At 49.5% G+C, this 144,179-nt stretch overlaps 1 protein-coding gene across 1 annotated transcript; it reads right to left on the minus strand.

Moving 5' to 3' along the window:
• Positions 1–23,271: 23,271 nt before the first annotated feature.
• Positions 23,272–110,620, minus strand: LOC120921661. The gene is made up of 6 exons (XM_040334178.1): positions 110,416–110,620; positions 97,226–97,528; positions 90,838–91,134; positions 48,578–48,667; positions 32,956–33,012; positions 23,272–23,288 (listed from the first exon to the last, which is right to left on the minus strand). The coding sequence occupies exons 1-6, from the start codon at positions 110,489–110,491 to the stop codon at positions 23,272–23,274; spliced, it is 840 nt and encodes a 279-aa protein (XP_040190112.1). The 5' UTR covers positions 110,492–110,620.
• Between the last annotated feature and the right edge of the window lie 33,559 nt (positions 110,621–144,179).

Raw genomic sequence — 144,179 nt, forward strand, 5'->3', positions numbered from 1 at the left:
GCAGATCTCTCTGCCCTGTTGTCAGCACTTCAGCTTTGGAGATGGCAAATCTCCAGATTTTCAACTGCCGATTCTCTGGCATACTGCTGGACAAGCACATTCCTCCATCCAAGATCATCCCATGCAGAAACAGGATCATCAAGGTCAGTCAGCACTTGCTGCATCCGCCATAAGACCTCCGCATCCATAGCTGCGGGGGTGGATTGGCAAATTAAACTGTTACTCTGCCACATTGCAGACTCTTCATCCAGGATTTCAGAGTTGTCAACTGGCATTTCCTGATAGTCCCAGGCAAAAGGGAGCCCAGCCCTGGCGCTAAGGAAAGTCTAGCAGCCGTCTGTAGGCAATCTCCAGCTCCCATTCTGAACGGCCAAAAACTATATCTTCCAGTGCCCAGTGCACTTCCGAGACGTTCAGTAGCCCTTCTCTAAATCCATGATTTCGCCCCAATTGCCACTTCAAATCACTCCCAAAGTTAGGGTCCCCTGTCAGCTTCACATACAACAGTCCCAGGCCACCGTAGCCAAAGGGCATGCTTGGGATACATGCCACCGGAGGGCTCTGTAGCTCTCATCCAGCAGCATCTCTGCCCAGACTAGCCTGCTAAATTCAGCCGTCTGCTCCATGTGCGGTTTTTCTCCCAAAAACAGAACCCGCAATCCATACTGCGACCAATACCTTTCCTGGATGGAGGGGAGAACTTTCACCTGGTGTCGCTGCTCATGGGCTAGCGCTTCCTTCCAGAGTTTGCAGCGTACAGAATCTGACCATCCCAGCAGGATCTGCTCTGATACTGGTCCTCTGTGCTGTATCCGCATCTCCCAACCTCCTTCCGAATTCCTCTTGCATGGCGACTGGTATCTGTACCTCTCCTCTCCTGCTATCCAGACCTTGGATCCAGGTGGAAGTTTGGATGTCCCCGACTGCAGGAAGCATCCCACTGCTTGCCACTAATGTAACAAAACGTCCCACACTCCGCTTGAGCGTTTTTGTCATATACCACTTCCTCCCAGTCTGAATACAGATATCAGATATTCCAACCGCTAACAAGCACAAACCAAGACAACACTTCTTTGTTTGCTGAACATGGACTGTTTAACTGTATATAAGACTTGTATTCTTGTTTTAATAAAGAGGAGGTTCCCCCCTCCTGCTCATATTACTCTAAAAATACACCTGTAACCAGAAACATAAATTAGCATGAGCTAATTAATCCTTTAAAGCAGCTGATGTGACTCCCTAACTACAAAAGGTGTATGTGAATTTGCAATACGTTTTTTTTTTCACAAGGCACGCATCACAAACTTTCATCAAGCACTTAAGATTTTAATTTTAAATTTTCAAATTTTAAGGCATATCATTTTCTTATGATGAATTTTTAACAATTCAAGTTAAACTACTATCATCAATTTGTTTTTTTCAGCACTGTTTTTGACGATTGTTACCATTTTATGCTTTTATCCCTAATAGGTTTGCATATCATTACACATGTTTATCTATTCACCAATGTTTATATATTAATTTCCACAAAATATATATTACTAGTATTTATTGGAACACTAGCATTTATTTGCTCGCACATCAATTGCACTTTATTAAGGGAATGAACCCTATGAGAACATAGAACAGCGCCACATCTACATTATCATAAATATCAACAACTCCTTCATACAATTGCAGGGTTAATTAGCACAAACAACAATGGGTAAATGACTCTTAGAAGCCATACTAGACTCATTTACATTATAGCAGACGACAGACAGACAGGTGGCTGAAGTTGACATCAGCATCTTCTAACAGTATGTGTCCCAATAGTATGAAACAGTCACTATTTTTAATATGAAATATACAGGGTTCCCAGAGTCTGTCTCTTGGGGGGACATGGACCTGAATCCAAAGTAACACCACCTCAGGGGTCCCCAGGCATACAGCTCACAAAGAGCACCGTTCCCCCAAATGCCATGGCCCATATTCGGTAGGCAAGAGGCCAGCATTCAGTCCCCTCTAAAAGCCTCTGTCCCGGGTGAGTCTGTCACATGCCCCTTGTTACCATAAACGTACAATTGTAATATTAATGCGATACCTACGTAATCATGTGTATAAAAACCTTCAATTGCGTCATAATAAAGCAGAACAGTTATTTGGAAAGATGTGGAGTGTATCTTTTGTGTCTGTTCCCTACTGCAGTAAGGCAGGAACAAAGGATGTTTCTGGACAGCCGCACTCTGAACAATGGCTGCCTTTATTTTGTAGTGCTGTTTCTAATTCAATAAAGGCAGCCATTGTTCAGAGTGCGGCTGTCCAGAAACATCCTTTGTTTCTGCCTTGCTGAATGCATTGCCTGTACCTGTTATATCTGCACAGTGGATTCTCATCAAGGTTCCCACCTAGAGCGGCCACATCCTCTTTCCCTACTGCAGTAGTTATTAATTTGGAACCACTAATCAATATGAGGATAGGAGTAGCCCACCTATAAAATGTCCAGGTCAAAATATATCATTTGTTTTTATTATTATTATTAATTTTTTTCCAGGAATCACTGAATGCCAGGACCTTCTGACAAGCAGAGCTTCTAAAGGTAGTTTCGGGGAATTCCGCCAAGACTACACATTCCTATTGGTCCATCACTTTAGGAGGCAGGCTCACTGACCAATACAAAAACAAAAAAACATACATGGAGAAGGCCCCTGACCAGCAAAGCTTCTACAATTCCATGCATTGTCGGAGATTGCCACTAAGCCTCCAATAGAAATGTCCATGCAGAAGGAACGGACGGGTGAGCTTGGGCACAGTTAAAGCGATTTGCCAGGTAGAATTTCCTGAGAGTCGGCCATGATAAGAAGGTTTGGACGTGTTGCAGATCGGTGCTTCTCTAGGTTCCTGTACTTCATACTCGCAGTAGTTCCCCCTCCACTGACAGGTTGGAATACATTGACACTGCAATAGTCTTTAATGCAAATTGCCCCAGGAATGTATGTGCTCAGTACTCAAACCTTTTGATTGACTTTTCATGAATGTGCTCATTATAGAAAGTTTTGCTTTGATCAGTGCATGAGGTCCCACCATCTGAATACAACACGACAGAGAGGATTCCCTCATCCACCTTCAAAGTGTGGATGGGAGAGAAAAATTGGTTCAGTTTATTCCTACTGCCACACCTGAAATCCTTTGAAATGGGATCTGTGATGTATCTCTCAACAAAAGGTGTTTAAAAAGGTGCCAAGGTGGCCACTTCCAGACCAAGCCAATTCTGGCATTTCTCTACAAGTAAAAAAACTTTTTTGCTAGAAAACTACTCAGAACCCCCAAACATATATATACACACACACACACACATCGCCCAGAGGCGATTCAGTTCCCATGCGTTGCGCTATACAAGTCATTCATTCATATACACAGTATATATACATTCACACACAGTGCCTTGACAAAGTAAATAATACCCCCCTTTGTACAGTGCCTTGAAAAATTATTCATACCCCTTGCAATTTTCCTACATGTTCTCATGTTAGGCTTCTTTCACACTATGGATTGTATGTCCGTTTTATAATATCCGTATTACACCTATTAACGGACGTTTATTAACGGATTTAATAACGGATACATACGGATAAATATTTTACCATTCTTCCTTTATTGAAAACGGATAATGTTTATCCGTATATATCCGTATACATCCGTTATATCATTCCTTTCTAACGTCCGTTAATAAAAAACATTTCACCCTTTCTTGAAGTCCAGCTCCAGAAGTCGCATGGATATTCAGGGGAACCCCGCCGTCAATTTAAAACAAAAATGACGTGCGGTTCCCGGTAAATATCCATAACCAGACCCTTCAGGTCTGGTATGGATATTCAGGGGAACCCCGCCGTCAATTTAAAACAAAAATGACGTGCGGTTCCCCCTAAATATCCATAACCAGACCCATTATCCGAGCACGTTGACCTGGCCGGCCGCAGAAAAGAGGGGGGGACAGAGTGCGGCCCCCCCTCTCTCCTGAACCGCACCAGGCCACATGCCCTCAACATGGGGAGGATGTCCTCATGTTGATGGGGACAAGGGTCTCATCCCCACAACCCTTGCCCGGTGGTTGTGGGGGTATGCGGGCGGGAGGTTTATCAGAATCTGGAAGACCCCTTTAACAAAGGGGACCCCCAGATCCTGACCCCCCCCCTGTGTGAAATGGTAATGGGGTACACTGTACCTCTACCATTTCACGAAGGAAGTAAAAAGTATTGTAAAAAAACACACTGACACAAACGAATAAAGTCCTTTATTTAAAAAAAAAAAAAAAAAACTCCAGCGCTGAAAAATCCACTCGTTCCCGGCTTCCAGCGTTGTCCTGATCCTGCGACGGGTGCGGGTGATCTCCCGCGATGAGAAGATCCAGCGTCGGGTGATCTCCGCTCCGGCGACGTGAAGATCCATCCATCCGGCGCAGCAGCATCCCGGACCTCCTCTCACCGCTGGGCACAGCCCAGCGAATGAGCGGCTGAAGCAGTGACATTTCTTATATAGAGGAGGCAGAGCCACCCGTCACGTGACCCTGCCCCCTCTGACGTACCTCTGCTACGTCACTGGGGAAGACCAAGAAGAGGAAAGACCCCCCTCTGTCCCCCCCTCTTTTCTGCGGCCGGCCAGGTCAACGTGCTCGGATAATGGGTCTGGTTATGGATATTTAGGGGGAACCGCACGTCATTTTTGTTTTAAATTGACGGCGGGGTTCCCCTGAATATCCATACCATGCTCAGTAAAATTAACGTCCGTTAACATAACGGACATTTACGGAGACATTTACTAACGTCCATGTGCCATAGACTTCAATGTTAAAATATAACGGACGTTAATATATCCGTTACTTGCAACGGACAAATAATTTACAAAAAATAGTGCAAGACCCGTCACATATTCCGTTATAACTAACGTCCGTATGTTATAACGGACTATTACGGATCTTTACGGAACATAAAAAAATCCCATAGACTTTAATGATATTTTATAAAGGACGTATAACTTCCGTTTTTTAACATTATCTGACGGATTTTAAAACGGATTATTAAAACGGATTTATTTTGTAGTGTGAAAAGGGCCTTAAAGCCAAAAGCATAAACGTAATTTATTGAGATTTTATGTGAGACCAACACAAAGTGTCACATAATTGTGAAGTGGAAGGAAAATTATAAATGATACAAATATGTGAAAAGTGTGTGTGTGTGTGTGGGGGGGGGGGGGGGGGGGCATTTGTATTCTGCCCCCTTTACTCTAATGCCCCCAACTAAAATCTAGAGGAAACAATTGCCTTCAGAAGTCACTTAATTAGTAAATAGAGTCACCTGTGTGTCATGTAATCTCAGTATAAATACTGCTTATTTTTGTTTGTTTTTTTACATTGTCTTTTATTTTTTTGATCACTTTTATTTATTTTACAAGGAACATAAACATCCCTTGTAAGAGGAATAGGGCATGACAGGTCTAAGGCTGCATTCACACCACGAACGCGGCTGTCACTCAGGTGTGAATGGAGTCTAAGTCCCAGCATCTCTCCTCTATGCTAGAAAGCCTGATGTCATAAGTCTGTTGAGCATACCTAAATAACCATAGGGGTCATAGCTGTAAGGAAGAGGGTTACGTGGAATGCCAGAAAAAAGGGGGGGTGGGGGGAATAGCAAACAGCAAGGGGTGGCTCACCGTTGTATATAAAAAGGTAAAAAGTTTGTGCCAATGCACGGATTGCTGAAGAACGGTAGCGTACAGTGGGCGACAGGTGCCCTATCCGTACACTACCTTTATATACAACAGTGAGCCACCGCTTGCTGTTTGATATGCCCCCCACCCCCCCTTTTTTCTGGCATTCCACTTAACCCTCTTCCCTACACCTATGACCCCTATGGTTATTTATGTAGGCTCAACAGGCTTATGACATCCAGGGTTTCATTTGTTTCTGTTTGCAGGTGTTTTAAACTACCTACCACATGACCAAAAGGCTGGCTAGGTAACAGCGCTGTATATACCAAAATTTATCACTAACGGTCTGATCCACATAATTTTGCGGAGACCTGTTCAACCTGTAAGTGAAAAATGTTTTCTTTTATTCACTCCTATTTATTATCTTTTCTGAACCGTTTATTCTATTGCTACCCCCTGAACGGACTATGCTCCATTTAGGTTTTTCAATGCAACCAAAAACTACATCTCATCTTAAGTGTCTATTCTTGTTGTTCTATTGCATCATTTTTTCATACTCATTTAACCACTTGACCACCAGGCACGTAAACCCCCTTAATAACCAGACCAATTTTCAGCTTTCGGTGCTCTCACAATTTGAATGACAATTACTTAGTCATACAACATTGTACCTAAACAAAATTTTCGTCCTTTTTTTCACACAAATAGGGCTTTCTTTTGGTGGTATTTAATCACCGTTGTTTTTTTTTTATTTTTTGCGCTATAAGAGAAAAAAGACTGAAAATTCTGTAAAAAAAAAAGAAATTTGTCTTTGTTTCTGTTGTAAAATTTAGCAAATTTTGTATTTTTTCTTCATTATTTTGCATAAATGTGAAAAATTAAGTTACGCCGAGTAAATAGATACCCAACATGTCACCCTTCAAAATTGCACACGCTCGTGGAATGGCGCCAAACTTCGCTACTTAAAAATCCCCATAGGTGACGTTGCAGGGTATTGCAGATTAGTGTGGGGGATTGCAGAGTAGTGTGGGGGATTGCAGAGTAGTGTGGGGGATTGCAGAGTATTGCACAGTTTGGTTATGTTGCAGAGTATTGTTATGGGCAGGGATGGCTGAGCAGGGATGGATGGCTGGATCTGTGACTGCATTTGTCACAGATCCAGCCCACAGCACTCGTGCTGCATCTGCTCTCTCCCCTCTCCTCTCACACTGTACCGTTCGGTACAGAGAGAGGAGGGAGGAACCGGCGTCATCACATGACGCCGGTTTGTTTACAAGTGATCGCTCCGTCATTGGACGGAGCGATCACGTGGTAAACCGCCGCTATCAGCGGCGATTTACCGTGATCCGTGATGAGCCGGGTCACGGACATTCCTGTGTGCGCGCCCCAGGGGGTGCGCGATTCTGTGAGGACGTCCATGGACGTCCTCCCAGAGTTAAGGAACCGCCTTGTAGACGTCTTTCGTCTATAGGGCGGTGATTAAGTGGTTAAGGGCCCTTAGCTTGACGGGTGGACTTTGTCTTATTTAGGGCAGTTTGTCCTGGGGGGCGGGACACCCTGATGCTATGCACTGGCAATAATGACTGGCAGTCTTTTAATTCTATATATATTTTTTATTTCTCCTTTTTATATGCTTATGTGTTTTATGTATAAATTTGTTTAACTAATGGACATCTTTTGATGTTTTTTGTTCGTGTTATGCATGTCTTTTGTTTGTGTTATGTATGTCTATCATTAGACCTCTATGCTCCTGATGAAGCGTCCTGTACGCAAAACATGTCGAGAGTGAATGAATGAAAAAATGTATATAGCGCGGCACATGCGAACTAAATCGCCTCTGGGCGCTTGTTGTTCCTGTCTCTCTTGATATCAAAAGAGATGAGTTTTGATCTTTCTTCTGAAGGTCAGGTGGTTTTCCTCCAACCGAATGCTGGTTGGTAAAGCGTTCCATAGTCTAGGCCCTTGGAGCGCAAATCTTCTTTCTCCTTTGGACTTGTATTTGGCTTTGGGTATCTGGAGGAGATTTTGGTTGGTGGATCGCAGAATGCGATTGGAGTTGTGAGCTTTTATCTTTTCGCATAGATATTGCGGAGCCTTCCCATAGATACATCTATGTATCAGACAGAGTGCTTTAAAAGTAATTCTGTCTTTTACTGGCAACCAGTGAAGGGTTCTCAACGAGGGTGAGATTGATTCCCAGGGTTTTTTTCCAGTCACAAGTCTGGTGGCCGTATTTTCCTTCCAATTTTCCTTTATTTGATTTTAAACAGCAAAGCAAGAAATTTTACAATAACCTAAGAGGCATTCCTCTGGTTTCGTCCCTTCAATTCATATATAACAGACATCAATCTATCATTCCAAAAAAAAAAAGAGGAAAAAAGAAAGGGAGAGAGCAAGACATTTTCTCATCATATCCTTCCCCGTGTATGACCGGGGGAGGACATTAAAACCAAAATATGAGTCAATATTCTATATTATTCTGTCTTATCCCTCTTACCAAATCTCTCGTCTGCAAGTCGTACAAAATACGGTCCTGGTGGCCGTATTTTGTACGACTTGCAGACGAGAGATTTGGTACTTTGGGAGCCCGAGGTACAGGGCGTTAGCATAGTCCAGTCTGGAGGTCACAATTGTCCCCACCACGACTGCTACGTCTTCTTTGGGAATAAATGGAATAAGTCTGCGTAGTAGGCGCAACAGATGGTGCGATCTGCTGACTACTGACCCTATTTGTGCATCCATTGTCATGTAGGAGTCAAAGATGACCCCGAGACTTTTGACTTTGGAGCTAAAAGCAAGATTTACCATTCTGCATATTAAACTCAGTCTCAAGGATTAAAAGTCTATATATACCCTCTGGAGCTATATGTTCTCATTTTCATGAGTATATTTGCATAAGTATAAGCTTTTATGTATCGTTCTTTATAACATGTACTGAGTTAATATGTTAATATTGTACTATTTCTTCACAAAATTTTGTATACAATTTTCTTCGTATAAACTTTTTATGAATAAATATTTATAGATTTTTTACATTTATTACTTGTACCGCCAAAAGTCCATTCAATTAGTCCAGATTAATTTCCATTTTCATACTATCGGGTGGTGGTACACTTTCACAGTTGCATTTTTTGGCAAGGTCCACTTAAACATATATATATATACCTATTGCGGTCTGCAAGTGGTTTACTGAGATTTAGCTGAATGTATTATGAGCCGCTGAGCCAGTTTCCGAAGCGATGGGAGGGGAGGTCTCTAGTAGAGTCCCCTTTTACATCAGGTGTTCCCAATAAAGACCCCCTTTACATTAGGTGTCTCATGCTTCCAAATTGCTGCCCCCTCATTGGTACTCAGTCTCCTTCCTCTCTCAGGTCAGGTGCCAAGTCACATGACAAGGAGAGAAGGAGGTGGACACAGCCTGCCATCCTTTCTACACTGAGATGGAGGACAGTTCTCTTGTCTCAGCGTTGCCTCCTTTCCACCTCACACAGGCTGGGGGGGGGGGGGGGGGGACAGAGTGGTATTGAGAAATTTGAATCCTCCCCTCCAGCAGCAGCTACTGCTCCTTCTGATAGTCACTCCGGTCAGTGCAGTGAACCCCCCCCCCTCAACAGCGCAACTGCCAGGTGCCCCCTAATCACAGCCCTGACCATTTTAGCTACATTTTTGCACACCCCACCCTGATTATTTCACACACTTAAAGGGGAGTTCCAGCCAATTTTTATGTTTATTAAAAGTCAGCAACTACAAAAAGTGTAGCTGCTGGCTTTTACTAAACAGACACTTACCTGCTCCAGCGTTCCAACGACGCGCCGGCCGGGGCTCCGCCTCCTCTGACCCCCTCCCCGGCGTCTTCATTTTAACTGTGGGCACCCGGCCGTGACAGCTTTCGGCTTTACGGCCGGGAACCTACTGCGCATTCGCGAGCGGCACTGCGCATGCACGCGGGGCCGTCTGATTGGACAGGAGATCGCCTAGGACCTGTGACGTGTCCTAGGCGATCGCCTACAGGGAGGGGCTGCTGTAGGCGATTAAGCTTAATCGCCTAACCAGCCTCTCGGCGGAAGGAGGAAGTGGGACAGGAAGTCCCACTCCTCCTGAAGACCCCACTCCCCCCCAAAAAAATGACATGTCAAATGTGGCATGTAAGGGGGTGAGGAGTGGGATAAGCGGAAGTTCCAATTTTGGGTGGAACTCCGCTTTAATACAAGTCTTGATGAAGGGAGAGGTCCATCACCTGAAATGTGTTGGCCATTTCTGATGTTCTTCTTCAATAAACATTACAAACTTCCACCCGACTGTTCTTCTAGGTTCTCCCAACCACATGTCCAAGATGGGATCTTGTGATGAGCAATTTGTTCATTATGTTTAGAGAGACCTGAACCAGATCTACACCACCCCGATCTACACCCACCACCCCGATCTACATCCACCACCCCGATCTACACCCAGATCTACACCCACCACCCCGATCTACACCCAGATCTACACCCACCACCCCGATCTACATCCACCACCCCGATCTACACCAAGATCTACACCCACCACCCCGATCTACATCCACCACCCCGATCTACACCAAGATCTACACCCACCACCCCGATCTACACCCAGATCTACACCCACCACCCCGATCTACACCAAGATCTACACCCACCACCCCGATCTACACCCAGATCTACACCCACCACCCCGATCTACACCCAGATCTACACCCACCACCCCGATCTACACCCAGATCTACACCCACCACCCAAATCTACACCCAGATCTACACCCACCACCCCGATCTACACCAAGATCTACACCCACCACCCCGATCTACACCAAGATCTACACCCACCACCCCGATCTACACCAAGATCTACACCCACCACCCCGATCTACACCCAGATCTACACCCACCACCCCGATCTACACCAAGATCTACACCAAGATCTACACCCACCACCCCGATCTACACCCAGATCTACACCAAGATCTACACCCACCACCCCGATCTACACCCCGATCTACACCCAGATCTACACCCACCACCCCGATCTACACCAAGATCTACACCCACCACCCCGATCTACACCCAGATCTACACCCACCACCCCGATCTACACCCAGATCTACACCCACCACCCCGATCTACACCCACCACCCCGATCTACACCAAGATCTACACCCACCACCCCAATCTACACCCAGATCTACACCCACCACCCTGATCTACACCCAGATCTACACCCACCACCCTGATCTACACCCAGATCTACACCCACCACCCCGATCTACACCCAGATCTACACCCACCACCCTGATCTACACCCACCACCCTGATCTACACCAAGATCTACACCCACCACCCTGATCTACACCAAGATCTACACCCACCACCCTGATCTACACCAAGATCTACACCAAGATCTACACCCACCACCCCGATCTACACCCACCTACCACACTGATCTACACCCACCACCCAGATCTACGCCCACCACCCCGATCTACACCCAGATCTACACCCACCACCCCGATCTACACCAAGATCTACACACACCACCCCGATCTACACCAAGATCTACACCCACCACCCCGATCTACACCCAGATCTACACCCACCACCCCGATCTACACCCAGATCTACACCCACCACCCCGATCTACACCCAGATCTACACCCACCACCCCGATCTACACCCACCACCCCGATCTACACCCAGATCTACACCCACCACCCCGATCTACACCCAGATCTACACCCACCACCCTGATCTACACCAAGATCTACACCCACCACCCTGATCTACACCAAGATCTACACCCACCACCCTGATCTACACCAAGATCTACACCCACCACCCCGATCTACACCCACCTACCACACTGATCTACACCCACCACCCAGATCTACGCCCACCACCCCGATCTACACCCACCACCCCAATCTACACCAAGATCTACACCCACCACCCCGATCTACACCAAGATCTACACCCACCACCCCGATCTACACCCAGATCTACACCCACCACCCCGATCTACACCAAGATCTACACCCACCACTCCGATCTACACCCAGATCTACACCCACCACCCCGATCTACACCCAGATCTACACCCACCACCCTGATCTACACCAAGATCTACACCAAGATCTACACCCACCACCCCGATCTACACCCACCTACCACACTGATCTACACCCACCACCCAGATGTACGCCCACCACCCGATCTACACCCAGATCTACACCCACCACCCCGATCTACACCAAGATCTACACCCACCACCCCGATCTACACCAAGATCTACACCCACCACCCCGATCTACACCAAGATCTACACCCACCACCCCGATCTACACGCACCTACCACACTGATCTACACCCACCACCCAGATCTACGCCCACCACCCCGATCTACACCCAGATCTACACCCACCACCCCGATCTACACCCAGATCTACACCCACCACCCCGATCTACACCAAGATCTACACCCACCACCCCGATCTACACCAAGATCTACACCCACCACCCCGATCTACACCAAGATCTACACCCACCACCCCGATCTACACCAAGATCTACACCCAGATCTACACCCACCACCCCGATCTACACCAAGATCTACACCCACCACCCCGATCTACACCCAGATCTACACCAAGATCTACACCCACCACCCCGATCTACACCCCAATCTACACCCAGATCTACATCCACCACCCCGATCTACACCAAGATCTACACCCACCACCCCGATCTACACCCACCACCCCGATCTACACCCAGATCTACACCCACCACCCCGATCTACACCCAGATCTACACCCACCACCCCGATCTACACCAAGATCTACACCCACCACCCCGATCTACACCCAGATCTACACCCACCACCCTGATCTACACCCAGATCTACACCCACCACCCTGATCTACACCCAGATCTACACCCACCACCCTGATCTACACCAAGATCTACACCAAGATCTACACCCACCACCCCGATCTACACCCACCTACCACACTGATCTACACCCACCACCCAGATCTACGCCCACCACCCCGATCTACACCCAGATCTACACCCACCACCCCGATCTACAACAAGATCTACACCCACCACCCCGATCTACACCAATATCTACACCCACCACCCCGATCTACACCCAGATCTACACCCAGATCTACACCCACCACCCCGATCTACACCCACCACCCCGATCTACACCCAGATCTACACCCACCACCCCGATCTACACCCAGATCTACATCCACCACCCTGATCTACACCAAGATCTACACCCACCACCCTGATCTACACCAAGATCTACACCCACCACCCTGATCTACACCAAGATCTACACCCACCACCCTGATCTACACCAAGATCTACACCCACCACCCCGATCTACACCCACCTACCACACTGATCTACACCCACCACCCAGATCTACGCCCACCACCCCGATCTACACCCAGATCTACACCCACCACCCCGATCTACACCAAGATCTACACCCACCACCCCGATCTACACCAAGATCTACACCCACCACCCCGATCTACACCCAGATCTACACCCACCACCCCGATCTACACCCAGATCTACACCCACCACCCCGATCTACACCCAGATCTACACCCACCACCCTGATCTACACCAAGATCTACACCAAGATCTTCACCCACCACCCCGATCTACACCAAGATCTACACCCACCACCCCGATCTACACCCAGATCTACACCAAGATCTACACCCACCACCCCGATCTACACCCAGATCTACACCAAGATCTACACCCACCACCCCGATCTACACCCCAATCTACACCCAGATCTACACCCACCACCCCGATCTACACCAAGATCTACACCCACCACCCCGATCTACACCAAGATCTACACCCACCACCCCGATTTACACCAAGATCTACACCCACCACCCCGATCTACACCCAGATCTACACCCACCACCCCGATCTACACCCAGATCTACACCCACCACCCCGATCTACACCCAGATCTACACCCACCACCCCGATCTACACCAAGATCTACACCCACCACCCCGATCTACACCCACCACCCTGATCTACACCCAGATCTACACCCACCACCCTGATCTACACCAAGATCTACACCCACCACCCTGATCTACACCAAGATCTACACCAAGATCTACACCCACCACCCCGATCTACACCCACCTACCACACTGATCTACACCCACCACCCAGATCTACGCCCACCACCCCGATCTACACCCAGATCTACACCCACCACCCCGATCTACAACAAGATCTACACCCACCACCCCGATCTACACCAATATCTACACCCACCACCCCGATCTACACCCAGATCTACACCCACCACCCCGATCTACACCCACCACCCCGATCTACACCCAGATCTACACCCACCACCCCGATCTACACCCAGATCTACACCCACCACCCTGATCTACACCAAGATCTACACCCACCACCCTGATCTACACCAAGATCTACACCCACCACCCCGATCTACACCCACCTACCACACTGATCTACACCCACCACCCAGATCTACGCCCACCACCCCGATCTACACCCAGATCTACACCCACCACCCCGATCTACACCAAGATCTACACCCACCACCCTGATCTACACCAAGATCTACACCCACCACCCCGATCTACACCCAGATCTACACACACCACCCCGATCTACACCAAGATCTACACCCACCACCCCGATCTACACCCAGATCTACACCCACCACCCCGATCTACACCCAGATCTACACCCACCACCCTGATCTACACCAAGATCTACACCAAGATCTACACCCACCACCCCGATCTACACCCACCTACCACACTGATCTACACCCACCACCCAGATGTACGCCCACCACCCGATCTACACCCAGATCTACACCCACCACCCCGATCTACACCAAGATCTACACCCACCACCCCGATCTACACCAAGATCTACACCCACCACCCCGATCTACACCAAGATCTACACCCAGATCTACACCCACCCACCACACTGATCTACACCCAGATCTACACCCACCACCCCGATCTACACCCAGATCTACACCCACCACCCCGATCTACACCCACCACCCCGATCTACACGCACCTACCACACTGATCTACACCCACCACCCAGATCTACGCCCACCACCCAGATCTACACCCACCACCCCGATCTACACCCAGATCTACACCCACCACCCCGATCTACACCAAGATCTACACCCACCACCCCGATCTACACGCACCTACCACAATGATCTACACCCACCACCCAGATCTACGCCCACCACCCCGATCTACACCCAGATCTACACCCACCACCCCGATCTACACCCAGATCTACACCCACCACCCCGATCTACACCAAGATCTACACCCACCACCCCGATCTACACCAAGATCTACACCCACCACCCCGATCTACACCAAGATCTACACCCAGATCTACACCCACCCACCACACTGATCTATACCAAGATCTACACCCACCACCCCGATCTACACCCACCTACCACACTGATCTACACCCACCCACCACACTGATCTACACCCAGATCTACACCCACCCACCACCCCAATCTACACCCAGATCTACACCCACCCACCACATTGGTCTACACCCACCCACCACACCCAGCTCTACACCCACCCACCACACCCAGCTCTACACCCACCCACCACACCCACCAGACTGATCTACACCCACCCACCACCCTGATCAACACCCACCCACCACACAGATCTACACCCACCACACTGATCTACACACACCCACCACACACACACACACACAGATCTACACCCACCCACCACACACCACCCAGATCTACACCCACCCACCACACAATACACTGATCTACACCCACCCACCACACCCAGATCTACACCCACCACCCTGATCTACACCCACCCACCACACTGATCTACACCCACCCACCACCCCAATCTACACCCACCCACCACCCCAATCTACACCCAGATCTACACCCACCACACCGATCTACACCCACCCACCACACTGATCTACACCCACCCACCACATTGGTCTACACCCACCCACCCACCACACTGATCTACACCCACCCACCACATTGGTCTACACCCACCCACCACATTGGTCTACACCTACCCACCACATTGGTCTACACCCACCCACCCACCAGACTGATCTACACCCAGATGTACACCCACCCACCACATTGGTCTATACACACCCAGATCTACACCCACCACACCTACACCCACCCACCAGACTGATCTACACCCACCCACCACCCTGATCTCCACCCACCACACACACCACACAGATCTACACCTAGACCTACACCCACCACACTGATCTACACCCACCCACCACACACACACACACACACACACACACACACACACACAACCCAGATCTACACCCACCCACCACACACCACCCAGATCTACACCCACCCACCACACACCACCCAGATCTACACCCACCCACCACACAATACACTGATCTACACCCACCCACCACACCCAGATCTACACCCACCCACCACATTGATCTACACCCAGATCTACACCCACCCACCACATTGGTCTATACCCACCCACCAGACTGATTTACACCCACCCACCACCAGTGTTGTAAGTAACGGCTTAAAATAAACGCTGTTACCTAACGCAGCCCCTTTTGAGGGTAACGAGTAATCTACCCGATTACTCTTCCCCTCACGGTAACGCCGTTCCCATTACTTGGGCGGCGTTACCGGAATTACATCTACCTGTGTCAGCACTCAGCAGCCGTCGGCCATCCATTATTAAAAAAGCACGCCTCCTCCTCTGACTGTTCCGCAGGCGGAACACAAATTTTCCCAGCAGAGCCTCTGTTTAGTGTTCAGCCTATCACGGATGCCTTCTCATCCTCAGCCTCGGCCTCGGACGAGAGGATATCCGTGATAGGCGGAACACTGAACAGAGGCTCTGCTGGGAAAATTACTGTTCCGCCTATCAAGGAACAGCCTGAGGAGGAGGCGCGGCTTTTAAATAATGGATGCCCGCCGTCTGACATCTCTGCAAACAGGAGAAGGTAGGGAGATCGTCGAGGCATTTTTACAGATGGCACAGTGAGGCATGTTACAGATGGCACAGTGAGGGGTCGTCTTATACAGTGAGTATATCCCAAAACCAACATTTTAGCTGGAAAATTAGGGGGTCGTCTTATACGCCCAGCCGTATTATACGCCGGCAAAAAAAAAGTCACAGTTACTTTGAAAAAGTAATTAGTTACTCAGCAATGTATTAACTGAGTCACTATCGCAATTACTTTTTCGGAGAAGTAATTTGTAACTGTAACCAATTACTTTTTTAAAGTAAGATGAGCAACACTGCCCACCACACTGATCTACACCCACCCACACACTGATCTACGCCCTCCACTGCCACCCCTCCTATTATACTGCCCTTCACTGCAACCCCTCCTATTATACTGCCCTCCACTGCCATCTCTCCAATTATACTGCCCTCCACTGCCATCTCTCCAATTATACTGCCCTCCACTGCCATCTCTCCAATTATACTGCCCTCCACTGCCATCTCTCCAATTACACTGCCCTTGACTGCTATCTCTCCAATTATACTGCCCTGCAATAACCCCCCTATTATACTGCCCTGCAATAACCCCCCTATTATACTGCCCTCCAATAACCCCACTATTATACTGCCCTCCAATAACCCCACTATTATACTGCCCTCCAATAACCCCACTATTATACTTCCCTCCAATAACCCCACTATTATACTGCCCTCCAATAACCCCACTATTATACTGCCCTCCAATAACCCCACTATTATACTGCCCTCCAATAACCCCACTATTATACTGCCCTCCACTACCTCCCCCTCCCATCATACTGCCCCCTCCCATTATACCATCCTCCACTGCCACCCCTCCTATTATACTGCCCTCCACTAACCCCCGCCCCAATTTACTGCCCTCCACTACCACCCCTCAACATCATACCGCCCTTCACTACCACAATGGTGCCCTCCCTCTCATCATACTGCCCTCTGCTACCACCCCCTCCCATATTACTGCCCCCCTACCAAATATACTGCTCTCCACTGCCACCCCTGCCATTTTACATTATACTGCCCCCCTCCCATTATACTGCCCTCCACTACCACCCCCTCCTATCATATTGCCCCCTCCCATTATACTGCCCTTCACTGCCCCCTCCCATTTTACTGTCCTCTACTGCCACCCCTGGTATACTGACCTGCACTGCCACCCCTCCTCTTATACTGCCCTCCACTACCACCCCCTCCCATCACACTGCCCCCTCCCATTTTACTGCCCTCCACTGTCACCCCTCCCTACTATACTGCCCTCCACTAACCTCCCATTATACTGCCCTCCAGTACCACCCCCTCCCATCATACTACCCCCCCTCCTATTATACTGCCCTCCACTAACCCCCCCCATTATACTGCCCTCCACTACCACCCCCTCCTATTATACCGCCCTCCTCCACTGCCCCCCTCCCATTATACTGCTCTCCACTGTCACCCTTCCCATTATACTGCCCTCCCCCCCATTTACATTATACTGCCCTCCACTACCCCCCAATTATACTCTGCTACCTCCCATACACTGCCCCCTCCAGTCATGCTGTACAGTCCCCCCATACTGCCCTCCACTACCCCAGCCCCTCCCATTATACTGCCCTCCACTACCCCCCTCCAATTATACTGCCCTCCACTAACCCCCCTCCCATTATACTGCCCTCCACTGCCCCTTCTCCCATCATACTGCCCTCTGCTACCACCCCCTCCCATAATACTGCCCTCCACTGCCACCCCTCCCATTTTACATTATACTGCCCCCCTCTGGGCTCGGAGGGAATGGCCCAGGGCGGAGGTCGGGGGCCCTTCATTGTTTCTTGCACAAGGGCCCTGAAGGTTCTAATTACGCCTCTGCTGCACCCTGTACACAGCTCACCCCAGAACCCCCGCACTCTGTACACAGCTCACCCCAGAACCCCCGCACTCTGTACACAGCTCACCCCAGAACCCCCGCACTCTGTACACAGCTCACCCCAGAACCCCCGCACTCTGTACACAGCTCACCCCAGAACCCCCGCACTCTGTACACAGCTCACCCCAGCCCAGGAGGGAGTGGGAGAAGACCTCACCGCCGGACACCCTGACCTGAGCACCAGTGGGTGCAGCATCCCCCGGAGGAACTGCAGTAATTCAGGTACAGATAACATGGAGACATACACCACAGGCTGGACCGGGCTTATATCAGGGCTGTGGCAGGGAGAGAGCAAGCAATAGTGGAATAGGGCAGCCATGAGGTGGGTGGTGTGCTCTGCTTTTCCTAACATTCACCTGACATGGATAATTGGCCATCACTCCTCAGGACTCTCTGCAGGAGGCACTCTGGAGGTACTATCTGTGTGCCTCCAGAGTGCCCCCTTACTTCCTCCAGAGTGCTCCCTCCCCTTACTTTCTCCAGAGAGTCCCTTAGTACAGTAGTACCCCCTTAGTACAGTAGTACCAAGGGGGCACTCTGGAGGATGTAAGGGGGCACTCCAGAGGATGTAAGGAGGCACTAAGGGGGCACCCCGGACGACGTAAGGGGGCTCTAAGTTACTATCGCCTGAGTGCCCCCTTTACAACCTCCAGGGTGCCCTTTTAGTGCCTCCAGAGTGCCCCCCTTCGGAGTGCCCCACCACCAAGGTGGTATAGCAGTGGCTGACAGACTATCAGGAGGTGGTATAGTTAGAAAATATTAACCAAATCTGACCACTACACAAAGCAGAGCCCCACATCCAGAGGTGGTTCTGGCCAGCTCAGTAGATTGCTTTAACCACTTCCTTACTGGGCACATATACCCCTTCCTGACCAGGTGAAATTTCAGCTTCTGGCACTGCGTCGCTTTAACTGACAATTGCGCGGTCGTGCGACGTGGCTCCCAAACAAAATTGGCGTCCTTTTTTCCCCACAAATAGAGCTTTCTTTTGGTGGTATTTGATCGCCTCTGCGGTTTTTATTTTTTGCGCCATAAACAAAAAAAGAGCAACAATTTTTTACTTGTTACTATAATAAATATCCCATTTTTTTTTTTTTTTTAATATTTTTTTTTCTCAGTTTAGGCTGATACGAATTCTTCTACATATTTTTGGTAAAAAAAAAAAAAATCGCAATAAGCGCCTGGTTTGCGCAAAAGTTATAGCGCTTACAAAATAGGGGACAGAATTATTATTCATTTTTATTATTAATTTTTTTTACTAGTAATGGCGGCGATCTGCAATTTTTATTGGGACTGCGACGTTATGGCGGACACATCGGACACTTTTGACACATTTTTGGCGCCATTCACATTTATACTGCGATCAGTACTATAAAAATGCACCGATTACTGTATAAATGTGACTGGCAGGGAAGGGGTTAACACTAGGGGGGTGAGGGAGGGGTTAAATGTGTAACCTGGGTGTGTTCTAACTGTGGGGGGAGGGGGGTGCCTGGGGGAGGTGACCGATGCTGTGTCTCTATGTACAAGGGACACAGATCGTTCTCCTCTCTCCCTTGACAGAACATGGATCTCTGTGTTTACACACAGAGCTCCACGTCTTGTCCCTGTAGCCGCCGATCGCGGCCGCCAGGCACGCGCATCGGTATCTCAGGAATGCGGCGGGCTCGCGCGCCCTCTAGTGGCCTGGAAGAGCGGAGGACGCATATATGCGTCCTGTTAGAGATTTAGAACCACCCTGCGGCCGCACATATTCGTACGGCCGTCGGAAAGTGGTTAAGAAAGGTCTGGATACTTTCCTAAATGTACAGAATATAACTGAGTACTAAGATTTATAGGTAAAGTTGATCCGGGGAAAATCTGATTGCCTCTCGGGGGATCAGGAAGGAATTTTTTCCCCTGCTGTAGCAAATTGGATCTCATGCTCTGCTGGGGTTTTTTGCCTTCCTCTGGGTCAACTGTGGGTATGGAGTTGGGTGTATGGGATTGTACGGTGTTTTATTTTGTTTGTTTATTTTTTGTGGTTGAACTGGATGGACTTGTGTCTTTTTTCAACCTGACTAACTATGTAACTATGTAACTATAACTGCTAATGATGATCACCTCCAACATCCTTAGCCACGTACAGATTGGCGCAGTGTATTCTGGGAAATTTTATTGACCCAGCCCGCACTCATAATTGAAGAAGAGGTAGTGTATGATGACCTCACAGTGACAGTATATACAGGGCCGTTTGAAGGAATTTGGGGGCCCCAAGCAAAATGACATGGAGGCCCCCCCACTCCTCCCCCCTATGTTCTTTTTTCTACTCCCCCTCCTTATGTCCTTCTTACCCCCCCCCCCGTGTCCTTCTTACTCTCCCCCCCCCCCCGTGTCCTTCTTACTTACCTCCCCCTCCCTGTGTCCTTACCCCCCCCCCCCCCTGTGTCCTTACTCCCCCCTCCCCCTCCCTGTGTCCTTCTTACTCCCCTCCTTCCCCCCATGTTCTTTTTACTCCCCCCCTCCCATGTTTTTTTTACCCCCCCCTCCCTATGTTTTTTTTGCTCCCCCTCTCCCTCCCTATGTTCTCTTTACTCCCCCCTGTGCCCCCCCCCCCCCCTACCGGGTCCGTACCGTGCTGCAAGAGATTCCGTTTCCAAACAAAGTGAGCACTCAATGAGCACTTCCTATCAGTCCGGTCGGGAACAGAAACTGAATCTCCTGTACCGCGCGGTACCCGGCCGGAGTCCGGACTGACAGGAGGAAAGAAAAAGGAGCTTGGCCACGCTACAGAGAAGGGGAAGTGACAACTTGAGGCAGCAGTGCTGCACGCTCTCTATAGAGCGCTCAGGCGGCTGTAGGATAAGGTGACCAGATTTCTAAAATGAAATCCGGGGACATCTTTTTTTTGTTATTATTGGCAAATGGTAAACTTTTTTATAAGCATATTTTCCTCAAATGATATATGCAGTGAATGTGCTATGTGTTTATGGAATGATTGTATGATATAGACGTTATTTCTTGAAATCATTTCATATCGGCCCCACATCATTATTATAACAGCCCAACGTCATTTTCTTGTTCATAAAAAGGGAAAACCATGCATTTTAAAGCACAATTGAAGAGTGTATTATACTCATCGGTGCCCATCAATGCAGCCTCACCAGTGCCCATCAATGCAGCCTCACCAGTGCCCATCAATGCAGCCTCACCAGTGCCCATCAATGCAGCCTCACCAGTGCCCACCAATGCAGCCTCAACAGTGCCCATCAATGCAGCCTCAACAGTGCCCATCAATGCAGCCTCAACAGTGCCCATCAATGCAGCTTCACCAGTGCCCATCAATGCAGCTTCACCAGTGCCCATCAATGCAGCTTCACCAGTGCCCATCAATGCAGCTTCACCAGTACCCATCAAACAGGACACCGTGGCTGGGTCCTGGAAGGACGTTATATTTCCCACCAATGCAGCCTCAACAGTGCCCATCAATGCAGCCTCAACAGTGCCCATCAATGCAGCCTCAACAGTGCCCATCAATTCAGCCTCAACAGTGCCCATCAATGCAGCCTCAACAGTGCCCATCAATGCAGCTTCACCAGTGCCCATCAATGCAGCTTCACCAGTGCCCATCAATGCAGCTTCACCAGTGCCCATCAATGCAGCTTCACCAGTGCCCATCAATGCAGCTTCACCAGTGCCCATCAAACAGGACGCCGTGGCTGGGTCCTGGAAGGACGTTATATTTCCCACCAATGCAGCCTCAACAGTGCCCATCAATGCAGCCTCAACAGTGCCCATCAATGCAGCTTCACCAGTGCCCATCAAACAGGACGCTGTGGCTGGGTCCTGGAAGGACGGTATATTTCCCCTCTGTTTGGACTATGGTCCCTTTAAGGGAATGGAAAGGGTTAACACACCTGTCTAAGGAAGTGGTTTAAAGCAGACAGGAAGTTACAGGAGGGTGAAGGAGTGTAATGGAGACTGTGCATGGTGAATGGTGGACAAGGAAAAGCTGTGAAAGGACTTGGCAGTGTCCTGCCTGGAAGCCTGCTACTGGGAAACTTACCTGCAACAATAAGCAAGGACTGTTTAACTGCAATAGCAGTTCTGAGCTCTACAAGTCGGTGAGACTGATTATTTCTTTTGTTTTTGCTGCTGTGAAGCCATTTGTGTTTAATAAACCTCAGTTTTGATTTAAAAGCCTGTGTCCTGCGATGTAGCTGGTTCCCCGAACTTTACACTGGTGGAGAATGCGGGCAGGACAGAATAACAGGCATAAGAAGAGAAAAAAAAAACATTTTTTTTTTGCATTGAACTGACTTTTAAAGAGACAGTACATTGGATTTATGTCCTGGGTTAAAGCTGCACAAACATTGAAAGTTGAAGCAATGGAGGAGCTAATTAAACAGCTGACCTTGTCTAACATGCAAGCGCAAACTTACCACAAAGAGGCGTTGGCTCTGCAGCAAGAAAATACTCGCCTGTTGGTGGCCCAGTTAGCAGCCCAGCAAGGGGTTATGCAAGAATAATAAGTGTTGCTGGCGCAAGTGAAAATATATATTATATTACTGTGGTGGGTTTGCTGCAATCAGGAAAGAAAAGGATCAGAGCACCTGTTGGTGTCTGGTCCTTTAAGGAATTATGTGTGGTGTGTTAATTGCGCTCCCCTACTTTTATCCTTTATCACCACCTGTCACTAGGTGCTGATTAAGTTATTAATCGTCAACACATAACACCTCTATTTCAATAAACGTAATGTGCTAAAATTCTTCTCATAGAGAACCTATGTGCAATTTGCGTGGATCTATCTATGTGATTGACATATTACTCATATAGTGCTTCAGTAACCTCATCTAATATGTTGAAGGTGACTGCCCTTCCAAGGCAAACAAGTATTTATGCAAAAAACAGAAAAAATATATAGAAAAAAAATAAAAATAAAAAATAAAATTTATATATATATGTGTATAATAAAGAACAATATATATGGTAGAGACAATATATATATATATAAATATATGTATATGACAGTTCGATAGAGGATTACAAAGTATATCCTCTATTCATTAAAGTCCCAATGTGCTGATTAAATATTCATTTAAGTGCTTCTCCCGTGGATTTATGATATAGCGATAATGACACCACTTGCTGTGATATTCCCGTCACCACTAGAAATGGCCACTCACCAGATCTCAATCAATCAAAATGCCTTTGGTTCATTCCCAGGATAACCACTCCTTTTACACGTCTGTTCACTAATCGCCAGGTACCTTGCATATGCCAGTGGGGTCTCTATCTCTCCTACAATGGCTCAATAAAAGAGAGGAGTGCCCCTCATGGTGTAGTACGTAAAACATTTATTGGCTACTTAAAATCAAACAAACATTGCACTCACATTTAAATGTGCCTGTATGCCGGCACCAAGCTTCTCCAACCATATGTGCAAAGCCAAGCCAAGATTGAAGGTAAAGGTTATTCCTCTCAGGTTCCCCCAGCGTCCACCTCACAGTCAGCGCGCAGTTCTGTGGGTATCAGCAGCCTATACGCGTTTCGCAATCAATGTTGCATCCTCAGTAAGCCTGGGTGCCGGCATACAGGCACATTTAAATGTGAGTGCAATGTTTGTTTGATTTTAAGTAGCCAATAAATGTTTTACGTACTACACTATGAGGGGCACTCCTATTTTTATTGAGCCATTGTAGGAGAGATAGAGACCCCACTGGCATATGCAAGGTACCTGGCGATTAGTGAACAGACGTGTAAAAGGAGTGGTTATCCTGGGAATGAACCAAAGGCATTTTGATTGATTGAGATCTGGTGAGTGGCCATTTCTAGTGGTGACGGGAATATCACAGCAAGTGGTGTCATTATCGCTATATCATAAATCCACGGGAGAAGCACTTAAATGAATATTTAATCAGCACATTGGGACTTTAACCACTTAAGCCCTGGACCTTTAGGCAGCTAAATGCTCAGGCCAGGTTTTGCGATTCGGCACTGCGTCGCTTTAACAGACAATTGCGCGGTCGTGCGACGTGGCTCCCAAACAAAATTGGCGTCCTTTTTCCCCACAAATAGAGCTTTCTTTTGGTGGTATTTGATCACCTCTGCGGTTTTTATTTTTTGCGCTATAAACAAAAATAGAGCGCCAATTTTGAAAAAAATGCAATATTTTTTACTTTTTGCTATAATAAATATCGCCCAAAAACATATATAAAACATTTTTTTCCTTAGTTTAGGCCGATACGTATTCTTCTACCTATTTTTAGTAAAAAAAAATCGCAATAAGCGTTTATCGATTGGTTTGCGCAAAATGTAAAGCGTTTACAAAATAGGGGATAGTTTTATTGCATTTTTATAAAGAAAATGTTTTACTACTAATGGCGGTGATCAGCGATTTTTTTCGTGACTGCGACATTATGGCGGACACTTCAGACAATTTTGACACATTTTTGGGACCATTGTCATTTTCACAGCAAAAAAGTGCATTTAAATTGCATTGTTTATTGTGAAAATGACAGTTGCAGTTTGGGAGTTAACCACAGGGGGCGCTGTAGGAGTTATGTTTCACCTAGTGTGTGTTTACAACTGTAGGGGGGTGTGGCTGTAGGACTGACGTCATCGATCGAGTCTCCCTATATAAGGGATCACTCGATCGATGCGCCGCCACAGTGAAGCACGGGGAAGCCGTGTTTACATACGGCTCTCCCCGTTCTTCAGCTCCGGGGAGCAATCGCGACGGAGCGGCTATAAACGAATAGCTACGCCATCATCCCAGATCGCTCCCCGCGGGAATCCGACCGCCGCATGTAGCGGGGGGGGGGGGGGCGGTCCCCGATCGGACCCCCCACCCGCTAGAAGGCAAGGACGTACATGTACGCCCATTTGCCAGTACATGCCATTCTGTGGACGTACATATACATGCGGCGGTCGGGAAGTGGTTAATGAATAGAGGATATACTTTGTAATCCTCCATCGAACTGTCATATACATATATTTATATATATTCTCTCTACCATATATATTGTTCATTATTATACATATATATATATTTTTTCCTATATATTTTTTTCTGTTTTTTGCATAAATACTTGTTTGCCTTGGAAGGGCAGTCACCTTCAACATATTAGATGAGGTTACTGAAGCACTATATGAGTAATATGTCAATCACATAGATAGATCCACGCAAATTGCACATAGGTTCTCTATGAGAAGAATTTTAGCACATTACGTTTATTGAAATAGAGGTGTTATGTGTTGACGATTAATAACTTAATCAGCACCTAGTGACAGGTGGTGATAAATAAAGGATAAAAGTAGGGGAGCGCAATTAACACACCACACATAAGGGGTTATGCAGGCTCAGGTGACTGCCTTAAATGAAGCGGTGCAGCAGCTGTCTCAGGTTCAGGAACCAGCGGCTGTTGCCCCTGGCAACCAGGTGACTGTGAGGGCAAGCCATTTTTTACAGAAATTGTCCCCGAGCGATGATGTAGAGGCATTTCTTGCTACGTTTAAGAGGACAGCGGAGAGAGAAGGGTGGACCAGTGGGCGGGCCTCATTGCTCCTTTTCTCACCGGAGATCCTCAAAAAGCCTACTTCGACCTGCCACCAGATGATGCTAAAGACTATCAAAAGCTAAAAGGCAGAAATTCTGGCTCGTCTGGGGGTGACCACGGCCATTCGGGCCCAATGAGTACACCAATGGAAATATCGTCCAGATCGGCCACCCCGGTCTCAAATGCATGACCTGGTGCAACTAGTAAAAAAATGGCTGCAGCCTGAGGTATTGTCTGGCCCCCAAATCGTGGAGCGGGTCGTGCTGGACCGATACCTGAGGTCCCTGCCAGATGACCTCAACGGTGGGTCAGCCATGGAGACCCCAAAACAGCAAACCTCCTTGTCGAGATGGTGGAACAATATACAGTGGTGGAGGACCTGCTCGGACCTACCAAGCGCATAGGGCCTAGTCTGCCACGGCCTGTTGGACCAACTGCTGCCCTTCGAAAGGATGTTACAAGGAGCCCTGGAACAAACACCCCGGAAGGCCAAGAGTCACTCCCGGTACCTCCTCAGCATTTTGTTCCTGTTCGGAGAGGAGGGGATGTACAATGTTGGCGAAGTCATTCCTGGGGTCATACCCGGGCCCACTGTAAGAGGAGCCAATGGAATGAGGGGGTCTTTTTATGCCATAAAGTGTGCACCACACACCTCGACCTGGGTGAGGAAAAGTTTGAGTGTGAAGTCCAAGTGAACCGCCTCCCTGCCCGGGCTTTGTTGGACTCTGGAAGCATGGTAACCCTTGTTCATCCTAGAGTGATTGGGAAGATCGGTCCGGTAAGAAAAACTTTACGGTGGTGTGCATTCACGGGGACACTAGAGAGTACCCTCATCACGGTGACTATCTCCCCAGCATGTGGCACGGGTACTCAAGAGGTGGGGGTGGTAAAGAACTTGGTACATGATGTTATAATAGGACGAGACTGTCCATTGTTTACAAAACTGTGGGAACAAGGAGAACTGTTCAGAGACTGGGGAGAAACTAGCCCCCCTGTTCCTGCTGCTGAGAGGGATAACCCTGAAATGCCAAACGTTAATGTGGACCCAGATGAGGAAAATGCTAATGATTGGGTTAATGGTGATGAAAGTAGTGTTGATACTATTGAGGATGTCAAGATATGTAGTCCTCAGACCTACCAAAACACTGAGGGGGGGGGGGGGGAACCTTCCCCACTTCAGGTAATGCTGGGGGGAAGAGTATGAGGAAGTGGCCTCTACCCCTGCCCTGCCGGATTTGGGTGTTCCCCAGGGGGCATTTGGTACTGCTCAGATGCAGGACCCCACTTTGGCCCGTGCACAGGAACAAGTTGTAGTAGTAAATGGGGTTCCCCAAGAGCCAGGTGCGAATGAGAGGTGGCCACACTTTGCAATATATAATGAATTGCTGTATCGGGTTACCAAGGAGAGAGAAAATGTGGTAGAGCAATTGTTGGTACCCCAACAATATAGACGAAAGGTTCTGGCCCATGACGATGTGTTAGGGGGACACCTGGGAGTTGAGAAGACGGAGGCACGGATCACCGACCGGTTTTACTGGCCAGGTCTGAAAGCAGAGGTAAAGAGATACTGTACCTCTTGTCCCACCTGTCAGTTGACCTCTCCGGTGACTCAATTTCGGAGCCCTTTGGTCCCTCTGCCCATAATTAAGGTCCCGTTCGAGAGGATAGCCATGGATATAGTAGGTCCCTTGGTAAAGTCAGCTCGAGGTCACTCCTACATATTGGTGATTCTTGACTATGCAACCCGATATCCTGAGGTGCTACCCCTGCGGAATACCTCCTCAAAGGCCATTGCCCGGGAATTGTTCCAGTTGTTTACACGGACTGGTTTCCCCAAGGAAATACTCACAGACCAGGGTACCCAGTTTATGTCGAGGGTTATGGCCGATGTGTGCAAGCTGTTCCGGATTAAACAGCTGCGCACATCGGTCTACCATCCCCAAACGGACGGGTTTGTGGAACGCTTTAATAAGACCCTTAAGTCTATGCTCAAGAAAGTGGTACAAAGGGATGGGAAAGATTGGGACTGCATGTTACCAGCTCTCCTGTTTGCTGTCCGGGAAGTGCCCCAGGCCTCCACGGGGTTTTCGCCCTTTGAGTTGGTATATGGACGGAGACCTCGCGGACTTCTTGACTTTGTTAAAGAGGAATGGGAAAGTGAACCTGTTCAGCATAAGAGTGTCCTGGAATATGTCTCCCAAATGCAGGGAAGGATCCAAACCATGATGCCACTAGTAAAAGAGCATTTGCAAAAGGCCCAGGAGGCTCAACGACGGGTCTATAACAGGGCTGCTAAAATAAGGCACTTCCAAGTGGGGGATCGAGTAGCGGTGCCAATTCCCACTGTGGAAAGTAAGTTCTTAGCCAGATGGCAAGGACCCTTTGAAGTTGTGAAAAAAGTGGGAGAGGTCAATTATAGAGTCCACCAGCCAGGCAAGTGGAAACCGTATCAGATATATCATGTCAACTTGTTAAAGCCCTGGACAGACAGGGAACCGGTGACCTCCCTGGCTAGTGCAAGACTTGAGCCTCAGGTTGGGGTGGAGAGTGTCCAAGTAGCAAATACGTAAAATCTAAAGCCCAAAGTCAGCAGGCAAAGGAGTTCTTGCAGACAAATAAAGAGAAGTTTTCAGACTTGCCGGGGCTAACTAGTGTCATAGAGCAGGATATTATCACAGAACCTGGAGTCAAAGTTTTTGTCAGGCCCTACCGCATCCCAGAGGCTCAAAGGAAGGCCGTTTCAGAGGAAGTAAAGAAGATGCTAGACCTGGAGATCATTGAGGAATCGCAGAGTGAGTGGTCAAGCCCGATTGTGTTGGTACCAAAGCCCAACGGGACTCTGCGATTCTGCAATGATTTCCGGAAACTTAATGAGGATTCGCGGTTTGATGCCTACCCCATGCCCCGCGTAGATGAACTTATTGAGAGACTAGGTCCAGCCAGGTATATCACAACATTAGACCTTACCAAGGGGTATTGGCAAATCCCGTTGCCTAAGCTGCTAGAGAGAAAACTGCTTTTTCTACCCCAGAGGGGAGTTTTCAGTACAGACGAATGCCTTTTGGACTGCAAACTGCTCCAGCCACATTCCACCGAGCAATGGATAGGATTTTACGACCTCATCTGGAGTATGCCTCAGTGTACTTGGACGACATAGTCGTTTTAGCAGAGACTGGGAATCACACTTGCCCGAAGTCCAGGCAGTACTGGACTCTCTCTGGAAGGAGGGGTTTACAATAAACCCTGAAAAATGTGCTTTGGGAAAGAAGGAGGTGAAATACCTGGGCTATATCGTGGGTACAGGGGTGGTGAAACCTCAGGTCAGCAAGGTAGAGGCTATAAAGAGTTGGCCCAGCCACTCACAAAAAAGCAGGTACGTGCATTCCTGGGCATGGTGGGATACTACAGGAGATTCGTACCCAACTTTGCCACATTGGCGGCTCCATTGACTGATCTGACCAAGGGTCGGAAATCGGTCATGGTGGAGGGAATGCAGACGCTGAGAAGGCTTTTTTGGAGCTCAAGTCAGCACTGTGCCAACACCCTGTCTTGATAGCGCCCAATTTTTCAAAAGAGTTTGTTGTCCAAACTGATGCTTCTAATGTAGGATTGGGAGCTGTATTGTCACAGGTTGTTCATGGTGAGGAACACCCAGTAGTCTTCCTCAGTAGGAAGTTGACACCAGTGGAGAAAAAACACGCTATTATTGAACGAGAGTGTCTGGCCATTAAGTGGGCTCTGGAGTCCCTCAGGTATTACCTCTTGGGGAGGAAGTTTAGGCTCATTTCTGATCATGCCCCTTTAACGTGGATGAGGCGGGGTAAAGGGACTAATGCCAGGATTACTCGTTGGTTCCTGGCGCTCCAAGAATTTAAGTTTGTAGTGGAGCATAGGCCCAAGAGACTGCATCAAAACGCAGATGCCCTCTCCCGAGTCCATTGTTTGAGCTCCACTGTTGCCTCCACCTCCTTGTCGTTGGGGCACAGGGGGGGGGATATGTACAGGATGTCGTGGCTGGGTCCTGGAAGGACGATATATTTCGCCTCTGTTTGGACTGTGGTCCCTTTAAGGGAATGGAAAGGGTTAACGCACCTGTCTAAAAAAGTGGTTTAAAGCAAGACAGGAAGTTGCAGGTGAGAGTGAAGGAGTGTAGTAGAGACTATGCATGATAATGGTGGACAGGGACAAGCTGTGAAAGCTATGAAAGGACTTGGCAGTGTCCTGCCTGGAAGCCGCTACCTGAGAACTTACCTGCAAGGACTGTTTAACTGCGATAGCAGTTCTGAGCTCTACAAGTCGGTGAGACCGATTATTTATTTTGTTTTTGCTGCTATGAAGCCATTTGTGTTTAACCACTTGCTTACTGGGCACATATACCACCCTCCTGCCCAGGTGAAATTTCAGCTTCCGGCACTGCGTCGCTTTAACTGACAATTGCGCGGTCATGCGACTTGGCTCCCAAACAAAATTGACGCCCTTTTTTTCCCCACAAATAGAGCTTTATTTTGGTGGTATTTGATCACCTCTGCGGTTTTTATTTTTTGCGCTATAAACAAAAAAAGCAACAATTTTGAAAAAAAATTCTATATTTTTTACTTGCTATAATAAAATAGCCCAATTTAAAAAAATAATAAAAAAATCTCAGTTTAGGCCGATGCGTATTCTTCTACATATTTTTGGTAAAAAAAAAAATAAAAAAAAAAAAAAATCGCAATAAGCGCTTACAGAATTATTATTATTATTTTTTTTTTTTTTACTAGTAATGGCGGCGATCTGCGATTTTTTTATTGGGACTGCGACATTATGGTGGACACATCGGACACTTTTTTGGCGCCATTCACATTTATACAGCGATCAGTGCTATAAATATGCACTAATTACTGTATAAATGTGACTGGCAGGGAAGGGGTTAACACTAGGGGGTGAGGCAGGGGTTAAATGTGTACCTGTATTGTGTTCTAACTGTGGGGGAAGGGGGGTGACTGGGGGAGGGGACCGATGCTGTGTCTCTATGTACAAGGGACACAGATCGGTCTCCTCTCTCCCTGACAGGACGTGGAACTCTGTGTTTACACCCCATCATTACACAGAGCTCCACGTCACTGCTCTGTCATTACCGATCGCGGGTACCTGGCGGACATCGTGACCGCCAGGCACGCGCATCGGCATCTCGGGCACGCGCGCCCCCCAGTGGCCGGAGGAATCCAGGACGTGACATGACGTCCTGTTGGATTTTCAGAGCCACCGTGAAGCCGTCATTTTACAATGGCCCGGGGCTCAAGTGGTTATTAAACCTCAGATTTGATTTAAAAGCCTGTGTCCTGCGATCAAGCTGGTCCCCCGAACTTTACACCATCAATGCAGCCTCGCCAGTGCCCATCAATGCATCCTCGCCAGTGCCCATCAATGCAGCCTCGCCAGTGCCCATCAGCTAAGTATGTTCAATGCCCATCAATGCCGCCTGTCAGTGCCCCTCAGTGCCACATGTCAGTGCCACCGCATTAGTGCCCATCAGTGCCACCTGTCAGTCCTGCCACATGAGTGCCCATCATTGCTGCCTATCAGTGCCACCGCATGAGTGCCTCTCAGTGCTGCATGTCAGTGCCACCACATGAGTGCCTCTCAGTGCCACCGCCTGTCAGTGCCACATGAGTGCCCATCAGTGCCGCCTGTCAGTGCCACCACATGAGTGCCTCAGTGCCACCACATGAGTGCCTCTCAGTGCCGCATGTCAGTGCCACCACATGAGTGCCTCTCAGTGCCACATTTCAGTGCCACATGAGTGCCACCTGTCAGTGCCACATGAATGCCCATCAGTGCCGCCTGTCAGTGGCACCACATAAATGCCTCAGTGCCGCCACATGAGTGCCTCTCAGTGCCACTGTCAGTGCCACATGAGTGCCCATCAGTGCCGCATGTCAGTACCCACCAGTGAAGGAAAAATATTACTTATGTTAGTCTGCAAGCATAAAAACTCACCTGCTTGTGGCCATTCACTCTGTACTACTTCTTCACTACAATTCCCATAGTGCCTTGCAGGACCGGAGGGAAGGGGAGGAACTGTGTACTCTGTTCCCCCTATGCTGCCAGGAGCGCGATTGGAGGAGGAAGCAGAGGTAGGAGGAGAAGGGCAGGATGCTGGAAGAGTGGGCGGTCATGTGATGGAATCTTCAGCTGAGGAGGAGTTGCGGCTGTGCTACTACAACTAGCAGAGCATAGGCAGGCTGGAGTCGCTCCAGCTCCTCCACTACACAGCTCTGCATGTGCTATCTCTCATGGACAATGCCCCCGTCCGCCGGGAAACAGCCGCAGCCTGGCTGCACAAGTACTGAATGGGGTCCGGGGATCGTAGCCATAATCCAGGGATGTCTGATCACTGTAGGAAGTGCGGCAAGCAAGGGCACTGTTTGGGGCCCCAGGTCAGCTCGGGGCCCCAAGCAATTGCTTGGTTTGCCTGCCTTGTAGCGACGGGCCTGAGTATATAGATGGATATATCTCAGGGAACACGCTGGTTGGAGAGGGATCGGCTTGTATAGAGGACCACACTACAGATAATTATCCTCACCAGACCACTATTCATGTATGGAGTATGGAAGCAATTTATCATCACTCAACCACCGTCCACAGAGCGGGGGCTCAATATGGGCACCATTACACTACAAAGCTTTACAAGTATAGGAACAAACTTACCTTTACACCAGGGGATATGTTCACGGACTCTCCGGACAAAGTCCACTACACACGGTTCTAGAATACAGATAAAAATGACAGTTTATGATCAGTGAGGCCCTTCATAGAGAGAAGTATACATGTTTATGTTTAACTCATGTACAAAAAAGTGTCTAATACCTTTGTTTCCCTGTTAGGGGTTTGGCCCGTTACGTCACATAGCTTTCCCAGTCATGTGATCACTGTGATTGGCTGTCAGAATGATCTCTCAATTGGGAGCCTGTCCTACCATCTCCAACCTGTTGCTAGGTGACCAGGAGCAATCAGTGACTTTGCAATCACAGTGCTGGGGGTGCAGCTGTATTTAATCAGTGCAACTTATAACATACAAGTGAAAGATAGAGCAGCGACATGTCAGAAAAAACAATTACTGAGTTGAAAAAAGGACACCCCCTTGTGTCAGTAATTTGTTGAACTGCCCTTTGCTGTAATTCCAGCCTTTAGTCTGTTGGGATTTATCTCTACTAACTTTGCCCATCTAGCTGCTCTTTGCAGAACTGCTGAGGTTTCGGTTACATTTGATGGTGACCATTTGTGGACTGAAGTCCTCAAGTCATTCCACAGATTTTCAATGGGGTTCAAGTACCCCCACCCCTTCCAACCACTGTGTGCTCATTGGTGGACATTCCCCAGCTTCTCCTCCAACCACTGTGTGCTCATTGGTGGACATTCCCCGCCTTCTCCTCCAACCACTGTGTGCTCATTGGTGGATATCCCCCACCTTCTCCTCCAATCACTGTGTGCTCATTGGTGGGCATTCCCCACCTTCTCCTCCAACCACGGTGTGCTCATTGGTGGACATTCCTGTCTTCTCCTTCAACCACTGTGTGCTCATTGGTGGACATACCCCACATTCTCCTCCAACCACTGTGTGCTCATTGGTGGACATTCCCCAGCTTCTCCTCCAACCACTGTGTGCTCATTGGTGGACATTCCCCGCCTTCTCCTCCAACCACTGTGTGCTCATTGGTGGATATCCCCCACCTTCTCCTCCAATCACTGTGTGCTCATTGGTGGGCATTCCCCACCTTCTCCTCCAACCACGGTGTGCTCATTGGTGGACATTCCTGTCTTCTCCTTCAACCACTGTGTGCTCATTGGTGGACATACCCCACATTCTCCTCCAACCACTGTGTACTCATTGGTGGACATTCCCCACCTTCTCTTCCAACCGCTGTGTGCTCATTGGTGGACATTCCCCACCTTCTCCTCCAACCACTGTGTGCTCATTGGTGGATATTCCCCGCCTTCTCCTCCAACCACTGTGTACTCATTGGTGGACATTCCCCACCTTCTCCTCCAACCACTGTGTGCTCATTGGTGGACATTCCCCACCTTCTCCTCCAACCACTGTGTGCTCATTGGTGGACATTCCCCACCTTCTCCTCCAACCACTGTGTGCTCATTGGTGGACCTTCCCCGCCTTCTCCTCCAACCACTGTGTGCTCATTGGTGGACATTCCCCGCCTTCTCCCCCAACCACTGTGTGCTCATTGGTGGACATTCCCCACCTTCTCCTCCAACCACTGTGTGCTCATTGGTGGGCATTCTCCCCTTCTCCTCCAACTAGACTCTGACCAGTTTCCTCCCGTTTTTACCTTCCACTTCCTAATAATACACTTCAATGTGCTTCTAGGCATTGATAAAGCTTTTATATTCATCTCCTGGCTTGTGCCTGCCCACACTTTTATCCCAGAGATCCCACTGAAAGTGCCTTGTCACCTGATTGAGTTTCCAAGACATTTTTAGGAGGGGGTGATCCTTTTTCCAACTCAGTGATTCTGTTTTTGAATAAAAAACATTTCCCCCTGACATGTTGGTGTTAGATCTTTTAAAAAAAAATTATACAGTGCCTTGAAAAAGTATTCACACCCCTTGAAAATTTCCACATTTTGTCATGTTACAACCTGAAATGTAAATGCAACTAAAATCTAGTGAAACCAATTGCCCAGAGAAGTCACTTAATTAGTAAATAGAGTACACCTGTGTGTAATTTAAGCTCAGTATAAATACAGCTGTTCTGTGAAGCCCTCAGAGGTTTGTTGGAGAACCTTAGTGAACAAACAGCATCATGAAGGCCGAACACACCAGACAGCTCAGGGATAAAGTTGGAGAAGTTTAACCACTTTAAGACCAGCCTCTGCAGTTGTACTGTGGCAAGTTGACTCTTCTGGGAAAATCACTGTCATTGTACGTCGGCTACTTTAAGAGCTGTGGGGGGGGGGGGGGGGGGGGTGCGCACCCCCAGAGTTGATTGCGTGGCCGGCAGCCGCAATGTCTGCCGGCCACCTGATATCGCTCCTCACAGACAGAACAGGGATCTGTCAAAGTAAACAGACAAATCTCCATTCTGCCAGGGGAGTGGAGAGAGATCTGCGGTTCCTAGTTATTAGGAACAGCGATCTCTCTCCTCCAGTCACCACACTGCCCTCACAGTTAGAAACACCTCTCAGGGAACACATTTAACCCTTTGCTTGCCCCCCTAGTGTTAACCCCTTCCCTGCCAGTGACATTTACACAGTAATCAGTGGCCATTTATAGCACTGATCTCTGTATAAATGTCAATGGCCCAAAAAAAAGTGTCTGATCTGTCTGCCGCAATATTGCAGTCCCGCAAAAAAATTATATAAATCTATTCCCTATTTTGTTGATGCTATAACTTTTGCGCAAACCAAACAATATACACGTAATGCAATTTTTTTTACCAAAAGGATGTAGAATACATATTGGCCTAAACTGCTGTAGGAAAAATAAATTTTTCTTTATCGTACATCACGGGACACAGAGCAACCATAATAATGACTATCTGGGATGTCCTAAAGCAATGCCCCTGAGGGGAGGGAACACAGTAATCCTAAGCCCACCACTGGACAAAGGACCTATAATGCTGCTTGCAACACGCTGTGGCCAAATACATCCTCTTTTTGAGCTCTAACACCCATCTGCTAAAACCTAGTGAATGCATACACTGAAGACCAAGCGGCCGCTTTGCAAACCTGAGCCATAGACACCTGATGATGCACTGCCCAAGACGCACTAACCCCTCTGGTGAAATGTGCTTTTAAACCAAAAGGCGGAACCTTGCATTTAAATTCATACGCCTGGATAATGACCTGGCGAATCCATCTAGAAATAGTTGAACTTGTCGCTGTCTGCCTTTTCTTAGGACCATTTGGCAGGACAAGAATCAGTCTTCCGAAACAGAGAAGACATCTTTAAATGGACCTTGACTGCCCAAACTACATCAAACAAGTGTAGCAACTTCTCCTCCGTAGTCCTAGGATTCGTAAAAAAGAAGGGGAAAGGGATATCCTGGTTCAAATGAAAAAGAAAAATCGATAAGAACGAAATCTGCCTTTTGATTGTACCTAATGCTAGTTTCAATTCCACCCCTGATTGTACAAAGGCAAGAATTCTCCCAATCATAATCTGCAAGGGTGACAGTTTTTTTTCTCGCACCAAGAAATGCAAGATCTCCAGACTCTATAGTAGATGCCCCTATAGACAGGCTTTCTAGTATTTATCAGGGTTGATAAAACTGAACCCGAAATACTTTGATCTTTCAAGATTCTGGCTTCGATAGCCAGGCCATCAAATTTGGTGACCGTAAAGCAGGATGGAATATGGGTCCTTGGGACAGTAGGTCCGGACAGCATGGAAGAGATCATGGATCCCCAACTGCCAGCCTTACAATTTCTGTATGCCAAGCCCTCCTAGGCCAAGCCGGGACCACTGGCTTCCGTTCCTTTCTGTATCCTGCACAGCAGCCGTGGTAGAAGTTGAACTGGAGGAAACGCATACATCAGGGAATACTGGCCCCAAGGAACTACTAACACATCTGTTCCAACAGCAGCTAGATCCCTGGTTCTGGATACAAACGTGTCCAGTTTGGTGTTGAACCTGGACACCAACAGATCTATATCTGGGGTACCCCATCGTTGGCAGATCCAATGAAAAACTTTAGGATGAAGGGACCATTCCCCTGGAAACAACTGTTGGCGACTCAGAAAGCCCACCTGCCAATTGTCCACTCCTGGGATGAACACTGCTGATAGAAAACTGCACATGTTTTGCTGCCCAAACTAGAATATGATTTACTTCCTCCTGGGCCGCCTGGCTCCTGGCACCTCCCTGGTGGTTAATAGGGATGAGCCTCATCCCCACAACCTTTGCCCGGTGGTTGTGGGGGTATGCGGGCGGGGGGTTTATCGGAATCTGGAAACAAACTTTAACAAAGGGGACCCCCAGATCCTGCCCCGCTATTTGAATTGGTTAACGGGGTACATTGTACCACTACCATTTCTCAAAAAAAGTGTAAAAAATAAAAAAAAAAACACAGTATACAGCTTGGGACAAGTCCTTTATAATAAACAAAAACAAAAAAAATTCCAGCAATGTACATTCTCGACCCAGGATACGGAAAAACACGCCGCCAAGATCCGATTCCGGTAAGGCGACACCAGACGGTGGGTACAACTCTTTGAGCTGTCAAAAAGATATTTAAAAAAACCAACATATCGGCCCCAAAGAGTCCGATGATGCCAATTCTGGGAAACCCGGCTTTTGGGCCAAGTCTAAAAGACCAAGGCTTCATTAGCGGTAGTTCACCCTCCTTTCCATCATTAGACCATTAAATTCGGCATCGTAGCGCGAGCTACGGTATGCCGGTCTTAAATTTTTAATCCCCGTACTCACTGTGGTATCGATGATTGAAGAATCCGACTCCCGCGGGGAATGGGCGTGCCTATGGAGAGGGAGGATGATTGACGGCCGGCTCTGGCACGTCACGCTCCCCGAAGACAGCCGGAGTAGGTCTCGGCTATTCACGACGCCTGCGCACAGGCTATGCGCAGGCGCCGTGAAGAGCCAAGCCTATTTCGGCTATTTCCGGAGAAGCGTGACATGCCAGGGCCGGCCGTCAATCACCTTCTCTCACCATAGGAACGCCCATTCCCCGGATTCTTCAATCATCGATAGCACAGTGAGTACGGGCATAAAAAATGTAAGACCGGCATACCCGTAGCTCGCGCTACGATGCCGAATTTAATGGTCTAATAAAAAAAAACTTTTTTTTTTTTTTAACAGGGTGAACCCCCGCTTTAAAACGACGGGGCAAAAGTAGACTTTAGTCTAGTACATTTTATGAGGGACAATCAAGTAATGTCTAGAGACGAGATTGAACGAGAACTTTCAGAAGAGTTGGACCCATTCAGAATAATGCAGCTCAATGCTTTCCTGCGTTCAATATCACGGCGAATAACAGAAATGCGTACACTTTCTGAGTTTGAGAAAATATGCTCAAAGGAGGAGGCAGTGAGACATTCACTATCGTTACTGTATGCCCTGTTGATTGAATCAAAAGCCCCTCAAGAACTGGGCTTTGTACAAGCCTGGGAAAGAGACCTAGGGGTTACATTCTCTGAGATGCAGAGAAATACGATTTTCAGGTTTATACACAAGGCGTCATTGGCAACCAGATACCAAGAAGGGGGGTATCAGTACCTGAGCAGGTGGTATAGAACCCCAGTAGTGTTGAACCGGATATTCCCACAAGTATCGAATCTTTGCTGGCGATGTCAAGGGTCTGTAGGCACTCTGCTACACATATTTTGGGAATGCATGGGACTTAGCGAGTTTTGGAAAATGGTATCGGAAACAATTTAAAAAAATCACTCATGTGTCTCTCGGAGAGAATCCAGCTGCCTTCTTGTTCTTTGATATCCCTTTATCGACTGAAAAATAGAAAAACTCATTGGTGAGGCATTTGCCCACGACAGCGAAAGCATGTATTCCAGTTTCATGGAAAAGCACTGCCTCTCCAACTAGATTACGATGGTTCGCTAAGAATCTTACTATGATGATGAGGGAACAAGAGGACAAATACCGGAAAATCTGTACTCCCTATATCATGTATAGGGAACAACTTGTTTAAGGGATGGGGGTGGGGGGGAGCCGTATCGGGACTATTTATTTACTTTACTATTTTTCTATTTCTTTCTTTCTTACTGTTATTTTCTTGAGTTCAATGCATTTCTGCAGAGGGGAGGTAGCCAGGGCAGGGGCCCAGGTGAATGAAAGTATAACAGAGATATGGTATTGCAGCAGACTACCAGGAATATATGGGTAAAATGGAGACAGCAGAATGATAATTTAAAAGTTTCTATTTTGTAAAAAGAATGAATAATGTCAATGTAAAGAAGAGGTAATGCGTAAAATAACAGAGCTGTTGTATTGATGTATTTTATGTTATGCTGTAATGCTTTCTTTGTGAAGGAAAAAAACTAAAATAAAGAATTTATAAAAAATAAATAAAAAATTGGATTCCACCTCCATGGGAGGCGCCCACCTAATGACGCAGGCGGGGCTACCCACTTACAGGGCGTGAATTGTGATTGCCATATCGTCCATCAATGCCAAGTGAGTCTCTGCCTGTAGAAGCAGGTCACCCAGATAGCCAAACATGGGATTCCTCTGTTGTCTCCAGCCAGTCCAGAACTGGAGCCAAAACCTTGGTAAAACGGAACGGAAGTCAGGGCAAAGAGCAGTGCCACAAACTGATAAATGTGTGTCTCCCACCACAAAACATAGGAAACAATGGTGCCTCAGCACAAATATGAATGTGCAGGTATGCATAAATATGTCAAAATAAGTGGGATAGGGAAACGCCAACACCAGGCAGCTTGAGCGTACCAAAGGGGACAGCCACATCCTCAATTTTAAAGGTTTTGCGCACTGAAGTTATAAGTGCACCGCTACAAGGCCAGCAGAGACGAAGGATACCCCAGTAAGACTTACCATCACCCAGGCACTGAGGGGAAGATTAGATGGACTGCCAGAGAAGCAAAGGAGGCCACATGTAGAACACACATGAGGAGAGGGTAAGTCCAGGAGCGGAGAAAACTCCAAGGCCACAACAAGATGGCCTCTGTTGTGTGGCTCCAAGAAAATGGTCGCCGCATCAGTGCCATTAGAAACTTAAAACAGGCAGGCCGGCCAGCACAAGATGGCCACCATGGGCCACAAGAAAAAAACAGGCTGCCGGGCCCCGAAAAAATGTCCTTTGTCACCTAGACCAACAGGAGCACCCGGGGAACAGCTGGTATTGTAAAATAAAGTATAGTTGGTACCAGGCCCCCTATCCCACTGCAGGTAGTTAAAGCCCCCACTATGTCCTCCAAGCCAGGAAGGGAACCACCAGCTCCAGCCAACCCACAGTATCCCCAAAAGAGACTACCCCAGCACTGCATGTATAATGCCACCAACAGTTTGAGGGAGAAGTAGGAGGTGAGCAAAAGGGTTCCAAAAGTTGACCCAGTAGCAACAGAGGGTCTGGATGGGAGGAGGAGAACCCAGCAGGGCTGACAATCCCTAGGAGGACCCCGGTTCAGAATAGGGCTTCCACAGCCAACCCAGCGCATAGCTAAAGATCTGCGTGCGCTTGCTGGCCAGACCGGAGTGACTAATTGATGTAGATTCTCCAGCCTGACTGCTGATTGAAGATCTCTGCAGGAAAAATCCCAGAAAAGAAAGAAAAAAAAAAATTATGAAACCACATGTCCCAGCAGGGGATCTATGGTCCTTACTCCTGAAAACAGTAGGCAGAAATAACTGGTTTGCCTATAGCAGGGAGGGGGGGTTATACCAGCTAGGACTGCCCATAGGTGGTGCCGAGTTTCTTTTCTGCCTAGTGTCCTACTCCTATAGGTGGCGCTATAAACCCCATGGCTGGGAATTGGAAGATGCTGTGTTCCTAAATTAACCACTTAGAGTTGTAAATGAATTTTTTTTTTTTTGCTGAAATGACTGTTTACAGGGTATAGAGACATAATAGTTAACAGATTCCTTTGAAAAATGATTAAAAATCAATCATATAATGTACCTGTAGTTTCTAGTTTCGTTTTTGCATGTTTCCTGCCTCTCTGCTGTACAGAGCCACAGAGCCAATACAGGGCAGTGATGGTTTGGAAAATGAAACTGAGGGGTTTTAGACACACAGTAATCACACCTCCTTGATTAGTGACCACAGAGAGAAAGCTCCCAGCACTGTGGTTATCAGGAAACAGACAACCAGGAAGTGTGGAGATCAGAGAAGAATTACAGCAACTTGAGATCAAAAATGAACAATGAGGACATGAAAACAGCACTGCATTAAGGAAAAGGAAGCCATCAAGATAAAAAAAAAAATTTCCTTTACAAACCCTTTAAGGACCGGGAGCTTTGCCCCCTTAATGACCAGGCCATTTTTTGCGATAAGGCGCTGTACTCAAACAAAATGGACGTTGTTTTCTTCCCACAAATAGAGCTTTCTTTTGGTGGTATTTGATCACCTCTGCGGTTTTTATTTTTTGTGCTATAAACAAAAACTATTTTGTAAAAAATAATAATAATCGCAATAAGCGTATATTGATTTATTTGTGCAAAAGTTATAGCGTCTACAAAACAGGGAATAGATTTATGGGATTTTTATTTTTTTACTAGTAATGGCGGTGATCTGTGATTTTTAGCAGTACTGCGACATTGTAGCGGACAGATCTGACACTTTTGACACAATTTTTGGGACCATTGACATTTATACAGCAATAAAAATGCACTGATTACGGAATAAATGTCACTGGCAGGGAAGGGGTCAACACTAGGGGGAGATCAAGGGATTAAATGTTTCTCCCGTGAGTGTTTCTTACTGTGGGGGGATGGGACATGCATATCGCTGTTCCTACTTACTAGGAACAAACTGTCTCCTCTCCCCTGTCAGAACAGGGATTTGTGTGGTTACTCTTTATGTGTGAACCTCGGTGGGTGTTAGGTGCTCTTGAGCTGTTGCTGTTACCAGCTGGCTTGCTGTGCGGGGATTAAAAGTATGCAGACCAGTCCAAGGTCTGGTAAGGATTTTGAAGGAAACTCCCACGCCCAAAAAAATAAATGGCGTTGTTATATTATTATTATTATACAGGATTTATATAGAGCCAACAGTTTACGCAAGCACTTTACCATCTATAGGGAGGACAGCACAATTACAGTACAGTTCAATACAGAAGGAACCGGAGGGCGCGGCTCGTAGAGCTTACATTCTAAAGGGAGGGGGTGGTGGTACAAAAGGTAATAGCTGCGGAGAATGATTTGATGGGGGTGGCTCGGAGACAGTTGTTAGGTGGGTGTGGGATCGGCTTCCCTGAATAAATGAGTTTTCAGGGATCTCCTAAAGGTGGACAGGTTAAGGGCTGATCGGACATACCGTGGCAGGGAGTTCCAGAGGACAGGATAGGCTCTGGAGAAGTCCTGAAGGCAACTTTATGAGGAGGTGGTAACAAGGGAGCTAGAAAGCAGGAGGTCCTGGGAGGAGCGGAGGGGACGATTTGGATGATATCTGCAGATGAGGTTGGTGATGTAGATGGGGGCGATGTTATGAATGTGATGCACACTAGCATATTATGACATTGCCTTGCAGGGAATGTTTTTTTTTTTTTTAGCTGCCGTTTACCATCGCTTTAAGAACTGGCAGACGGTGGGAGTGGACTTTTTTTTGTTGTGTTTTTTTTTTTTGGGGGGGGGGGGGGGTCAGAAGTGAGCGTCGTGATTGACTATGAATCTGGGTCTAATGTCTTTTTTTTTTACACAACACATTTTTTGGGGTAAATGGGTAGAGGTACTATGTACCCCATAATTATTCACATGAGGGGGGGGGGCGTGATCTGGAGGCCACCTTATTAATAGGGCTTTCAGATTCCGATAAGCTCCCCCTGCCTGCAGATCCCAAAAACCACCAGTCAGGGTTGTGGGGAAGAGGCCCTTGTCCCCATCAACATGGGAGCAAGGTGTTTTAGGGGAGGGGGGGGGGGTTGCAGAGAGTATGCCCCCATGTGCTGATGTCACACTGCCGTTTCCGGTTTGGAGGTCATCTTCATAAGTCCGGTAGATTGATTGTTTTACACTGCATGCTTTATGCACGCCACAGATTTTTTATGTAATCATATATATATTTGTACTTGGAGTCTCCTGCAAAATAGTCCAGGAAAGGTAAGGGACGGGAGGGGGGGGGAATAGTGACCCGGGTGTGCCCTGGTCACATGGTCAATATGCCTAAAAGGGGGCAAATATAAAGACAGTAGGATGAGAGAGAAAAGATGTTTATCGTACAATCTGCATGATGGACTAGTCAGTCTGTCAGTCAAGTGTGAAAATGCGTGAGACGTCTCAATGTGTGGATTCGGGATATACTTGGAGTAGCAAAATGAATTCCACCTACCTAACTTCTTGATGGTATGAACGGGAACCTCTTGGCGAGATCAAAAAATGATGACGTTTGCGTAGACCTGGGACGTTTGCGTAGACCTGGGAATTGCCAGACTTCTGTCTGGCCATGGTCCTATTAACCAGTGAGTGACAAAATTGGCTTATAGCCTTCACCAATAACTCGGGGAGAGGACACGGACACTGCTGGAACAAACATGGCAATGTCGCACCAGCGCTGGAGGAACTCATCCCACTTGTGTAAATCGGATAAAGTCGCGGAAACTAGTTTGATTCGAGAATCGAAATTGGGGGCTGTGGGTAGCCTGTCAGCTAAGAACAGGAAACTGAGGCTACAATTCACACAGGATCACCAAAATTGGACAAAATATTGGAAAACCATTGCCAAAAACTGCCAAGAGCATCTGTAGATTGGTACGGGCTTGCTTTGGACTTACAACAAGGAGGAATTTGTCTAGATAGTGAATGACCTTCTGAGTGTTCTCTATGCGTGAGAATCAAATCTAGAGCACTGGGGAATAAAAAAAAAAGTTCAGCTTAGCGAGCTGAAGCAGGTATGAGATACCCCAGCACTGTAGTCCAGCCATGAGTTTGAAAATGGTCCAGGTTCTCAGAGGGCGTGGTCCCACGTACTGAAACCCCTGGCAGGAGATGGTGGATGGAAGCAAATCCTTCAATATCCACAGCCTGTGACGTGACCTATGTAACTAAGAACAAATCTATTGTGAATATATACGAATACTGTTTTCTCCTTTTGTTTACAGTGAATAAATGTGAGTTAATGTAGTGCAACGAACGGACTCAGTTATATGGGACTGAAAAGGGTGACGTCTGTAGCGGTGTTACGTCATGAGAGACAGGATAAGTGATGTATGTACAACAAAATTCAACATGTGAGGACAAGTGAAAATGGAAAAAATATATTATACCAATCTGTAACGACTGCACAGCAACTCAGGGCCTTCAAAGAAGAAAAGTGTATGATGCAAAAATATCCGAAAGACCACGAATGACCTGATTTAAGAGACTACTGAAACTAAATGACATGAGCATAACATAAGGTGAACACAAATGTCCTATACTCTGGAACCTTAAAGTGTAAGTTCACCTTACAGAAAAGTCTGTAAGGTGAACTCACATAGGACCCCCACCTCGTCCCCTGGTCCTGCTGACCGGGACCACAGCAATCGCCGGTTCCAAGCCCCGGTATATCCAGGTCCGGAGTCCAAGGCTTAGAAATCTTCACCATGCGGCGTCTTCATAGCTGACAGAACGGGCTATGCAGCTGTTGATTGGTCTGCGCCGCCCATGTGACGTGCTGACCAATTAGATTGCTCCAAATCATCCCTCCTGATGAAGGACGTTTTGAACATTCAGCTGAGAGGATTTCTAAGCCCCGGGTTCCTGATGCAGATATACCGAGGCTTGGAACCGGAGATCGCAGCGGTTCAGGTCAGCGGGACCAGGGGATGAGGTGGGGGTCCTGTGTAAGTTCATCTTACAGAGTTTTCTGTAAAGGTCAACTTAAGGGGTTGTAAAGGGAAAAAAAACATTTTTCCCCTAAATATCTTCCTTTCCCTTAGTGCAGTCCTCCTTCACTTACCTCATCCTTCCATTTTGCGTTTAAATGTCCTTATTTCTTCTGAGAAATCCTCACTTCCTGTTCTTCTGTCTGTAACTCCACACAGTAATGCAAGGCTTTCTCCCTGGTGTGGAGAAAGCCTCTTGAGGGGGGAGGGGGCGAGCAGGAGTGTCAGGACACTCTCTAGTTTGCAGATAGAGAAAGGAGCTGTGTGTTAGTGGGCGTCCTGACACTCCTGCTCGCCCCCTCAAGAGGCTTTCTCAAAGAAATTTGCACGGACTACCGCGGTATAGGAAACCTCTAGGCAGTGTCGGCACTCTGATGTCAAGCAACCGGAAACAGAACCAGAGACGTGAAAAGTAACATTGACCACTAGAAATTAATACGGCTACGCATATCACTGACAAAGTTACAAACTAATGAGATGCAAATGCGTAAAATGATGTGAGTATCACAAGTGATTTGAAAGAAATCGTACATATATCAATGTAGTGGCCATACAATAAGCACTTAGAAAAAAAAGTCTGGGGAGGCAAAAAGCTGTAGATTTGAAGTAAAGCAAGTGACAATGATTGTATCTTAAGGCTAGACAGTGATATGTGTAAATAAGATCTGGGTATGAAAAGACCAGACCTGTTGCTACCACTAGGCAGTCGCCTAGGGCACCCTGCTGCCTACGGGGCGCCCGGCCTCTGGTGTTCTTAACTCTCTTCTCTCTGCAGCAAGCAACCAAGTCTCAGCATCAGCAGTCAGCCGCTGCTCCATTCACATAGTGTCAGAGATGCAGCAGAGGTGGAGGACTGTGTCTGTGTTCAGACTCCTGAATGAATGGGAGCAAGCAAACATTCATTGACGGTCCCTGGGGAGGCTGCATTTGACGGGCCCTGGGGAGGCTGCATTTGACGGGCCCTGGGGAGGCTGCATTTGACGGGCCCTAGGGAGGCTGCATTTGATGGGCCCTGGGGAGGCTGCATTTGACGAGCACTTCATTAAAAAGGTGGGTTTTACTTGAGCTGGGGGAAAGGGTGTAGAGCCAGGGGGGTTGGCAAAATTAGGTTTCACCTAGGGCAGGGATATGCAATTAGCGGACCTCCAGCTGTTGCAAAACTACAAGTCCCATCATGCTTCTGCCTCTGGGTTTTATGCATGTGGCTGTCAGAGTCTTGCTATGCCTCATGGGATTTGTAGTTCTGCAACATCTGGAGGTCTGCTAATTGCTTATCCCCGACCTAGGGTGTCAAAAATCCTTGCACCAGTCCTGGAAAAGACAGTATGGAAAAAGGTAAGTGTGAAGAAATCCCCCCGAAAAAAATGAGAAGATCATAACATACCGCTGCTGAAACAAAACCTAGTGAAATTAGGAAAATACCAGGATCTGAGCGATTCGATAGCAGAACCCACACACCAGGGAACCAGCGACCAATCGAACATACGGACTACCGTGGTGTAAGGAAAAACCTTGAGGTAGCCTCGTCATTCTGGCATCAAGAAACCGGAAGCAGTAAGGGGAAAAGACAAGATGAGTGGGTTGAGGGCGGGTATTTATCCGGTGAGACTCCTCCTACAAACTCCGGATGACCTGCGCTCAGCCTTCATACATATACATTATATATATATAATTCTATATAGTGCCTCTGGTGAGTGTATATATGGGGGTGGAGTCACAGGATTGCGGATTCTCTTCACTTGGTGGAAATCTACGTTTGTTTATACGCTGTATACATTTATTTCATGGATCTCTGAGAAGTACATAGGGACGGAGATCTTATAATCCTTGTTTTGGAGATTTCTTATTGGACATTTCATGGACACTTTCCTGTTGGAATAGTACATGTATTATTTACTCATGCAAAAATGTATGAGAAAGAACCGGGACGGCCGCACTCCAAAAATAAAAATTTGTTCCTTTTAATAAAAACTGGTCACAACATGGATGTCACAGCAAGAACTCAGGAAAAAGGGCTAACGCGTTTCACACTCTCATACAGTGCTTATTCATAGCTGGTTGTGTAGCAAAAGAAGAACTTTATACTCTATTCAACATAGAAAGCAATTGTGTAGACGCCCTCAAAGCGAATTGTTTGATTGGCTAATCAGGGAGAAGGATAATCACAGGTATCACACAGATAGGGCTGGAAGTGTTTTCCACATGTCCACAAACGTGCATCATATCATCCATTAGCCATAAAAAGTCCTAGAAATGCAGAACTATAACATATAAAATGAAATGTGTGGATGAATTGGTTAATACATGGTTAATGTGCATATTATGCAGACGAATGTAAATGAGACCCAAAACTGAAAATACATGGAAAGGATGTGGAGACTGATATGGAAAAATGAAAAAAGTGATAGATTAAATGTGTGTGTGAAAGGGGTGAATGGGTGAAAGGAGCAGAAAAATAAGAAAAGAAAGGAAAAGAAAAAATGTGAGTGAAAAAGCATATGAACTGAAGGTCCTATGGAAACATATGTGAGACTAGAGAGTGTGGGGGAGTGAATAGATTGAGAAAGGGGTAAAGTGAGTGAAAAGAAAAAGACATAATAATAATTATTTCAGTTTAATCACTATCGCACTATTCACGGGGGGGTTTCCTGATATAGGTTTCCAAAATGTACCTTCACTTACAAGTCTTTGCACTCATTAACAACACATTTATTCTGCTCGCACACATCATTTCTCTGGTATCATTCACGCACACACATTTCACATTTGGTTATATCACATATTATTCTGCACTCATTCATACATTCTGCTCCTTTCCCTTCTTCCCCCTCTCCCCTCCCTTCCTCCCTCTTTTTCCTTTTTCCCCCCCGATTATAGAGTATAAAGTTCTTCTTTTGCTGCACACAACCAGCTATGAATAAGCACTGTATGAGAGTGTGAAACGCGTTAGCCCTTTTTCCTGAGTTCTTGCTGTGACATCCATGTTGTGACCAGTTTTTATTAAAAGGAACACATTTTTATTTTTGGAGTGCGGCCGTCCCGGTTCTTTCTTATACATATTTTTGCATACTATTGCAGTGCTTGTACCCAAGAGTTTGGACTCCACTTTGCTGTTCTCTGGGACCTCTGAGCGGTAAACTTTCTTTCTATTATTTACTCATATTGTGGGTTTTTCACTTATAGAATTTTTATTTTCACATTCTTAGTGCTGCACTTTATTTTACATTCTGTACACGGGGTGTGGAGTTGCCTTGTGTGCGGCTGCTCGGCCTACAGGCGTTCACATATTGATTTATTTCTTGGTATTCTGTGTATCAGTATTGTACATGTTACGGCCCTACAAAGATGTGTTATGGCCCTTACAGTGCAATGCAGGGGTACCGTGTGTTATAATGTGACCGGATGATTTAGGGGTGTCATTCAGTACCGCCATCAAATGTGACCGTTCAATAAATGGGGCAGAACCGCTACTGCCCTGCAACCACTGCTGTGTGTTCTGCGGGGGTTACAGGGTTATATATCTGGTAAGGAGGTGAGAAGCACAATCATAAACGCTCGTCAGAGGGTGAGAAGTGTAAACAAGTCCTTGGAGAGATGGGGGTGTCGCCATTATTGGGGTTCCTCGGCCTTCATACACATTGGAGCATTTGTCTCTAATACAACCCGACTCATTACTCACTATGACCCCCCTCCCCCAACTGTATAACAGAAAGATGTATAATGTACCAGGAGATACAGACAGAGGGAACACTACAGGAAGATTATACTGAATGTAGGAAGTAAAGAATACATTTCATTGTACTTACTCTCATAGAAACACCACAGAAAGTTGATGACAGCCAGAACCACCACGATGACTATAAGAGCAATGATCCCTGTATATGGATAGCTGCACTCTGTAGGACAGAAGAAGAGAAGATTGGTGTTAGAACCTCACAGGAAGAGTCACACATTACTGATATTAATACAAAGATGGTAAGAAAATCAGGTTGTATAAAGAACCAATCACAAGAGAGGGACCCAGCCCTCCCTGCAGTACTATAGGTAGAATGAGGTGTGGGAGGAGTCAGTCTTTCACCCACCTCTAGTCTGAGCGCTGTGATTGGCAGAGAACAGAGCTGAATGCCCCTCCATGGATCTGAGATAAAGAATGATTGGATAATATAAAGTGGTACTAAACCATCAAGTAGTAGAACTTCTCTCTGAATAAAGGATCACCCTAATTGTATGAAATGCATTATTTTTGTGCCACAAATACTTACATTTTTGATGCCTCCATTTATTCGCCTTCCTGTGTTCCTCCATCTTCCTCCCTGAACCTCCAGTTGTGAGCCCACCTAATGCACAGCAGTAGGGGTCCAGTACATGCACAGTGGGGGATGCCGTGGTCTTCTTGTGCTCTGACATAGCACCCATTTGGTATGTATGTGGTAACATTGTGGTACTATACTGCACATGTGCGAGACAAAACAGCAGCAGGGGCCCCACAATCTGCACATCTGCATGTGCACACATAAGAACTACCCCCCCCCCCCCCCCCCCCCGTGCACACACCAGTGTCTCTATAGCACGTGTCCCAGAAAATATATAAGGCGGTGGGAGCACATGTGTGTCTGGGGAGACCCCAGGGAGACACTGGAGAAACAAGGGGGCACCCTACAGGTGGAAACAGCACACTACAACTTTCATAAGCTGGAATACCTTCACAAATCTGGAGACGGGAGGAAATGGTGTACAAAAGGTGTGCAGATAATTTTATGCTTTAATCTTTACCAGAGGGCTCAACTAGGGATGCACCGAATGGGTTTTTTGGTGCCGAAACGGATACCGAAAATGAAAAATACAGGGTCCCGAAAACCAAAACCAATACCGAAAGTGACCGTTTAATTTTTTTTCTTTATACAGGAGATGGTCAGAGACTGGGGACATGGTACAGGAGGCAGTCAGAGACTGGGGACACGGTACATGAGATGGTCAGAGACTGGGACATGGTACATGAGATCAATGCAGTCTCACCTGTGCCCATAAGATGCAGCTTTACCTGTGCCCATCATGCAATTGCCAGTGCCCGTCATGTAGCATCCAGCACCCCCTTCACATCTCCCACCTCTGCACCCAGCACCCCCCCTTCAAAACTCCTACCTCTGCATCCAGCACCCCCCTTCACAGCTCCCACCTCTGCACCCAGCACCCCCCTTCACAGCTCCCACCTCTGCACTCAGCACCCCCCCTTCAAAACTCCTACCTCTGCATCCAGCACCCCCCTTCACAGCTCCCACCTCTGCACCCAGCACCCCCCTTCACAGCTCCCACCTCTGCATCCAGCACCCACCTTCACAGCTCCCACCTTCACAGCACACACCTCTGCATCCAGCACCCACCTTCACAGCTCCCACCTCTGCATCCAGCACCCACCTTCACAGCTCCCACCTCTGCATCCAGCACCCACCTTCACAGCTCCCACCTCTGCATCCAGCACCCACCTTCACAGCTCCCACCTCTGCACTCAGCACCCCCTTTGCAGCTCCCACCTCTGCATCCAGCACCCCCCTTCACAGCTCCCACCTCTGCACCCCCTTCACAGCTCCTACCTCTGCACCCAGCACCCCCCTTCACAGCTCCCACCTCTGCACCCCCTTCACAGCTCCTACCTCTGCACCCCCCCTCACAGCTCCCACCACTGCACCCAGCACCCCCCTTCACAGCTCCCACCTCTGCACCCCCTTCACAGCTCCTACCTCTGCACCCCCCCTCACAGCTCCCACCACTGCACCCAGCACCCACCTTCACAGCTCCCACCTCTGCACTCAGCACCCCCTTTGCAGCTCCCACCTCTGCATCCAGCACCCCCCTTCACAGCTCCCACCTCTGCACCCCCTTCACAGCTCCTACCTCTGCACCCAGCAACCCCCTTCACAGCTCCCACCTCTGCACCCCCTTCACAGCTCCTACCTCTGCACCCCCCCTTCACAGCTCCCACCTCTGCACCCCCTTCACAGCTCCTACCTCTGCACCCCCCCTCACAGCTCCCACCACTGCACCCAGCACCCACCTTCACAGCTCCCACCTCTGCACTCAGCACCCCCTTTGCAGCTCCCACCTCTGCATCCAGCACCCCCCTTCACAGCTCCCACCTCTGCACCCAGCACCCCCCCTTCAAAACTCCTACCTCTGCATCCAGCACCCCCCTTCACAGCTCCCACCTCTGCACCCAGCACCCCCCTTCACAGCTCCCACCTCTGCACTCAGCACCCCCCCCTTCAAAACTCCTACCTCTGCATCCAGCACCCCCCTTCACAGCTCCCACCTCTGCACCCAGCACCCCCCTTCACAGCTCCCACCTCTGCATCCAGCACCCACCTTCACAGCTCCCACCTTCACAGCACACACCTCTGCATCCAGCACCCACCTTCACAGCTCCCACCTCTGCATCCAGCACCCACCTTCACAGCTCCCACCTCTGCATCCAGCACCCACCTTCACAGCTCCCACCTCTGCACTCAGCACCCCCTTTGCAGCTCCCACCTCTGCATCCAGCACCCCCCTTCACAGCTCCCACCTCTGCACCCCCTTCACAGCTCCTACCTCTGCACCCAGCAACCCCCTTCACAGCTCCCACCTCTGCACCCCCTTCACAGCTCCTACCTCTGCACCCCCCCTCACAGCTCCCACCACTGCACCCAGCACCCCCCTTCACAGCTCCCACCTCTGCACCCCCTTCACAGCTCCTACCTCTGCACCCCCCCTCACAGCTCCCACCACTGCACCCAGCACCCACCTTCACAGCTCCCACCTCTGCACTCAGCACCCCCTTTGCAGCTCCCACCTCTGCATCCAGCACCCACCTTCACAGCTCCCACCTCTGCATCCAGCACCCACCTTCACAGCTCCCACCTCTGCACTCAGCACCCCCTTTGCAGCTCCCACCTCTGCATCCAGCACCCCCCTTCACAGCTCCCACCTCTGCACCCCCTTCACAGCTCCTACCTCTGCACCCAGCAACCCCCTTCACAGCTCCCACCTCTGCACCCCCTTCACAGCTCCTACCTCTGCACCCCCCCTCACAGCTCCCACCTCTGCACCCAGCACCCCCCTTCACAGCTCCCACCTCTGCACCCCCTTCACAGCTCCTACCTCTGCACCCCCCCTCACAGCTCCCACCACTGCACCCAGCACCCCCCTTCACAGCTCCCACCTCTGCACTCAGCACCCCCTTTGCAGCTCCCACCTCTGCATCCAGCACCCCCCTTCACAGCTCCCACCTCTGCACCCAGCCCCCCCCCTTCAAAACTCCTACCTCTGCATCCAGCACCCCCCTTCACAGCTCCCACCTCTGCACCCAGCACCCCCCTTCACAGCTCCCACCTCTGCACTCAGCACCCCCTTTGCAGCTCCCACCTCTGCATCCAGCACCCACCTTCACAGCTCCCACCTTCACAGCACACACCTCTGCATCCAGCACCCACCTTCACAGCTCCCACCTCTGCATCCAGCACCCACCTTCACAGCTCCCACCTCTGCATCCAGCACCCACCTTCACAGCTCCCACCTCTGCACTCAGCACCCCCTTCGCAGCTCCCACCTCTGCATCCAGCACCCCCCTTCACAGCTCCCACCTCTGCACCCCCTTCACAGCTCCTACCTCTGCACCCAGCACCCCCCTTCACAGCTCCCACCTCTGCACCCCCTTCACAGCTCCTCCCTCTGCACCCCCCCTCACAGCTCCCACCACTGCACCCAGCACCCCCCTTCACAGCTCCCACCTCTGCACCCCCTTCACAGCTCCTACCTCTGCACCCCCCTTCACAGCTCCCACCTCTGCACCCAGCACCCACCTTCACAGCTCCCACCTCTGCACTCAGCACCCCCTTTGCAGCTCCCACCTCTGCATCCAGCACCCCCCTTCACAGCTCCCACCTCTGCACCCAGCACCCCCCCTTCAAAACTCCTACCTCTGCATCCAGCACCCCCCTTCACAGCTCCCACCTCTGCACCCAGCACCCCCCTTCACAGCTCCCACCTCTGCACTCAGCACCCCCTTTGCAGCTCCCACCTCTGCATCCAGCACCCACCTTCACAGCTCCCACCTTCACAGCACACACCTCTGCATCCAGCACCCACCTTCACAGCTCCCACCTCTGCATCCAGCACCCACCTTCACAGCTCCCACCTCTGCATCCAGCACCCCCCTTCACAGCTCCCACCTCTGCACTCAGCACCCCCTTTGCAGCTCCCACCTCTGCATCCAGCACCCCCCTTCACAGCTCCCACCTCTGCACCCCCTTCACAGCTCCTACCTCTGCACCCAGCACCCCCCTTCACAGCTCCCACCTCTGCACCCCCTTCACAGCTCCTACCTCTGCACCCCCCCTCACAGCTCCCACCACTGCACCCAGCACCCCCCTTCACAGCTCCCACCTCTGCACCCCCTTCACAGCTCCTACCTCTGCACCCCCCCTCACAGCTCCCACCTCTGCACCCAGCACCCCCCTTCACAGCTCCCACCTCTGCACCCCCCCTCACAGCTCCCACCACTGCACCCACCTTCACAGCTCCCACCTCTGCACCCCCTTCACAGCTCCTACCTCTGCACCCCCCCTCACAGCTCCCACCTCTGCACCCAGCACCCACCTTCACAGCTCCCACCTCTGCACTCAGCACCCCCTTTGCAGCTCCCACCTCTGCATCCAGCACCCCCCTTCACAGCTCCCACCTCTGCACCCCCTTCACAGCTCCTACCTCTGCACCCAGCAACCCCCTTCACAGCTCCCACCTCTGCACCCCCTTCACAGCTCCCACCTCTGCCCCCCCCCTCACAGCTCCCACCACTGCACCCAGCACCCCCCTTCACAGCTCCCACCTCTGCACCCCCTTCACAGCTCCTACCTCTGCACCCAGCACCCCCTTCACAGCTCCCACCTCTGCACCCCCCCTCACAGCTCCCACCTCTGCACCCAGCACCCCCCTTCACAGCTCCCACCTCTGAATCCAGCATCCTCCTTCACAGCTCCTACCTCTGCACCCAGCACTCCCCTTCACAGCTCCCACCTCTGCATCCAGCACCCCCCTTCACAGCTCCCATCTCTGCACCCAGCACTCCCCTTCACAGCTCCCACCCCTGCACCCAGAACCCCCCTTCACAGCTCCCACCTCTGCACCCAGCACTCCCCTTCACAGCTCCCACCTCTGCACCCAGCAATCCCCTTCACAGCTCCCACCCCTGCACCCAGCACTCCCCTTCACAGCTCCCACCTCTGCACCCAGCACTCCCCTTCACAGCTCCCACCTCTGCACCCAGCACCCCCCTTCACAGCTCCTACCTCTGCACCCAGCACCCCCCTTCACAGCTCCCACCTCTGCACCCAGCACTCCCCTTCACAGCTCCCACCTCTGCACCCAGCACTCCCCTTCACAGCTCCCACCTCTGCACCCAGCACCCCCCTTCACAGCTCCCACCTCTGCACCCAGCACCCCCTTCACAGCTCCTACTTCTGCACCCAGCACCCCCCTTCACAGCTCCTACTTCTGCACCCAGCACCCCCCTTCACAGCTCCCACCTCTGCACCCAGCACCCCCTTCACAGCTCCTACTTCTGCACCCAGCACCCCCCTTCACAGCTCCTACCTCTGCACCCAGCACCCCCTTCACAGCTCCTACTTCTGCACCCAGCACCCCCCTTCACAGCTCCTACCTCTGCACCCAGCACCCCCTTCACAGCTCCTACTTCTGCACCCAGCACTCCTTCACAGCTCCCACCTCTGCACCGAGCACCCCCCTTCACAGCTCCCACCTCTGCACCCAGCACCCCCCTTCACAGCTCCTACCTCTGCACCCAGCACCCCCCTTCACAGCTCCCACCTCTGCACCCCCTTCACAGCTCCTACCTCTGCACCCAGCAACCCCCTTCACAGCTCCCACCTCTGCACCCCCTTCACAGCTCCTACCTCTGCACCCCCCCTCACAGCTCCCACCACTGCACCCAGCACCCCCCTTCACAGCTCCCACCTCTGCACCCCCTTCACAGCTCCTACCTCTGCACCCCCCCTCACAGCTCCCACCACTGCACCCAGCACCCCCCTTCACAGCTCCCACCTCTGCACCCCCCCTCACAGCTCCCACCACTGCACCCAGCACCCACCTTCACAGCTCCCACCTCTGCACCCCCTTCACAGCTCCTACCTCTGCACCCCCCCTCACAGCTCCCACCTCTGCACCCAGCACCCACCTTCACAGCTCCCACCTCTGCACTCAGCACCCCCTTTGCAGCTCCCACCTCTGCATCCAGCACCCCCCTTCACAGCTCCCACCTCTGCACCCCCTTCACAGCTCCTACCTCTGCACCCAGCAACCCCCTTCACAGCTCCCACCTCTGCACCCCCTTCACAGCTCCCACCTCTGCACCCCCCCTCACAGCTCCCACCACTGCACCCAGCACCCCCCTTCACAGCTCCCACCTCTGCACCCCCTTCACAGCTCCTACCTCTGCACCCAGCACCCCCTTCACAGCTCCCACCTCTGCACCCCCCCTCACAGCTCCCACCTCTGCATCCAGCACCCCCCTTCACAGCTCCCACCTCTGAATCCAGCATCCTCCTTCACAGCTCCTACCTCTGCACCCAGCACTCCCCTTCACAGCTCCCACCTCTGCATCCAGCACCCCCCTTCACAGCTCCCATCTCTGCACCCAGCACTCCCCTTCACAGCTCCCACCCCTGCACCCAGAACCCCCCTTCACAGCTCCCACCTCTGCACCCAGCACTCCCCTTCACAGCTCCCACCTCTGCACCCAGCACTCCCCTTCACAGCTCCCACCCCTGCACCCAGCACTCCCCTTCACAGCTCCCACCTCTGCACCCAGCACTCCCCTTCACAGCTCCCACCTCTGCACCCAGCACCCCCCTTCACAGCTCCTACCTCTGCACCCAGCACCCCCCTTCACAGCTCCCACCTCTGCACCCAGCACTCCCCTTCACAGCTCCCACCTCTGCACCCAGCACTCCCCTTCACAGCTCCCACCTCTGCACCCAGCACCCCCCTTCACAGCTCCCACCTCTGCACCCAGCACCCCCTTCACAGCTCCTACTTCTGCACCCAGCACCCCCCTTCACAGCTCCTACTTCTGCACCCAGCACCCCCCTTCACAGCTCCTACCTCTGCACCCAGCACTCCCCTTCACAGCTCCCACCTCTGCACCCAGCACTCCCCTTCACAGCTCCCACCTCTGCACCCAGCACTCCCCTTCACAGCTCCCACCTCTGCACCCAGCACCCCCCTTCACAGCTCCCACCTCTGCACCCAGCACCCCCTTCACAGCTCCTACTTCTGCACCCAGCACCCCCCTTCACAGCTCCTACTTCTGCACCCAGCACCCCCCTTCACAGCTCCCACCTCTGCACCCAGCACCCCCTTCACAGCTCCTACTTCTGCACCCAGCACCCCCCTTCACAGCTCCTACCTCTGCACCCAGCACCCCCTTCACAGCTCCTACTTCTGCACCCAGCACCCCCCTTCACAGCTCCTACCTCTGCACCGAGCACTCCCCTTCACAGCTCCCACCTCTGCACCCCCCTTCACAGCTCCTACCTCTGCACCCAGCACCCCCCTTCACAGCTCCCACCTCTGCACCCCCCTTCACAGCTCCCACCTCTGCACCCAGCACTCCCCTTCACAGCTCCCACCCCTGCACCCAGCACTCCCCTTCACAGCTCCCACCTCTGCACCCAGCACCCCCCTTCACAGCTCCTACCTCTGCACCCAGCACCCCCCTTCACAGCTCCCATCTCTGCACCCAGCACCCCCCTTCACAGCTCCCACCTCTGCACCCAGCACCCCCTTCACAGCTCCTACTTCTGCACCCAGCACTCCCCTTCACAGCTCCCACCTCTGCACCCAGCACTCCCCTTCACAGCTCCTACCTCTGCACCCAGCACCCCCCTTCACAGCTCCCACCTCTGCACCCAGCACTCCCCTTCACAGCTCCCACCTCTGCACCCAGCACCCCCCTTCACAGCTCCTACCTCTGCACCCAGCACTCCCCTTCACAGCTCCCACCTCTGCACCCAGCACCCCCCTTCACAGCTCCTACCTCTGCACCCAGCACCCCCCTTCACAGCTCCCATCTCTGCACCCAGCACCCCCCTTCACAGCTCCTACTTCTGCACCCAGCACCCCCCTTCACAGCTCCTACCTCTGCACCCAGCACTCCCCTTCACAGCTCCCACCTCTGCACCCAGCACCCCCCTTCACAGCTCCCACCCCTGCACCCCCTTCACAGCTCCTACCTCTGCACCCAGCACCCCCCTTCACAGCTCCTACCTCTGCACCCAGCACTCCCCTTCACAGCTCCCACCTCTGCACCCAGCACTCCCCTTCACAGCTCCCACCTCTGCACCCAGCACCCCCCTTCACAGCTCCCACCCCTGCACCCAGCACTCCCCTTCACAGCTCCCACCTCTGCACCCAGCACTCCCCTTCACAGCTCCCACCTCTGCATCCAGCACCCACCTTCACAGCTCCCACCTCTGCACTCAGCACCCCCTTTGCAGCTCCCACCTCTGCATCCAGCACCCCCCTTCACAGCTCCCACCTCTGCACCCCCTTCACAGCTCCTACCTCTGCACCCAGCAACCCCCTTCACAGCTCCCACCTCTGCACCCCCTTCACAGCTCCTACCTCTGCACCCCCCCTCACAGCTCCCACCACTGCACCCAGCACCCCCATTCACATGCTCCCACCTCTGCACCCCCTTCACAGCTCCTACCTCTGCACCCCCCCTCACAGCTCCCACCACTGCACCCAGCACCCACCTTCACAGCTCCCACCTCTGCACTCAGCACCCCCTTTGCAGCTCCCACCTCTGCATCCAGCACCCACCTTCACAGCTCCCACCTCTGCATCCAGCACCCACCTTCACAGCTCCCACCTCTGCACTCAGCACCCCCTTTGCAGCTCCCACCTCTGCATCCAGCACCCCCCTTCACAGCTCCCACCTCTGCACCCCCTTCACAGCTCCTACCTCTGCACCCAGCAACCCCCTTCACAGCTCCCACCTCTGCACCCCCTTCACAGCTCCTACCTCTGCACCCCCCCTCACAGCTCCCACCACTGCACCCAGCACCCCCCTTCACAGCTCCCACCTCTGCACCCCCTTCACAGCTCCTACCTCTGCACCCCCCCTCACAGCTCCCACCACTGCACCCAGCACCCACCTTCACAGCTCCCACCTCTGCACTCAGCACCCCCTTTGCAGCTCCCACCTCTGCATCCAGCACCCCCCTTCACAGCTCCCACCTCTGCACCCAGCACCCCCCCTTCAAAACTCCTACCTCTGCATCCAGCACCCCCCTTCACAGCTCCCACCTCTGCACCCAGCACCCCCCTTCACAGCTCCCACCTCTGCACTCAGCACCCCCTTTGCAGCTCCCACCTCTGCATCCAGCACCCACCTTCACAGCTCCCACCTTCACAGCACACACCTCTGCATCCAGCACCCACCTTCACAGCTCCCACCTCTGCATCCAGCACCCACCTTCACAGCTCCCACCTCTGCATCCAGCACCCACCTTCACAGCTCCCACCTCTGCACTCAGCACCCCCTTTGCAGCTCCCACCTCTGCATCCAGCACCCCCCTTCACAGCTCCCACCTCTGCACCCCCTTCACAGCTCCCACCTCTGCACCCAGCACCCCCCTTCACAGCTCCCACCTCTGCACCCCCTTCACAGCTCCTACCTCTGCACCCCCCCTCACAGCTCCCACCTCTGCACCCAGCACCCCCCTTCACAGCTCCCACCTCTGCACCCCCTTCACAGCTCCTACCTCTGCACCCCCCCTCACAGCTCCCACCACTGCACCCAGCACCCACCTTCACAGCTCCCACCTCTGCACTCAGCACCCCCTTTGCAGCTCCCACCTCTGCATCCAGCACCCCCCCTTCAAAACTCCTACCTCTGCATCCAGCACCCCCCTTCACAGCTCCCACCTCTGCACCCAGCACCCCCCTTCACAGCTCCCACCTCTGCACTCAGCACCCCCTTTGCAGCTCCCACCTCTGCATCCAGCACCCACCTTCACAGCTCCCACCTTCACAGCACACACCTCTGCATCCAGCACCCACCTTCACAGCTCCCACCTCTGCATCCAGCACCCACCTTCACAGCTCCCACCTCTGCATCCAGCACCCACCTTCACAGCTCCCACCTCTGCACTCAGCACCCCCTTTGCAGCTCCCACCTCTGCATCCAGCACCCCCCTTCACAGCTCCCACCTCTGCACCCCCTTCACAGCTCCTACCTCTGCACCCAGCAACCCCCTTCACAGCTCCCACCTCTGCACCCCCTTCACAGCTCCTACCTCTGCACCCCCCCTCACAGCTCCCACCACTGCACCCAGCACCCCCCTTCACAGCTCCCACCTCTGCACCCCCTTCACAGCTCCTACCTCTGCACCCCCCCTCACAGCTCCCACCACTGCACCCAGCACCCCCCTTCACAGCTCCCACCTCTGCACCCCCCCTCACAGCTCCCACCACTGCACCCACCTTCACAGCTCCCACCTCTGCACCCCCTTCACAGCTCCTACCTCTGCACCCCCCCTCACAGCTCCCACCTCTGCACCCAGCACCCACCTTCACAGCTCCCACCTCTGCACTCAGCACCCCCTTTGCAGCTCCCACCTCTGCATCCAGCACCCCCCTTCACAGCTCCCACCTCTGCACCCCCTTCACAGCTCCTACCTCTGCACCCAGCAACCCCCTTCACAGCTCCCACCTCTGCACCCCCTTCACAGCTCCCACCTCTGCACCCCCCCTCACAGCTCCCACCACTGCACCCAGCACCCCCCTTCACAGCTCCCACCTCTGCACCCCCTTCACAGCTCCTACCTCTGCACCCAGCACCCCCTTCACAGCTCCCACCTCTGCACCCCCCCTCACAGCTCCCACCTCTGCATCCAGCACCCCCCTTCACAGCTCCCACCTCTGAATCCAGCATCCTCCTTCACAGCTCCTACCTCTGCACCCAGCACTCCCCTTCACAGCTCCCACCTCTGCATCCAGCACCCCCCTTCACAGCTCCCATCTCTGCACCCAGCACTCCCCTTCACAGCTCCCACCCCTGCACCCAGAACCCCCCTTCACAGCTCCCACCTCTGCACCCAGCACTCCCCTTCACAGCTCCCACCTCTGCACCCAGCAATCCCCTTCACAGCTCCCACCCCTGCACCCAGCACTCCCCTTCACAGCTCCCACCTCTGCACCCAGCACTCCCCTTCACAGCTCCCACCTCTGCACCCAGCACCCCCCTTCACAGCTCCTACCTCTGCACCCAGCACCCCCCTTCACAGCTCCCACCTCTGCACCCAGCACTCCCCTTCACAGCTCCCACCTCTGCACCCAGCACCCCCCTTCACAGCTCCCACCTCTGCACCCAGCACCCCCCTTCACAGCTCCCACCTCTGCACCCAGCACCCCCTTCACAGCTCCCACTTCTGCACCCAGCACCCCCCTTCACAGCTCCTACTTCTGCACCCAGCACCCCCCTTCACAGCTCCCACCTCTGCACCCAGCACCCCCTTCACAGCTCCTACTTCTGCACCCAGCACCCCCCTTCACAGCTCCTACCTCTGCACCCAGCACCCCCTTCACAGCTCCTACTTCTGCACCCAGCACCCCCCTTCACAGCTCCCACCTCTGCACCCAGCACCCCCTTCACAGCTCCTACTTCTGCACCCAGCACTCCTTCACAGCTCCCACCTCTGCACCGAGCACCCCCCTTCACAGCTCCCACCTCTGCACCCAGCACCCCCCTTCACAGCTCCTACCTCTGCACCCAGCACCCCCCTTCACAGCTCCCACCTCTGCTCCCAGCACCCCCCTTCACAGCTCCCATCTCTGCACCCAGCACCCCCCTTCACAGCTCCTACCTCTGCACCCAGCACCCCCCTTCACAGCTCCCACCTCTGCACCCAGCACCCCCCTTCACAGCTCCTACCTCTGCACCCAGCACCCCCCTTCACAGCTCCCACCTCTGCACCCAGCACCCCCTTCACAGCTCCTACTTCTGCACCCAGCACCCCCCTTCACAGCTCCTACCTTTGCACCCAGCACCCCCCTTCACAGCTCCCACCTCTGCACCCAGCACCCCCCTTCACAGCTCCCACCTCTGCACCCAGCACCCCCCTTCACAGCTCCTACTTCTGCATCCAGCACCCCCCTTCACAGCTCCTACTTCTGCACACCCCTTTCTCATCTACCTCTGTACCCAGCAACCCCTTCACAGCTTCTACAGTGCATCCGGAAAGCATTGACAGGGCTTCACTTTTTTCACATTTTGTTATGTTACAGCCTTTTTTCCAAGATGTATTAAATTCATTATTTTCTTCAAAATTCTACAAACAATCCCCCGTAATGACAACGTGAGAGAAGTTTGTATGAAATCTTTGCAAATTTAATAAAAATAAAAAATGAAAACAATCTGATGTACATAAGTAATCACAGGCTCCTCCCATGTACATAAGTATCACAGAAAAAATAAATGATCCTGGACTGCCGCACTCTGTTTATATTGTTTCAATAAATCGCCTATTAGAGTGCGGCAGTCCAGGATCATTTCTTTTTTCCACGGATCAGCGCAGAGTCTGGACCTGTTAGTGCTACAGGGCGGGAGCACAGAATAAGTCGCAGGGCTTGGAGCGGTACTTTTTTTTCATAAGTATCACAGACTTTGCTCAATACTTTGGTGAAGCTCCTTTGGCACCAATTACAGCCTCCAGTCTTTCTGAGTATGATTCTACAAGCTCGGCACTCCTATTTTTGGGCAGTTTCTCCCGTTCTTCTCTGCAGTGTCTCTCAAGCTCCATCAGGTTGGATGGGGAGCGTCGGTGCACAGCCATTTTCAGATCTCTCCAGAGACGTTCAATCGGCTTCAAGTCTGGGCTCTGGCCGGGCCTCTCAAGGACATTCACAGAGTTGTCCCGTAGTCACTCCTTTGTTATCTTGGCTGTGTACTTAGGGTCATTGTCCCAATCCCCACTGCTGTGTACTATCCCCCTATACTCCCCCCAATCCCCACTGCTGTGTACTATCCCCCTATACTGCCCCCAATCCCCACTGCTGTGTACTATCCCCCTATACTCCCCCCAATCCCCACTGCTGTGTACTATCCCCCTATACTCCCCCAATCCCCACTGCTGTGTACTATCCCCCTATACTCCCCCCAATCCCCACTGCTGTGTACTATCCCCCTATACTCCCCCCCGATCCCCACTGCTGTGTACTATCCCCCTATACTCCCCCCAATCCCCACTGCTGTGTACTATCCCCCTATACTCCCCCTCCAATCCCCACTGCTGTGTACTATCCCCCTATACTCCCCCCAATCCCCACTGCTGTGTACTATCCCCCTATACTCCCCCCAATCCCCACTGCTGTGTACTATCCCCCTATACTCCCCCCAATCCCCACTGCTGTGTACTATCCCCCCTATACTCCTCCCAATCCCCACTCCTGTGTACTATCCCCCTATACTCCCCCAATCCCCACTGCTGTGTACTATCCCCCTATACTCCCCCCAATCCCCACTGCTGTGTACTATCCCCCTATACTCCCCCCAATCCCCACTGATGTGTACTATCCCCCTATACACCCCCCAATCCCCACTGCTGGGTACTATTCCCCCTATACTCCCCCCAATCCCCACTGCTGTGTACTATCCCCCTATACTCCCCCCAATCCCCACTGCTGTGTACTATCCCCCTATACTCCCCCAATCCCCACTGCTGTGTACTATCCCCCTATACTCCCCCCAATCCCCACTGCTGTGTACTATCCCCCTATACACCCCCCAATCCCCACTGCTGGGTACTATTCCCCCTATACTCCCCCCAATCCCCACTGCTGTGTACTATCCCCCTATACTCCCCCCAATCCCCACTGCTGTGTACTATCCCCCTATACTCCCCCAATCCCCACTGCTGTGTACTATACCCCCTATACTCCCCCAATCCCCACTGCTGTGTACTATCCCTCTATACTCCCCCAATCCCCACTGCTGTGTACTATCCCCCTATACTCCCCACTGCTGTGTATTATCCCCCTATACCCCCCCCAAATCCCCACTGCTGTGTACTATCCCCCCTATACTCCCCCAATCGCCACTGCTGTGTACTATCCCCCTATACTCCCCCAATCCCCACTGCTGTGTACTATCCCCCTATACTCCCCCCAATCCCCACTGCTGTGTACTATCCCCCTATACTCCCCCCCAATCCCCACTGCTGTGTACCATCCCCCTATACTCACCCCCCAATCCCCACTGCTGTGTACTATCCCCCTATACTCCCCCAATCCCCACTGCTGTGTACTATCCCCCCTATACTCCCCCCAATCCCCACTGCTGTGTACTATCCCCCTATACTCCCCCCAATCCCCACTGCTGGGAACTATCCCCCTATACTCCCCCCAATCCCCACTGCTGTGTACTATCCCCCTATACTCCCCCCAATCCCCACTGCTGTGTACTATCCCCCTATACTCCCCCAATCCCCACTGCTGTGTACTATCCCCCTATACTCACCCCCCAATCCCCACTGCTGTGTACTATTCCCCCTATACTCCCCCCAATCCCCACTGCTGTGTACTATCCCCCTATACTCACCCCCCAATCCCCACTGCTGTGTACTATTCCCCCTATACTCCACCTTCCCGTATGCTGGGTACTATCCCCCCTATATTCCCCCCCAATTGCCACTGCCAATTTTCCACCAGGCAGCATGTCCTTCCTCTCACTGCACTTCCATGGATCACATACAAATATATTTTTTACCACTACATCAGGTAACTATTTGCTCACTTGGACACCTATGTCTCTTTAGTATTTAGTTTTAATTTTTTCACACATTTTCTTTTCATTAATGATCTTTAACCCACATCTCCACTGAGGCTATAGTCCCTCTAGCCCATTTATCACATCACTCATATACTTTGTGTTATTCTGTATTCAATTGTTTGCCATATTGGTTGCAGAAATTTGCAGCTCCAAAAATGATGTGGAAAGGAGCCTGGTTCTGTGCGACCTCTAAGAATTAGGAGAGGTTGTAGGGTAGAAGGAGTATTTTGGAAGGGGTCAAATACCATCTGCAAAGTAGTTTTGTTGGAGTTTCCCTGATTGAAATTGATCCGTTACTTTTGTGAAGGTTATCAATCATAGTACTCCAGACCACAATATCCAAGGAGCACTCCAATTCCTCTTCCCATTGTAAAATTGGTTTTGATTTTTCGGGAAGAAAAAAATAAATAAAATGGAGACATCTATACAAGTGAGAGATCAAGTAAATATCAAGTGATTTCTAAGGGAGGAAAATTAAAGGGGTTGTAAAGGAAAACATTTTTTTTTCATAATAATCATCCTTTACCTGCAGACATTCCTCTTTTCACTTCCTCATTGTTCTTTTTGCTCAGAAGTTGCTCTATTTCTTCTCTGTTCTGTTCACTTCCTGCTTGTTACTGACCACCGTGAAGGGAGGCTTTACTGCGGTGGTCAGTAACGTGCTCACCCCCTCCTGGGAACTACATCTGTGCGGCAGGACGCTCTCTACGTGTTAAAGACTTCAAGGAGGTGTGAATTACTGGGCGTGCCGCAATGCATACTGGGAAATGTAGTTCTTACATGAACGAGCACCGTAAACCAGGAAGTGAATGAGAGAACAGAAACTAGAATGCCGGAGGTGATATAGATGAAGGAATTTAATAGGTATTTACTCGTCTTTTAACAGAATCGTTACACTATTCTGTCTGTCTACCTTGCAGACATTAATTTTAGGCAAAAAAAAATGTTTTCCTTTAGGTTTAGCTTGGAGAGCTTCAAAAAGATGAATTTTATATTAATGGTCAAGGATCTTAACGTTATAAGGTGTGTTTTAGCCATATAGCAAATGGGCTTCTGTCCTATAGGCAGGTGTAAATCTAGGGTCACCCAAGGAGGAGGCCAACGGTGGGACTGTAGAGGAGAGTTTAAAGGTGTCTTTATGGTGGAGCCATAGTTGGTATGAATGGGCTACTATTGTGTTGAGGGTGAGGATTACACGAGGAGGGATTGTGCCTGACCAAAGTAGGCCTTGTAGATAAAAAGGGAGAATTACATAGCTGTATAGTAGGGGAGGTTGAAAAAAGTCCAACCTATGTGTGTGATTATATGTCAGTATTACATTGTATATCCCTGTATGTCGGGGTCGTTCAGGTGCTTATCTAATAGTTTCTTGAAACCATCTATGCTCCCCGCTGAGACCACCGCCTGTGGAAGGGAATTGAGAAAGATTTGAAGGAGATCCATGGGATAGTAGTATCAGAGGCAAACCATTGAGTTAGTTGTGTGAATCTGGCTGCCAGGAAGTAAAACCAGATGTTGGGAAGGCCGAATCCACCCCGAGGTTGTGGTCTGTGCATAAGAGTAAATGCACCTTGTTTTTTTGCCTGACCATATGAATTTGTTTATTTCTTTCTGTAGGGACGCTATTCTAGTTTTAGGGATATTAAATTGGGAGAGCACAGAAATAATAAAAGTATTTTTGGAATAATTGTCATTTTAATGGCGCATATTCTATCAAGAAATTATATTTGGTATGATGACCATAATTTTAATAAATTGCTTATATGCGTAAAAAAAAGGCGGGGTAATTAGTTTGGAAAAGTAATTTGTGGGATGATGTAATATGTATACCTAGATATCTGTATGAGTGAGAGCACCAAATCAATGAAAATAGTTTCCTGTAAGGAAGCAGTCATATTATGGGAGAAGTTGATAGGTAGAGCTCAACATTTGGTTATATTACTTCCCAAACCGGAAATATTATGGAATACGTTTAGTTCTGCAATGAGGTTGGGTAAAGAAATGAGTGGGTCAGAGAAAAATTTTAAAAGCATCATCTGCATAAAAGGCTTAATTTGAATTTGTTAGGACCTTTGGTGTATCCTTTGATATTATTGTGCAAGGGGCTCGATCGCTAGAGCACATAACAGTGGGGATAGGGGGCATCCCTGTCTGGTGTCTCTTTTTAAAGTGGTTGTAAACCCTTTACAATCACTTACCTACAGGTAAGCCTAGATTAAGACTTACCTGTAGGTGCTTGACATATCTCCTAAACCTCCATGGTGATATTTAAAAGAATGACGGGCGCCGATGTCTACGGCGCTGGCACACTTTAAAAACGGCGATCATGCCGTCCCTAAAGAAGGCCATGCCTTGACTGGTGGCTCCGGGAGAGACGTCATCATGACTCCGGCCAATCACAGCGCCAGAGCCGTGATACCTGGAAGTAACCCCCGGGAGAAATGTCGGCCGCCTGAGCGGTGTACGAGGACGGCTGTGGGGGCTTTGATCTGAGGTGAGTACTACATAATGAGCTAGTATGCTATGCATACTAGACCAACTGGGTGGGAGTGAAGGTTTGCGTCTTGAATGACATTAGTGACCAGCCTAATGTTATCTATAATCTGTCTACCCGGGATGAAGCCGGTTTGATCTATGTGAACTAAGGATGTGACCACATTAGCAAGCCTGTCAGATAATATTCTGCCAAATATTTTTAGATCATTGTGGAGGACTGAAATAGAGCGCAAATTTTGTGGGAATGGGTGTTCTTTATTTGGTTTTGTTAATAAAGACATATTGGCTAAAAGCATCTCGTCAGGGAATTGGTTGCCTTGTAGAATGTGCAGGGTTCGACAAATTCCGGGCACCAGGTCGCCGTTGCGGGTATTGCTAGCTGCACCCGAGCCAGTCGGCACACCCGGGACCCGGCGCAACCATCACATTTTGTCCTCTCAGTGGTCATGGCTCTGATCAGTCTCTGCAGTGGCTTTCATAGCCGAGCAGAGAGTGAAGCCACCTCCCCTCCTCCGTTATGTCTACACAGTGCTGTCCATGCAGGAGGAGGGGGAGGCGGGTTCACTCTCTGCTAGGCTGTGACAGCAGCTGCCGAGACTGATCAGAGCCAAGAGTCCGCGCTACCACAGACAGAATGGGATCATCATGGCGCCGGGTCCTGGGTCTACCGACTGGCTCAGGTGCGGCTCGCATTACCCCTCCCCCTGCAAAGCCACTACCTCGTTCTCTTCATTCATGTGTGGTCTGAAGGGAAGGGTCTGTCATGGCGCCGGGTGCCAGTGTGCTGACTGGTTCAGATGCAATACCCCTCCCCCTGCAAAGCCACTACTACTGTACTGTGGGGGGGTCTGTATTGTTAGGGGAGTCTGTACTGTATGGGGTTGCTTGTATTGTTGGGGGGTCTGTAATGATAGGGGGGTCTGTACACTTTAGGGGGGTATGCACTGTAGCGGGGGTCTGTACTGTAGGGTCCAGAGGTGCAGGGTGCTGTGTAATGTAAAGGGGTCTAGAGGTGCCGTGTAATTTAAAGGGGTCCAGAGGTGCAGGGTGCTGTGTAATGTAAAGAGATCCAGAGGTGTAGGGTGCTGTGTAATGTAAAGGGGTCCGGAGGTGTAGGGTGCTGTGTAATGTAAAGAGATCCAGAGGTGTAGGGTGCTGTGTAATGTAAAGGGGTCCGGAGGTGCAGGGTGCTGTAAAATGTAAAGGGGTCCAGGGGTGTTCGCTTCTGCGCGTGAGCTTGGCCGGACGGGGCACGTTTTCTGGCTCCTAACTTTTTTAGCTGGCTCCTAGACTCCAAGCAAATTTGTCAAACCCTGCGAATGTGGTTGTATAATTTGGATAGTCTGGGTGTGAATATGTAGGCAATTTTTTTTGTAGTAGGTGGTAGAGTAGCCAACTGTGCCAGGGGGCCGTGAAGGGTTTATGGAACCTTTCACACTAGGCGGACTCCATCACTACTGAGTCCGCCGGCTCAGCGGGAGAGCTGTCCGCAGATCTCCACTGAGCCAGCGGATGACAGGCCCCTCTCTGAGCAGGGAGGGGCTTGTGTAGCGCCGTTGATTCCTATGGAGAGATCTGATGAAAACGGGCAGCATCAGATCTCACCCGATCCAATATGGATGGGGACGTACCGCCATACGCCTGATTTTATCGGGTCGGGTCGGATGTCAGCGACATATCTCCGCTGACATTCGACGCTTCATAGGATTGCATGGAGAGGCCTTTCAGGTCCGCCGTCAAAACGGTCAACAGTCAACGGTCCGACCGTGTGAAAGGGGCCCAAGAGATTTAATTACTTTACTAATTTTCAGTTCCTTACAGGGTTCGTTAGGGGGGATCATTTGTTGGCTAGAAAGGGTTGGAAGTTGTAATCCATCCAACCATTTAAGTGAAACAGGTTTGGGATCAGATTGGGGCCCGGAGAGAAGATTTTTGTAGAAGTCAGAAAAGGTTTCTAAGACCTCCTGCGGGTGGGTGACCATATTGTCCCTCTGAGCTGGTTTAAAAGTCTTATGTCATTTGCAAACATTGTAGAGGTAGAGTTGCTATTCAACATGAATTTAGCTTGAGAAGCTAAGTGATCTTTCTGTGTCAGCAGATAGAAGTGTGTCTAAGGCCGGCCTTTTGAGTTGAATGAGGTCCTGGGGGAGATTGATTTAATTTATTGTAAAGACGGTTGAGGTTTCTTGTAAAAGTTTTAATGTCTCACATTTGAAAAAAATATATATATTTTGCAGCTGCTATATTAGGTGACCTCTTTAGACCGCTTTATGTGCAGACCACAATGTAGTAGGAAGTATATCTTTCTTATTGTTGTGCAAAATACATTCATCAATGTGTTTAGAAATTTGTTGAAGAGTCTGTTAACTGATACGCCAGTTAAAGGGAGTGGGAGCTAGGCCTATACGCAGGGCCGATCCTAACAAGGGGACCTCGGTCCCAGGCGGCAAATCAATGTTCAAACTGATGCGCTGCCTAAAAATCGGTGCGCTCTGACTGTGTTTGAGGCCGAGCTCAGCAATGGGCAGCAGCGGGTGTCCTGTGATTGGCCGAGCAAGTCATGTGTGGGACGGTCAGTGGACATGAGGCTTGTGACTCGCCTGGGCTGGAGGAGCTGGACTGTGGGTAATCGCGCCAGCCCTGCATGCTCCCGGAGTCCTAACTTGTGCTGTGTATCACTGTCTCTTTCATCCGCCCGCGCCCCCCTCTCCTCTCCATCAGCCTCCCCCTCCTCCTCTCCATCAGCCGCCCCCTCCTCCTCCTCCTCCTCCTCCTCCTCTCCATCAGCCTCCCCCTCCTCCTCTCCATCAGCCGCCCCCTCCTCCTCTCCATCAGCTGCCCCCTCCTCCTCTTCCTCCTCTCCATCAGCCGCCCCCTCCTCCTCCTCTCCATCAGCCGACCCCTCCTCCTCTCCATCAGCCGACCCCTCCTCCTCCTCTCCATCAGCCGCCCCCTCCAACTCTTCAGCCGCCCCCTCCTCCTCCTCTCCATCAGCCGCCCCCTCCTCCTCCTCTCCATCAGCCGCCCCTTCCTCCTCCTCTCCATCAGGCGCCCCCTCCTCCTCCTCTCCATCAGCCACCCCCTCCTTCTCCTCCTCCTCTCCATCAGCCGCCCCCTCCTCCTCCTCTCCATCAGCCGCCCCCTCCAACTCTCCATCAGCCGCTCCCTCCTCCTCCTCCTCCTCTCCATCAGCCGCTCCCTCCTCTCCATCAGCCGCTCCCTCCTCCTCCTCCTCTCCTCCATCAGCCGCTCCCTCCTCCTCCTCCTCTCCTCCATCAGCCGCTCCCTCCTCCTACTCCTCTCCATCAGCCGCTCCCTCCTCCTCCTCCTCTCCATCAGCCGCTCCCTCCTCTCCATCAGCCGCTCCCTCCTCTCCATCAGCCGCTCCCTCCTCTCCATCAGCCGCTCCCTCCTCCTCCTCTCCATCAGCCGCTCCCTCCTCCTCCTCTCCATCAGCCGCTCCCTCCTCCTCCTCTCCATCAGCCGCTCCCTTCTCCTCCTCTCTATCAGTCACCGCCGCCCCCCTCCTCCTCCTCTCCATCAGCCGCCGCCCCCCCTCCTTTCTATCAGCTGCCCCCTCCTCCTCCCTATCAGGCAGAAAAAGGGATTAGTCAGGGGGCGGGGCAGGGCGGCGGCAGAATGAACGGGCAAGACAGTCGGCATGGGCGGGCTTGCTGGCCAATTAGCGGCCCGGCGGGCGGGGGAGCAGAGAGGACATCTCTCAAGGTCCCCCCTGCATCACTGCAGTTCTGCCCTCACTGTGCAGCCGCTGGCAGCAGAGAGATTACACCATTACATCAATCTGCAACGTGTGGCAGGTGGCGTCTTGACAAGTGACAATCCGCAATGTGTGGCATCGTGACAAGTGACAATCCGCAATGTGTGGCAGGTGGCAAGTGACAATCCGCAATGTGTGGCAGGTGACGTCGTGGCAAGTGATAATCCACAACAAGTGAGAATCTGCATCTGGCGACAGGTGACATGGCAAGTGACATGCTCGGGGCTCCCACTGATTCTGCATTATGGCGAGTTGAACTATCTTATATAACAATGTAATAATAGAAATAATGCACTTCAATCATTTTTTTTGTGATTCGGCACTGCATTGATTTAACTGACAATTGCGATCGTGTGACGTTGTACCTAAACAAATAGAGCTTTCTTTTGGTGGTATTTTTTTTTTTGTGCTATAAACAAAAATAGCAACAATTTTGGAAAAAATATATATATTTAACTTTTTGCTATAATAAACATCCAAAAAACAAAAATAAACATGTCTTCATCAGTCTATATACATGTATAGAGCCATGGCAGGTCCTCTTTATACTTCTATATACATGTATAGAGCCATGACAGGTCCTCTTTATACTCCTATATACATGTATAGAGCCAAGACAGGTCCTCTTTATACTCCTATCTACATGTATATAGCCATGACAGGTCCTCTTTATACTCCTATATACATGTATAGAGCCATGACAGGTCCTCTTTATACTCCTATACATGTATAGAGCCATGACAGGTCCTCTTTATACTCCTATATACATGTATAGGGCCATGACAGGTCCTCTTTATACTCCTATATACATGTATAGAGCCATGACAGGTCCTCTTTATACTCCTATACATGTATAGAGCCATGACTGGTCCTCTTTATACTCCTATATACATGTATAGAGCCATGACAGGTCCTCTTTATACACGTATAATGCAATGACAGGTCCTCTTTATACTCCTATATACATGTATAGGGCCATGACAGGTCCTCTTTATATTCCTATATACATGTATAGAGCCATGACAGGTCCTCTTTATACTCCTATATACATGTATAGAGCCATGACAGGTCCTCTTTATACTCCTATATACATGTATAGGGCCATGACAGGTCCTCTTTATACTCCTATATACATGTATAGAGCCATGACAGGTCCTCTTTATACTCCTATATACATGTATAGAGCCATGACAGGTCCTCTTTATACTCCTATATACATGTATAGAGCCATGACAGGTCCTCTTTATACTCCTATATACATGTATAGGGCCATGACAGGTCCTCTTTATATTCCTATATACATGTATAGAGCCATGACAGGTCCTCTTTATACTCCTATGTACATGTATAGAGCCATGACAGGTCCTCTTTATACTCCTATATACATGTATAGAGCCATGACAGGTCCTCTTTATACTCCTATACATGTATAGAGCCATGACAGGTCCTCTTTATATTCCTATATACATGTATAGAGCCATGACAGGTCCTCTTTATATTCCTATATACATGTATAGAGCCATGACAGGTCCTCTTTATACTCCTATATACATGTATAGAGACATGACAGGTCCTCTTTATACTCCTATATACATGTATAGAGCCATGACAGGTCCTCTTTATATTCCTATATACATGTATAGAGCCATGACAGGTCCTCTTTATATTCCTATATACAATTATAGAGCCATGACAGGTCCTCTTTATACTCCTATATACATGTATAGAGACATGACAGGTCCTCTTTATACTCCTATATACATGTATAGGGCCATGACAGGTCCTCTTTATACTCCTATACATGTATAGAGACATGACAGGCCCTCTTTATATTCCTATATACATGTATAGAGCCATGACAGGCCCTCTATATACTCCTATATACATGTATAGAGCCATGACATGTCCTCTTTATTCTCCTATATACATGTATAGAGCCATGACAGGTCCCTTTATACTCCTATATACATGTATAGAGCCATGACAGGTCCTCTTTATACTCCGATATACATGTATAGAGCCATGACAGGTCCTCTTTATACTTCTATACACATGTATAGAGCCATGACAGGTCCCTTTATACTCCTATATACATGTATAGAGCCATGACAGGTCCTCTTTATACTCCGATATACATGTATAGAGCCATGACAGGTCCTCTTTATACTCCGATATACATGTATAGAGCCATAACAGGTCCTCTTTATACTCCTATATACATGTATAGAGCCATGACAGGTCCTCTTTATACTCCTATATACATGTATAGGGCCATGACAGGTCCTCTTTATATTCCTATATACATGTATAGAGCCATGACAGGTCCTCTTTATACTCCTATATACATGTATAGAGCCATGACAGGTCCTCTTTATACTCCTATATACATGTATAGAGACATGACAGGTCCTCTTTATACTCCTATATACATGTATAGGGCCATGACAGGTCCTCTTTAAATTCCTATATACATGTATAGAGCCATGACAGGTCCTCTTTATACTCCTATGTACATGTATAGAGCCATGACAGGTCCTCTTTATACTCCTATATACATGTATAGAGCCATGACAGGTCCTCTTTATACTCCTATACATGTATAGAGCCATGACGGGTCCTCTTTATACTCCTATATACATGTATAGAGCCATAACAGGTCCTCTTTATACTCCTATATACATGTATAGAGCCATGACAGGTCCTCTTTATACTCCTATATACATGTATAGAGCCATGACAGGTCCTCTTTATACTTCTATATACATGTATAGAGCCATGACAGGTCCTCTTTATACTCCTATATACATGTATAGAGACATGACAGGTCCTCTTTATACTCCTATATACATGTATAGAGCCATGACAGGTCCTCTTTATACTCCTATATACATGTATAGAGCCATGACAGGTCCTCTTTATACTCCTATATACATGTATAGAGCCATGACAGGTCCTCTTTATACTCCTATATACATGTATAGAGCCATGACAGGTCCTCTTTAGTTATAAAATAAAATAATGAATGTGGGGGCAATTTTGGTGGGTGTGATTTCTTTTTTGGGGGGAGGGCAGCATTTCATTCTTGGTACCAGGCAGCACAATGTCTTGGGCCGGCACTGATTATACAAGATGTGTCAAGAGAGAAAATCTGGTGATCAGAGTATGGACATGAATGAATTGTGGCTTGGGAGGAATTTGCCAACAGGATTGGTGTACAGAAAATAGTCTAAACGGGTGGCAACAATCATGTGGGTGGGCGTAATGGGTGTATGCTTTTACAGTTGTGCTTTCTTGGCCATTTCTCAGAGAATATGAATTAGAACACAAAATCTTTTCTCTCACTCATTGTCAATGTTCGGCTGAAGACATTTATTATCAATCAACTGTGTTTCCTCTTTTTATATCATAATCACAACAGAAACTACCCAAATGACCCTGATCAAAAGTTTACATACCCCAGTTCTTAATCCTGTATATTGCCCCCCTTTACCATCAATGGCCCAGATTCAAGAAGCAATTGCGCTGTGTAACCTTGCTCCGGCGTAGCGAATGCTCCTGATTCAGGAACATTGTAACGCCGACTGCAGCCTAAAATCTGCGTGGCATAAGGCTCTTATGCCACGCATATTTTAGACTGCATTCTTGCGATGACCGCTAGGGGGCACTCCCATTGTGCTCAGTGTATAGTATGCAAATTGCATACTAACACCGATTCACAATTTTGCGTGAGCCCTTTGTACGCAAGTTACGTTGTTTCCGTAAGGCGTGTTTAGCGTAAGGCTGCCCCTTCTAATAGTAGGGGCAGCCAATGCTAAAGTATACCCGTCGTTCCCGCGTCGCGAAATTTGAATTTCACTTTGTTTGCGTAAGTGATTCGTGAATGGCGCTGGACGCCATTCATGTTCACTTGGAAGCAAATGACGTCCTTGCAACGTCATTTGCCGCAATGCACGTCGGGAAAGTTTCCCGACGGAGCATGCGCTCTGCGCGGGAGCGCACCCAATTTAAATGATTCCCGCCCCCTACGGGATCATTTAAATTGCGTGCTCTAGCGCCGGGCAATTTTGCCGGCGCGCCCGCGCAATTCACGGAGCTTCTGCTCCGTGAATCAAGGGCAGCAGAGCAAATTTGCGGGGGCGCAGGGCAAAATCGTTGCCCTACGCCTCCGTAATTAATGCGCAAATGTCTTTGAATCCGGGCCAATGACAGCTTGAAGTGTTTTGTGGTATTTGTGGATGAGGCTCTTTATCTTCTCAGGTGGTAAAGCTCCCCATTCCTCTTCCAGTTCCTGTAAATTCTGGGGCTGTCTCGCATGAACGGCACATTTTGAGATCTCCCCAGATGGGCTCAATGATATTTAGGTCAGGACACTGAGCTGGCCCCTTCCAGAACCTTCACTTTATTCTGCTGTAGCCAATGACAGGTGGACTTGGCCTTGTGTTTTGGATCATTGTCATGTTGGAATGTCCATCACGTGCATGCGCAGCTTCCTGGCTGATGAATGAAATGTTCCTCCAGTATTTTTTGATAACATTCTGCATTCATCTTGCCAACAATTTTGACCAAATTTCCTGTGCCTTTGTAGCTCACACATCCCCAAAACATCAGCGATCCACCTCCGTGTTTCACAGTAGGGACGTTGGACCTTTCATCATAGGCCTTGTTGTCTCCTCCCCAAATGTAGTGTTTATGGTTGTGGCCAAAAAGCAAAATGTTGGTCTCATCACTCCAAATGACTTTGTGGCAGAAGGTTTGGGTCTTGTCTCTGTGCCGTTTGGTGTATTGTAAGCGGATACTTTGTGACATTTGCGTAGTAATGACTTTCTTCTGGAGACTCGACCACGCAGCCCATCTTTCTTCAAGTGTCCCCTTATTGTGCATGTATTTCACCTGAAGTTATTTGTGGGTTTTCTTTGCATCCCGAACAATTTCCCTGGCAGTTGTGGCTGAAATTTTAGTTGGTCTACCTGACCGTGGTTTGGTTTCAACAGAACCCTCATTTTCCACTTCTTGATTAGAGTTTGAACTCTGCTGATTGGCATTCTCAATTCCTTGGATATCTTTTTATATCCCTTTCCTGTTTTATACAGTTCAACTCCATTTTCCCCACTGATCCTTTGACAATTCTTTTGCTTTCCCCATGACTCAGAATCCAGAAACGTCAGTGAAGCACTGGATGAAAGATGCAAGGGTCTGTCAGGAGTCCAGAAACTCATTGACCTTTTATACACACTAGAGCTGCACGATTAATCGCAAAGAATCAAAATTGCAATCTTTTTCACTTCCAGATCGTCAAAAACAGCACGTCACAATCTTTCTGACAAGTGCAGAGAATTCTCACAGCTGGATAAACAAAATCCTGGCAGCCTGCTGACTTGGACATTTTATAGATAGGAAACTCCTATCATATTGATTAGGGGTTCCAAATTAATAATAACTACTGAAGTAGGGAACAGACAAAAAAGATACACTTCACATCTTTCCAAATTACTGTTCGGCCTTATTATGACATAATTGAAGGTTTTTATACACATGATTACGGAGGTATCACATTAATATTACAATTGTGCATTTATGGTAACAAGGGGCGTAACATAGGCAGGCTAATTTTAATAGAGACTCAAAAGAATGCATACATGTACTGAAAACATTAGTGCCGTGTGTACAGTGAGGGCATAGTGCAATACATACAAAATAGAATACAATTATACCTCAGACAGGAGGCTCATATCTTATGCATTATCTTTCTTTAATAATGCCCATAGCAGAAATACAGTAAACATTTATTGTAACTTAAAAAATTCAAAGAACTACCCTTCCCAGCAGTCCCTGGGCCAGTATAGCCCCTCCCAGACTGTAGCCTATATAAGGGACTGTCTGAGGTAACCTATTCCTCTTTCTTTCTGCTCATAGCAGAACTCAGATAAGTACATTACTCTATGTTTATAATTTTTATGTAGGCTTGCTTGTTATTTGGTTATCAGCAGCCTTTTTTAATTTGTGTAGATCCTAATGTCACATCGTCTTTCCACAGGGTGCTGGGGATCCCCCCCCCCCCCTCCCACCCCGGCTTTTATTACAGCTACGGAGGTTTTTCCCTCCTCCGCTATTCCCTTCAACTTCCACCTGTATCTGTATATACCCTCTGATCCCCTCAGACCTTCATCTGTGTGTTGTTCTATCAACCTTCTGTCTTATGAAGCACAACTGATATTTCTAAAAATGATAAACGTTTAGTTTTTGCTGTATGCTTTTCCCTTTGCTATCTGTGTCACCCGTTTTGTAGAGAAGGCGGTTTCCTCTGATGTGTACATCTAAAGGCTCATACACACGGTAGGACATCCAACAAAATTTCCCTTGGATTTTTGTCTTAATTGATTTGTCCGATCACACCCATAGCATACACACGCTCGGACTTTTCTGCAAACTTTTCTAACACTTTCCCAACATCACGTGGTTTTACTTGCTCTTTACCGCCACCCTTTGGTTAACTTCTGCTATTGTTGGTTGAGTTTAACATTGGTTCTGAGCATGCGCATTTGTACTTTGTCCAAAAGTCCGATGGTTTGCTGTACACACGGTCGCACTTTGCACAATCGGACTTTTCGGAACAGAAAGTTGGTCCGTTCACAGACCCAACTTTTTGTCCGATTGAAGCCAAAAAAGTTGGTCCGATGGAACGTACACACGGTCGGACAAATACGAAAAGTGCCGGATTTTGAAGTTGGTTGGGCAAAAGTCCGACCGTGTGTACGGGGCTTTACAGTCATGGGGCTTCTTTATTTGTTTATTTTACAATATACCGCTGCTTTGCTTCTTTTGTTTCCCCCCGGTGCGCTCTGCACACTGCTCGTTTTCTGACTGGAGGTAGGACGGCGCCATTTTAACATCTCGGCGCCTTTTTTCCTACCTCCCTTCTTCTCCTTCTCCTCAGAGCGTCTCATCTCTGAGGGGGGCGTGGCGGTGAGGATCTCCCTGCACCAATCGCGCTATTGTCGCGAATCGACGGCGCCATTGCTGCGGACCTGTCCTGGGGACCCCATCCTCCGTGTGCTAGACCGTCTCTCCCCATCGCCGCCACGCCAGGGTGCGGGCGGCGGTATGGTTGGAACTCTGTGTAGATCTCACTGATCTATGCGAATCACGTTAGGCCGTAGTCTCGCGAGACTATGGCCCCGAGCCTCACGTCTAGCTCCCCTTGTGGTGGGGAATATCTCCCCTCATCTAACTTCTGTCACTCACACCTAGCTGGTGGGGAATTCCTCCCCTCCCCTGCTTCTGTCACTCCTTCACCTTCAGTTACATTAACATCAGTTCTTGTTCTGGGAATGTATTCCCCTGTAGTCTATTCTACATATAATGAATATATTAATACATGTAAATAAATAATACATTTAAATAATTATACGAATGAAAGCACATCCTACCTCTCCTCACATGGTTAGTATCGGGGTTCCGGTCGCAGACTACGACCTTTCGGGAACAGCTAGGGATTCCCTGCCTTGGACTGGACCCCGGGACTAGATCGGCATCTCGATCTACCTGGGGACTCTGGGTTACTTGGTGTGATCAACGACGGGTCGACCCCGTTCAAGCGCCAGGGTCTGTAATAGCCAATTATTGGGCGGACTCTTTGGATCCGTTGGTGTGTCAATTTTGAAGGCGTTAAGTTTAAATCGCCCAATGTACCAACACACTTGGGATTTTTCCAGGGTCATGATCATGTTCTCGGGCTGGGGGATGTTGACTGTCTTTTCGAGCTTACTGTCTTCTTGTGTCTGATTTCCATCATCGTGGGTCAGACGTCAAGGCTTTGGACATATCCAGGCGTCATTCCTCGCCTCAGAGACTCAAGTCTTTTTCCGTCGTGCGTTGGACCAGACGGTACTTCGATCGGTTTTCTACCCGTTCTTCCCCGCACATCCACAACTGTATGTGGTCCGCTGTCTACAGACTTATATGTCCTTGACAGCCTCGCTGCGATCTTCGCAAGTCTTTCAACTCCTCGTTTCCTACGTTAATCCTCTCTTGCCGGTTTCCTCTGTGACTTACTATAGCGGCGGACTGTTGTCAGCGACCGCTTTTCCGCCAATCCCGCTTTGAACAGGAGGTACACATATCTATGTCAGTGTTGTGGATTATTTTGATTGTCATTGGTCATATGCATTGTTATAGCTTTGAACTTGCATAAGATATGAGCCTCCTGTCTGATGTATAATTCGAGATTTTCCTAACTTGTGACGGAAAATATTAATTATATGAAGACAGGAGGCGAGTATCTTCCCTCCCAACCCAACCCTGTCACGAGGTTGTCTCTTTCTCGTTCTAGACTGATGAACCACGCACCCTGCAAGTCGGAGGCTGGTACGCCCCGGGAGTTCGTTTTCACTATCCCCGTTGGGATTGCTGTCCGTTTCGATCCATGGGTCTAGTTCACCGCAGATGGAGGTTCCTACTGCGTTCCAGATCCGGAGTCGGGATGCCGTTGACTGAATCCGTTGGTCCATGTTCCTGAGGACAACTGACCGGTCGGCTCCGAATGGTTTGGGTTTCCTATAGTCCCCGTTGGGATGAAGCTGGTCCGGATGAAGTTGGTCCGTGTTGGCCTTGTCCTTTCGTTTCCTCCAGATTCGGATGTTGTGTTCCGGTCGGAAGGTTCCCGGCAGCCGCGGAGATGTCTAATTGGACTTTCGGTTCCTGTTTACACTAATTCGCATGAAGAAAGAGGAATAGGTTACCTCAGACAGTCCCTTATATAGGCTACGGTCTGGGAGGGGCTACACTGGCCCAGGGACTGCTGGGAAGGGTAGTTCTTTGAATTTTTTAAGTTACAATAAATGTTTACTGTATTTCTGCTATGGGCATTATTAAAAGAAAGATAATGCATAAGATACTCGCCTCCGGTCTTCATATAATTAATATTTTCCGTCACAAGTTAGGAAAATCTCGAATTTATATACAGAACTTTCACATTTCCTTAACCACTTAAGAACCGCCTCCTGCACATTTACGTCAGCAGAATGGCACGGCTGGGCACAGGCATGTACCTGTACGTCCCCTATAAGTGCCCAGCCGTGGGTCGCACGCCCGTGGACCCGATCGCCACCAGTGTCCCACGATCGGTCACAGAAGCTGAAGAACGGGGAGAGGCGTGTGTAAACAAACCTTCCCCGTTCTTCACAGTGGCAATGTCAGTGATCGTCTGTTTCCTGATATAAGGAAAGGTGATCAGTGACATCACACGTCCAGCCCCGGCCCCCTACAGTTAGAAACAAATATGAGGTCACACATAACCCCTACAGCGCCCCCTAGTGGTTAACTTCTAAACTGCAATTGTCATTTTCACAGTAATCAATGCATTTTATAGCAATTTTTGCTGTGAAAATTACAATGGGCCCAAAAATGTGTCAAAATGGTCTGATGTGTCCGCCATGATGTCGCAGTCACGGAAAAAATAAATAAATAAATGCTGATCGCCGCCATTAGTAGTTAAAAAAACTATATATATATATATATATATATATATATATATATATATATATATATATACACACATATATACATATACACATATACACATATACACATATACACATATACACACACACACACACACACACACACACACAGTATATATATATATATATATATATATATTAATAAAAATGCAATAAAACTATCGCCAATTTTGTAAACGCTATAAATTTTGCGCAAACCAATCGTTAAACGCTTACTGCGGTTTTTTTTTACCAAAAATATGTAGAAGAATACGTATCGCCCTAAACTGAGTAAAATATGTTTTATATCTTTTTTGGGGGATATTTATTATAGCAAAAACCAAAAAAAATATTGATTTTGTTTATAGCGCAAATAAAAATTGCAGAGGTCATCAAATACCACCAAAAGAAAACTATTTGTGGAAAAAAAAAAAAAAAAAAAAGTCAATTTTGTTTGGGAGCCACGTCGCACGACCGCGCAATTGTCAGTTAAAGCGACACAGTGCCGAATCGCAAAAACTGGGCCAGTCCTTTACCTGCATATTGGTCCGGGTCTTAAGTGGTTAAAGCGGAGCTCCGCCGTAAAAAAAAAAAAAAAAAAAGTCAATTTTGTTTGGGAGCCACGTCGCACGACCGCGCAATTGTCAGTTAAAGCGACACAGTGCCGAATCGCAAAAACTGGGCCAGTCCTTTACCTGCATATTGGTCCGGGTCTTAAGTGGTTAAAGCGGAGCTCCGCCGTAAAAAAAAAAAAAAAAAAAAAAAAATATATATATATATATATATATATATATATATATATATATTAAAAGCCAGCAGCTACAAATACTGCAGCTGCTGACTTTTAATAAAAGGACACTTACCTGTCCTGGAGTCCAGCTACGTCAGCAGCAGAAGACGAGCGATCGCTTGTCACTCTGCTGCCCCCCGAGCCATCCTCAGTGAGGGAATCAGGCAGTGAAGCGTTGAGGCTTCATAGCCCGATTCCCTACTGCGCATGAGCGAGTCGCGCTGAGCTGTCCTCACTGGTCCCCGCTGTGTTCTGGAAGCCGAGTGTTTCCCAGAACACAACAGGCGGGGGCGGGAAGTGACGCACTACCCGCAGAGTCCCCGCAGAGTGTATTCCCGGAAGTGGGTGCAAATATCTGTCTTAGAGAGGTATCTGCACCCCCTAAAAGGTGCCAAACGTGACACCGGAGGGGGGGAGGGTTCCGATGAGTGGAAGTTCCACTTTAGGGTGGAGCTCCGATTTAACAAGACATGCGAATAAGTGTAAACAGAGTATCTCTTTTTATCACAGGAAAGAACGCAAGCTGTAGATGAAGGAAGTTTAAAGACCAAACCTTTTTCTAACATTTGTTGCTTACGAGTAACAAATCATTATTTTCTGCTAGAAAATTACTTGGAACACCCAAACATGATATTTTTTTTTAGCACAGACCCTAGAGAATAAAATGGTGGTTGTTGCAATATTGTCACACCGTATTTGCGCAGTGGTTTTTCAAACGCAATTTTCTTGAAAAAAATACACTTTAACCACTTCCCGCCCAAGGACGTCATGGGACGTCCTGGACTTTCAGTGGGGATATCTGAAAGATGCCTGCAGCTACAGGCATCTTTCAGATATCCATCTCTTCAGCCGGCGATACTGTGCACCACAAGAGTGATCAAATCGTCAGTTCCACCGCTTGATCATTCTTATAGGCGGCGGGAGGGGGCGTCCGTCCCCCCCTCCCACCGCCATCCGGTGCTTCTCCGGGCTCTCCCTTGCCATCAGAGACCCAGAGAAACGATCTGATGGCGCCGGATGGGAGGCATAGAGATGACAGGTGACCAGATGGTCACCAGTCATTTCTATGAACGTCGGAGACCCGGGCGCGATGTTATGACATCACGCCCGGGTACCGGAATGTAAACACAGCCGCAATCGTGGCTGAAAGCATTAGATCTGTGAATTTTTTTTCACGATCTAATGCTTTCCAGCCTGGAGGAGAGATGTGGGGTCTTATTGACCCCGCATATCTCCATAAAGAGTACCTGTCACGAACCATTCCTATTACAAGGGATGTTTTTTTTTTTTTTTAAACGCCCCTATCCCCGGTAGCTCGTGCTCAGAAGCGAACACACACATAAGTCCCGCCCACATATGTAAACAGCGTTCAAACCACACGTGAGGTATCGCCGCGTGCGTTAGAACACCAGCAACAATTCTAGCACTAGACCTCCTCTGTAACTCTAAATTGGTAACTTGTAAAAAAAAAAAAAAAAAAATACAGGATTTTATGCTCACCGTAAAATCTCTTTCTCCGAGTTCATGGACAAACACAGCCTTAATCTTGACATAGTGGGAATAACCTATCTTTAGGAGTGACTAGGCAAAAGTTTTAACTTCAAAGCAGAACCGCCCCGCCCAGGGTGAGGTCCCACCGACTATATCCCCTCAGCCTGCACCAAGCAATTCAGTTCGTAGCAAGCAGTACAGACAAAGAAGGGTGGGTGCTGTGTCCATCCATGAACTCAGAGAAAGATTTTACGGTGAGCATAAAATCCTATTTTCTCTTTCGTTCATGGATGGACATAGCCTTAATCTTGACTTAGTGGGATGTGTCCCAAAGCAGTGTCAAAATGAGGGGTGGGAGGCATAAAAATAAACTTCACCCCAAAACAGAGCTCCTCAACTGAGGAGTTGTAACTCTAAACAGCCGCCTGCAAAACTTTGCAGCCGAAGAAGCATCCGAAGATGCACTCACATCAACTTGTAAGTTAAGTGAAAGTGTGAGCGGGCGACCAGGTCGCCGCCTTACACACCTGGGAAACAGACACTAGATGTCAGAAAACCCGAGAGGCACCATTGTCCTAGACGAATACATCGCGATAGGGAGGCGCCCGACCCTTTATGGCGTAAGACTGATCAGGATCTGTCGGGTCCACCTCGAAATGGTGGCCGATGAGACCGCTGGGCCCTACTTGGAACCAGCCACCGAAACAAACAGCGAGTCTGAACTCCGGAACGGAGCAGTAACAGACAAGTCTATTCTCGGAGCTCGGACAACGTCCAAGGAATGTCACATCATCTTCTTAGGATTCGATGGATGAGGACACAAGGATGGCAGTACAGTCTTTCTTGAAATGGAAGTACGAAATGACCTTAGGAAGAAAAGAAGGCTGCGGACGCAGCACCACCTTATCCTTGTGGAAGATCAGATAGGTAGTATTTCATGACAAGGCTGCCAGCTCAGAACCTGTCTTAACTGACATAACATTCACCAAAAGGATCACTTTCTGAGAAAGTGTCAACAAGGGAACTTCCCTAATGTTCTCAAACAGTGGTTCTGAGGCACCTAGAGGTCATGGCGTTAAGGCCATTGACTGTAAAGCAGGATGACCTATGGGACCTTGCGACAGCAGGTCCTCTCGTAGTGGTAGACGCCAAGGTGCGTCTGATATTCAAATCCCCACGGAGGTAGTGGAGGACGGACCGGAGGGACCACCTGCCGAACCCCCTGTAGAAATGTTCTCACTAGAGAGTGAGTCGCCAGGGGACGCTGAAAGAAAACAGCCAGGGCAGATATCTGCCCCTTAATCGCGCTTAACCACTTCCATACAGGGCACGTATACACCTTCCCGCCCAAGCCAATTTTCAGCTTTCAGCACTGTCGCACTTTGAATGGCAATTGCGCGGTCATGCTACACTGTACCCAAACAAAATTGGCGTCCTTTTTTACCCACAAATAGAGCTTTCTTTTGGTGGTATTTGATCACCTCTGCGATTTTTTTTTGCGCAACGGCTAAAAAAAGACCGAAAATTTTGAAAAAAATTAAGTTTTTATTTTTTTCTGTAATTTTTTTGTAAATAAGTAAGTTTTCTCTTTCAATTACGGGCACTGATATGGTGGCACTGATGGGCACAGATGAGATGGCACTGATGGACATCGACGAGGTAGTACTGACGGGCACAGATAAGGTGGCACTGATTGGCGGCGCTGGCATGCGGCACTGATGGGCACACATAGGCGGCACTCATGGGCACTCATGGGCGGCACTGATGGGCGGCACTGATGGGCACTAATGGGCACTCATGGGCGGCACAGATGGGCACTCATGGGCAGCACTGATGGGCACAGATGAGATGGCACTGATGGACATCGACGAGGTAGTACTGACGGGCACAGATAAGGTGGCACTGATTGGCGGCGCTGGCATGCGGCACTGATGGGCACACATAGGTGGCACTCATGGGCGGCACTGATGGGCGGCACTGATGGGCGGCACTGATGGGCACTCATGGGCGGCACAGATGGGCACTCATGGGCGGCACAGATGGGCACTCATGGGCGGCACAGATGGGCACTCATGGGCGGCACAGATGGGCACTGTGGGGTGGCACAGATGGACACTGTGGGGTGGCACAGATGGACACTGTGGGGTGGCACAGATGGACACTGTGGGGCGGCACTGATGGACACTGTGGGGCGGCACTGATGGACACTGTGGGGCGGCACTGATGGACACTGTGGGGCGGCACTGATTTACTTGTTGCCAGTCAGTGCCCATTTGTGGGCACTGATTGGCATCTTTTTTTTCTTGCATCCTTTTTTTTTTCCCCATTTATTTATTTTTTCAGACTTTTTTTTTTTTTTTCCTTCCCTGGTGGGCATCCCTGGTGGTCCATGTGGCGATCCGAGGGGGGGCTGCGCTGATAAACAATCAGCGCGAACCCCCCCTGTCAGGAGAGCCGCCGATCGTGGTTAAAGCAAGCTCTTTGGTCCACCCCGCGCTGTAAGAACAGCAGGACTCTGGACACTATAAGTCCAAGGATTCCACTTACTTTCCTCGCAAGGGGCGAAGTAAGCTCTCCAAGTGCGACAATAAATCCTCCTAGAGGATAACTTCCTAGCCTTCATCAAGGTAGGAATCACAGAATCAGACAGGCCCCGGTCTCTTAGTACCTGGCTTTCCATAGCCATGCCGTTAAGCGAGCGACTGTAAAGCAGGATGCAGTATGGGACCTTGTGACAGCCGGTCCTCTCTCAGCGGTAGACACCAAGGGACGTCTGCTACTAGACGCACTAGATTGGCGTACCAAGGACGCCAAGGCCAATCCGGAGCAATTAGGATCATAGGAATCCCCTCTGCGAAGCAGAAGAGGCAGGAGCTTAGAGGAGGGAAGGCACAGATTAGCCGGTACTGACTCCACTAACGCATCTGTCGCGTCCGCCCATGGGTCTCTTGACCTGGCCACAAACCTCAATACCTTCCGATTGAGTCGAGACGCCAGGGGATCTTTGTCTGGCGTGCCCCATCTTGGGCAAAGGAGCTGAAACACCTCTGGGTGCAGAGACCATTCTCCTTGGTCCAGCATCTGGTGACACAGGTAGTTTGCCTGCCAGTTTTCCACACCCGGAATGTATATGGCCGACAATGCCGGTATGCTTCTTTCTGCCAACCTTAGGATGTGGGCGACTTACGACGCTGCAACCAAGCTTCTTGTTCCTCCTTGATGGTTGACATATGCCACCGCTGTGGCGTAGTCCGACTGGATCCTGACTGGACGCCCTCGTAGCCTCAGACCATGTGGAGAGACACAGCCTGATCGCCCGGGACCTTGATCGACAAATGGGAATCCTCTGGAGACCAGCGACCCTGGGTCGACTGAACCCCCCAGACTCCCAACAAGGGAGGCCCTGACCAAGTGGCTCACCCGGATTAGATAATCCAGGGATGATGGGCGCTTGTCCCATCTGGACATAACTTCCTTTTGTAGCACTTGCGTGTGAGATTGCGCCTATGGTACCGCCTCGAAGGAGGCCAACATGAGGCCCGGGACTCACATGCAAAGCGGAGTGACGACCCTTCTGGGATGTCAACTACCGCACCGCAACCATGAAGGGTCTGCAACCTTTCCACAGGGAAGCAAACCTTTGCCTCTGAGAAGTCCAGAATCAATCCCAGATATACTAGGCATTGAGTCGTTACCATTATTGACTTCTGAATGTTCAGTAGCCATCCAAGTGTCTGATGTTATAGACACGCTCACCTCTAATTCTGAGGCTGAAGCGGCTCTCAGAAGCAGGTCATCCAAGTAGCCCACGACAGCAATGTCACGTTGTCCAAGTAGGGCGAGAATTGGGGCAATCACCTTGCATAACACCCTTGGTGCCGATGCCAGGCCAAAGACAGAGCGAACCGATTCCATCCGGAATCTTGTACCTTCATGAAGCAATTGAGGGCCCTGAGGTCCAGAATTGGGCGAACGCCCTCCTTCTTTGGTACTATGAACAGATTGGAGTAAAACCCCTGAAATCGATCCTGTACTGGGACAGGAATAACAACCCCTCGTATCAACAGGTCTTGAACTGCCCCAAATAGGGCTTCCTGACGAGTCGGTTGTAGCTGGCGGTTGGAGGGGAAAAAAACAATCTGTTTGGTGGGCAAGATAGAAGCTCTATCTTGCACCCTGAGGACACTACTTTGCAAACCCACTGGTCGGGGACCTGAGATGTCCACCGGGTCGCGATTTCGCGAAGACGTCCCCCCACCTGAGAGATGGGTGGGGGCAAACCTTCATGCGGACGTAGCTTTGTCTGCAGGTTTGTTGAGTTTGCGAAGCTAGGGACGTCTCAGTCCCTGAGCAGGTGCTTTAATCGGCCTGTGGTCTTTTACCCGCCGTACTGGGCGGGCGAAAAACACGCTTGTATGCGGTAAAGAAGGGCCCTTGCCTACGGCGTGGCTCCTTCCCCTTTTTGGACTGTGGGAGCAGTGTGCTCTACCTCCTGTAGCATCTTTAATTATGTCATCCAGGGGAGTTCCAAAAAGACTCTCGCCCTTAAAGGGCAAGTCTATCAGGGCTTTCTTGGAAGATTGGTTGGTGGATCAAATCTTAACCAAGTAGACGGCGTAACGCTGACCTGAGGAATAGTGACCAAGGCTTATTCACAAATGAATTTTAGGCCTTGTACTAGTATGTCAGCTAGAGCTACCTCGTTCGATGAAGACTGATGCTTGTAACCCATTGAGCAGCATCTTTGCCGCTTCCGTGCGTGTCTGAGACACTAGGGCCCCAACTATGGTTGGGCATACCGTCAACACACTACCGTGTACAGGTTGCGGGTGATCGCCTCAGCCTTCTCGTCCGCAGGGTCTTTGAAGGCGGGAGCCCCCTCCACTGATATGGTGGAGCTTGTTTAATCTGGACACAGGAGGGTCCACTATCGGGGGCGAGGTACATCTTTTCAAGAAACTCTCTTCAAGAGGGTTCTTGGTCCACATCTTCAGATACCTCAGGGTCATGAGCTAGCGGGACCCGGCAACGCATCCAAGTTGTCCCCAGCAGATGGCGGAGGGAGTGGGCACTTTCTAGCCCCTATTCTCCCACAAGCTGCCTCCACCTTGGCTACAAAGGCATCTAGGATTGCCGCCTAGTGTCCACTGATAAATCGGGTGCAGGGGCATCAATTGCCAGCTCAGATGTCTCGGGGGGAAAAAGTGTCTGCTTCTGACGCCATGCTGTCCACAAACCTGACACAGGAACCCCCAAACAAGTAACCCCCCACTCCTGGCTGCAGCAGAGACGAGAGGTTCCCCCCCCAGAGGACTCACCACCCAGGAACCGTAATAGATGGTTTAGCTAGCAGAGCTGCTGCCTGCAGAGTGTGTCTGTCGATCTGTGCTCTCCAAAGCTGGGATCGAAGGCTGTTTGTGGGGCTGCGATTTTTGTCAGTCTTTCAGACTGCTCAGTCGCAGGGTGTATCTGTTCATCTGCCATTTTTAAAATGGTCTGATCCATGGTACAATGGCCGCTGATCTGACACTAGAGGCCAACAGGGCAGAAAACCACAGTGCAGCAAGTAATGCAGCTGTTAGTACACCACAGCAAAAATCGCCAAAAAAAATGCGGCTTACAAGAAGATGGCCGCCAGTGAGAAAAGAAATACAGCATGGACACCAACCTGGGCGTCGACAGCATGGAGCAAGACACACAGGAATGCAGAATCTCTTATGCAGCTTTATACATTGTGCAAGTAAAGAAATACAGCATGGATACACCAAACATGGCCGCCGACAGCATGGAGCAGGACACACAGGTAAACAGAATCAGCTTATACACTGATTTAGTGACTTATGGTTCCCCAAGTGAAGCTCCCCAGAGGAACCCCTGCCCAGCAGCTAACTCAGAGAGCCTAGGAGGAGGAGGGAGGGTGGGAGAAGGGGGATAAGGCCCTTGACTCACCTCTAAAGCAAGGTAGTAGCTACTTACCCTTCCTGTGGGTTTATGCTAGACGCATCTTGGACAGTATCTTCCGCATGGTAACGGAGGTGGCTGTCGGCCAGGCTACTGCGACTCGGCCCTGTAGACCACTCCGATGCATAAAGCTCACCAGCCATCCGTAGAGTGACGGGCATGTCATGGATGACCCAGCGCGCAGCTATGGTCGGCACACGCTCGGTGGCCGAAACTGGGAAGAATACAAGGATCTGGGATCCAGCCTGTTGCCCAGTCGGCAGTTGATTGAAGATCGCAGGAAAAACAAATAAATAAAAAATCCAAAAAATGAATCCAAACTAAAAGCCTCCAAGCCATGGGCCTGAAGGGAGCCATGTCTTCTCCTTAGACTAGGCAGAAAAAAATGAATTGCTTGGTGCAGGCTAAGGGGATATAGTCAGTGGGACCACACCCTTAGTCACTCCTAAAGATAGATAGGCTATTCCCACTATGTCAAGATTAAGGCTGTGTCCATCCATGAACGAAAGAGAAAAATGTAAGCATCGCCTATGGAGATTTTTAAGTACTGAAGTTTGGCGCCATTCCATGAGTGTGTGCAATTTTAAAACATGACATGTTAGTTATCCATTTACTCGGCTTAACATCTTTCACATTATATAAAATAATTGGTAAACTTTACTGTTTTGTTATTTTTTAATTCATGAAAACATTTTATTCCCCCAAAAAAAGGCGTTTGAAAAATGATTGCGCAAATACCATGCAAGATAAAAAGTTGCAATGACCGCCATTTTATTCCCTAGGGTGTCTGCTAAAAAAAACATATATAGTGTTTGGGGGTTCTGAGTAATTTTCTAGCAAAAAAAAAAAAATTATTATGATTTTTGCATGTAGGAGAGAAGTGCCAAAATAGGCCCGGTATGGAAGTGGTTAATGAATAATAAAAAAAAAAAACAGCAAAGTTGCCCCAAGATGTTACACCGTGAGAATCGTGATCTTTATTCTAAAGCAAAAAAATTATGATTCTCATTTTAGCCAGAATCATGCCGCTCTAACACACACTAATTACAAGCAAACAGATCACAGGTGAGGATGGTTACCTTTAATAGACATAGAAATAATATAGAGCAAACACGAAGGACAAAAACCATCTGCAACTAAATCCCTCGATGAGTAAGGATTAGAAGTGTTTCCTATAACAGGATATAGTGTGGGATTTTTTTACCTTTAATAGACATTCAAACCCCTTTGTGTCACCTTGTGTGCATGTTATCAGGCCAAAATCACCAGGGTATGTAAACTTTTGATCAGGGTCATTTGTTGTGAATAAACACAGTTGATGAATTTGATTCCCAGTGAATGGTGGGGGGGGGGGGGGTCAGGACAAGTCTGATCATTGGAGGAGAGTACACTGAGATTCCCAGTGAATGGCGGTGTGGGGTGGGGGCTGGACTGCCAGGCTGCATGCTGGGATCAAAGGTTTGATATGGATTTGGGGGGGGGGGGGGGGGGTGTGGGTGCCATTTTATTAAACATTTTGCTGTGGAGGTTCCACTCATAACCCACACTAGACCAAAATGACCTGCTATGGATTAGGATGGTGGGGGGAGCAATATTGTTTTTTTTTTTTCCATTGGCAATTATAAATCCCCCTCCTGGCATCCACATGTGTTCTGCCCAGCTGACAGGATCGGCTATGTGGCTTCTTATTGGTTGGTGCTGCCCATGTGATGGCACCGACCAATTTAAAATGCTCCGAAACAGGGAGGGGTCTTGTGTAAGTTCACCTTACAGATTTCTCTATAAAGGAGAACTTAACCTTTAACAAGTACAGATACTGATTGATAAGGACGCCGGCATTAACCACTTAACCCCCGGACCATATTGCTGCCCTAAGACCAGAGCACTTTTTGCGATTCGGGACTGCGTCGCTTTAACTGACAAATGTCGTGCAACGCGACTCCCAAACAAAATTGGCATCCTTTTTTCCCCCACAAATAAAGCTTTTTGGTGGTATTTGATCACCTCTGCGGTTTTTATTTTTTGCGCTATAAACAAAAATAGAGCGACAATTTTGAAAAAAAAATTATATTTTTTTACTTTTTGCTATAATAAATATCCCCCAAAAGTATATATAAAAAAAACATTTTTTCCTCAGATTAGGCCGATACGTATTCTTCTACATATTTTTCTTTAAAAAAAAATCACAGTAAGCGATTATTGATTGGTTTGCGCAAAAGTTATAGCGTTTACAAAATAGGGGGTATTTTTATTAATATATTTTTTTACTAGTAATGGCGGCGATCAGCGATTTTTTTTCGGTACTGCGACATTATGGCGGACACGTCGGACACCTTTGACACATTTTTGGGACCATTGGCATTTTTATAGCGATCAGTGATATAAAAATCCATTGATTACTATAAAAATGCCACTGGCAGTGAAGGGCTTAACACTAGGGGGCGGGGAAGGGGTCAAGTATGTCCCTGGGTGTGTTCTTACTGTAGGGGGGTGGCCTCACTAGGGGAAACACTGATCCTCTGTTCATACATTGTATGAACCGAAGATCAGCATTTCCCCTGCTGACAGGACCGGGAGCTGTGTGTTTACACACACAGCTCCCGGTCCCCGCTCTGTAACGAGCAATCGCGGGTGCCCGGCGGCGATCGAGCCCGCCGGGCACCCGCATGGGAGTCACGGACGAGCAGGGGGCGCGCGCACGCGCCCCTAGTGGCCGCAAAGAGAGCCGACGTAGAGCTACGGGCTCTCGCCCAGGAGAGCTGACCTGCCACAGTAGAATGACGGCGGCTGGTCGGCAAGTAGTTAAATAAACACAGGTATCAGTGCCCACACGGCGTCACAGCATAAAATATCACATCCAGAATTATAGGAGCGTTTTTATGACGTAGAAAAAAAGAAATATTGAAAAATACACCTCTTTGCAAAATGGAGCCAATTTTACTTTCTCTCTCGTCTGATCAATATTTATAAACAATGTGCCTGATAATCAATTTTTCTGCCCTTAGCAACTTGTACAGTTCTTCCAGATACACAATTCCCCGATATCAATGTTATAGTCAGGAAATTAAAAGCAAGGAGAGGGAAAGAGTAGCAGCAGTGCAGCAGTAAGATGGGACATACAAAACACGCCCTGTGTGTAATTTCATAAAAAGATTAGTAAACTGACTTACCCCGAATATTGAGATTTATCTTAGTGAACTGTGAAGTACCATCCACCAACACCACTTCAGCCTTGTAGACCCCGCTGTCCTCTATAGTCAGGTTCTTTATAGTCAGCACTCCATTGGTACTATAAATATCTGCTCTGCCTTCAAGAAGGGGGGAATATGTGACATTTTTCTGGGGGCTCAGCTTCATGTGCGCCACTTCATGCTTTCCTTTTCTCCAAATTATCTCTGAAAGCTCTCCAGAATATTTTGGCTTCAGAACAACATCACTTCCCACCGATTTTTCTTCTACTTCTACAGCTGCAAGGAGAGGAAAGAGTTAAACTGTACATACAACACGGGGGGGAGTTATTGAGACACTGGACACATGGAACCCCTTATACTCCCCCCAATCCCCACTGCTGTGCACTATCCCCCTATACTCGCCCCAATCCCCACTGCTGTGTACTATCCCCCCTATACTCCCCCCAATCCCACTGCTGTGTACTATCCCCCCTATACTCCCCCAATCCCCACTGCTGTGTACTATCCCCCTATACTCCCCCAATCCCCACTGCTGTGTACTATCCCCCCTATACTCCCCCCAATCCCCACTGCCGTGTACTATTCCCCCTATACTCCCCCAATCCCCACTGCTGTGTACTATCCCCCTATACTCCCCCCAATCCCCACTGCTGTGTACTATCCCCCTATACTCCCCCCAATCCCCACTGCTGTGTACTATCCCCCCTATACTCCCCCCAATCCCCACTGCTGTGTACTATCCCCCTATACTCCCCCAATCCCCACTGCTGTGTACTATCCCCCTATACTCCCCCCAATCCCCACTGCTGTGTACTATCCCCCTATACTCCCCCCAATCCCCACTGCTGTGTACTATCCCCCTATACCCCCCCCCCCAATCCCCACTGCTGTGTACTATCCCCCTATACTCCCCCCAATCCCCACTGCTGGGTACTATCCCCCCTATACTCCCCCCAATCCCCCTGCTGGGAACTACCCCCCATACTCACCCCAATCCCCACTGCTGGGTACTATCCCCCTATACTCCCCCCAATCCCCACTGCTGTGTACTATCCCCCCTATACTCCCCCCAATCCCCACTGCTGTGTACTATCCCCCTATACTCCCCCAATCCCCACTGCTGTGTACTATCCCCCTATACTCCCCCAATCCCCACTGCTGTGTACTATCCCCCTATACTCCCCCAATCCCCACTGCTGTGTACTATCCCCCCTATACTCCCCCCAATCCCCACTGCCGTGTACTATCCCCCTATACACCCCCAATCCCCACTGCTGTGTACTATCCCCCTATACTCCTCCAATCCCCACTGCTGTGTACTATCCCCCTATACTCCCCCCAATCCCCACTGCTGTGTACTATCCCCCTATACTCCCCCAATCCCCACTGCTGTGTACTATCCCCCTATACTCCCCCCAATCCCCACTGCTGTGTACTATCCCCCCTATACTCCCCCCCAATCCCCACTGCTGTGTACTATCCCCCTATACTCCCCCCAATCCCCACTGCTGTGTACTATCCCCCCTATACTCCCCCCCAATCCCCACTGCTGTGTACTATCCCCCTATACTCCCCCCAATCCCCACTGCTGTGTACTATCCCCCCTATACTCCCCCCAATCCCCACTGCTGTGTACTATCCCCCTATACTCCCCCCCCCCAATCCCCACTGCTGTGTACTATCCCCCTATACTCCCCCAATCCCCACTGCTGTGTACTATCCCCCTATACTCCCCCCAATCCCCACTGCTGTGTACTATCCCCCCTATACTCCCCCCCAATCCCCACTGCTGTGTACTATCCCCCCTATACTCCCCCAATCCCCACTGCTGTGTACTATCCCCCTACACTCCCCCCAATCCCCACTGCTGTGTACTATCCCCCTATACTCCCCCAATCCCCACTGCTGTGTACTATCCCCCTATACTCCCCCAATCCCCACTGCTGTGTACTATACCCCCTATACTCCCCCCAATCCCCACTGCTGTGTACTATCCCCCCTATACTCCCCCAATCCCCACTGCTGTGTACTATCCCCCTACACTCCCCCCAATCCCCACTGCTGTGTACTATCCCCCTATACTCCCCCCAATCCCCACTGCTGTGTACTATCCCCCTATACTCCCCCAATCCCCACTGCTGTGTACTATCCCCCTATACCCCCCAATCCCCACTGCTGGGTACTATCCCCCCTATACTCCCCCAATCCCCACTGCTGTGTACTATCCCCCTATACTCCCCCCAATCCCCACTGCTGTGTACTATCCCCCTATACTCCCCCAATCCCCACTGCTGTGTACTATCCCCCCTATACTCCCCCAATCCCCACTGCTGTGTACTATCCCCCTATACTCCCTCCAATCCCCACTGCTGTGTACTATCCCCCTATACTCCCCCCAATCCCACTGCTGTGTACTATCCCCCTATACTCCCCCAATCCCCACTGCTGTGTACTATCCCCCCTATACTCCCTCCAATCCCCACTGCTGTGTACTATCCCCCTATACTCCCCCCAATCCCCACTGCTGTGTACTATCCCCCCTATACTCCCCCCAATCCCCACTGCTGTGTACTATCCCCCTATATTCCCCCAATCCCCACTGTTGTGCACTATCCCCCTATACTCCCCCCAATCCCCACTGCTGTGTACTATCCCCCTATACTCCCCCAATCCCCACTGCTGTGTACTATCCCCCTATACTCCCCCCAATCCCCACTGCTGTGTACTATCCCCCTATACTCCCCCCAATCCCCACTGCTGTGTACTATCCCCCTATACTCCCCCCAATCCCCACTGCTGTGTACTATCCCCCTATACTCCCCCCAATCCCCACTGCTGTGTACTATCCCCCTATACACCCCCCAATCCCCACTGCTGTGTACTATCCCCCTATACACCCCCCAATCCCCACTGCTGTGTACTATCCCCCTATACTCCACATCTTAGAGGGTGTATCTCCTGACCAGGTTTTTAGCCAGACTGCGCGCCTGGCTGAATTTACTAAAGCTGCTGATCTCGCCGCCATCTTAATAGACTCGGCTGACGCATCCGCCATATACTTGACTGCTTTCAGAATCAAAGGAAAGGACTCCAAGAGATCCTTTCTTGGTATACCTGCCTCTACGTGACTCATTAGCTTCTCTATCCAGCATTCTAAGTTATGGGCAACCACTGTGGCAGCCATAGCAGGTTTAAAACTGGCTGACGTGGAATCCCATGCCTTTTTTAAAAGAGAATCAGCTCTTTTGTCCATTGCGTCCTTCAAGACCCCCATATCTTCGAAGGCAAGGTCTGTGCGACGTGACACCTGTGAGAAGGCCGCATCCACTTTTGTTTTTTTGTTCCACACTTCCGTGTCTTTATCTTCAAAAGGAAACCTCCTTTTAAGGGTTTTGGAAAAGAAGGAACCCCTTTCAGTGTCTTTCCACTCCTTTTTAATCGTGTCCGACAGGACTCTATGATCTGGGAAGACTCTCCGCTTAGAGTCGTCCAGACCCTGGTACATCTTATCATGTATGGACAATTGCACCTTCTCCTCCTGAATATCCAGGGTAGTGTAAATTGCTTTAAGTAAATCATCTACTTCCTCTAAAAGATAATTTATATCTGGAGCTTCTGTAAGATTTTCTTCCTCTTCCTCCTCCGAATCTCTGATAGAGGGGAGAGTGCTAGCCCCTTCATCCCCAGAGTCCCCTTCTGTTCGTCTGTATACGGAGACTTTTGGGCTGGGTGGTGTTTGCTGAGGCTCCGCCTGAACTACAGGACCTTGTGTCAAAAAAGTTTTAACTAAACTTAAAGAATTTGTGAGTTCCTGTACTGAGGAAAATAAATCCTTGTACTGCTGAGAAGTTTCTTCTTCAACCAAACTCTTAATGCAAGACCTGCACATCGCCTTTTGCCATGAATCTCTCAAAGGATTCTTGCAGGGTGGACATTTTCTCTGTGGATCCAAGTGCCTAGTTTTGCCTACAGATTTTTCCTGCAACAAGATAAATAAAAAATACCTTTCTCTCTTCCTTTTTTTTTTTTTTTAAACTAAAAACACCCTGAGTGACTTTATCACCACCACCAAAAAAGTGTCCACAGTGTTAATGCAACCACCGCCTTTCAGTTACCAGGACCGAGAATATAAACCTCTGTCCGGTAACCACAGGCTCCCTCAGGGAGGAGAAACAATACACAACAAAGCCCATAAGGTAAATAATTAAGGCACCGCTGTACCTTACCTGGGCCTGACCGGTGCTTGCGGCGCCTGTATCTGCTGACGCTGACTGTCTCTCCTCCATATTGCAGAGATCGCAGCGGAACTCCAAAGAAAAGCTGGGTTTTTAAATTTTCCTGGCTTCCACGTCATTCGACGAGAAACGGAAGCGCCGGTCGAAAGACCCGCCCCCTGGTGGCTGCGTTCCAGGTGCTGGGAAACACAAGCGCCACACCCCCACAGGAAGCCGCGTCACCGTGCCTGACGTCACCCACCAGCCGGGACACGGAAGCTGACACGCGGACGCTGACCTCCAACGAAAACCGCCCGACCACCGACGTTATACCGCAGCCTCCAGACACCTTGACGCCGCCTCCTGAGGAACCAACGCTCCACTGAGCAGGAACAACCGGAGACTCTTGAACACCGCCTACACAGTTGAGGGGGACTGGGATGGTCGCTGCACTCCAAGCAGCACAAAAGAAAAAAAAAAAGGCATGCCTACTCCCTCCACCCTGGAGAGCGCTCAGCTCCCTGGTTCCCCATGATGCTTCCACCATGGCGGAGGAAACACAATAACTGAGGCCATGGTGGAAGAGGAGGGATTTGAAAGTATCACATGTGTTTCCTGAAAAAGAGGCGGAGCTGCAATTTGAGAAAATTGCTATAAGCGTATAGTGATTGGTTTGTGCAAAAGTTATAGGGCCAGATTCACATAGGTTAGCGGATCTTTAGATCCGCGTTACCCATGTGATTTAAGATCCGCCGCCGCAAGTTTTTGAGGCAAGTGGGTAATTCACAAAACACTTACCTCAAAACTTGCGGCGGCGTATCGTAAATCCCCCGGCGGAATTCAAATTCCGCGGGTAGGGGGAGTGTACTATTCAAATCAGGCGCGTCCCCGCGCCGATCGAATAGCGCATGCGCCGTCCGGAAATTTTCCCAGCGTGCATTGCTCCAAATGACGTTGCAAGGACATCACTGGTTTCGACGTTTACATAAATTACGTCCATCCATATTCGCGATCGATTTACGCAAATGACGTAAAAAATTCAAATTTCATCGCGGGAACGACGGCCATACTTAACATTGGCTGCGCCTCATAAAAGCAGGGGTAACTATACGCCGGGAAAACCCTTACGTAAATGGCGTAAAGTGACTGCGTCGGGCCCGCGTACATTCGTGAATTGTCGTATCTCGCTGATTTACATATTCTTGCCGTAAATCAGCGAGAACGCCCCCAGCGGCCATTTTAAAAATGCAGTTAGGATCCGACGGGGTAACACAGTTACACCTGTCGGATCTTAGGCATATCTATGCGACTGATTCTATGAACCAGTCGCATAGATACGACCGACGCAACTCTGAGATACGCCGTCGTATCGCTATGTGAATCTGGCCCATAGTGGCTACAAAATAGGGGAGAGAATTCTGACATTTTTTAAAAAAAAAAAATTTTTTTTTTTTACTAGTAATGGCGGTGATCTGCAAATTTTGTCAGGACTGCGATATTGCAGCAGACACATCGGACACTTTTGACACATTTTTAGGACCATTCACATTAATACAGTGATCAGTGCTATAAAAATGCATTGATTACTGTATAAATGTGACTGGCAGTGAAGGGGTTAACATTAGGGGGCGAGAAAAAGGTTAAATGTATATCCTGGGAGTGATTCTTACTGTAGGGGGAGGGGGGTGACTGGGGGAGGTGACCGATGCTGTGTCCCCCTCTGTACAAGAGACACAGATCGGTCTCCTCTCTCCCTGACAAGACGTGGAGCTCTGTGTTTACACCTCATCATTACACACAGAGCTCCACATCACTGCTCTAAAACTGGCGATCGTGGGTACCTGGCGGACATCGCGGCCGCCAGGCACGCACATCGGCATTGCGGTGACACGCTGAGCGCGCGCACCACCACACGCGCCCCCTAGTGGCTGGAGGACCCGAGGCCGTAAAAAGACGACCTCCCGGATTTATAGACCCACCTTGAGACCTTCTTTTTACATACACCCGGGTATGTAGTAGTTAAAGCAAGGGTGGGGGGGGGGGCAAGTGGGGAGAAAAAGAGGAAAAGGAGGGGTAGAAGTGCAGCAGAAAGATGGGACATACAAAACACACCCTGCTTGTACTTTTTATAAAAATGTTGTAAATTGACTTACCGTATACAATGAGATTTATCTTGGTGTACTGTGAAGTACTATTCACCGTCACATCTGCCTCGTAGAGCCCACTGTCCTCTATAGTCAGGTCCCTTATGTTCAGAGCTCCATTGGTTCTATCAATAGTTGCTCTGTCTTTAAGAATGTAAAATTCTGGCTGTTCCTGGGGGCTCAGATTCATGACCACCACCTTGTCCCTTTCCTTGTCCTTTTCTTTTCTCCATGTTATCTCTGAAGGTACTCCAGAATATTGTGGCTTCAGAATAACATCACTTCCCACCAATTTTACTTGTACTACTACAGCTGCAAGGAGAGGAAAGGAAACAATTAAACTGTGTCCACAAAACGAGGGGGGGGTGATTGAGACACTGAAAACATGGAACCCCTATACTCCCCCAATCCCCACTGCTGTGTACTATCCCCCTATACTCCCCCAATCCCCACTGCTGTGTACTATCCCCCTATACTCCCCCAATCCCCACTGCTGTGTACTATCCCCCTATACTCCCCCAATCCCCACTGCTGTGTACTATCCCCCTATACTCCCCCAATCCCCACTGCTGTGTACTATCCCCCCTATACTCCCCCCAATCCCCACTGCTGTGTACTATCCCCCCTATACTCCCCCCCAATCCCCACTGCTGTGTACTATCCCCCTATACTCCCCCAATCCTCACTGCTGTGTACTTTCCCCCTATACTCCCCCCAATCCCCACTGCTGGGTACTATCCCCCCTATACTCCTCCCAATCCCCACTGCTGTGTACTATCCCCCCTATACACCCCCAATCCCCACTGCTGGGTACTATCCCCCCTATACTCCCCCCCAATCCCCACTGCTGTGTACTATCCCCCCTATACTCCCCCAATCCCCACTGCTGTGTACTATCCCCCTATACTCCCCCAATCCCCACTGCTGTGTACTATCCCCCCTATACTCCCCCCCAATCCCCACTGCTGTGTACTATCCCCCCTATACTCCCCCCAATCCCCACTGCTGTGTACTATCCCCCCTATACTCCCCCCAATCCCCACTGCTGTGTACTATCCCCCTATACTCCCCCAATCCCCACTGCTGTGTACTATCCCCTTATACTCCCCCAATCCCCACTGCTGTGTACTATCCCCCTATACTCCCCCAATCCCCACTGCTGTGTACTATCCCCCTATACTCCCCCAATCTCCACTGCTGGGTACTATCCCCCCTATACTCCCCCCAATCCCCACTGCTGTGTACTATCCCCCCTATACTCCCCCCCCAATCCCCACTGCTGTGTACTATCCCCCTATACTCCTCCCAATCCCCACTGCTGTGTACTATCCCCCTATACTCCCCCAATCTCCACTGCTGGGTACTATCCCCCCTATACTCCCCCCAATCCCCACTGCTGTGTACTATCCCCCTATACTCCCCCAATCTCCACTGCTGGGTACTATCCCCCCTATACTCCCCCCAATCCCCACTGCTGTGTACTATCCCCCTATACTCCCCCCAATCCCCACTGCTGTGTACTATCCCCCTATACTCCCCCAATCCCCACTGCTGTGTACTATCCCCCTATACTCCCCCCAATCCCCACTGCTGTGTACTATCCCCCTATACTCCCCCAATCCCCACTGCTGTGTACTATCCCCCCTATACTCCCCCCAATCCCCACTGCTGTGTACTATCCCCCCTATACTCCCCCCAATCCCCACTGCTGTGTACTATCCCCCTATACTCCCCCCAATCCCCACTGCTGTGTACTATCCCCCTATACTCCCCCCAATCCCCACTGCTGTGTACTATCCCCTCTATACTCCCCCCAATCCCCACTGCTGTGTACTATCCCCCCTATACTCCCCCCAATCCCCACTGCTGTGTACTATCCCCTCTATACTCCCCCCAATCCCCACTGCTGTGTACTATCCCCCTATACTCCCCCCAATCCCCACTGCTGTGTACTATCCCTCCTACATACCCCCAATCCCCACTGCTGTGTACTATCCCCCTATACTCCCCCAATCCCACTGCTGTGTACTATCCCCCTATACTCCCCCCAATCCCCACTGCTGTGTACTATCCCCCTATACTCCCCCCAATCCCCACTGCTGTGTACTATCCCCCTATACTCCCCCCAATCCCCACTGCTGTGTACTATCCCCCTATACTCCCCCAATCCCCACTGCTGTGTACTATCCCCCCTATACTCCCCCAATCCCCACTGCTGTGTACTATCCCCCCTATACTCCCCCAATCCCCACTGCTGTGTACTATCCCCCTATACTCCCCACAATCCCCACTACTGTGTACTATCCCCCCTATACTCCCCCAATCCCCACTGCTGTGTACTATCCCCCCTATACTCCCCCCCAATCCCCACTGCTGTGTACTATCCCCCTACACTCCCCCCAATCCCACTGCTGGGTTCTATGCCCCCATACTCACCCCAATCCCCACTGCTGTGTACTATCCCCCTATACTCCCCCCAATCCCCACTGCTGTGTACTATCCCCCTATACTCCCCCCAATCCCCACTGCTGTGTACTATCCCCCTATACTCCCCCCAATCCCCACTGCTGTGTACTATCCCCCTATACTCCCCCCAATCCCCCCTATATTCCCCCAATCCCCACTGCTGTGTACTATCCCCCTATACTCCCCCCCAATCCCCACTGCTGTGTACTATCCCCCTATACACCCCCCAATCCCCACTACTGTGTACTATCCCCCTATACTCCCCCCAATCCCCACTGCTGTGTACTATCCCCCTATACTCCCCCCAATCCCCACTGCTGTGTACTATCCCCCTATACTCCTCCCCCAATCCCCACTGCTGTGTACTATCCCCCTATACTCACCCCAATCCCCACTGCTGTGTACTATCCCCCTATACTCCCCCCAATCCCCACTGCTGGGAACTATCCCCCTATACTCCCCCCAATCCCCACTGCTGTGTACTATCCCCCTATACTCCCCCCCAATCCCCACTGCTGTGTACTATCCCTCTATACTCCCCCCAATCCCCACTGCTGTGTACTATCCCCCTATACTCCCCCCCAATCCCCACTGCTGTGTACTATCCCCCTATACTCCCCCCAATCCCCACTGCTGTGTACTATCCCCCTATACTCCCCCCAATCCCCACTGCTGTGTACTATCCCCCTATACTCTCCCAATCCCCACTGATGTGTACTATCCCCCCTATACTCCCCCCAATCCCCACTGCTGTGTACTATCCCTCTATACTCCCCCCAATCCCCACTGCTGTGTACTATCCCCCTATACTCCCCCCAATCCCCACTGCTGTGTACTATCCCCCTATACTCCCCCCAATCCCAACTGCTGTGTACTATCCCCCTATACTCCCCCCAATCCCCACTGCTGTGTACTATCCCCCCAATCCCCGCTGCTGTGTACTATCCCCCTATACTCCCCCCAATCCCCACTGCTGTGTACTATCCCCCTATACTCCCCCCAATCCCCACTGCTGTGTACTATCCCCCCTATACTCCCCCCAATCCCCACTGCTGTGTACTATCCCCCCTATACTCCCCCCAATCCCCACTGCTGTGTACTATCCCTCTATACTCCCCCCCAATCCCCACTGCTGTGTACTATCCCCCTATACTCCCCCCCAATCCCCACTGCTGTGTACAATCCCCCTATACTCCCCCAATCCCCACTGCTGTGTACTATCCCCCTATACTCCCCCCAATCCCCACTGCTGTGTACTATCCCCCTATACTCCCCCAATCCCCACTGCTGTGTACTATCCCCCTATACTCCCCCCAATCCCCACTGCTGGGTACTATCCCCCTATACTCCCTCCAATCCCCACTGCTGTGTACTATCCCCCCTATACTCCCCCCAATCCCCACTGCTGTGTACTATCCCCCCTATACTCCCCCCAATCCCCACTGCTGTGTACTATCCCCCTATACTCCCCCCAATCCCCACTGCTGTGTACTATCCCCCCTATACTCCCCCCAATCCCCACTGCTGTGTACTATCCCCCCTATACTCCCCCCAATCCCCACTGCTGTGTACTATCCCCCCTATACCCCCCCCCAATCCACACTGCTGTGTACTATCCCCCTATACTCACCCCAATCCCCACTGCTGTGTACTACCCCCCTATACTCCCCCCCCAATCCCCACTGCTGTGTACTATCCCCCTATACTCCCCCCAATCCCCACTGCCGTGTACTATCCCCCTATACTCCCCCCAATCCCCACTGCTGTGTACTATCCCCCTATACTCCCCCAATCCCCACTGCTGGGTACTATCCCCCTATACTCCCCCCCCAATCCCCACTGCTGTGTACTATCCCCCCTATACTCCCCCCCAATCCCCACTGCTGTGTACTATCCCCCTATACTCCCCCAATCCCCACTGCTGGGTACTATCCCCCTATACTCCCCCCCCAATCCCCACTGCTGTGTACTATCCCCCCTATACTCCCCCCCAATCCCCACTGCTGTGTACTATCCCCCTATACTCCCCCAATCCCCACTGCTGTGTACTATCCCCCTATACTCCCCCCAATCCCCACTGCTGTGTACTATCCCCCTATACTCCCCCAATCCCCACTGCTGTGTACTATCCCCCTATACTCTCCCAATCCCCACTGCTGTGTACTATCCCCCCCTATACTCCCCCACAATCCCCACTGCTGTGTACTATCCCCCTATACTCCCCCCAATCCCCACTGCTGTGTACTATCCCCCTATACTCCCCCAATCCCCACTGATGTGTACTATCCCCCTATACTCCCCCAATCCCCACTGCTGGGTACTATCCCCCTATACTCCCCCCCCAATCCCCACTGCTGTGTACTATCCCCCCTATACTCCCCCCCAATCCCCACTGCTGTGTACTATCCCCCTATACTCCCCCAATCCCCACTGCTGGGTACTATCCCCCTATACTCCCCCCCCAATCCCCACTGCTGTGTACTATCCCCCCTATACCCCCCCCCAATCCCCACTGCTGTGTACTATCCCCCTATACTCCCCCAATCCTCACTGCTGTGTACTTTCCCCCTATACTCCCCCCAATCCCCACTGCTGGGTACTATCCCCCCTATACTCCTCCCAATCCCCACTGCTGTGTACTATCCCCCCTATACACCCCCAATCCCCACTGCTGGGTACTATCCCCCCTATACTCCCCCCCAATCCCCACTGCTGTGTACTATCCCCCCTATACTCCCCCAATCCCCACTGCTGTGTACTATCCCCCTATACTCCCCCAATCCCCACTGCTGTGTACTATCCCCCCTATACTCCCCCCCAATCCCCACTGCTGTGTACTATCCCCCCTATACTCCCCCCAATCCCCACTGCTGTGTACTATCCCCCCTATACTCCCCCCAATCCCCACTGCTGTGTACTATCCCCCTATACTCCCCCAATCCCCACTGCTGTGTACTATCCCCCTATACTCCCCCAATCCCCACTGCTGTGTACTATCCCCCTATACTCCCCCAATCCCCACTGCTGTGTACTATCCCCCTATACTCCCCCAATCTCCACTGCTGGGTACTATCCCCCCTATACTCCCCCCAATCCCCACTGCTGTGTACTATCCCCCCTATACTCCCCCCCCAATCCCCACTGCTGTGTACTATCCCCCTATACTCCTCCCAATCCCCACTGCTGTGTACTATCCCCCTATACTCCCCCAATCTCCACTGCTGGGTACTATCCCCCTATACTCCCCCCAATCCCCACTGCTGTGTACTATCCCCCTATACTCCCCCAATCCCCACTGCTGTGTACTATCCCCCCTATACTCCCCCCAATCCCCACTGCTGTGTACTATCCCCCCTATACTCCCCCCAATCCCCACTGCTGTGTACTATCCCCCTATACTCCCCCCAATCCCCACTGCTGTGTACTATCCCCCTATACTCCCCCCAATCCCCACTGCTGTGTACTATCCCCTCTATACTCCCCCCAATCCCCACTGCTGTGTACTATCCCCCCTATACTCCCCCCAATCCCCACTGCTGTGTACTATCCCCTCTATACTCCCCCCAATCCCCACTGCTGTGTACTATCCCCCTATACTCCCCCCAATCCCCACTGCTGTGTACTATCCCTCCTACATACCCCCAATCCCCACTGCTGTGTACTATCCCCCTATACTCCCCCAATCCCACTGCTGTGTACTATCCCCCTATACTCCCCCCAATCCCCACTGCTGTGTACTATCCCCCTATACTCCCCCCAATCCCCACTGCTGTGTACTATCCCCCTATACTCCCCCCAATCCCCACTGCTGTGTACTATCCCCCTATACTCCCCCAATCCCCACTGCTGTGTACTATCCCCCCTATACTCCCCCAATCCCCACTGCTGTGTACTATCCCCCCTATACTCCCCCAATCCCCACTGCTGTGTACTATCCCCCTATACTCCCCACAATCCCCACTACTGTGTACTATCCCCCCTATACTCCCCCAATCCCCACTGCTGTGTACTATCCCCCCTATACTCCCCCCCAATCCCCACTGCTGTGTACTATCCCCCTATACTCCCCCCAATCCCCACTGCTGTGTACTATCCCCCTATACTCCCCCCAATCCCCACTGCTGTGTACTATCCCCCTATACTCCCCCCAATCCCCACTGCTGTGTACTATCCCCCTATACTCCCCCCAATCCCCCCTATATTCCCCCAATCCCCACTGCTGTGTACTATCCCCCTATACTCCCCCCCAATCCCCACTGCTGTGTACTATCCCCCTATACACCCCCCAATCCCCACTACTGTGTACTATCCCCCTATACTCCCCCCAATCCCCACTGCTGTGTACTATCCCCCTATACTCCCCCCAATCCCCACTGCTGTGTACTATCCCCCTATACTCCTCCCAATCTCCACTGCTGGGTACTATCCCCCCTATACTCCCCCCAATCCCCCTGCTGGGAACTACCCCCCATACTCACCCCAATCCCCACTGCTGTGTACTATCCCCCTATACTCACCCCAATCCCCACTGCTGTGTACTATCCCCCTATACTCCCCCCAATCCCCACTGCTGGGAACTATCCCCCTATACTCCCCCCAATCCCCACTGCTGTGTACTATCCCCCTATACTCCCCCCCAATCCCCACTGCTGTGTACTATCCCTCTATACTCCCCCCAATCCCCACTGCTGTGTACTATCCCCCTATACTCCCCCCCAATCCCCACTGCTGTGTACTATCCCCCTATACTCCCCCCAATCCCCACTGCTGTGTACTATCCCCCTATACTCCCCCCAATCCCCACTGCTGTGTACTATCCCCCTATACTCTCCCAATCCCCACTGATGTGTACTATCCCCCCTATACTCCCCCCAATCCCCACTGCTGTGTACTATCCCTCTATACTCCCCCCAATCCCCACTGCTGTGTACTATCCCCCTATACTCCCCCCAATCCCCACTGCTGTGTACTATCCCCCTATACTCCCCCCAATCCCAACTGCTGTGTACTATCCCCCTATACTCCCCCCAATCCCCACTGCTGTGTACTATCCCCCCAATCCCCCCTGCTGTGTACTATCCCCCTATACTCCCCCCAATCCCCACTGCTGTGTACTATCCCCCTATACTCCCCCCAATCCCCACTGCTGTGTACTATCCCCCCTATACTCCCCCCAATCCCCACTGCTGTGTACTATCCCCCCTATACTCCCCCCAATCCCCACTGCTGTGTACTATCCCTCTATACTCCCCCCCAATCCCCACTGCTGTGTACTATCCCCCTATACTCCCCCCCAATCCCCACTGCTGTGTACAATCCCCCTATACTCCCCCAATCCCCACTGCTGTGTACTATCCCCCTATACTCCCCCCAATCCCCACTGCTGTGTACTATCCCCCTATACTCCCCCAATCCCCACTGCTGTGTACTATCCCCCTATACTCCCCCCAATCCCCACTGCTGGGTACTATCCCCCTATACTCCCTCCAATCCCCACTGCTGTGTACTATCCCCCCTATACTCCCCCCAATCCCCACTGCTGTGTACTATCCCCCCTATACTCCCCCCAATCCCCACTGCTGTGTACTATCCCCCTATACTCCCCCCAATCCCCACTGCTGTGTACTATCCCCCCTATACTCCCCCCAATCCCCACTGCTGTGTACTATCCCCCCTATACTCCCCCCAATCCCCACTGCTGTGTACTATCCCCCCTATACTCCCCCCCAATCCACACTGCTGTGTACTATCCCCCTATACTCACCCCAATCCCCACTGCTGTGTACTACCCCCCTATACTCCCCCCCCAATCCCCACTGCTGTGTACTATCCCCCTATACTCCCCCCAATCCCCACTGCCGTGTACTATCCCCCTATACCCCCCCCAATCCCCACTGCTGTGTACTATCCCCCTATACTCCCCCAATCCCCACTGCTGGGTACTATCCCCCTATACTCCCCCCCCAATCCCCACTGCTGTGTACTATCCCCCCTATACTCCCCCCCAATCCCCACTGCTGTGTACTATCCCCCTATACTCCCCCAATCCCCACTGCTGGGTACTATCCCCCTATACTCCCCCCCCAATCCCCACTGCTGTGTACTATCCCCCCTATACTCCCCCCCAATCCCCACTGCTGTGTACTATCCCCCTATACTCCCCCAATCCCCACTGCTGTGTACTATCCCCCTATACTCCCCCCAATCCCCACTGCTGTGTACTATCCCCCTATACTCCCCCAATCCCCACTGCTGTGTACTATCCCCCTATACTCTCCCAATCCCCACTGCTGTGTACTATCCCCCCCTATACTCCCCCACAATCCCCACTGCTGTGTACTATCCCCCTATACTCCCCCCAATCCCCACTGCTGTGTACTATCCCCCTATACTCCCCCAATCCCCACTGATGTGTACTATCCCCCTATACTCCCCCAATCCCCACTGCTGTGTACTATCCCCCCTATACTCCCCCCAATCCCCACTGCTGTGTACTATCCCCCTATACTCCCCCCAATCCCCACTGCTGTGTACTATCCCCCTATACTCCCCCAATCCCCACTGCTGTGTACTATACCCCCTATACTCCCCCAATCCCCACTGCTGGGTACTATCCCCCCTATACTCCCCCAATCCCCACTGCTGTGTACTATCCCCCTATACTCCCCCCATTCCCCACTGCTGTGTACTATCCCCCTATACTCCCCCCAATCCCCACTGCTGTGTACTATCCCCCTATACTCCCCCCAATCCCCCCTATATTCCCCCAATCCCCACTGCTGTGTACTATCCCCCTATACTCCCCCCCAATCCCCACTGCTGTGTACTATCCCCCTATACTCCCCCCAATCCCCACTGCTGTGTACTATCCCCCTATACTCCCCCAATCCCCACTGCTGTGTACTATCCCCCTATACTCCCCCCAATCCCCACTGCTGTGTACTATCCCCCTATACTCCCCCCAATCCCCACTGCTGTGTACTATCCCCCTATACTCCCCCCAATCCCCCCTATATTCCCCCAATCCCCACTGCTGTGTACTATCCCCCTATACCCCCCCCCAATCCCCACTGCTGTGTACTATCCCCCTATACACCCCCCAATCCCCACTACTGTGTACTATCCCCCTATACTCCCCCCAATCCCCACTGCTGTGTACTATCCCCCTATACTCCCCCCAATCCCCACTGCTGTGTACTATCCCCCTATACTCCTCCCCCAATCCCCACTGCTGTGTACTATCCCCCTATACTCACCCCAATCCCCACTGCTGTGTACTATCCCCCTATACTCCCCCCAATCCCCACTGCTGGGAACTATCCCCCTATACTCCCCCCAATCCCCACTGCTGTGTACTATCCCCCTATACTCCCCCCCAATCCCCACTGCTGTGTACTATCCCTCTATACTCCCCCCAATCCCCACTGCTGTGTACTATCCCCCTATACTCCCCCCCAATCCCCACTGCTGTGTACTATCCCCCTATACTCCCCCCAATCCCCACTGCTGTGTACTATCCCCCTATACTCCCCCAATCCCCACTGATGTGTACTATCCCCCTATACTCCCCCAATCCCCACTGCTGTGTACTATCCCCCCTATACTCCCCCCAATCCCCACTGCTGTGTACTATCCCCCTATACTCCCCCCAATCCCCACTGCTGTGTACTATCCCCCTATACTCCCCCAATCCCCACTGCTGTGTACTATACCCCCTATACTCCCCCAATCCCCACTGCTGGGTACTATCCCCCCTATACTCCCCCAATCCCCACTGCTGTGTACTATCCCCCTATACTCCCCCCAATCCCCACTGCTGTGTACTATCCCCCTATACTCCCCCCAATCCCCACTGCTGTGTACTATCCCCCTATACTCCCCCCAATCCCCACTGCTGTGTACTATCCCCCTATACTCCCCCCAATCCCCCCTATATTCCCCCAATCCCCACTGCTGTGTACTATCCCCCTATACTCCCCCCCAATCCCCACTGCTGTGTACTATCCCCCTATACACCCCCCAATCCCCACTACTGTGTACTATCCCCCTATACTCCCCCCAATCCCCACTGCTGTGTACTATCCCCCTATACTCCCCCCAATCCCCACTGCTGTGTACTATCCCCCTATACTCCTCCCCCAATCCCCACTGCTGTGTACTATCCCCCTATACTCACCCCAATCCCCACTGCTGTGTACTATCCCCCTATACTCCCCCCCAATCCCCACTGCTGTGTACTATCCCCCTATACTCCCCCCAATCCCCACTGCTGGGAACTATCCCCCTATACTCCCCCCAATCCCCACTGCTGTGTACTATCCCCCTATACTCCCCCCCAATCCCCACTGCTGTGTACTATCCCTCTATACTCCCCCCAATCCCCACTGCTGTGTACTATCCCCCTATACTCCCCCCCAATCCCCACTGCTGTGTACTATCCCCCTATACTCCCCCCAATCCCCACTGCTGTGTACTATCCCCCTATACTCCCCCAATCCCCACTGATGTGTACTATCCCCCTATACTCCCCCCAATCCCCACTGCTGTGTACTATCCCCCTATACTCCCCCCAATCCCCACTGCTGTGTACTATCCCCCTATACTCTCCCAATCCCCACTGATGTGTACTATCCCCCCTATACTCCCCCCAATCCCCACTGCTGTGTACTATCCCCCTATACTCCCCCAATCCCCACTGCTGTGTACTATCCCCCTATACTCCCCCAATCCCCACTGCTGTGTACTATCCCCCTATACTCACCCAATCCCCACTGCTGTGTACTATCCCCCTATACTCCCCCAATCCCCACTGCTGTGTACTATACCCCCTATACTCCCCCCAATCCCCACTGCTGTGTACTATCCCCCTATACTCCCCCCAATCCCCACTGCTGTGTACTATCCCCCTATACTCCCCCCAATCCCAACTGCTGTGTACTATCCCCCTATACTCCCCCCAATCCCCACTGCTGTGTACTATCCCCCCAATCCCCACTGCTGTGTACTATCCCCCTATACTCCCCCCAATCCCCACTGCTGTGTACTATCCCCCTATACTCCCCCCAATCCCCACTGCTGTGTACTATCCCCCCTATACTCCCCCCAATCCCCACTACTGTGTACTATCCCCCTATACTCCCCCAATCCCCACTGCTGTGTACTATCCCCCTATACTCCCCCCAATCCCCACTGCTGTGTACTATCCCCCTATACTCCCCCCAATCCCCACTGCTGTGTACTATCCCCCTATACTCCCCCCAATCCCCACTGCTGTGTACTATCCCCCCTATACTCCCCCCAATCCCCACTGCTGTGTACTATCCCCCCTATACTCCCCCCAATCCCCACTGCTGTGTACTATCCCCCCTATACTCCCCCCAATCCCCACTGCTGTGTACTATCCCCCTATACTCCCCCAATCCCCACTGCTGTGTACTATCCCCCCTATACTCCCCCCAATCCCCACTGCTGTGTACTATCCCCCTATACTCCCCCAATCCCCACTGATGTGTACTATCCCCCTATACTCCCCCCAATCCCCACTGCTGTGTACTATCCCCCTATACTCCCCCCAATCCCCACTGCTGTGTACTATCCCCCTATACTCCCCCAATCCCCACTGCTGTGTACTATACCCCCTATACTCCCCCAATCCCCACTGCTGGGTACTATCCCCCCTATACTCCCCCAATCCCCACTGCTGGGTACTATCCCCCCTATACTCCCCCAATCCCCACTGCTGTGTACTATCCCCCTATACTCCCCCCAATCCCCACTGCTGTGTACTATCCCCCTATACTCCCCCAATCCCCACTGCTGTGTACTATCCCCCCTATACTCCCCCCAATCCCCACTGCTGTGTACTATCCCCCTATACTCCCCCCAATCCCCACTGCTGTGTACTATCCCCCTATACTCCCCCAATCCCCACTGCTGTGTACTATACCCCCTATACTCCCCCAATCCCCACTGCTGGGTACTATCCCCCCTATACTCCCCCAATCCCCACTGCTGGGTACTATCCCCCCTATACTCCCCCAATCCCCACTGCTGTGTACTATCCCCCTATACTCCCCCCAATCCCCACTGCTGTGTACTATCCCCCTATACTCCCCCAATCCCCACTGCTGTATACTATCCCCCTATACTCCCCCAATCCCCACTGCTGTGTACTATCCCCCCTATACTCCCCCAATCCCCACTGCTGTGTACTATCCCCCTATACTCCCCCAATCCCCACTGCTGTGTACTATCCCCCCTATACTCCCCCCAATCCCCACTGCTGTGTACTATCCCCCTATACACCCCCAATCCCCACTGCTGTGTACTATCCCCCTATACTCCCCCCAATCCCCACTGCTGTGTACTATCCCCCCTATACTCCCCCAATCCCCACTGCTGTGTACTATCCCCCCTATACTCCCCCAATCCCCACTGCTGGGTACTATCCCCCTATACTCCCCCAATCCCCACTGCTGTGTACTATCCCCCTATACTCCCCCAATCCCCACTGCTGTGTACTATCCCCCTATACTCCCCCAATCCCCACTGCTGTATACTATCCCCCTATACTCACCCCAATCCCCACTGCTGTGTACTATCCCCCTATACTCCCCCCAATCCCCACTGCTGGGTACTATCCCCCTATACTCCCCCCCAATCCCCACTGCTGTGTACTATCCCCCTATACTCCCCCAATCCCCACTGCTGTGTACTATCCCCCCTATACTCACCCCCAGTATTTTGTAGAAGTCCTCCTAGCACAATTAATAGGCATATCGGCCCGGTATGTTTTCTGTTATTCGCCATCAGCACCGCACCCAGTACAGCTCTGGAAGGGAAATCAGTCCGTGACGTCAGATCGAAAGTGAAAGCTGAAAACGGAGCCTTTGAGAGGAGTGTGGCTGCAGAGTGGAGCTCCAGAGATGACAGGAAGCATGTGACCTCCACTCCACTTTTTTTTTTTTTTTACTGAACTTTATTGTGCCTCTTACTGATCCCATCCTCCCACCACTGATCTCACCCCCATGACCACTGTTGTAGAAGTAATGGGGGGGATAGGGATGAGATCAGTGGTGGGGGGATGGGATCAGAAAAAGGCACAGGTGGTGGAGGTTGGCATCGATTGCTCAGCTCTGCAAAATGTCACTTACCGTCAATCAATCGATTCCCCTAGATTTCCGTTTAATCGGTCGCCGTCACCGTGCCTTCTAATCTCCCGCCAGGATGCCTTCTTGCCTCATAGGTAGACGGTATAGTTACTCCACGAAGAGAGGAAAGCTCCTCCTCTGCCTTCTCTTATTGATGACTTATTTTTTCAGTGTCCACCCCCAGTCTCAGCGCTGCCTCTGCCCAGGCCCAGATTTACTCCCTTTGCCGCCCCAAGGCCAGGTCCTTCAATGCTGCCCCACCACACACACACCATCACATAGGGGGACTCCCCAGAGAGCCCCCCTTACATTGGTGTCCCCAAAGGGCCTCCCTACTTACATCAGGGTCCCCAGAGAGCCTCCCCTCTTACATTAGTGTCCCCAGAGAGCCTCCCTACTTACATCAGGGTCCCCAGAGAGCCCTTCTTACATCAGGGTCCCCAGAGAGCCTCCCTACTTACATCAGGGTCCCCAGAGAGCCTCCCCTCTTACATTAGTGTCCCCAGAGAGCCCCTCCTTACATCAGGGTCCCCAGAGAGCCTCCCCTCTTACATTAGTGTCCCCAGAGAGCCTCCCTACTTACATCAGGGTCCCCAGAGAGTCTCCCCCTACATTAGAGTCCCCAGAGAGCCTCCCCCTACATTAGGGTCCCCAGAGAGCCTCCCCTTACATCAGGGTGCCCAGAGAGTCTCCCCCTACATCAGGGTCCCCAGAGAGTCTCCCCCTACATTAGGGTCCCCAGAGAGCCTCCCCTTACATCAGGGTCTCCAGAGAGTCTCCCCCTACATTAGGGTCCCCAGATAGCCCCCCTTACACCATGGTCCCCAGAGAGTTTCTCCCCCTACATTAGGGTCCCTAGAGAGCCTCCCCTTACATCAGGGTCCCCAGAGAGTCTCCCACTACATTAGGGTCCCTGGAGAGCCTCCCTTATACCAGGGTCCCCAGAGAGTCTCTCCCCCTATATTAGGGTCCCCAGAGAGCCTCCCCTTACATCAGGGTCCCCAGAGAGTCTCCCACTACATTAGGGTCCCTGGAGAGCCTCCCTTATACCAGGGTCCCCAGAGAGTCTCTCCCCCTATATTAGGGTCCCCAGAGAGCCTCCCCTTACATCAGGGTCCCCAGTGTCGTGGAAAAATTCCCTTGGGCTTTGTATGCAAATCCACACCGCGCCAAAATGTGCACTTCCAGCGTCTCAATGCACACAAAGCATACATCAGGGTTCCCAGAGAGCCTCCCTACTTACATCAGGGTCCCCAGAGAGTCTCCCCCTACATTAGGGTCCCCAGAGAGTCTCCCCCTACATTAGGGTCCCCAGAGAGCCTCCCCTTACATCATGGTCCCCAGAGAGTCTTCCCCTACATTAGGGTCCCCAGCAGGGGTGTTAGAGGCGAGCTGGGGAGGCTGAAGCCCCGAATGGGTCCGTGAAAAGCCCCGAGTCTCGGCCATTAGGGATGTCACACATAGCCCCGAGTCCCGCCGAGCAGGGAACATTTTATTTACATCTTACAGCACTTCACTTGGCTCCTGCGCTGTTATCTGTTTTTTTTCAGCCCTTCCGCCTGGTTGGCTGGTGGAACTGTCTGTCTCCCTCGATGTGGGAGTGGCGAGGAACACCAGCCAACCAGGCGGAAGGGCTGAAAAAAACAGAATAACGTCCCAGGAGCCCAAGTGAAGTAGGCAGCGATTGGCGGGCGGTGGAGTGGGAGGCGCTGTGCCTCTGTGGTGCGCTGATTGGCCGTATGGGATATGATGCCCATCATGCCATGACGTGTACACGACACGTGTTTACAGCGCGGCGGCGGCACCAAGTTTGATTTTCTCCATCTGGAGAATCCAGGCAGCAAGCCAAGGTAAGCAAAAAACACTCTCCCCTATACCGCAGGGGAGAGAGACAGGGAGCAGTGCCAAGTAGAGAGCTGCTAAAGTAAATAAACCAGCAGGTGATTGCCCTCTGTTCAGCGCTGCTCACTGTCTCTCTCCATCTGCATGGTTAATGTAGGAAAGGGCAGAGCTGGGGGGTGTCTGTGTAAATCTAAAGGGGTCTAGTGGTGCAGAGTGTTGCTGTCTAATGTAAAAGGGGCCCAGAGGTGTGGTGCGGTGCTGTGTAATGTAAAAGGTGTCCAAAGGTGCAGTGCTGTGTAATGTAAAAGGGGTCCAGAGTGCTGTGTAATGTAAAAGGGGTCCAGAGTGCTGTGTAGTGTAAAAGGGGTCCAGAGATGCGGTGCTGTGTAATGTAAAAGGGGTCCAGAGGTTCGGGGCCCTGTGTAATGTAAAAGGGGTCCAGAGATGCGGTGCTGTGTAATGTAAAAAGTAGTGTAGTCAGGCCAGTGTAGTGTAGTCAGGTCAGTGTATGCAATGCAGGTCAGGTCAGTGTAGTGTATGCAGGTCAGGTCAGTGTATGCAATGCAGGTAAGGTCAGTGTATGTTGGTCAGGACAGGTCAGTGTTAGTGTATGTTGGTTAGGACAGGACAGTGTATGTAGGACAGGACAGGTCAGTGTATGTAGGACAGGACAGGTCAGTGTATGTAGGACAGGACAGGTCAGTGTATGTAGGACAGGTCAGGTCAGTGTATGTAGGACAGGTCAGGTCAGTGTATGTAGGACAGGACAGGTCAGTGTTAGTACAGGACAGGTCAGTGTTAGTACAGGACAGGTCAGTGTTAGTGTAGGACAGGACAGGTCAGTGTATGTTGGTCAGGACAGGTCAGTGTATGTTGGTCAGTAGTGTTGCTCACGAATATTCGCATTGCGAATATTCGACTCGAATATAGCATATTCGAGAAATCGCGCTATATTTCGAAATTCGCGGTGAATATTCGCAATTCCGAATATTCGATTTTTTACAATTTTTTTTTTAAAACAGATCACATCCTAGATATCTCCATCGACGTCTAAAAGCATTGCTGGTATCATTAGAGTCCCTGGGCCGAGTAGCTGAAGCGTTCATTGAATTTTCCAGAAAGATCGCAATGCGATTATTCGGCAAACGCAATATCGCGCGATTATTTTCCTCGCCCCGATCTTCCGCATCAGAGCGATTTTTACAGTTTCATTTTTAAAACAGATCACATCCTAGTGATCTCCATAGACGTCTAAAAGCATTGCTGGTATGATTAGAGACCTTGGGCCGAGTAGCTGAAGCGATCATTTTATATTGCCGAATAATCGCAATGCGAATATTCGGCAATAGGAATATTCGGCAATAGGAATATTGCGCGATTATTTGCTCCGCCCTTTTGCATCAGAGCCAATCAGAGTTCTCCTTCCACACTCGTCAGAGGTTAGCAACCAATAGGAACCTGCCTGCATGGACATTATATAAGCTCACTCCCAGCACCATTTCATTGCAGATTCAGAAGCTGGCTATAGAGTGTGGAGGCTGTTTCTGTGTTCCTGTGTCTTTGTTCCTGATTGATTTAGATCATCACCAGCATAGTGCTGCATTGCTATTTAGTGATTCCAGTGCATCTTTTCCAGTATATCAACTGCTTTTTTCAAAGCAATAGACCCAAGAGCTTTTTTCAAAGCTACGTTTTGTGCTGTTTTGTGCTGTTTTGTTCATTTGTGTTACTGTTTGATCCTGCATCTTCGCTGTTCAGTGATATTTGCTAGAGATTTCAGTGCACATTTTGCTGAGCTTTCTAAAAGAGCTTTTCTAAAAGCTAAGTTTTGTTCATCTTGTGTTACTGTTAGATCTTGCAGGTTCGCTGTTCAGTGATATTTGCTAGGCATTTCAGTTCACATTTTGTTTAGTTTTTCCTAAAGAGCTTTTCTAAAAGCTAAGTTTTGTGTTCAGTTTAGTTAAATTTTGTGTAGTAAGTGTACACACTGTTAGTGTACATTTATTTCATCTAGCTTAGCTTAGTGTGTGTTTAGTGTCTGTGTTTTGTGTTTAAAAAAAAAAAAAAAGTTAGTGTTTGTTTAGTGCTTTTTTTTTTTTTCTTTAATTTTGTAGTCCTTGTCTTTGGTGTACTACTTTTCTTATAGTTTAGTAGCTGTCTGTGTACGTCTTTGTCTGCGTGCCTGTCTTGTAAAAAAAAACACAAAAACACATTTTGTTCACATTTCCCCCCCCCCCCAATAAAGTTTACCCCCCCCACACACATATCAGCAATAATGAGCGGCATCCGTGGCCGTGGCAGCAGGGGTAGGGGAGTTACTCCGAGTGCAGGATTGCTGCCAGCACGGGGTACCTCTCGTGCCCCTACTAGTGTTAGAGGATCGGGTGCAAGGGGAGTACGCCTGATCCGGGAGTTCTTCCCATCGGGCAGCCGCCCGATATTGCCATCTCAGGCTGAAGTAGTGGTGGACTACATGGGGCACAGCAGTGCCACTGAGTCGTCGGTCCCGACTCACAGTAGTACCACCATTACACCGGTGCCTGTAGTACCCCCCCCCCCAGCCCCCAAGAGTCCAGCATCTTACTGTTCGACAGCGACAGTGATAGGGATATCTTGGGGGAGGCCATGCATCAGGCAGACCTTCAGCTCTGTCCTGATGGTCAGGACCTTTTTGAAGAGATGGATGAGGAGGATGGGATACCTGCTGGCAGTATCCCAGAGACATCCCTTCAAACTGGTGCTGCTGTTTTGGTGCAGAAAACAGCAGCACCTAGTCAGACCCAGGCGTGGGTGAGGGGACAGCGGAGCCAGGCTAGAGGCTCCATGTCAGTTGGTTCCCTCAGACCAACACATTTCAGCCCTTGGTCTGACATCTCTGGGGGCGAGGAGGGTGACCCATCATGGTTGCCATCTGACGCGTCGGCTCACTACGTCAGTGACGACGGGGAAGGTAGGCACCCTGGTGAAACGGTGCGCCAGGTCACCACCAGGGAGACCATCGTCAGGGTCTCCACTGGTGATGGCAGCAGGAGGTGTCAGGAGGAGGAGCAGCAGCAGCAGCAGCAGCAGCAGCAGGCAGCTCCACCTGTGCGCACCGAGTCCCAGCAGGTGCAAGTAAGCGTCACCCCATCTGACAGGAGGGCGGTGCTGAAGTCACCTGTCTGGAATTACTTTACCCTGGTGGCAGACAACCCTACCGTGGCCATCTGCCGGATTTGTAAAGTGAGGGTGAAGAGAGGGAAGTGTTTGGCTCGGGTGGGTACCACAGCCCTGAACCAGCACCCGAGGATAAACCACTGGGCGGTGTTTGACGAGATGAAGCGTGGTGGTGGTAGCAGCGCCACCACCACAAGTGAGCAGGGTACAGCAGCCCCTGCCACATCTTCATCTCTTTCCAGCAGGTCATGCCCCCCCGCTCCCTCTAGTAGAGGTACTGGTACCGGCAGCCAGACCTCTACTTCCACAGCACCCTCCACGTCTGTGTCCCGCACTGCCGTCCGGCGCCAGGCGTCGATTTCAGACGCCTTTGACCGCACCACTCCCTTCCCCCCTGGAGACCGACGTGTGCGTTCCCTCAATGGGCTCCTGGCAAGGGTTATTGCCCAACATCTGTTGCCCTTCAACATAGTTGACAGCAAACCCTTCAGGCAGATGTTGGAGCAGGCCCAACCCCAATGGCGTGTCCCCAGCCGCCATTTCTTTGCCAGGACTGGTGTCCCTGCCCTACACCAGCACATTGTGCAGAATGTAACCCTGTCGCTGGATCACGCTGTCAGCGACAGGGTTCATCTGACAATGGATGGCTGGACCAGCAGGCATGGGCAGGGGCGCTACATCAGCTTCACGGCCCATTGGGTTTCCCTCCGAGGCGTCGGTGAGGGATCGGCGGCAACCGATCTTGTGGTGCCGCCCCGGGGTGTCCAGGGGAGAACTGCTGGTCTCCCTCAAGCCACTGTCTCCGCAGCTGCTGAGCCTCCCAGCAAGCGCCCCCGTAGCTACTCAAGTGTGGGGCACGTGCGCTGTCAGGCCGTGCTCCAGCTTGTTAGTTTAGGGGACCGGAGACACACTGGAGAAGAAGTGCTGAAAGCACTTCAGGCTCAGGTCCAGAAGTGGCTGACACCCCGAAGGCTCCAGGCAGGTATGGTTGTCTGCGATAACGGCAGCAACCTACTCGCCGCCCTTAGTGCTGGCAGTCTGACCCACGTGCCCTGTCTGGCACATGTCCTCAACCTGGTGGTGCAGAAGTTCCTGCGCACTTATCCAGGGTTGAGTGACATTGTGGCAAAGGCGCGTAGGATTGCCAGCCACTTCAGGCGCTCCCTAACCGCTACCGTGTCCCTGTCCAAGTTGCAGCGGAAGTACAGTCTGCCCCTTCACAGGCTGATTGTGGACAGTGTGACGCGGTGGAACTCCACCCTCCACATGCTGAAGAGGTTGTGGGAGCAGCAAAGGGCGGTGAGGGAGTACCTGATGGAACTAGGCACTGAGAGGGCTTCACCACAACTCCCTTTCATCGCCTGTGCGGAGTGGGGGCAGATAAACCAGGTCTGCCAAGTGTTGTCCTCCTTCGAGCAGGCGACCAAGATGGTCAGCAGTGAGCACATCGGCCTCAATAGCGTGCTGCCAATAGTGTTCATGCTGGAGAGGACACTAGATCGCCTGCTCGAAGCTGGGGAGAGTGCCTTGGTGGAGCAGGAGGAGTCAGCAATGCTCCACCGAGACCAGGGCCAGGACGAGGAGGAGGAGGAGGAGGAGGATGATGATGATGAGGAGGAGGAGGTGGTTGCTGGTGTCGTCCCGGAGTCAGGGCCTGGTCAGGAGGGAGAGCCGATGTTGGGGGCACCGATAGTCCGGGGGTTGGGCATCTCTGATTTTGACCAGCAGCGCCTCAGGGATGAAGAGTCGCACCTCATTCACCTGGCCAGCATTGAGGAGTCACAGCGGGCTGTGCTCTTCCCCATGGCTGCCCACATGCTGAGATGCCTCAGGAGGGACCCCCGGGTTAAGACCATCAAGGCGAGGGATGATTTCTGGATGGCCACCCTTTTGGATCCCAGGTGCAAGGGGAAACTGGAGCAGTTCATCCCAGCCAGCCGGAGGCAGCACCGGATGGAGGAACTGCAGGCAGGCATTGTCAGACGGTTGGAGCAGGCAACTCCCCGGCCTCCAGTTGTCCCCCCTCATCTCACCCAGCAGGTGGCTGCACCCAGCAGCAGCCGAGCAGGGGACCTAATGGAAGAGATGAGGATGTTCTTCCAAACCGAGCGACCCAGTACCAGCACCAGCAGCAGCAGCAGTCACCACCAGCGGCTGGCCCACATGGTGGCAGACTACATGGCGTCCGTCGGTGCTTCTGACAGTATGAGCACCGACGACCCCATGGAGTACTGGGTTGCCAGATTGGACACCTAACGCGAGCTCGCTCAGTATGCGCTGGAGTTATTGTCTTGCCCCCCCTCCAGCGTACTATCTGAGCGGACATTCAGCGCGGCAGGTGGGGTGGTCACGGACAAGAGGACCCGTCTGTCCACAGACTCCGTGGACAGACTCACATTCATAAAGATGAATGAGTCCTGGATCGGCGGTGACTTTCTGGCACCCGTCGTCGGTTCAGGGCGCTGAAGGGTCCCTTGTCATGCATTCCCTGATGAAGCCCCGGACCTGATGTATTTACAGTGCTGAATATAACTATTTTAACATCAGAGAAAATCAATGTTAATATTTGGTACAGTAGGCTTTCTTTGCAATTACAGCGGTCAAACCTTTCTTGTAGTTTTACACCAGCTTTGCACACACTGGAGGAGGGATTTTGGCCCACTCCTCCACACAGATCTTCTCTACATCAGTCATGTTTCTGGGCTCTCGCTGAGAAACACAGAGTTTGAGCTCCCTCCAAAGATTCTCTATTGGGTTTAGGTCTGGAGACTGGCTAGGCCACGCCAGAACCTTGATATGCTCCTTACAGAGCCAATCCTTGGTTATCCTGGCTGTGTGCTTTGGGTCATTGTCATGTTGGAAGACCCAGCCTCGACCCATCTTCAAAGCTCTAACTCAGGGAAGGAGGTTGTTGCCCAAAATCTCGCAATACATGGCCACGGTCATCCTCTCCTTAATACAGTGCAGTCACCCTGTCCCATGTGCAGAAAAACACCACCAAAGCATGATGCTACCACCCCCATGCTTCACATTAGGGATGGCGTTCTTGGCATGGTACTCATCATTATTCTTCCTCCGAACACGGTTAGTGAAATTATGATCAAAAAGTTATATTATGGTCTCATCTGACCACATGATTTTCTCCCATGACTCCTCTGGATCAGTCAAGACACCTATGTCAGCAGTTATTTCACACCCTATATACTCTTATTAATACTGCTGTTCATCATGGCACCTCCTGCCCAAGTGATATGACTCTGTATCAACTACTACTGCTAATACTACTACTGCTGCTTCTGCTGCTGCTGCCCAGTCAAGACACCTATGTCAGCAGTTATTTCACACTCTATATACTTCTATTCCTACTGCTGTTCATCATGGCACCTCCTGCCCATGTGATATGACTCTGTATCAACTACTACTGTTAATACTACTACTGCTGCTTCTGCCGCCCAGTCAATACACCTATGTCAGCAGTTATTTGACACTCTTTATACTCCTATTCCTACTGCTGTTCATCATGGCACCTCCTGCCCATGTGATATGACTCTGTATCAACTACTACTGTTAATACTACTACTGCTGCTTCTGCTGCCCAGTCAAGAGACCTATGTCAGCAGTTATTTCACACCCTATATACTCTTATTAATACTGCTGTTCATCATGGCACCTCCTGCCCAAGTGATATGACTCTGTATCAACTACTACTGCTAATACTACTACTGCTGCTTCTGCTGCTGCTGCCCAGTCAAGACACCTATGTCAGCAGTTATTTCACACTCTATATACTTCTATTCCTACTGCTGTTCATCATGGCACCTCCTGCCCAAGTGATATGACTCTGTGTCAACTACTACTGTTAATACTACTACTGCTGCTTCTGCTGCTGCTGCCGTCCAGTCAATACACCTATGTCAGCAGTTATTTGACACTCTATATACTCCTATTCCTACTGCTGTTCATCATGGCACCTCCTGCCCATGTGATATGACTCTGTATCAACTACTACTGTTAATACTACTACTGCTGCTTCTGCTGCCCAGTCAAGACACCTATGTCATCAGTTATTTCACACCCTATATACTCTTATTAATACTGCTGTTCATCATGGCACCTCCTGCCCAAGTGATATGACTCTGTGTCAACTACTACTGTTAATACTACTACTGCTGCTTCTGCTGCTGTTGCCGCCCAGTCAATACACCTATGTCAGCAGTTATTTCACACTCTATATACTCCTATTCCTACTGCTGTTCATCATGGCACCTCCTGCCCATGTGATATGACTCTGTATCAACTACTACTGTTAATACTACTACTGCTGCTTCTGCTGCTGCTGCCGCCCAGTCAATACACCTATGTCAGCAGTTATTTGACACTCTATATACTCCTATTCCTACTGCTGTTCATCATGGCACCTCCTGCCCATGTGATATGACTCTGTATCAACTACTACTGTTAATACTACTACTGCTGCTTCTGCTGCCCAGTCAAGACACCTATGTCAGCAGTTATTTCACACCCTATATACTCTTATTAATACTGCTGTTCATCAGGGCACCTCCTGCCCAAGTGATATGACTCTGTGTCAACTACTACTGTTAATACTACTACTGCTGCTTCTGCTGCTGCTGCCGCCCAGTCAATACACCTATGTCAGCAGTTATTTGACACTCTATATACTCCTATTCCTACTGCTGTTCATCATGGCACCTCCTGCCCATGTGATATGACTCTGTATCAACTACTACTGTTAATACTACTACTGCTGCTTCTGCTGCCCAGTCAAGACACCTATGTCAGCAGTTATTTCACACCCTATATACTCTTATTAATACTGCTGTTCATCACGGCACCTCCTGCCCAAGTGATATGACTCTGTGTCAACTACTACTGTTAATACTACTACTGCTGCTTCTGCTGCTGCTTCCGCCCAGTCAAGACACCTATGTCAGCAGTTATTTCACACCCTATATACTCTTATTAAGACTGCTGTTCATCATGGCACCTCTTGCCCGAGTGATTTGACACTGTATTGTCAATGTCTACTACTACTATTACAGCTCAGTCAAGACACCTGTGTCCCAATTTTTTGGTACACTATTGACTACTATAACCACTACTGATGCTGTAAAGTATTCCCCAAGTGTTTTTATGCTATGTATTACTATTACCACTACTGCTTGTAAATCATGCCTGTGTGATACTTAGTAGGAATGCTTTAATAAGCATTCCCAGTATGGATACCCGTAAATGTATTAATCTTAATTAGTGTGAATGCTTTAATAAACATTTCCAGTATTGATATCCGTAAATTTAGTAATCTTATTATTCCTTACGTTTTTTGGTTCTGCGTAACTTCGGCATACTTTCAGCTTTTGAGACCATTCAACTGTAAAAATGTTCGTCTCGTTCAGCTAATGATGGGACTTCTTCAAGTTTTTTTCTACTTTTTACACTTTTATAAATTTTAAGCTTTTAGACCCTTTTTTTTAACATTGAAGTCAATGAGAACATCCTTTTCCCCTTTGAATTCACATGCCCTGCCAAAAGTTTCAGCTACTTCATACTTTCACTTACAGACACTGAAAAAACTTTAAAGCGGTCACAAAATATTTAGCTATCCGGCTATGACTTTTCAAATCGTTATCGTTTACAATTTTTTGGTGAAAACGCAATTTACGTTTTGCGAATTTTTCACAAAAATGCAATAGGTTATAATGTAATCCTATGGAGGGGATTTAGAGTCTGTCATGTGACCTTAACATTGGAGATCTTTGTAATTAAAAATATCTTTACAAAAAGGGGAAACAAATTGGTCTCACGCCCACAAGATCTACTTTTCATACACAATTTTTATATCAAAACGTAGCTATGCTTGTCTGGTTTATGGCAATGTGATCAATTCTGCGATACGTATTTTAGTTTTAGTTATTGGAGCAACAGCCAGAAATTATGTCTCATAGACTCTCATGTTAAATTATCTAAAAAATGTTGCTGCAGAACTCACAAAGACGCTCTTTTCTAAATCGCAGACATGGCCACATTTTTAAGTTTATCTACATAAATTTCATATCGATGCGTTTACAAGGGCCGTGTATTTCAAACGGTGTAGTCGTTGTATCAATTGCATGTACGTTTGAGGATTTATTAAGCTTTGTTTGGAGGCTTAAATCATGTATTAGATCTGTGAATTAAAAGCGTTTGTAATGTTATTTCTTTCCATAAATAACTTTCCTGACCTCAGTGCAATATTCCTCCTCACTGACCTGGGGGGGAGGGGAAACCTATTGAGGGGGGAGGGGCGACCAGGAAGTCAGCATACTCTATACTTTGCAGATAGAGAAAGAAGCTGTGTGTCCTAAAGATAGTGTAGTGGTTATGGTGAATGTCTTTGGCAAGGGGCTCACCAATTAAGCTATTCAGCATTCCCACTCGCATTTTCCTCAGGAAATGCATTGTCTAGTTATATTATATTTTAATACTCCTGCTGCTGCCTCCATGCTGAGTAAAGCTTCATGACCTCTCTGGCACAGCGGATCCACCAACAGCCTCCGCTACAAGCTACCAGACCGGATCTAAACAGCAAGTGTAACTATAACAATGAACCTTATGTTAAACCCTGTTTTGCGGCATTTATACTGCAACCATTGGGCTGTCTGCAAGAGCTCATCTGCATTCTCTCTCTCTTTGTATATATATATATATTGTTGCTTTTGTTATGTTCATTTTTCAACAGTTTATTTTGTGTTCGTCGTGTCTGTGTCGTGTGCTTTAGTTTGTCCTAGGTTAATGTTAAATAAAATAATAGTATAAAATGTTTTTGCTTATTATGAAGTTAAATGTGTTGATGTTGATTTGTTTGATGTGAAGTTAGATGTGTTGAAAAACCTACAACTCTATCTCAAAAAGAAATGAAACATTTCCAAAAAATAAGATTTTTTAATACAAAAATAAATTCAAATATAACTATCAATGCGTTTCTGAATGCGGTGCAGTTCCGCAATATGACCCGATAGCTGCTGCTCTAGCAGAGCATTTTGTTGGGTTAGGTAGCTCATCTTCCGCTGGTTTTGCAGGATCCTCTGGTGGGTCTTTTCGATGAGTCTGTTCTGCCTTCTCAGATCTCTTGATGCTTTTAGGATATAATAAAAAAACATTTGGATTTCAAATAACGTTACCAAATAAATAAAATATTTGTTTTGCTTATTAATCAATCATTATCATGTGTATACACTTGTTATGTGTCTAACACATCCCGGGAGTGCAGAATTATTAGGCAAATGAGTATTTGGACCACATCATCCTCTTTATGCATGTTGTCTTACTCCAAGCTGTATAGGCTCGAAAGCCTACTACAGATTAGGCATATTAGGTAATGTACATCTCTGTAATGAGAAGGTGTGTGGTCTAATGACATCAACACTCTATATCAGGTGTGCATAATTATTAGTCAATTTCCTTTTCTTTGGCAAAATGGGCCAAAAGAAGGATTTGACAGACTCTGAAAAGTCCAAAATAGAGTGATATCTAGCAGAGGGATGCAGCACTCTTAAAATTGCAAAGCTTCTGAAGCGTGATCATCAAACAAAAGAAGCGTGTGGAAAAACAAAGGTGCAAAATAACTGCCCATGAACTGAGAAAAGTTAAGCGTGCAGCTGCCAAGATGCCACTTGCCACCAGATTGGCCATATTTCAGAGCTGCAACATCACTGGGGTGCCCAAAAGCACAAGGTGTGCAATACCCAGAGACATGGCCAAGGTAAGAAAGGCTGAAAGACGACGACCACTGAACAAGACACACAAGCTGCAACGTCAAGACTGTGCCAATAAATATCTCAAGAAAGATTTTTCTAAGGTTTTATGGACTGCTGAAATGAGAGTGAGTCTTGATGGGCCAGATGGAAGAGCCCGTGGCTGGATTGGTAAAGGGCAGGGAGCTCCAGTCCGACTCAGACGCCAGCAAGGTGGTGGTGGAGTACTGGTTTGGGCTGGTATCATCAAAGATGAGCTTGTGGGGCCTTTTCGGGTTGAGGATGGAGTCAAGCTCAACTCCCAGTCCTACTGCCAGTTTCTGGAAGACACCTTCTTCAAGCAGTGGTACAGGAAAAAGTCACCACCCTTCAAGAAAAACATGATTTTCATGCAGGACAATGCTCCATCACACGTGTCAAAGTACTCCACAGCGTGGCTGGCAAGAAAGGGTATTAAATAAAAAAAAGTAATGACATGGCCTCCTTGTTCACCTGATCTGAACCCCATTGAGAACCTGTGGTCCATCATCAAATGTGGGATTTACAAGGAGGGAAAACAGTACACCTCTCTGAACAGTGTCTGGGAGGCTGTGGTTGCTGCTGCACGCAATGTTGATGTTGAACAGATCAAAACACTGACAGAATCCATGGATGTCAGGCTTTTGAGTGTCCTTGCAAAGAAAGGTGGCTATATTGGTCACTGATTTGTTTTTGTTTTGTTTTTAAATGTCAGAAATGTGTATTTGTGAATGTTGAGATGTTATATTGGTTTCACTGTTAAAAATAAATCATTGAAATGGGTATATATTTATTTTTTGGTTAAGTTGCCTAATAATTCTGCACAGTAATAGTAGTCACCTGCACACACAGATATCCCCCGAAAATAACTAACACTAAAAACAAACTAAAAACTACTTCCAAAAAAATTCAGCTTTGATATTAATGAGTTTTTGGGGTTCATTGAGAACATGGTTGTTGTTCAATAATAAAATGAATCCTCAAAAATACAACTTGCCTAATAATTATGCACTACCTGTATACTTCTAGCATCAATACCATATTATGGTTCTACAATCTGACAGGTGCGCTTTATATGTTGTCCATTTTTATATCTACATTTTATTGTTGAAATGTTATTAATCATTGTGCACATATTTACCTTCCTGAACGAGGCTCACAGGACCGCTCTCTTCCTCCTGCTCTTCTGCTTGAGAAGTTGGGGTGGTGGGGGGGGGAAGCTCCTCAGCTTGCTCCTCAACAGGAGCTGGGGTTGGGGAGTGGGAGGGCCCTGGCTGCTCCTCCTCATCCATCTCCTCCTCTGCCGCATCCTCCTCTGCCGCATCCTCCTCCTCCTCCTCATCGGCCTGGCGCCTTCTGCGCTTGGCGCGCACAGCTGGTATTGGAGCACCTATAATAACACAATGTTCATATATTATAAAAATGTTTTCTAATGACGTATGCAAATTCTGTGTACTCTGCTGTATTGTATATGAATACAAATTGATTTATATAGACAGTTAACCAATGGGACAATGTTATATTAAAGGGTCTTGTGGGCACTACAGGGGACTGAGCGTGAGCTGGGATGCCACCATGTTAAAATGAGCTGTTTTTGTCTCCTTTGTTTTGTTCAGACGATCTCATGTTAAAAAAAGGGCCTGATGGAGCACACGGGATTACTATAACAACCCCACGCCTAACACAGGAATTTAGTGGTAATCTATATATATAAAACTCAATGTGTGTGTGCATAAATGTATGTATGTATGTTCCAGCATCACGTACAAACGGCTAAAGATATTTATATGAAACTTGGCACACAGGTTACTTATATGTCAGCCACAAACATAGGATAGGTGGTTTAAACCTTACCCACCCCCACTTGCCATGGTCGGGGTTTTTCTTTAAAGTCCCATGCAAAGCAATGGGAAAATTATGTTCCCACATAACTTCTGTGTTCCTGTCTGCTGTCCCATGTCTTTTTTCGACAGTACTATGAATACCTTGGCTGGTGGTGATATATGTTAGCACAACATGGCATCTTGGTTAACAACATCTGACCTTACATGAATTACATATGACCTTACATAACTGTCACCAAAGGAGCTGCGGTGGCTCCACGCGATTGCCACTGCACTGACAAGTGATTCACCTCTGCAGCTAGGGGTTCGGATCCCGCTCTCGGCTACCTGTGAATTGCGTTTGGTGGTCTCAGCCCCGCCCCTGGTGGGTGTGCTATGCGAGGTTGGGTTGGGAGGACCCCCTCACACCCGCCATTGCCAACCGGGGCATGGAGAAAGGTGGCAGATTGCCTCTGGGGGAGGCCTCCCAACTCCTGCAGGCCGGCTCCTCTCTCTTTCGAGTTCACGCACAAAATACACTTTTGAAAAAAAAAACATAACTGTCAACAATAACTTACCTGGATGATATTTAGCCCGAAGACGTCTGACCTGATCCATTTGGCGCCTCTTCAGGTCAGACCACTTCTTCACAATCGCCTTGTGGTCGTGTTGGCCGCCAAAGTCAGCGATTAGGGCGCTGACCACAGCCCTTTTCTCTGGCTGCCTCCGCAGCTTATCGTATCCTGTTTCCAGGAACTTCTGCAAGATGAAGAACAAAGTATATTGTAATACTTCTGTTGACAGCCTTATGGATATATGACGTAAATGTATGCTATTCAACAATTGGAAGCATTCTCGCCTTATTAATCAATGACAGGGGTAACATGACAGATTTTATATCCTGCCATTTCGGTCGCCACCTTTTTTGCATAAATATAGCAGCCATTATCATTTGCATAATTATTTATATATTATTAACAACACAGGATACACGTATAGGGGAGATATGCGTTGCTAACTCTTTTCCCTGTCAGGAGCCTAACGCCCCGGGGGGTCAGAGACGGGACCTTTTCGGAGGACCACTGACGTATGCACCCGTCGCAGTTTTTTGTGATGTCACTCTTTAGGTGTGTGCACATTTTTCACTGCATCCGGGTGGAGTTTTTGGGTTGTGTTTTGCACGCTACAGGCTTTTCAACAGAAAAAAACCAGCTGGAGGCAGAATGGTTGCAAAACACTACGGGTTTGTTACCTAACTCTGGGTTTCAAGACCAGTCCACCTCCAGCTGTTGCAAAACTACTACTCCCATCAGCCACGGTCTGTCAGTGCATGTTAAGAATTTTACTTTTGCTGCATCTAGGGTGCCACAGTTTAGAGACCCGTGCATAAAGGCCTGAAAAACGGGGGCCTGCAGAACTTACAATACTAGAAGTGCCAGCATTCCCAGGCATGCTGGAAGTTGTAGTTCTGCAACATCTAAAGGGCAATATGTATTCGAACGTCCTTGGGCCTTGAGGACACTGAAGTCAGGACGTTCGCATACGTCCTATGTCCAAAAAAATGTTAAATTCATTATGCTAAATAACAAGGAAAAGTGCCTAAATACACATTTGCCAACCAGGGTGTCTGCAGCTGTCCAGGCATGCTGGGACTTGTAGTTTTGTAAAAGCAGGAGACACATTTTTTGTGAAATACTAATATCTGATCATATATACTAACTTTTAAACTAGACTAAAATGCATTTGAAGATGATGAAATAACAGTGGTCAAAATACTTACACAAATCAGCAACTTTTCCTCAGATTTAGTGAAATTGCTTCCAACCATGTTGCTGTGTGATTGCGCTGCGATCATAAGTTGGAAACTGGCAAGGCTCCAGGAAATGGTCGCGTGCTGTTCGCGCAATTGCGCATGCGCGATCGAAAAATCGCAATCGCAATATGTTTTTTAGGTAAAATATCATAAATATTCGATTTCAGAGTGCTGCTACAGCAGTTTTCGAAATATCTGCAATCAATTTCGCATTCGCATTTTGTGAAATTGCGTTAAAATATCTCGAATATTCGATTTCAGAGTGAGCCAATCAGAGCGCTCCTCCAGCATATCTCGAAATTGCGCAATAAATATCGCATTTGCATGTTGCGATATTTCGACAAAATATCAGGAATATTCTGAGCCAATCAGAGCGCTCCTCCAGCATATCTCGAAATTGCGCAATAAATATCGCATTCGCATGTTGCGATATTTCGATAAAATATCACGAATATTCTGAGCCAATCAGAGCGCTCCTCCAGCATATCTCGAAATTGCGCAATAAATATCGCATTCGCATGTTGCGATATTTCGATAAAATATCACGAATATTCTGAGCCAATCAGAGCGCTCCTCCAGCATATCTCGAAATTGCGCAATAAATATCGCAGTCGCATGTTGCGATATTTCGATAAAATATCACGAATATTCTGAGCCAATCAGAGCGCTCCTACCGCAGTTATTAAAAAAATCGCAATTATTGTCGCATTCGCAATAGCGAAAAATCGCAATCATTTAATTTCGATAAAATATCACGAATATTCGAATTTAGCGAATATATCTCGAATATTCGAATATATATTCGAGATATATCGCGAAATCGAATATGGCATATTCTGCTCAACACTATTGGTCAGGACAGGTCAGTGTTAGTGTATGTTGGTCAGGACAGGTCAGGTCAGTGTTAGTGTAGGACAGGACAGGTCAGTGTATGTAGGACAGGACAGGTCAGGTCAGTGTATGTAGGACAGGACAGGTCAGTGTATGTTGGTCAGGACAGGTCAGTGTTAGTGTATGTTGGTCAGGACAGGACAGGTCAGTGTATGTAGGACAGGACAGGACAGGTCAGTGTATGTAGGACAGGTCAGGTCAGTGTATGTAGGACAGGACAGGTCAGGTCAGTGTTAGTGTAGGACAGGTCAGTGTTAGTGTAGGACAGGTCAGTGTTAGTGTAGGACAGGTCAGTGTTAGTGTAGGACAGGTCAGTGTTAGTGTAGGACAGGTCAGGTCAGTGTTAGTGTAGGACAGGTCAGTGTTAGTGTATGTTGGTCAGGACAGGTCAGTGTTAGTGTATGTTGGTCAGGACAGGACAGGTCAGTGTATGTAGGACAGGACAGGTCAGTGTATGTAGGACAGGTCAGGTCAGTGTTAGTGTAGGACAGGTCAGTGTTAGTGTAGGACAGGTCAGTGTTAGTGTATGTTGGTCAGGACAGGACAGGTCAGTGTATGTAGGACAGGTCAGGTCAGTGTTAGTGTATGTTGGTCAGGACAGGTTAGTGTTAGTGTATGTTGGTCAGGACAGGACAGGTCAGTGTATGTAGGACAGGACAGGTCAGTGTATGTAGGACAGGTCAGGTCAGTGTGTGTATGTAGGTCAGGACAGGTTAGTGTTAGTGTATGTTGGTCAGGACAGGACAGGTCAGTGTATGTAGGACAGGACAGGTCAGTGTATGTAGGACAGGTCAGGTCAGTGTTAGTGTATGTTGGTCAGGACAGGTCAGTGTATGTAGGACAGGACAGGTCAGGTCAGTGTTAGTGTAGGACAGGTCAGTGTTAGTGTAGGACAGGTCAGTGTTAGTGTAGGACAGGTCAGTGTTAGTGTAGGACAGGTCAGGTCAGTGTTAGTGTAGGACAGGACAGGCCAGTGTTAGTGTAGGACAGGTCAGTGTTAGTGTAGGACAGGACAGGTCAGTGTTAGTGTAGGACAGGACAGGTCTGTGTATGTAGGACAGGACAGGTCAGTGTATGTGTTGGTCAGGACAGGTCAGTGTTGGTCAGGACAGGTCGGTGTATGTTGGTCAGGACAGGTCAGTGTATGTAGGACAGGTCAGGCCAGTGTATGTAGGACAGGTCAGGCCAGTGTATGTAGGACAGGTCAGGTCAGTGTATGTAGGACAGGACAGGTCAGTGTATGTAGGACAGGACAGGTCAGTGTATGTGTTGGTCAGGACAGGTCAGTGTTAGTGTTGGTCAGGACAGGTCGGTGTATGTTGGTCAGGACAGGTCAGTGTATGTAGGACAGGTCAGGCCAGTGTATGTAGGACAGGTCAGGCCAGTGTATGTAGGACAGGTCAGGTCAGTGTATGTAGGACAGGACAGGTCAGTGTATGTAGGACAGGACAGGTCAGTGTATGTGTTGGTCAGGACAGGTCAGTGTTAGTGTTGGTCAGGACAGGTCGGTGTATGTTGGTCAGGACAGGTCAGTGTATGTAGGACAGGTCAGGCCAGTGTATGTAGGACAGGTCAGGCCAGTGTATGTAGGACAGGTCAGGTCAGTGTATGTAGGACAGGACAGGTCAGTGTATGTAGGACAGGACAGGTCAGTGTATGTGTTGGTCAGGACAGGTCAGTGTTAGTGTTGGTCAGGACAGGTCGGTGTATGTTGGTCAGGACAGGTCAGTGTATGTAGGACAGGTCAGGCCAGTGTATGTAGGACAGGTCAGGCCAGTGTCAGTAGGTCTGGTCAGTGGTGTATGTAGGTCATGTGTCAGAAACAACCCTGAAAGACATGCTAAGAGCTTCCTTACATGCTGATCTCATGGAGTGTGTAACTGACATACATACATACATACATACACACACACACACACACACACACACGTCAGTGTGTGTACTGACACACGCGCGCGTAGGTCAGGTGAGGTGAGCCTGCCCTTACATCATGGTCCCCAGAGAGTCTCCCCCTACATTAGGGTCCCCAGAGAGCCTGCCCTTACATCATGGTCCCCAGAGAGTCTTCCCCTACATTAGGGTCCCCAGATAGCCCCCCTTACACCAGGGTCCCCAGAGAGTTTCTCCCCCTATATTTGGGTCCCCAGAGCGCCTCCCCTTACATCAGGGTCCCCAGTGTCATGGAAGAATTCCCTTGGGCTTTGTACGCAAATCCACACCGCGCCAAAATGTGCACTTCCAGCGTCTCAATGCACACAAAGCGCCAAACAATTCCTTTGTGCTTGAAAGCACGTTTGTATCAAGCTCTTTGGTACCAGGACATAGCTCCCAACTGTCCCTGATTTTGAGGGACTGTCCCTGATTTGGAGCAATGTCCCTCTGTCCCTCATTCCTCCTCATTTGTCCCTCATTTTGGTCTGATTCATATAGTTGTGTATAAAATGCACTTTTTGGGCCAGATTTACAAAGAGATACGACGGTGTATTATCTCCTGATCCCCCATCGTATCTCTGACTTACACTGGTCCTATCTATGCGCCTCATTCATAGAATCAGTTACGCATAGATAGGGCTAAGATCCGACAGTGTTACACTGTGTTACACTGTCGGATCTTATTTTCAATTTGAAATGGCGCCGGGGGCGTTCCCGCTGATTTACGTTAAATAATATGTAAATCAGCGAGATACGCAAATTCACGAATGTACGCGGACCCGACGCAGTGTTCTTACGTCGTTTCCGTAGCGGCTTTCCCGGCGTATACTTACCCCTGCTTCTATGACGCGCAGCCAATATTAACTATAGCCGGCGTTCCCGCGTCGAATTTTAATTTTTTAACGTCGTTTGCGTAAGTCGTTCTCGAATACGGATGGACGTAGTTTACGTAAGCGTCGAAACCACTGACGTCCTAGCGACGTCAGTGGAAGCAATGCACGCCGGGAAATTTCACGGACGGCGCATGCGCATTTAAATCAGCGTGGGAACGCGCCTGATTTAAATAGTACACTCCCCCTAGCCGCGGAATTTGAATTCCGCCGGGGGTTTTACGATCCGCCGCCGCAAGTTTGGAGGTAAGTGGTTTATGAATAACCCACTTGCCTCGCAAACTTGCGGGAGCGGATCTTAAATCAGGTAGATCGAGCGGATCTAAAGATCCGCTGATCTACGTGAATCTGGCCCATTATCTTTCAAAAAGTGTTTCCCAGTGCTAAACCTTTTCATCTGATTTCTAAATAGCTGTGTTTGTCAATTTTAAAAGCCAATATAAAGGAATAGTAGTGGTAAAAAAAAAAAAAGCCCTTGTGGATTTAATTACCTTTTTTGGGGTTAATTCTCCTTTAGGGGCTAGTAGGTGTCCCTCATTCCCATCCCAAAATGTTGGGAGGTATGCAAGGAATGTGAAGTACTTCATGGCACCAGGTAGAATCAGAAACAATGCTGCTTCTAGCTGGAATCTCAAGCTTCTGGGGCCTGGAGCACAGACACTCAGGTTATTTTATTCATTGGAAACAAAAGAATAACAAAACAGGAAGTGATGGCCCCAACAGCCAATCACTTCCCTTAATACAAAATGACATGACAGGAAATGACAAACAGTAAAGGGGAGGGCACTCACAGGAGGGAAGGGGGAGGAAGAGCACACACCCCATCTTAGTCAGCATGGAGCCCACTCAATACTGTTCAAAGTAAAACAATATCTAATAAGATCATTCTACTTGTTCTTACAGGCTTGAGACAATCTGCGGGGACACTGCCACTGCTGTTGTCAATATACGGTACAAGTACCCCGACAAGGCAAATATCAATGTCCTCTTAAACAGATATGTATCTGTAGCGCTACCCCCTCAGGAGCCGCTGGTTGTTTTGGGATCGGCGTATTAAGTTACCTCTAATTGTTGCTAGGGGTGATGGTAGTGAGCAGAGCAGTAAACGAATGTCCAATCAGTGAATAAGGTTTTCTGAATGCTATATTTCTCGGCCCAACACGACCAACATCAACATGAGGTAGACAGAAAAGGTTGATGAAGTAAGAGAACCTTGCGGTGTCAGGCCTGGATAAGAGAAAGCAATCCTGCTCTCAGTAGTAGTAGATACAGTTCGTCGCCACTCCAGCCAGAGTGGGTGAAGTGCCTCCGGACAGACTCCTGCCACGAGCCTGGCAGCCGAAGCGTCACTTTAAAGTTGCTGGGGAGAACAAGTCACTGCCACTGACTTGGCTCTGATTTTAAATAAGATGCCAGATGAGGCCTCTGCCACAGGCTCAATGCTGACAATGGTGAACAGCAGAGCAAATCCTCCCAGTCTTTCTCTTTGGGGTCACCAACTGACAGTACTAAGGTTATCTGTTAGTGTCTGGTCACCCAGATCCCCGATGGTTCGTTCAAGTCTTTCAGACAACCTGCCTCCGGGTTCTCCTTGAGCCGATCCCCCACCGCACAGCACGTAGCTTGGGATCTCTTCAGTAGAGTTGGGGACCCAGTAAGTCACTGAGGCCCCTGACAGCATCAGTTGCTCCAGGCCATGAGGGCCCAGAGTCAGGAACTCCACGTTGCGCACGACCCCAGGCCAGGTAGGCCATAGTGGTGGGGCCGGCGATGTGCGCACACCCTAAAGGTGGGTGCCGCACCTGGAACCAGGAACCTACGAAGAACCAAGAACAACGGCTCCCGCCACAGAAATACTCTTCCTCAGCATGCCCCGCGAGGGAAAACTCCTCTAATTGGCTGCTAGGAAAAAGCAGCTCCGCCTGGACCCCTCCGGCGCCACCTGCTGCCCAGGGATGGCACCTCCCTAGAATGCAGTCTGGCACACAGAACAATCCAGATTTGGCGACAGCCAAATTTGACACAATTCGGAATGAGAGCAAATTATTTCTCTCATTCCCCCACTAACTTCAGCGTAACGCCTTTACTGAAAGTAAGGGGGCGCTACATATCCATAAGGGGATAGCGAAGTCTGCAAGAGAGCTATAATAGGTTTCTCTCGTTATGCGGACTTCGCTTCTCTAATGTGTATAGTCATTGGAAAGCAAGCAGTCCAGCGCATTGCGCTTGATGGCCCAGATTCACGTACCTCGGCGCATCATTAGGCGGGCGTAGCGCAACGCAGATACACTACACCGTCGAAACTTAGAGAGGCAAGCAGCCTATTCAGCAAGCAAATGCGCGCTGCGATGCGCCATCGTAACTTAATTTAGACGGCGTAACCCGACGTAATTCAAAGTGGGAAGGAGGTGGGCGTGATCCATTTAAATGAAGCGTGACCCCATGCAAATTAAGGTCCGAACGAACGGCGTATGCGCCATCACGTGATCGCATGCCCCGCGTCCCACTGTGCATGCGCGCCAATTCGCCTATCGTATTCCCCCCACGATAACCCAGCCCACCGTTTCCGCCCAGGGCATAAATCCGCCCAGACATACGCCAGTCAAGTGCAAAAGTACACCTGCTGGTTTTGGTCGTTTGGTGTGGCTACTTTTGCCTTGTTCTTATCAAAAAACATGTCTGAAGCTGCTTCTAAAGATAGGAGGGATAAAAACTTTCATAATGAGGAGAAGGCGGTCATTATTGATGCCATGACAAAGTATAATAAGTACCTCCACGGCAAGGAAAGTGGCTCGACCAGCAAGGTCCGTAAGGATCAAATATTGGCACAGATTGCAGCGGAGGTGAGTGCCCTTGGCTATGCCAACCGGACCCCAGACAAGATAGCCAAGAAGATCAACGACCTGCGGCGTCTTGTGAAGGAGAAGGTGGCCAAGATCAATAAACACAGAAGGGGCACCGGAGGTGGACCAGCCCTGAAGATCAGCCTGACACCTGATGAGCAGGTCATTGCCAGGTGCCTGGAGAAGGAGCAGGTGGAGGGCCTGGATGGCTTTCAGTCTTTTGATCAGCCCTTGAGGACAGGTGAGTGTGTTTTATCTTTTATCTGGTGTCTAGCATGTGGGGGGGGGGGAGTGAATATGTGACAAGTGTGTGGGTCCACCAACATGTGAATGTTTTGTGTCATCCACAGATGTGCAGGATGAAGCGGGCCCATCCCCGGCTGCTGGGCAACCAACCCCATCCCAGGATACCAGTGTCCACACCTCTCCATTAGAGGAAGTGGAGGAGGAGCACGGGCACCTGGATGATGGCATTTATCTGGGGGATGAGACCACCGTCGCTGGACCCTCCCATACCTCCACCTCCATAGGGGATACCCCCCCAAGGGACTCCAACTTCATGGGAACCCCCCCAAGGCCCTCAAATGTGGGATCCCCCCAAGGGCCTCCACCCTTTTGGGAAGCCCATCCTCCCTAAGGGAAGTGCCCTCAGGGGCCTCCCCATACTGTCGTCCACAAGCCTCACCTGCACCCAGGAAGGCAACTAGGAAGACGAGGGGTGATCCTGACGCATTAGAAGCCACTTTGGCAATGGACCTGGCCAGGCAGACCCACCATGTGGGTTCTGTGGCATGTGATATGCGCCGGGTGGCAGCCAGCCTGGCCTCCATGCAGCAGACCCAGGCTGCTTTCACTGCCGCCATGACCGAAAATGTGCAGGAGGTCAGTGCCAACAGCACTGCGTTGGTGACCTGCGTTAGGGACCTGGATGAGACAAATTCAGGCCTTGTGGCAGAGGTCAGGAGCCTAGGAGTGGCCATACAGGCCAATACAGCAGCCATTGAGGCGGTGCGGAATCAGACCACTGCGGTCCTCACCCGCATAGCCCTGGCTTTAGAGGGTATCCAGGCAGCCAGGGAGAGACCGGGGGATGTTCCTCCTCCCAATGACCCACCCCCCCACCCGCGGCTGCCCCCAGGCAACAGAGGGCACGGAGCCTTGGCACTAGGCGTAGTCCACGTCGGGCCAGATGAGTGCCAGTTAGATTATTTTCTTTTTATACTCGATATGATTTATGTTTCTTAACTGATACTCATGAAATGAGTCTTATTAATTTGTTATGATACTCATGATATGAGTGATATTATGTTATTATGATACTCGATTGGAGTTGTATTTATTTTATTATTATTCGGGATATATTTTTAGGAAATTATTTTCTGAAAAAGATACAGCAACATAATTGGAGCCTTGACGTGGCGTTGCTGCTCCCAAGTACCGCACGGTGTACTTCGGTCTAATCCAATTTATTGTGGTTTGGGGGGGGGTGTGTTAGGGACCACAGTGGTGTGCATGCGTGCATTCTCATTGTGACATGTTTCATGTGTGTGTTGCACGTGAAAATAAGCCTACCACGAGGCATCTCCTGACTGCTATTCCCTCAGCAGACGGGGGACCCTCGGTTGGGGGGGGAATGTCTGGTTCGGGGCTCAGGTCATGACGGAGTTCAACCTGCAGGCCCCTTCTCATGGCGAAATTGTGCAGAATGCAACATGCACCGATAATCTGGCACACAAAGTCTGGGGCATACAACAGTGTACCCCCAGACCTATCTAGGCATCGGAACCGTGACTTCAGGAGGCCAAACGTGCGCTCCACCACTCCCCGGGTACGTATATGTGCCTCGTTGTAGCTTCTTTCTCCTGGTGTTTGTGGGTTCCGGAATGGGGTCATCAGGTGGGGTCCCAGGGCATATCCAGAGTCACCTGGAAGGGAAAAGACAGGAGGATGTTAGTCATGCATGTGCCCCTCGTGATGTCTGCATCATGGGGGGGGGGACAGTCATGCCTGACACCCATGTCACTCACCAACCAGCCAGCTGTCCCCATACACGTTCTCTTCAAATTGTCTTGGGATGTCGCTTTGCCGGTAGATAAAGCTGTCATGGGTGGCCCCGGGGTGTTTAGCACAGACGTGCCATATGAGGCCTTGAGCATCGGTTATTACTTGTACATTAATGGAATGCCAATTCTTCCTGTTACGGTACATATGCTCAGCGTCACGGGGGGGGGGGGGGCTGGAGTGCCACATGAGAACAATCAATGGCCCCCACAGTGCGTGGAAATCTGGCTATTTTATAGAAATCGGTTCTTGCCTTCGCCTGCTGGACCTCCTGGGTGGGTCTCACAATGTGGTGGGACATCCGGGTACAACTTGGTGCACGCACCTACTCATTGTGGATTGGGACATCCCAGCCAAATTTCCACTGGTTCTTTGAAATGATCCACTGGCTAAAAAATGCAGGTTTGCCATGACCTTGAGCAGTGGCGGCACTGCTTGTGATCGATGTGTTGGGCTGGTGAGGTCATCCTGCAGGGATCGTACTATTTCCATGATGGCTTCAGTGTCAAATCTCAACAAGCGAAACACCTCCGATTCAACCATGCCAAAGAGGTCCATGCGATCTCGGGGTACCCTCTCCTGTGCCCTCCTCCTCCTCCTGCGTGCTTGTAGACGCCGTAGTACTATGACCACGGCTGCCCCTGACATGTTGGCACACAGATGTGTTGTCCTGCAAGTGTTGTTGCTCAGCTCCTCTGTCACGCTGCTGCTGTTGCTGCTCTCCAGCTGACCTGTGCAAGTCCGTTGCAAAGTTACCCCTGCTTTTATGAAGGGTAACTTTAGATCGGGCGAGCAGCTTACGCGCACCGCTCGTAGCCTACGACGGACAATCGTACGCATGTGAATCTGCATTTCTCCCTCATTTGCATAATTGAATAGCAAATCAATGGGAACGAAGAATACACCTAGCCTAAATATGCGCCTAAGTTTCGCCGGCGGAGGACAGTTGCGTTGGACGGGTGACACCTAATTTCGCGTGTATGTGCTTCTGTGGGTACGGCGCATAGATAAGACGGCGCACATCTACACTTACGCCGCGTATCTCGAGATACCCCGTCGTATCTTTTTGTGAATCTGGCCCGATATCTACAAACCAACAAATGCCCCACACACACCGAGAACACGTTTTAATCCCATGAGAAGGTTTTCATACTGACCGTTTTTACCGCTGGTCTCGATTCAACCCAAGTGCGCTTTGCTAGAACGCTCCTCGATTAAATCAGACACAGGGAGACAGATGACAATCTATAAAACACACATCCTAGAATAAAAATGTCCACATAAATCTTATATAATAAAATTTCCACAACACCACAGAGTCTCCCATATATTAGGGTCCCCAGAGAGTAAGTATATATATGTTCCACTTCAAATGAAACCCGCACAGCATCAATCAATTGATGTGGAGGGTAAAGGGAGTGAAATATTAATAATAAAGGACTGTTAGGTAGACAAACGTGCCACCATGAGCACAGTGCTACATGGAATATATACTATAAATAGTCATACATGGATATGACCATTACAGAAAAAATATTTTGTAGCATTGACCATAGAATAAGTAATTATACTGTTGTGAATAAACAATTACTGAATAGTGCTACATCAATTTAAAGTGCAATGTGCAAAAAGTATTAATAATATATAATAAGTGAAATAATAATGAAATCCAGTGAGCACAGTCTAAAACAAAAAAGATCAAATAAATCCGATTCAAATCATGCATCAGTGAAACAAATCCAATCCAAAAAAGAATCTGCAGTGAAAAAAGTGTCCCATACGATAAATCCCCCAAGGGATCAAAACACAATGGAGTGACAAAAAATTAAAACATGCCAAAGTGACAGGTGCACTGTTGTGCAAATTATAGCAAGTCCAAAGTTCAAAATTATATAAAAAATATTTTTTTAAACTTCAATCGCTGATTTCCAGAGTGTTTTATGTGCTCCACCAATAATCCACAAAATGATTATTCAGTGCATCAAAATGAACATGCACACGTGCTTGTAAATAAAAGAAGAGATACCAGTCGTCTCACAGTGCAAATGTGTAATAAGCGTTTCCACCAGCCCCTTACCTTAATGAGGCTTATTAAGAGCCTAATGTAGTGCTGTTTAGGCTGGGATATAACTCACACAGCCAGCCTGCTTCTCCAAACTTGGTTCAGGTGCGGGATTGGAGCAGCAGGCTGGCTGCCCTGAACACATTCTCCTCGCCTAGGGAGGTCCCCTCGACGTTCCTGTCAGCACATATAACAGTCTTACACAAGCCAGACAAGGACCCTACGCAATGCTCCAGCTATAGGCCGATATCCTTACTCAACCTTGATGTTAAACTCCTAGCCAAAATAATTGCAAACAGGCTCAAGTCCCTTCTACACACATTGAGGCTGGGTTCACACTACTACACTACTTTCATCCTACTTTGCTCTGCTACATTGGTCCTACATTTATCCTACATTGGTCCTACATCCATCCTACTTTCATGAACAGGATACTACTTTGGTCCGACTTTAATGATATTCAATGGGCCTGAAGTAGGATCAATGTAGGACCAAAAGTAGTACAGGGAGCATTTTCAAAGTCGGACCGACTTGTGTAGGACGCTACAAGACACTCTCATAGGGAAACATTGAACACAGAGCAAAGTAGGATGAAAGTAGTGTAGTAGTGTGAACCCAGCCTAATTGGTCCAGAGCAGGCAGGCTTTATGCCGGGCAGGAAAGCGAGAGATAACATAATGAAATCCTTGAATCTGATTTATGCTGCGAGGAAGCGAAAGATCGAGGGTCTTCTCCTGTCCACGGACGCTAAGAAGGCCTTTGATCGAGTAGCGTGGGACTTCATGATGGAGACCTGCAGGTATGTCGGCATGGGAGATCAGATGCTCTCATGGATTGCGGCACTGTATAGGAACCCTTCGGCCAAACTGAAAATAAACAGCGTCTTGTCTGACATGGTGCATATCACCAACGGCACTAGGCAGGGATGCCCCTTGTCACTGATTTTGTTTATACTCACACTGGAACCTTTTATCAGGACCGTGAAGTCCAATTTAGACATTTGGGGCTTCCATGTGGGGGACAGGGAATACAAGGTGGCAGCTTACGCGGACGACCTTCTGTTTTACCTTACCAAGCCACAGACTTCTATCCCAGGTCTGGTGAAGGAGTTCTCCAGATTCGGCTACATATCTAATTTGAAAATCAATTATACCAAGTCAGAAATCCTAAACATAACAATTCCCGATTCGGATCTGGCGGACCTGCGCGGCAGCTGCTCCGTCAGGTGGGAAGACTCGACGCTCAAATATCTGGGGATAAACCTAACTCCCCACTTTTCGCAGATTTTTGAAAAAACCTTACCCCTCTTCTGAAGGACATTCAGAGGGACCTATCCGCCTGGCACCCCCAAAACTTCTCATGGTTCGGTAGGGCCACCATTTGTAAGATGACAATATTGCCCAGGATATTATACTTATTTAGAGCACTGCCGATAAGAATACCCTCGCGCTTCTTTAAATCCTTACAATCTACCCAGTTGAGCTTTGTCTGGGCCAACAAGCGCCCACGCATCAAATTCGCCCTTCTGACCAGACCCAAGAACCAGGGGGGGATAGGTCTTCCTGACTTCAGGAGGTATTACCAGGCAGCACACATCACCAGAATCATAGATTGGCACTGTCACTCGGACCTAAAGGATTGGGTGTCATTGGAAGACGCCCTATGCCCGCTACCTTTGCGATATTTACCCTGGATCTCGAGGAAGAATCTTCCTCTGGATTTGAAGCATCACCCCTTAATACACACCTCCCTTTCTGTGCTCCACGAGGCGACTAGGAACACTGGGCTTTTGGGCTCTGTAGGTCCGCTTACTCCCATCCAAGACAATCCACATTCCCCACCTGGGGTGGGCAATAGGCTTTTACAACCTCCACTGCCGGACTTGACGCTTTGGACTTATCGTCAGATCAGAAGCTTTGTCAACACCTCTCATAATAGGGATCATTGCACTAGACAGTTGTCAGAGCTGGAGTCGGTGTGCCTGGAGGGAGCCCACACTCAAAAAGTCACTTCGCTGGCCTATACTTGGCTTCAGACCCTTAAGCGGTGTCCGATGAACAGATTCAGAGAGTCCTGGTCCAGGGATTTGGGCTTGACCCTGTCCGATAGGCAGTGGGAGAATGCCTGCATTCTAGCACACAAATGCTCCCTGAGCACAAGAATCCAAGAGACGTCCTACAAATTATTAACGCAATGGTACGCCACGCCGGCCAAGTTGCATAAATAGTTTCCTCAGACCTCGGATCTGTGCTGGCGCTGTCAGGGGGCCCGTGGCACTCTCCTTCACATCTGGTGGGAGTGCCCACGAATTACCCAATACTGGTCTGAGGTTAAGAGCATAATTAACCAGATCACAGAAACCTCACTGTCGCTGGACGCGGCTTGCTGTCTACTCCAGGTCACCAGTTTCCCACTCAAAAGATACAAAAAGTCTCTGTCCAGACACTTGCTTAATGCAGCTAGAGCTCTAATTCCACTTTCCTGGAAATTTACTACTGTCCCGTCCATTAAAGATTGGCTGCACAGAATTAAAGATATATGTGACATGGAGGAGACGATAGCCCAGTCCGGTGATGCAGTTGAGAGGTACCGCGAGACGTGGTCACCATGGATTGCATTTAGATATTCTCAGGAGTTTGATAAACTAATGGCTGTTGTATGAACTGTGACATTGCTCACGACCCCTTGACAGGAATCAGACCTTTTTCATTGTGCTTAGACGTTCCATGAACCCCCCCTGTCCCCGGGGGTTTGAGATCCTCAGCTTTCTCTCTACATCCCTATCTTTTTCCCCATTCACCCCAGGGACCCAGCACCGCCTGTAATGAACCCACTCCCTGTCTCCTACCACTACTACTCCTTTTATACCAAGATCCCCGTCTTGGTACCCAATGCTTCCCTAATTCTTGCCTCATCCCTCCTAACTTTGTCTTCTCCCTCTTCCTTCTCCTCACTATAATCTGGTCATGATTAGCACTCATGAATCGATAGTTTCCCTGAACTGAGTATGTGTTTGAACACCTGTTAATGTTTTATACATATATGTTCATATGCCTTGATTGTAATCTACGAGAATATTATAGATCAGTTAATACTTGTTACTGCATGAGCAGTGTCTCTGTTAACATACTCTTGATTCCATTGTATTGTTTCATATCTTCAATAAACCTTTGAATGATAAAAAAAAAGAAAATTACTTCTCACCAGGCGGGGGCCTCTAGTAATTTGGGGGGACCTTTGCAGCTTTGCGGGGCCCTAAGCGGCTTGCATAGTGAGCCTATAGCGAGGATCGGCCCTGACAAGACCTTTTGGCCCTATATACTTTGAACAGCAGTATACAGGCGGTGCAAACAAGACAAGGACTGTAGGTTTGTTAAGTAGAATCAGAACCATGTCATACTTTGCTCCTGCATATTGCACAATTTCCTAAAGAGACCCTCAACAAACTACATGACACTTGTGCCTGATGAGGCTATTGATGTTCCAGTGGTGGCCCGTGAGCCTGTGGCCATACAGGCTTGGCCCCCCAAAGCGCACGTGCTGTGTGGCAACAATATGTCGATTATTTTAGGGGTGGGGGGGGCCATTACAATGCCAGATCTTGGCTGAATAAATTATTTTTTGGGGAAAGAAAAATTCTAGAGAAAAGGGGAGTTGCCATCCGGGGCCCAGCAAATTCTGTGAAGAACTCCTGTTCTCTGAAGGCCTCCATTATTTCTGCAAGTCAAAATTTAGCAAAAAAAATAATGTCAGTCAAGCCTCTACTACTAAGCTTTCTCCCCATATCTAGCCCACAAACTCATCCACTGATCATAAAGTCCAAAAATCAAGTTTCGTATTGTCGTACTGCACGATCGTTTTCCCAATGTTTTCTACCGCAATATCCCTTTACACACTACGCATGCAAGAAGCTCCGCACGTATCCCCGCCCATGATGATCGTGCTAGTAATTGCCACGCCCCTTTTCGGTCGGTCAATGCACTTCACTGAAGACATGATGGAGGAGACTCAGGAGAGATAGGAAGCTGCAACCTCAAGCAAGGAGAGAGGCCAGGCACACACCAGGAGCAAGAGGAGGTACAAAGCCACCAACATGGCTTTCAATGAAATGGTGGAGATGGTTGCCATCCTTAAAAAGGAGGACTATGATTGTCTAAAAGGGCCTTACAAGAACCCCAAGAAGGTCAAGGCCAAGATAATAGAGAATGTTCAGAGGACTCTCCATCAGAAATTCAAGGTGCAGAGGTCAAGAGAGCAGTTGAGGAAGAGGTGGTCAGACCTCAAAAGAAGAGAACCGGAGCAGCTCGAGAGAATTCAAAGAGTCCTCAGAAGACGTAAGTTATTTAAAAGTGTACTCTGATTATTTGTTTTTATTATTTTGCGGCATGTGCTTTTTCTTTCAGGTTGTGTATATATACAGTTCAAGAATAGATGTCTCAAGGTTCATGTTTGTGGGCATAATAATTGGTTGCTCATTCTATTTATGATCATTTTATGTGAGACCAATTTTTTTATTTAATGTAGATGTGTTATTAACTAGATTTAAATAATCCAACTTAAAGTGGAGTTCCACCCATAAATATAACATTACATCAGTAGTTTTAAAAAAATGTCATTAGTCCTTTAAGAATTTTTTTTTTTTTTTTAGATGCCTTCAAAGTGTTGTTGCTAGGCAGAATAGTTAATCTTCCCACTTCCTGCACCTAGGTGCTTAAGCTTCCTAACCTACACCACACAGACTCCTGGGAATGTAGTGGGTGTAACTTTCCAGGAGTCTGTGCACTCCCCAGTCTCGAAGAATCATGTGACTTGGACAGTACAGGTGCTGAAACCTGATCTGAAACCTATTACACTGCTTGTGCAACACTGAGCATGTGCGAGATCTGCAAGGCTGAAATCCAGGAAGTCATACAGTCTGGCTTCATGATGCCCACACTTAAGATGGCCCCAGTCAATTTCTATTTTATAAAGTGTCTAAATGCTGTAACAACCTAACAAAACGGACCTTAGTTTACAGACAAATTTTACTAGAATACATTAAGCTTGTGTATTACAGGGGTATTTATATTTAAAAAGTGAAATTATGGCCGGAACTCCGCTTTAAGTCAATATACAGTAAAAGGAGAGTATGCTCAGCACAGAAGTTGATTACACATATGGACTCAGTAGCACAATGGTTGGCATGGCAGATCCGCCCTATAGGCTCACTATGCAAGCCGCTTAGGGCCCCGCAAAGCTGCAAAGGGCCCCCCAAATAACTAGAGGCCCCGCCTGGTAAGAAGTAATTTTCGCCCCCTCACCCCGCTTCTCAACTCGCTGGCTGCATGGGAGAAGAGGCAAGAAGTCAGCACCCCTTGCTTCTCAATTTAATGTAAGATGTCACTTCCGACAGCAGAACACCCCCCCCCCACTTCTCAACTTTCTTTAATGTCACATGTCTCTGTCGTCCGCGCCCCCCGCTTCTCATTTTTAATGTGCCATGTAATTTTGCTTCAGGCCCCAGGGAGGTCAGGATCGGCACAGAGTGTTGGTCACAAGAACAACCTAGTTAGCGTGTCACACAGAGGTGATCCAGTGTTTACTTGTTGTTTTTCCATGTAGGAAACTTGGCCAAAGATAGAGAAATGCAGCAGCTTCGGTAATGGATAAAATCCAGTGTTAAGCTTAGAAGGATTGTAAAAGCAAACAATTGTACCACACTGTTAGATGCCGGGGGGCAGGGGGAAGAGGTGTGAGAGATACAGAACACAGAGGGGACATAATGGACATATGCCTCTAACACGTGTCATGCGATGTGTCAAAACCTCTCCCTTCTCCAGGCGTGTTCTCGGTTCCAAAATATTCAGACATAGGATTACTTCATTATACAATGTTTTATTCTTCCAACGATTATGACAGCAAACAGACAGTTTATGCTTACATTGATTACAGCCGGTAAGAACATCAATGGCAGAGGCATCTCAGAAAAGTTACAGAAGGAGGAAATACATGTTAAGATGATTTGATCTTTCTTGGGAGAGGGTCCTCCCTCCCCCCATCTCTACCGCAGAGTCCGATGACCCTGAGGCTTCCGTCGGGCCTGGGTGACCCTGGATTTTCCTACTTCACTATGCTTACCACGTGTACATTTATACAGGTTTAACAGCTAACTAAGCACAAATCTAGCTTTCCAAACAAGGTTGCGATGAGCTTTAACGCTTGCTTATGTATATTTAAGTAACATCTCCACCCACCTTCTTGACGTATGACTTTCAAGAATAGA

This window comes from Rana temporaria (assembly GCF_905171775.1).
Source record: "Rana temporaria chromosome 2 unlocalized genomic scaffold, aRanTem1.1 chr2o, whole genome shotgun sequence".
Classification (NCBI taxonomy): Eukaryota; Metazoa; Chordata; class Amphibia; order Anura; family Ranidae; genus Rana; species Rana temporaria.

Coding starts and splice junctions, on each gene's coding strand:
- LOC120921661 (XM_040334178.1), bottom strand. CDS start 110,491: ATGGCGAATAACAGAAAACATACCGGGCCGATATGCCTATTAATTGTG. Junction 91,135..97,225: donor GATAAATCTCATTGTATACG/GTAAGTCAATTT, acceptor CTCTCCTTGCAG/CTGTAGAAGTAGAAGAAAAA. Junction 33,013..48,577: donor TCTGTGGTGTTTCTATGAGA/GTAAGTACAATG, acceptor TCTGTATTCTAG/AACCGTGTGTAGTGGACTTT.